Consider the following 144,179-nt stretch of genomic DNA (forward strand, 5'->3'; position numbering starts at 1 on the left):
TGGTGGAATAGAGTTTGGGTTTAGCAACGAGAAAAGTTGTTACATTTTGGTGAAGGTATCAGAAGTTTAAAATAATTCTTAGGAAAAGATAGCAATCTTACTTCCTTTTTTTGCCTATATATATATATATATATATATATATATACTGTACATGCAAGATATTTCCTGTTATCTCTTAGTTCCCTATTTTATTGCCTATTAAAGAAGTAATCACAGTCGTATTAGCTATTAGCTGTATCTGCCAAGTAGTTAAGATGGCAGTCTTGTGTTTTCTATGTTTTGTCACAGTGCTTTCACTGGACATTGTCTCAGGGACTTTGTATCAGGTAATTTATTCCATTGATTGTTTCTTTCTATGTTTTCTGTTGTGCCTTTATTATTCTGATTCTCTGAAATGTCGTTTGCATTCGGAATGTATGCGTACCGATATAGATAAAGTATACCAATTTAATTGAATGTCCTATATGTTTGATTTCTGGCTTTCTAGGCACAGTTTGAGAACTTTATCCAGAAATTCGGTAGAAACTATCAAAGCAAAGAAGGTAAGCACTTCATTAATATGTTCATGTATATTTTTTGTTACTGAAAATATATTATTTATCACTTTTTTCAGATTGCTGATGTTACATTAAATCACATCTCCAGTCAAAATTAAAGTGGTATTAAGAGCCGGTTCACACTATTACGACTTGCCAGGCGACTTGGTCAGCCTGGCAAGTCGCGCACTGTCGGGTCCATTGAGTAGTACAGGAACGGTTCTAATAGGAGCGACACAAGTCGCTCCGACTTAGAAAAAGGGTCCTGTACTACTTCGGGGCAACCTGGAGGCGACTTGCATAGACATTCATTAGATGAAGTCCGTGCAAGTCGCGCCAAAGTCGTGGTGCACGCGACTTCACAGGTCACCCCCGAAGTCGGAGCGACCTAATGTGAACGGGGACTAAAAGAGAAGTTTAGGATTCAAAAAAGTAAACATTTATACTAACCTAAGGCAGATGCAGCATCAATCTTTTCCCTGCTGGCTCTGCAGTGAGAATTTAGCGATCAAACACCGCTGATCACTCAGTTTTCCCCCTCTCTCTCTGAGCAGAGAGCCGTGACTGTCAGTTGAGTTCAGCTGTTATCGGCTGAACAAACTGCACTCCTGTGATCCATAGCAAACAAAGCTTTGGCCCTTCTTCTCCTTTACACCCTCAGTTTTTTTAAGTACTTTCAGCAGTTGATTAAATCAATTACTGTGTATGCAGCTTGTCTTTTAATTTTTGCCTGTCTTTGAGTTTAAGCTGGTGCCATGACTGCTGCCCCAGGTTCCCTTTTTAGGGTGGCTTCTTTCTTTTACAGCATCATATGGAGCCACCTTTGCTTGCATCATTGTGTCTCCCTACACTAGCCTAGGATGGAAAGGCACTTCCCTGCTCCTTTCTCCTCCCCCCATTCTTTCTCCAAGCTAAAAGACTAACTGGAGACTGCACTGTCCACTGTTAACTCTTTCCTGTGAAGAAGTTCAGAAATGGTCCGCTACTGGACAGAAGTGTTGCATTCCATTAATACGATGTGGAATGTCGCTCTTCCTTTGGACCCAAAATTATGCCTTTTGGGTTGGTTAGATGAATAGCTATATAACACCTGGTGTGCACACTGCTCTCTTCGGAGTACTGTTCCTCGCCAGGAAGCTACTGGTGAGGAGGTGGATATTTCCTGCAGTCCCCACACACGCAGAATGGGTGAAAGAAGTTAATGCGGTATTGTTGAGAGAAAACCTTACATACAAACATAGGGACAGTGTACAAAAATTAGAACGCATATGGGCAGCTTGGCTTGATGTCCCCGGCCTAGCACCTGTTCAACTGGTCACGAATAGGATTCTGGGTGGGGTGGCAACCTCCTCTTGAATCTGAAGTGTGGGGTTGGGAAGATATTGTACATTGTTTGGGCACAAGGACTTGGGAGTGAATGTTGGAACACTTGTGTTCCTACTATGGGCTGATTCAACTTTGCGGAGACCACCAATAGGCAATTCATTTTTTGTTTTTGTTGACTTTACTGTTCTGGTTTGGAGCCACTGCATCAGCTACTATCTAATCTTGTTTCCTTTGCCCTCTTATTTATGCACTAACATAATTGAATCAATGATATACCCCCAAGATGCTTTTGCTATACTTTTCTCCTGTTTTAGGTTAACAATTTACTACTGTGGGGTAAAGCAGTTGGGGCAGGGTCTGAATATATGGATAGAAATATAGAAACATAGAATGTGTCGGCAGATAAGAACCATTTGGCCCATCTAGTCTGCCCAATATATCTGAATCCTATGAATAGTCCCTGGCCCTATCTTATATGAAGGATAGCCTTATGCCTATCCCATGCATGCTTAAACTCCTTCACTGTATTTGCAGCTACCACTTCTGCAGGAAGGTTATTCCATGCATTCACTACTCTCTCAGTAAAGTAATACTTCCTCATATTACTTTTAAACCTTTGCCCCTCTAATTTAAAACTGTGTCCTCTTGTGGTAGTTTTTTTTCTTTTAAATAGGCTCTCCTCCTTTACCGAGTTGATTCCCTTTATGTATTTAAAAGTTTCTATCATATCCCCTCTGTCTCTTCTTTCTTCCAAGCTATACATGTTAAGGTCCTTTAACCTTTCCTGGTAAGTTTTTTCCTGCAATCCACGTACTAGTTTAGTAGCTCTTCTCTGAACCCTCTCTAGAGTATCTATATCCTTCTGGAGATATGGCCTCCAGTACTGCGCACAATACTCCAAGTGAGGTCTCACCAGTGTTCTGTACAGCGGCATAAGCACTTCTCTCTTTCTACTGCTTATACCTCTCCCTATACATCCAAGCATTCTGCTGGCATTTCGTGCTGCTCTATTACATTGTCTTCCCACCTTTAAGTCTTCTGAAATAATTACTCCTAAATCCCTTTCCTCAGATACTGAGGTCAGGACTGTGTCAAATATTCTATATTCTGCCCTTGGGTTTTTACGCCCCAGGTGCATTATCTTGCACTTATCCACATTAAATTTCAGTTGCCAGAGTTCTGACCATTCTTCTAGTTTTCCTAAATCCTTTTCCATTTGGCGTTTCCCTCCAGGAACATCAACCCTGTTACATATCTTTGTGTCATCAGCAAAAAGACAAACCTTACCATCGAGGCCTTTTGTAATATCACTTATGAAGATATTAAACAAAATTGGTCCCAGTACAGATCCCTGAGGTACCCCACTGGTAACATGACCTTGTTCTGAATGTTCTCCATTGACTACAACCCTCTGTTGTCTGTCACTCAGCCACTGCCTAATCCACTCATCAATATGGGAGTCCATGCTCAATGACTGCAGTTTATTGATAAGTCTTCTATGTGGGACAGTGTCAAAAGCCTTACTAAAATCTAGATATGCAATGTCTACTGCACCTCCACCGTCTATTATTTTAGTCACCCAGTCAAAAAAATCTATAAGATTTGTTTGACATGATCTCCCTGAAGTAAACCCATGTTGTTTTTCATCTTGCAATCCATGGGATTTAAGATGTTCCACAATCCTATCCTTTAATAGGGTTTCCATTAATTTGCCTACTATTGATGTCAGACTCACTGGTCTATAGTTGCTCGATTCCTCCCTACTACCTTTCTTGTGAATGGGCACGACATTTGCCAATTTCCAATCTTCCGGGACGACTCCTGTTACTAATGATTGGTTAAATAGATCTGTTAATGGTTTTGCCAGCTCACCACTAAGCTCTTTTAATAATTTTGGGTGTATCTCATCAGGACCCTGTGACTTATTTGTCTTCACTTTAGACAGCAATCTTAGAACGTCTTCCTCTGTAAAGACACATGCATCAAACGATTCATTAGTCATCCTTTCAAGTGGAGGTCCTTCTCCTTTTTCTTCTGTAAAAACTGAACAGAAGTATTCATTAAGGCAGTCGGCTAGCCCTTTATTCTCTTCTACATACCTTCCGTCCTTTGTTTTTAATTTAGTTATTCCTTGTTTTAATTTCCTTTTTTCATTTATATATCTGAAGAATGTCTTATCCCCCTTTTTCATAGACTGATCTAGTTTTTCTTCTGCCTGCGCTTTAGAAGTTCTTATAACTTGCTTGGCTGACATGTTTACTGGCACAGTGATTTTGGCCTAAATATCACGCATTGTTTAAAGCCTTGGGTCTTTTGTGACCACTGAGTTATGATTCTGATCTTAATTTGACATATTTATTACAATAATGCTTTTTGATGCTAATGTAATGATTTGAACGATATGGTGCTCTTACCCAATGGCTTCATGTTATATTTTGTATATGCTCTGTTTTGTATGTTTGTGTTTTCTTTTTCTGTATTTTTCTTATGTGAAAAACTGTTTTCATTCAAAAAGATCTGATTTAAAAAAAGAAGTTCAGAAAGCTCATAGAAAGCAGGAGCCAGCAGTAGTATTGACAGTTATAAACTGAAAGTTCTGATGCAAGAATATAAACAAATTGTCAGGAATGTTTATTTTATTGAGCTGAATGCATTAAGCTAAAAAAACAAAAAAAAAAAAACAAAAAAAAAAAACTTCAAGGGTTTAATACTACTTTACCAAAAAACCCCCAAAGGAAAAATGCACCTATAAAGGCTACTGATTTCAATACAAAATTGTATTTATTGGACATACATATGACAATCGACAATGGCAAAGATGGGGAACCCCTTTCCCACATATACCCCTTGGGGAATATGCTCCCCTCCACCCTGGTAAAACCAATGTTGATACTCCCTCCCCTTCTTCTGCAAACACAACCCACCCCCACTATGATCTCCCCAAATTGCTGACCCCCACAACCGAGGCCACCCCTCTGTGTCTCACTCCAGGGATTAGGCTCCCCCCTCTCTGATAGTATATGGTTTGGTTGTCTTAGTGATCTGTGTAAAGTGATCTATAGACTAGATGGCTTTGTGTCTGTAAAATAGGGGTGGTGCTGGGGAAAGATTGAGATTGGTCGTCTATCTGCAAGTGTATGTCTCCCTATGTGCACTGCATTCGACATGAGCCCAGTTAGAGATAGTTAAAGTATTGGCAAAGTCCAGATTTTCTAGGAGGCAGGAAGCATTTCCAGTCTATGATTGGCAGTAAAGGTCCACTATTTCCAATACTCTCTGTTATCAGCCAGCAAACTGTAAAAAATCTTGGTATCAGAACAGTTGGCATTGGCAATACACTCCTCAGTGCCACCAGTCATCATCCATGGCCTCTGATTAGAGGACTCCCCTATGATCAGTCCCTCAGAAGCAGGAGGAACTGCACAAGAATAGAGGACTTTCATGTAGAGAGCTCAGAATTGAGGGATAGATTTAGAGCAAGGGGATTTCCAAAATCATTCTTAGTAACAGGAGACTTAGAGCTTTACAACAGGGCAGAGGAGAAATTCTGTAGCGGAAAGGACAAAACAAGAATAAAAAAGAACAAACAGGTCAGGAGAAAAAAGGCCTTATAACAAGATATGGCACCCATTGGGACCAACTACAAGGACTATTAAATAAATATTGCCATGTTTTTTTTTTTTTTCTGGCATGTATATTTTGGAAACACCTCCCCTTATGCAATAAGGTATGGGCACCCTTTTAACAGCACTCCCAGGATCCATACAGACGGGTTTTTCTTTTTAATATTACTTTAACCTCCAGAATCGTCTATACCACAACTCTCCCCCTTTCAGCTCCATCTAATAAGCACAAAAAAAAGAAGCTTGTAATGCAATTTATGACTTACCCTAGTCTGCCATGACATGTCCTTTTCCAGCGCCTCTTCTGGGAATGGAGACTGTTTATCCAGCCCTGCACTCCGTGCCCTCCACTGACCAGTCTCCTCATAGTAAACCCATTAGGCTGCTTCAATTGTCCTCTGAAAACCATGCAGCTAGACAGCTAACGGGAAGTGTCAGTGTCACTATAGGTGTGCGCAGCCTATTGCATTAGGCTGTGCACCCCAAAGCTGAAACACATGCCTTTCTCTGCAGCCTTAGCTGTATGAGACAGTGAATGAATGGGAAGTGCTCTGTGCTGAGCAGCTTCCTGTTCATTCACAAACAAAAGCATAGTAAACAAAGTTTACTATGCTTCAGTTAACCACTTGCCGACCACTTAACTGTAAATATATGTCATTATTTTGACATTAAACACCCGGGTTATGGCTGCAGCTAGCTGCCATAGCCCCAGTATCTTTATTCACAACAGGAGGCCTTCTTTCATATAAAAGTGGTCTTAGCGGCACATTCGCCGCAAGATCGCTTTTTTAGGCAAAATGTAAAAGGTGCCCCCCTCCCGCCGCTTCCCAGTGTCTTCTGGGTTTACCAGAGTCGTTGGAAAACCCGGAAGCGATCTGGTCCAATCGGTGGCTGGGCAGAAAGCCGAGTGAAGGCAAGATAGCGACGGAGCGACGTCTGACTCGGGGCCCATTGCAGCACATGAATATGGATTGAGGTAAGTGGCATTTAAATTTGTTGTTTTTGTACATTTCTGCAGTGATTACTTAGAAGTGATATAGTTTGGGTGGGTGGGGTACCTGACTGATGTAGGGCTTTAAAAAGTAATTATTCAATGTTGCCACAACTTGTGTTTGGAATCCTAAACCCCCAGATTGCGAGATAATCCATTATTCTATGGAACTTTATTGTTAACCATATATTTATTTATTGTTGCGCTTATTATTATTTATCGTTGCTCCAGTATGTACTAATTCCACAGAGAATAGCTTCAAAAATTCTAACATCTAACTACTACAAAATTCTCTCTAACTTTGCTTTTTTATATATTTGCCATAAATTGACAGAGTCTACTCCAAGTCTGGGAGCTCACAGACAATGTTACAAGGTGGTGGAAAAACACAGTAAAAAAAAAAAGTTTTTATGGGTTTATTTGTTCCAGGTGAGTGATGCCAAGTGGGGTTAATTTACTAAAGGCAAATAGCATTTTCACTTTGCAAGTAAAGTTGCACCGTGTAAAGGATTTCCCCCCAGAGCTTAGTGAATGAGGGGAATCTCTGTTGATGTCCATCATCCAATCATGTGTAAGCAAAAATTATATTTTTTCTATTTTCATTGCACGTTATTGAGTATTCTTTGCAAAGTGAAATTTCACCACATTCACAAAGCAATGGGAAAGTTTCACAGGACAATGCAACTTCCCATGCAAAGAGGACAGCCTATTTGCCTTTAGTAAATCAATCCCTTTGAGGAAGTCCCATACCTGGAACAAATATACCCATAAGGACTTCTGTCTTAAAATGGCTAAATATGACCTTATGCTAAAAATATAATCAATACAAATCCACTGTTTAACCACCTTACCACCGGATGATTTTGCTGTCTTACGTCCAGGCCACTTTTTGTGATTCGGCACTGTGCGAATTTAACTGACAATTGCGCGGTCGTGCGACGCCATACCCAAGCAAAATTTCCGTCCTTTTTTTCCCACAAATAGAGCTTTCTTTTGGTGGTATTTGATCACCTGTGCGATTTTTACTTTTTGCGCTATAAACAAAAAAAAGGGCGTAAATTTTGAAAAAATAACAATATTTTTCACATTTTTTTATATGAAATTCCCCCCCCCCCCCCAAAAAAATGTAAAAATCAAAATGTTTTTAAATTTTTGGCCAATTTGTTTTCTGCTACCTATGTTTGGTAAAAAAAAAATCACAATAAGCGTATTTTGATTGGTTTGCACAAAAGTTATTGCGTTTACTAACTAAGGGAAAGATTTCTGTCATTTTTGGTGTTTTTTTTTTTTAACGAGTAATGGCGGCGATCTGCGATTTATTTTGCGGGACTGCGACATTGCGGTGGACAGATCGGATCCTTGACTGACATTTTTGACACTTTTGGGGGTACCAGTGACATTACTGCAGTAATCAGTGCTATATATATGCACCGTTACTGTAAAAATGACACTGGCAGGGAAGGGGTTAATTTTATTGGAGAGGGAGGGGTTAATGTATGCCTGGTGCTTACTAACGTGTGTGGGGGGAGGTGACTGAGTGACACAGGGACAGATCGCAGGTTCAGCTATGCTGAACCCTGCAATCTGACCCTGCCTGTCACTTAGGAGATCCGCCCGCTTTGTTTACACAAGTGGGCGTTTCTCCAGACTCGATTCCCCGACGATCGGGGAAGAGTGGCGGTGATCACCGCCGCTTCTCCCCTGGCCTGACTCCCGCTGTGACTGAATACAACTGGAGTGAGCGTCCGGCGGCGTGGGGCAGAGTCCAGCGACGTAGGTCTACGTCGCTGGACGGGAACGAGCCTCTTTGCCGCAGTACAGTCAACGTGACTGGTCGAAGTGGTTAATGGCCCTGTAATCTTTTTCATGAAGTTGTTTCTTACTGTGTTTTCTCCCTCCGTGTAACATCCTCTGAGTTATTGAACCTCAGCTTAAAAACTGATAAAGTTCTGTTTTAACCTCCCCCTTCCCCTTAATCTTACTATAACCAAAACCAATTAGCTTCACCCTAACATTAAAGTGTAAGTCCACCCTAAAACTAAAATTCCTGCATCTATAGACCTCCACAAGCTAACACTAACCTATCTAGACCTGTAAAAATAGTGAGTACCTCTGTCCCTGTCAGGAGTCTTGTGCCCCGGGGGATCAAGGTAAGGGTCCATCCTCTTCGGAGGAGGATCATGTCGCACACCCTGTGCACTTTTTGTGTTTTTCACGTTTGCGTGTGTGCACTTTTTTATACACCAGGTGTTGGTCTAAGTGTGTTCACACACCACAGGCTTAATAAAAAAAAAAAAAAATCTGTGGCAGAAGCTCTGCAGAGGACACAACCGACAACGGCTGTGAAATGAATGGGGAGTGACATCACCAATAGACTTACTATGGGGCTTCTGCTGTCGGATGTTTCCCTTGAACCAGCCTCCACAGCGAAGCCATGGCTGACAGCTCAGCGTAGGATCGGGTCAGATCAGCTTCAAAAAAGGTATGTCTACTGATCTCTTCTTTACAGGTCTAAATAGGTTAGTGTTGGATTGTGGAGGTCTGTAGATGCAGAGATTTTAGTGTTAGGGTGAACGTCTACTTTAACCTTTAACTTTTCCCTGAAAATTAACTGCTAACACTTTTAACATTAAAACTTAAATTGGTTCTAAAGGCTCAAGGTTTTTTTTTACCTTCATGCATTCGATACATGAAGGTAAAAAATCCTTCCCTGTGCAGCAGCCCCCCCAGCCCCCCCACCAACACCTATCTGAGTCCCATATTGATCCAGCAGTGTGCACTAGATCCTTGGCTCTCTGGGAACACTACCTCCTCTTTGGCTGAGGCAGCAGCAAAAGCCATTGGCTCCTGCTGATGTCACAGCAAGTGAACCAATGAGGAGAGAGAGGGGCGGGGTGAGCCACGGCTCTGTATGTGAAAGAACACGCAGACAGCTGCTCAGGAGCAAGCCTGCCTGGGTGCCCACTAGCAAGCTGCTTGCTCTGGAGGCACTCGGCAGAGGGGGGGGGCCAGGAGCGCCAGTGGGGGAATCTGTAAATCGGAGGATCAGGGCTACTCTGTGCAAAACCAGTGAACCGAGCAGGTGAGTATGACAAAAAAAAAAAAGGGAACCTATTTACTATTATTACTATTACTATTAGAACGACTATTTACTGCGGCAGTCAGCCCCTCATAGGCAAAGCGACGTAGGGCTACGTCACTAGCCCGTGAGGCTCTAGGGAGCGAGCGCGCACCGCCGGAGGCACGCTCCCGCTCCCGCTCGATCACGGACCCCCCCCGTGCATGTGCCCGGTGGACCCGATGTCCGCCCGGCACTCGCGATTGTCTGTTACACCGGGAGAAAGGCAAACAAACAAAGCCGCCTGTCATTCTTCCCTGTGTAAGAATGGAGATCATACGGTTCTGCTATGTAGGACCGTTGATCTCTGTTCTTACACCAGTAGCCACATCCAATCACAGTTAGAATCACGCCCCTAGGGACACACTTAGCCCCTCCCTCTCAGAAAAAGTTAGCCCCTTCACTGCCAGTGTAATTTTTACAGTAACAGTGCATATGTATAGCACTGATTACTGCAGTAATGTCACTGGTAACCCCAAAAGTGTCAAATATGTCAGTCAAGGGTCCGATCTGTCCGCTGCAATGTTGCAGTCCCGCAAAAAAAAAAAATTGCAGATCGCCGCCATTACTCGTTAAAAAAAAAAAAAACAACAAAAATGACAAAAATCTTTCCCTTAGTTAGTAAACGCAATAACTTTTGCGCAAACCAATCAAAATACGCTTTTTGAGATTTTTTTTACCAAATATATGTAGCATAAAACAAATTGGCCTAAAATGTTAAAAAAAATTGATTTTTACATTTTTTTTGGGGAATTTCATATAAAAAAATGTGAAAAATATTGTTATTTTTGCAAAATTGACGCTCTTTTTTTGTTTATAGCGCATGATCAAAAAATCGCACAGGTGATCAAATATCACCAAAAGAAAGCTCTGTTTTTGGGAAAAAAAGGACGTCAAATTAGTTTAGGTACAGCGTCGCACGACCGCGCAATTGTCCGTTAAATTCACGCAGTGCCGAATCGCAAAATAGGCCCTGGTCAGGAAGGGGGTAAAATCTTCCGGGGCTTAAGTGGTTAAACTAATCTCCAACCTAACCATAACCTCCAAACCGCTGGACCCTTATGATCTTGTAAATTCCTGTGAGGGCTCTTTCACACGGGCGCTCCATTCAGATCCCCCTGTCAGTTTTTTAGGCGGATTTGATCGAATGCTCCGTGCATCCCTATGGGGCGGTGGATGTCAGCGGAGACATGTCTGCTGACACCTGCTGCCATCCGCATCCGATCCTGTCTGTGAAATCTGGACGGATGGAAACCCTATTTTCCATCCGTCCAGGGGATCGGATGGGATCGGATGAGAGCGGACAGGCGGTCCGCTCTCATCCGATTCCCCCATAGAGATGCATGGGGCTCTGACACCTCCCTCTCCGCACACAGAGCGGAGACTGAGCTGTCACCTTCCTGCTCAGCGGGGATCTGTGTTTACGATCCCCTGCTAAGCAGCACGAATCCGCCCACGGAGGCGGACCGTGTGAAAGGACCCTAAATCTGAATTGCAAGGTGGAAAATAGATGCTTTTGCATACCACGTATTTCTGATATCTGATAACTTGCGAGCTGTCTGCACCGAATACATTTGTTAGTTATTGACTATAAAATGGTGAAATCTGCATATGTTTTTATTTTTGACAGTTATAATAGCTTAGTTTTAGTTTTTTTTTCAGACTGAATTTCTAGTACTGTATATTAGGCAGAACTGTTGACCTGCCTTTGTTACAGAGTTTCAATATCGACTATCGGTATTCTCCAAAAACCTGAGGGAGGCAAAACGTTTACAGAAAGAGGAACTGGGTACCGCGAACTATGGTGTCACAAAATTTAGTGACCTTACAGGTGATATTTTTTTTTTTATAGCCATTGCTCTTTAATACTTTTTCTGCTAAATCATAATTTCTTCATTGACCCTCTTTTCTTTAATTTCTGTACTTATAGATAAAGAATTTGCAAGATACTATTTAAATCTAGTTGATGCACTGCCTCCAGACAGTTTGAGGGAGCACAAAATAGAGACCCCACCAAAACAAGCATCATGTGACTGGCGTAAAGCAGGTGTCATTTCAGAAGCCAAAAAACAGGTTAAAACTACACAAACCATATCAAAACTCATGCTTTGTCAGAATACATAGTAAGAAACTGTTTTAGGAATGCAAAATGAAAAATATAGAAATTGCTAATGATACATATGTTTAGATCATTTTAGATTGCCAACTCCGCATTCTACAGGAAATGATAATCAACCAAAATGCATATGAACGCACAGCAATAAAATATTGAGACATCTTACCAGGGTTGAAGCTACGAAATGTTTAATCCAATATAATTGTATATAATTAATCCAATATGTTACTAATCTATTAAAGTGTTTGCTACCCTAAAAAAAAAAAAAATTGATCCTGTTCCCTTAAAGCATGTTATACAGCACAGTGCATATGCTTTGTCATTTGGCCCCTTCTATCACCTAAAATACCAGGCTGATCCTGCCAGTTTCTATCCTCCCCTCAGTACACTGACTGCGGTGTATCATGGCCGCTGAGCCCTGACACCGTGGTCAGTGTACATGCCTCCATCTTTGCTCTCCTGTCCCTCTCACCTCCTTGCCTGTCAGCTCCGTGTCACGGTCCGCCCACTCCTCCTGCTGCTCAAATAACTGTTGATATGTTATATAATACTGTTCATCTCCTAAGCCAGTGTGCCTTTGTCTCTGTGTTTTATAAGAAAAAAAACTGTATATACCTGATTTCAGTGTGCTGCTTGGCGATCACATGACCGGCTAACTCTCTCTCTCTCTCTCCTCTCCTCCCAAGTAACGTTAGTAGGGGAGTCTCGGCCCCACCCCCTGCAGCTGTCAGACAGGGAGAGGAGAGAGCCAGGCAGTAACGTGATCGCCGAGCAGCACACTGAAATCAGGAATATACAGCATTTTAGTTATAAAACACAGAGACAGAAGCACACAGGCTTAGGAGACAAACAGGATTATACAAAGTCCTGCAAGTGGCTTAACAACCACTCATACCATGTGCTGCTCAAAGATTGATGCTGGGACACAAGGAACCAGCTTTCCTTTGAACAGCAAAACTACAGGCATAAGAATTAACACTTTTACATAAACTACTGCGTGTAATACATTTTTTTCTAATCATACACATTATCCTTTTTTTATTATTCTCTCATTGAATTGCTAATATCACATGATTCCATTGCTGCATGTAAAATATATGTTCACACTATTTGCTAATTTGTCTGTTTTAAACAACAGCTTACAGTTAGCTTATTTACTATCCTGAATGTGGATTTACGGTACTTGGCATTTCACATAATTTCCCAATTAAGTCTGGACTCCCTTTTTAATATATGTCTGCAGGGCACATGCGGTTCATGTTGGGCTTTTGCATCTGTTGGAAACATTGAGGCACTGTGGGGAATTCATGGATATCCAATGAATTTGTCAGTTCAACGTAAGTCTGATAGTGAAGGGTTTTGAAGGGTTTTAACTTAAATATTATTCTATCATTCTCCATTCCTTATCTATAATAGTTTAATTCACTAGTTCTTCGGAAAGGTCCACTGGGGTAGGGTTTGGTTTAAATAGGGTAAAAAGGAAATGCCACGTCCACCAAAGATGCCTTTTCTTTTACCTAGTTTCTAGTGAGTTACATTACTGGTTGTCATGAGCTGTGGTTGTGAGACATCCAGAAATACTGTGCCAGCCAGAGTGGTACTTTACCCCCTTTGATAGAAATTGGAGTTCCCTAGTGAGATATCTAGCCAAAAAAAGTGGTTCTAAAGGTTCAAAATGTTTTTCCTAAAAAAAACAAACATGTTATATATACCTGCTCAATGGTTTTACATAGAACAGCCCCAATCCTCTTGGGTCCTTACATTGTTGATCCTGAATCCTCCCCCCTGCCGAGTGCCCCCAATAGCAAGCAGCTTGCTACAGGGGCAATCGAGCAGCCTCGCTCCCCAGCGTGCTCCTGTCAATGGACATTGAGTGTTGCTTGGCCCTGCCCCATGCTCACTCCTCATTGGCTCACTGACTGTAATTGACAGCAGCAGGAGCCAATGGTTTTTGTATGGAACACATTAGGGTAAAACACCTTCTGTCTTTAGAACCACTTTAACTGAGACCCAACCAAAACAAAAAGATGAGATTTACATAGGATTCACTAAAAATACACCATTTTGTGTAATTATGAAAAGTTGAAATATTATAAATTAGGGGATGTAAGTTTTATATTTGTAGTGGCCTTATCCATGCTTTTGCCATTTAGCATACATGTTTTGGACACGTCTTTTTTCACAGGTTCTAATTCTGTTTCTACTTCCAGAAATAATAGATTGTGGTCCATGTGATGCTGGATGTGTTGGAGGGTATGCCTGGGATGCATACAGAGTTGTATTAGAGCAAGGTGAGACATAAATATGTTTAATACTTTTATTTAAAAAAAATCTTGATAGACATTAGGGATGAGGTTCAGGATTCTCACTGAACTCTGCTCACAATCCTCTAACTGGGTGAATGAAATAGCTAGAATTGGCCTTTTTACCCATGCAAATCTTGGCTGTTGCTGCAGCAAGAAGGCATTCATTTAGAGGCAGTAGTACTATCACTACTAAATGACAACTTTCCACTGTGCCACCTGTGTCCTAGCAACTAAAGATACTGTGTAGGCTGGCCTGCCTACATCTTAGCAACTGATGGAGTCATTGGTTTCTAGCACACTGGGGGGTGTACAGTCTTTGGTTGTTGTGGTGTAGTATAACAACCGATGACACTGCAAAAAAAAAAAAAACATGAGGTTTCCCCAAAAACTATACCAAAACCTTATCTTGGATAGGGGCCTGTTACAGATTTTGAGAGGGGAACACATGCAAAACAACACACAAAAAAGTATGTTTTCTCCCTTAAAATCTATGCCATACCCTTATTGAGGATAAGGGTGTGGTGTGGATGTTCACCCATCCCCACATAATATTTTTTTTCATAATAATTGTGTAAATAAAGAAAAAAAGCATGAGACCCCCCCCCCCCCTTTAAAATCTTTACCTGACCCTTGTCTGAGCATGCAAGCTGGCGGTCCAGGAAAGGGAGGGTCAGCAAGTGTACACCACACCCTCCTGAACAATGCCATGTCACATGCCCTCAACATAGGGATGGTACCTTGCCAGGGGGACAAGGGCCACTTTCCCACATCACCGGCCCAGTGAATGTGGAGATCTGCATGGAGGACTTATCAGAATATGGAAGCCCAAAAAAATAAGGGGGGCTACAGTTATTCAGTTCCCCCTATATGAATAAGGGGATCATAGTAGAAGAAAATAAAGACACTAAATAAAGTCATCAGTCATGTTGTCCAGCAATGTAAATACATGTCAATCATGATACATGACAACTGCCGACAAAACACTCTGGTACTGTGCAATCCCAACAGACTCTAACCAGAAAGGAAATTTCCCACCTTGGTTTTAGAATGAAAATAAAAGAAGCGGGGGATTCCTTGAGATGTCTTTGACCAAATATGATCATGAACTTCTTTTTTCTTGTTTTTTTTTTTTTTTTTTGCAGGGGGATCCCCCCTTAAACCCATACAGGACCCTGATCAAGACTAAGGATCTGGTATAGACTATTAGAGGGAGCCCCACTTAATTTTTTTTGTTTTTTTTTCTTATCTAGGATAGGGTCTGGTATGGCTGTTGAGGTGAACCTTGGCCATGTTGATTACAAACAGAACAAATGGCTGGGAAATCTCATTAATTTAGCAGAAATTCAAATGGTATTTTTTTAAATGGTACTTTTTCCATTGTATATGGCACTTTTGCTTTAGTACACCGTACAAGTGTGCCACTTCACAGACAGATTTGGAGCATTCCCCACACATTTATTTAATGGAATTGGGCATTTTAATGTTTTGTTGTAAGCATTAATAAAATGACTGCTCCCTGGCAAAATATATTTAAATTGAAACTATAGTCAGAAAATGAAGTCCTGATATATTACTTCAGGCTGGCCCCTTTTGCAGGCATAGTTACTGTATGTAAAATATTAAAAATAAGTGCCTTTACTGTTTAAAATCATGTAAGGCCCTGCCTTACCCTGCTCTGCACATGCTCAGTTGCTTTCTAGGCTCGGCACTGTGCCTAAAATCAGAGTCACTTAAGGCCGATAAGCATAAGAGGAAGAAAGCAACAGGAATGAAGTAACTGTTCTGGGCTACAACAAATGACAACCTACAGCAAGAATAAGCAGGAGCAATGCTTGAGGCAATTTAGAACAAACACTCATTTTGATAGCATTACTATTAAAGTGTTTGTTACCCTAAAAAAAAAAAAGGATCCTGATCCTTTAAAGCATGTTATACAGCATAGTGCTTGTGCTGTGAAATCACCTGAAATACCCAGCTGATCTTTTTCCGGTTCTGACCTCCCCCCTGTAAATTGAACAAGAATTATCATGGCTGCTGAGCCCTGACACCATGGTCAGTTTACGTGTCTCCATCATCTGCGCGCTCTCGTCTGTCCTCTCCCCCCTCCCCTCCCTGCCTGTCAGCTCCATCCACTACCCAGCGCTTCCCTCCTGCTGCTATCATAACTGAGTGTATAGCAAATAATGTCCCCAGCATATGTGTTTCTTTAAAAAAAATAAGCCGATGTATACCTTTTTCACAGCTACGCTCGGCGCTTATGTGACCGGCCGTCTCTCTCCTCCTCTCCTCCTCCTGGCTGATGTCACTTGGAGATTCTCAGCCCCGCCGACTTGCTGTCAGATCAAGACAGGAGAGAGGCGGCCGGTCACGTGAGTGCCGAGCGGCGCTATAAAATAAGGTATATAGTAGCTTATTTTTTTTCCAGATATCATTATTTTTATTAAAATCAGCTTCTCAGTCACAAATCCCACCGCTGTGAAGAAGGCCCTTTCTGACATGACACATGCACCAGGGTAGACTAGTACCTCAAGCCCATACTGGGCCACCTCCAACCACTGTTACATCCTTGACACCCAGTAGTCCATTGAAATGTTTCTTATTATTATCAGTTATTCGGGGGGGGGGGGGGGGGGCGGCCAACCAATGCACCCCCCTCCCCCGTCGGTCAGTAAGTCAGTCGGTCAGTTAGTTGGCAGGCGACACATCTCCCCCCCCCCCCTCTGCCTCCTTACCTCCTCCTTCCTCCTGTCCAAGCCGGGGAGTGCTGAATGGCTGAGCCGCTGTTCTTCTCCTCCAGCCATGTGTCTTCTGCCTCTTCCTGGCCACTGGCCAGTTAGATCGCTTCTCCTTTTGGCCAATTGGAAAAGGGGTCTCACAACCCTCTTCCTGATTGGCTGGGAGGAGGGCCAGTGTGACAATAGCAAATATTTATTCGCTATTGCCATACAACTGGGTGGACTCAGGGCGCAGTGCTATGCACCCCAAGCTCCACCCTTTTTTGAAGCCTATTAGAGCCTCTGGCTCTAATCAGGTGTTTCAAAGAAAAAAAAAACCCTTTTGGAATCCATGCGTCTGATGCACTGCATATAGATTAGGGGGCCGGACACATGGATGGGGTGGCGGTGCCCCTGCGCCCCCAATGAATGGGCTGCCACTGATTAATATACAGGATTTATACAGAGCCAACAGTTTGCACATTTTTGCGCTTTATTACAACATGAGAGCAGACAGTACAGTTACAATACAATTCAATACAGGAGGAAGCAGAGGGCCCTGCTCGTTAGAGCTTACAATCTAGGAGGGAGGGTCAAGTGATACAAAAGGTAGTAACTTATTTTTAAAAAACCTTATACACTGGGGGTATTATTTACTATACTAGAGGAGATTGTAGAAAGAACACTAAGCGGCTCAACAACTAGTGGAATGTATGTTCTTTTGTTAACCTCCCTGGCGGTATGATTCTTTTGGATTTTAGCTGCTGAAAGCGGTACCATTATTTTGCATGTAATTCTTGTGAATGAGCAGCCCAAACCAACTGTATACATTTATTATATATATATATATATATATATATATATATATATATATATATTATGTATACATATATTATATATATATATATATATATACGTATATATATATATATATATATATAATGTATACAGTTGGTTTGGGCTGCTCATTCACAAGAATTACGTATATATATATATATATATATATATATATATATATATATATATATACGTGTGTATATATATATATATATATATATATATATATATATATATACATATATACACACGTATGTATATACATATATATATATATATATATATATATATATATATATATATATGTATATATGTATATATACATATATATATATATGTATATATATATATATATATACAGTGGGTACGGAAAGTATTCAGACCCCCTTAAATTTTTCACTCTTTGTTATATTGCAGCCATTTGCTAAAATCATTTAAGTTCATTCTTCTTCCTCATGAATATACACATAGCACCCCATACTGACAGAAAAACACAGAATTGTTGACATTGTTGCAGATTTATTTAAAAAGAAAAACTGAAATATCACATGGTCCTAAGTATTCAGACCCTTTGCTGTGACACTCATATTTAACTCAGGTGCTTTCCATTTCTTCTGATCATCATTGAGATGGTTCTACACCTTCATTTGAGTCCAGCTGTGTTTGATTATACTGATTGGACTTGATTAGGAAAGCCACACACCTGTCTATATAAGACCTTCCAGATCACAATGCATGTCAGAGCAAATGAGAATCATGAGGTCAAAGGAACTGCCTGAAGAGCTCAGAGACAGAATTGTGGCAAGGCACAGATCTGGCCAAGGTTACAAAAAGATTTCTGCTGCACTTAAGGTTCCTAAGAGCACAGTGGCCTCCATAATCCTCAAATGGAAGACGTTTGGGAGGACCAGAACCCTTCCTAGAGCTGGCCGTCCGGGCAAACTGAGCTATCTGGGGAGAAGAGCCTTGGTGAGAGAGGTAAAGAAGAACCCAAAGATCACTGTGGCTGAGCTCCAGAGATGCAGTCAGGAGATGGGAGAAAGTTGTAAAAAGTCAACCATCACTGCAGCCCTCCACCAGTCGGGGCTTTATGGCAGAGTGGCCCGACGGAAGCCTCTCCTCAGTGTAAGACACATGAAAGCCCGCATGGAGTTTGCTAAAAAAACACCTGAAGGATTCCAAGATGGTGAGAAATAAGATTGGTCTGATGAGACCAAAATAGAACTTTTTGGCCTCAATGCTAAGCGTTATGTGTGGAGAAAACCAGGCACTGCTCATCACCTGTCCAATACAGTCCCAACAGTGAAGCATGGTGGTGGCAGCATCATGCTGTGGGGGTGTTTTTCAGCTGCAGGGACAGGACGACTGGTTGCAATCGAGGGAAAGATGAATGCGGCCAAGTACAGGGATATCCTGGACAAAAACCTTCTCCAGAGTGCTCTGGACCTCAGACTGGGCTGAAGGTTTACCTTCCAACAAGACAATGACCCTAAGCACACAGCTAAAATAACGAAGGAGTGGCTTCACAACAACTCCGTGACTGTTCTTGAATGGCCCAGCCAGAGCCCTGACTTAAACCCAATTGAGCATCTCTGGAGAGACCTAAAAATGGCTGTCCATTAACGTTTACCATCCAACCTGACAGAACTGGAGAGGATCTGCAAGGAGGAATGGCAGAGGATCCCCAAATCCAGGTGTGAAAGACTTGTTGCATCTTTCCCAAAAAGACTCCTGGCTGTATTAGATCAAAAGGGGGCTTCTACTAAATACTGAGCAAAGGGTCTGAATACTTAGGACCATGTGATATTTCAGTTTTTCTTTTTTAATAAATCTGCAACAATGTCAACAATTCTGTGTTTTTCTGTCAGTATGGGGTGCTATGTGTACATTCATGAGGAAGAAGAATGAACTTAAATGATTTTAGCAAATGGCTGCAATATAACAAAGAGTGAAAAATTTAAGGGGGTCTGAATACTTTCCGTACCCACTGTATATATATATATATATATATATATATATATATATATATATATATATATATATTTACATAAAAAGTACAGTAAAACTGCAGGAAAGGGCACTGGGGGGCAATGTAATGTGAATTTTTTTTATTTTGAATGGTATCAGTGTGTTTGGTGTGTTTTACATTTGAATTTGCTGCCGGTTCCACCCCCCTGCGAACGTCACGTCGCCGGAGACGGAAGTGGGGGCTCGCAGACGATCGGGAGGAAGCTCCGCCGCCGCATACCGCCCGCATACTTCGCTGGATCCCGGAGAAAAGGTAAGTAAAACCTCTACCAGGATCCAGCGATCTTCCTAGCGCTACCCCGAGTGTGGCTCGGGGTTACCGCTTTTGGCTCTAAAATCTAACCCCGAGTCACGCTCGAGAATACTGCTAGGAAGGTTAAAGAACATTAATTATTATCAAACTGTTATGGGTAAAGCTCCACTTTATTAAAAATAAATGTAATTGGTGCATGCAGGGCTGCCGCTAGAAATCCTAGGGCCCCATACAGCCTACCTGACAGGGCCCCCCCTTACTAAGCTGACCAAGATTTCCCATAGATGCAAATGTTAGACAGGGAGCAGTGCTATACCAAGGTGACCAAGATTCTCCATTGAGGACAATGTTAAAAAACGGGAGTAGTGCTATACCAAGGTGACCAAGATTTCCCATTGAGGCCAATGTTAAAAATCGGGAGTAGTGCCATACCAAGCTGTACATAGTAGCGAATGTACGTAAATGCCACTGTACTGCACCTCTTCCCAGCTGCTACAACCTCTGCAACACACACACCTCTCCTCTGCCCTTATCTTCCCCAATGGCCCCCCATCTTCCACATGATTACCATTCTAAAATACCTTTCTGTTGCTGGCTGCCATATCTTCCTTCTCCTTCTTCCCTATGCACGTGTTGCTTGACACAGGGGGCGGGTCTGAGTAGCAGTCCCGCCCATTACCGACATCACAGCATGAATTTGACAGGTGCAGTCTCTCATTGTGGCTGCATAGTGCACACCCAGCTGGTTTGTTAGCCAATCCCTGGCTGCTCTAAATGTTCCCACTGCTGCAGGTCCTTCTGAGCTAGAAGGTAACATTTATCACCAGAATTATGCCGGACAAAGCCTCTGTACAGCGGGACAGCGGGACAGTCCTGCCCAGGTTGGGAGGTATGCTGTCATCCTACCGATCTTCCTGCTGTCCGGGCCCCCCTATGTGCCAGGGCCCCATACAGGAGTACTGGCTGTACCCCCAAGGCCTTTATTTAATAATCCTTTACTTATTAGCTTTGAAAATGGACAGAACTGAATTTCAAAATATAATTCTCTTTGATTTCAATGGGGTTTCAACCACACCTTTAGTCACATAAACTTTTCCTTTTTCTAATGGGAAATGGGATTTTAATGGGGTTCACATTAAAGTTTGCAGTTTTCAGGCTGCATTTTGGGTGCTTACAACAGAGTCACTTCAGAATAGATTAGTGATTAATGGCCAGGAGTGGTTTTAAACAGAATTTCCAGATAAGATTGTTTTATATATATACATATATGGCAAAATCTTTACTTATTTGAAATCATGTTAAAATGGGCAAGTAGAGGTCTGACACATGACTTTGCTTCAATGTCCCTGAATTAAGCTACTTACCTTACCGCTTACCAATATTTATTATCTCTCTGTTTTTTTTATTTTTTATTTTATGTAAATGAGGACTGGAAACCGAAAACCTTTACCCGTATCAGGGATCAAGGGGGCACTGTGTGTTTGACCCTTCAGAGGACCTTGCAACAATTGATGATTTTGTAAAACTCTCTAGCAATGAAGAAGGTAAGGATACAGTTACAAAAAAACATCTAAACAGACAATAAATACAATTATAAAAACCATCAAACGTTTTTTGGAAAAAAAAATTTTTTTGGAATTAAAAATTAAGAAAACAGTAAAGTTAGCCCAATTTTTCTATAATAGGAAAGATAATGTTACGCTGAGTAAATAGATACCCAACATGTCATGCTTCAAAATTGTGCACGCTCAGGGGCGGACTGAGAAACCTTAGGGCCCCTGGGCAAAATAAATCAAGGGCCCCTTTTCAAGGCCCCACCCATGTTCCGCATCTAGCCACACCCTTGCCCAGCCTCCAGCCACACCCACATCCCACTTCCAATTTTTTTAGCAGAACATGATGAGTGTATAAGATGGCCAAAACATTTTTCCTCGTTTTAATAGGGGTATCATTACAACGCATCTCTACCTATTTGCATACAGGAGCTTCTCATTATCATTAGCAGCACTAATTCATTCTCCACAAAGATGATCTGCTGTTTTAAGCAAATGCTATCACTCCCATGCTAATTAAGCAGTCAATGTCCGATGGCTGCCTCCAATAGAGGCATATCTATAATCAGCTCATCAGCATACAGCAGGCCCGGACTGGGACAAAAAATAGTTGTGGGCATTTTAGACTGAGCAGCCCGGGGGGCAGGCTGTGTTAGTCAGCCGTGGCTGCAGGGGAGAGCAGGGAAATGCCCTACATTTTGAAAATATCTTGGCACAGTGGTTTTGATTTTTGTGTTTAACCAAGCATTGTCATTCCAAACATTGTTCAGTCCCCTTCAGTATCATTACCAAGCTGCTCTTTTCAGTAATTAAAGGATAAGTCCAGTCAAAACCTAATGAATGCTAAACTTAATCTTTGCCACATTCTAAGACTATTCTATCTAACCCTGTAAAGCAAAAATCACTGTACTTACCTTTTCTGCACCTAATCCGGTCCAGTCCCACGCTGAGCTGTCAGCAGTGGCTTCAGCATGGAGGTGGGTGCAGGAGAGGCACTTGACAAGGGAAGCTCCATGGTAAGTCTATAGGTGACGTCACTTCCCATTCATTTCAGAGCCATTGCCAGCCCTTTCCTGCACACAGTTTCTGTCGCTGGAGACCGGACCAGATTGGGTGTAGAAAAGGTAAGTACAGTGATTTTTGCTTTACAGGGTTAGATAGAATAGTCTTAGAATGTGGCAAAGATTAGGTTTAGCATTCATTAGGTTTTGACTGCACTTATCCTTTAATTACTGAAAAGAGCAGCTTGGTAATGATACTGAAGGGGACCGAACAATGTTTGGAATGACAATGCTTGGGGAAACCCAAAAATCAAAACCACTGTGCCAAGGTATTTTCAAAATGTAGGGTAGTGTCATAGACAGGCCCACTTATCTACCCTGCCAGCTTCTGTAGGTCAGATAGGCTCCCATCATAATGATAGGCCAAAACAAATAAGTGAGAGTCCGGAGAGGACAGACTAGCCTTCAACACTACCAGAACGTGTTAGACCATCCCAATTTCAGAGTTCTCTCAGTGTTAAAGCAGCTTCGTATATGGTACAGTTGGGTTTACTTTAACTACCTGGGGAAGATGCAGAGGGTCCAACTTAACATGAGACAATATAAAGATATCGGCACATGAAAATAGGATCCCAGGCATAATTTCTATTCCTAAAAAGTCAGTTGTCAGCACTTAAGTGTTCTGAAAAAAGCAGCATGCAATATGTGTAAATATACAAACACAAAAAGTACATAAAAACGAGAGACCGCTGATAATTTCTATTCCTACTCAGAATGATCAGCAAATATTGAAGAAATATTACCTTTAAAAGTCCATATTTATTACATCCAATAAAAGCAATGCAGCAAGGATTACATGATATTGCCTTTCAACTCTGAAATGCTGCTCTATCTATTTCAATAGATATAGACTCTTAGGCCCCTTTCACACATACGGTTCGTTCAGTTCATCAGTTCAGTCACATCAAAACAGAGCTTTCTTTTGGTGGTATTTGATCACCTATGCGCTTTTAATTTTTTGCAATATTATTAAAAAAAAGAGCAAACATTTTGCGAAAAATTGACCTTTTTCACTTTGACCAATATATTCAATTTTTGTCATATATTTAGGCCAAAATGTATTTAGCTACATGTCTTTGAAAAAAAAATTCTCAATGAGCGTATTTTTAACCACTTTAAGGCCGGAAGATTTTACCCCATTCTTGACCAGGCCATATTTTGCGATTCGGCACTGCATTACTTTAACAAACAATTGCACGGTCGTGCGACGCTGTACCCAATTTGATCACCTGTGCGATTTTTAATTTTTGAAAAAAAGAGTGACATTCTGATATATAACATTCACCAAAAAAATTTTACAAATCAAATTTTTTTAACATTTTAGGCCAATTTGTTTTCTGCTACATATTTTTGGTAAAAAAAAAAAAATCACAATAAGCGTATTTTGATTCGTTTGCACAAAATTTATCGCGTTTACTAACTACGGGAAAGATTCCTGATTTTTATTGTTTTTTTTTTCTTTACTAATAATGGCGGCGATCTGCGATTTTTTTTGCGGGACTGCGACATTGCAGCGGACAGATCGGAAACCTAACTGACATTTTTGACACTTTTGGGGGGACCAGTGACATTACTACAGTAATCAGTACTAAAAATATGCACTGTTACTATAATAATGACACTGGCAGGGAAGGGGTTAACACGGTTGGTGATCAAGGGGTTAAATGTGTGCCTCATGCTTACTGATGTGTGGGGAGAGGGGGTTGTGTGACACAGACACAGATTGCAGGTTCAGCTATGCTGAATCCTGTGATCTGTCCCTGCCTGTCACAGAGGAGATCCGATCGCTTTGTTTACACAAGCGGGCGGATTTCCTCAGTCTTTTCCCGACAATCGGGGAAGAGTGGTGGTGATCACCACATCTCCTCCCCTGGCCCAACTCCCGCTGTGTCTAAAGACGGCGGGAGCGAACCTCCAGCGGCGCTCATGCCGCCGAGAGAGGGAGGAATCTGGCGACGTTGGTCTACGTCGCCAGACCCAGGGCTGCCGCCTTGCTGCAGTAGCAGCAATGTGAGCAGTCCGGAAGTGGTTAACAAGACCCTCGTTTACCATCAATTTCTTTAAGAAGTTGTTTGTTTGAATGTCAAACACAGATTGTTTACTCCTGATGTTAATAGTCACATATAAAGGGTGTGCTGCCTTTTTCCTTTCTACTTAAAGTGGTTGTAAAGGCAAAAGGTTTTTATTTATCTTATTGCATTCTATGCATTAAGATAAAAAGCCTTCTGTGTGCAGCAGCCCCCCCTCAGCCCCCCAATACTTACCTGAGGTCCATCTAGATCCAGTGATTTTGCAGTAGTGTCTCGGCTGCCCGGAATTGCCCTCCTCATTGACTGAGACAGTAGCATAACGCCATTGACTCCCGTTGCTGTCAATTAAAGTCAGTCAGCCAATGAGGAGAGAAAGGGGGTGGGGCCGAGGCTCCATGTCTGAATGGACACAGGGGGCCATGGCTAGGCTTGGGTGCCCACATAGCAAGCTGCTTGCTGTGGGGGCACTCAACAGAAGGGTGGGGCCAGGAGCACCGAAGAAGGACCCCGGAACAGGAGGATCAGGGCTGCTCTGTGCAAAACCACTACAAAGGTCAGGTAAGTATGACATGTTTGTTATTTTTAACTAAAAAAACAAGACTTTAGTATCAACTTAAGTGCCTTTCTCCTGTTTTTCACAGCTACATGCTTAAAATGCATTCTGTATTAAATAAAGCAATGTTTCCTTCTTATCTCTTTTCCTTTTTTTGTAGTTTTAGGCCCCGTTCACACTGGGGCGACGCTACTTCGCCGGGCGACCTCACAGGTCGCGGCGCGCTGCTCGCCCCGCGACCTAGGAGTGGCCGGCACGGACTTCATAACATTGAAGTCTATGCAGGTCGCTCCGGGTCGCCCCAAAGAAGCTCCAGACCCTTTTTCTAAGTCGGAGCGACTTGTGTCGCTCCTATTAGAACGGGTCCATAGCTTCTGTATGGCAGGCGACCTGTCAGGCGACCAGGTCGCCTGACAGGTCGCCCCAGTGTGAACGGGGGCTTAGAGTCTTATTAGGTTTACAGAAAAAAAGATAAACAATCGTCAACATCTAGCATCCTAAACACAATAAGGGACTGTATTAGGTCTTGAAAAATATAGGCATGAAATTCAAGGGAACCACTACGATAGTTTTAAACTTTGACTAGATATTTGTAAACCTCATTGCTGTGTTAAAAAGCAAAAGCAGACAGGCTAAATGCATACATTCACGTGGCTGTTTTTACAACTAAAAGAAAATGAAAGATTTACTTGGGGTTTGAATTTGACTTTTCTTTTTCAATCTTTTTAACAGCAATGGCTTCTTTTATTAGTATCAAAGGAACCCTCACCGCCTGCCTTAATGCTACTGTGCTCCAGGTGAGTCTGTATAGATTCAAGGCTTGCAAGATGCAAAATTAGGTTTTATTATATTTATTAGGCAGCAGTGAAGTATCTGATGGTGCAATGCCTTTTTTTATTGACAAACTTAAAATTCTAGTAATTTTATTTCTAAACGATAGCAGGGTTCCACTTTAATATATAGTATACTAAGTATATATATAATATAGTAACAGTAGTTTGTTTTTGTTTTGTTTTTTTTTTTTAATTAAATGTTCCTCAGCACATACACTTCTGCAAATTTTATACTCCCTCGTCCAAAACTCAATCAGTCTTTCTCCAAAATTCTATCAGTTGTCTTTTTGGATCCTCCGATAAACTGCAGTCACTCTTGCTCCAGGTCTTGATGATTTGTTAGTGTAACGCTCCGGCGTTTGTTTAGTGAACTGGATTTGCAGCTGCAGAATTTCCACTCAGTAGTCGTGTAGAGATGTGTTGAATTACCATATCCAACTCTCCAGACTCATCATTGTGGCCCGGCCTGCCTCACCATGCAAATATACAGACACTCAGATAAGATGTTCCTGGAGTGATAGGTTGTATACAATAGTATAGAGGTGATGTGCTAAAAGGACAGGCGTGAGTAGTGATAGCAATGATAGGCACTCAATAGTAATGTTCAGGAGTGTTAGCAGATGGTGATAGATAGTATGCAGATAGGTTAGCAATCATGTACAAGTAACAGGTGGTAGGGGACAGCAGATGAAGTGTACAGGAATTGCTAACTTAGTGCAAGGATATAGATGGTAAGTCAACTCAAGAGCTAGCAATCTATGTAACAGTGCAGATGATAGAATTAGTAATGCATAGATAGCAACAGTCTTTAGTATGCAAGAGTAGATAGTGTAAGTTGATAGGAAGGAATTCCCTGTGGGGTACTTATCACTAGTTGGTTTAGAGAGATGAGGGGTCCGGTAATGAGATAAGGATCAGGTAGCGAGATACAGGATCAGTAGCGAGATACAGGATCAAGTAGCGAGACTCCGGTCTATCCAGATACTGGGGAAATAGCTGGAGGCTTCAGCAGCGTCAGACAAGGCTGTATAACAAGCGGTTTGCACGAACACCTTGTGAGTGAAAGCCGGCGATTGAAATAGCCGCTCAGAGCGGCGCCTAGTGATGACGTCATGAGAGTTAAAGGGACAGGTAGCTATATGCGGAAGAAATGGGCTGGAAGGGTACCGAAGGTACCAGAATCTTACAGTTAGTCAACTTTCTAACATTTTCCCTTCATACCTACTCCAAATTTAAATCGTTTATTTAGTCGTCCTCCTCCACAATAGTCTTCTAAAAATTGGTCTCCATGCTCCACAGTTATCCTTCTAACAACATTTTTTTGCCTTTTTAAGTTGTGGTTCTCAACTGGCAGTCAATCATCTGTGTCATGAAAAGTAGAGGATTACCGGTTGTATTTGGGGTTATTAGGAGTTTCTGGAAAAAAAAGGAACCAATTAAAAGGAACATACTAGATATCCATGGCAGAGCAGAAAAAAAAAGGGGTGTGGGATTCAGGCAAAGAGCACAAGACCAGCATGGAGATCAGGGGTCAGTAAAGAACAGCTGAAACTGGAGTACAGAATCAGACCAGACTGTAAGAGTAAGCATGTCACCAAAAGGTGGTCGAAGGTTATCAGTGAGGCACAGGCTCTTAAAGTGCATCACAGTTCTAAAGGTTCACCTCAGTGTGAGGGTGGAATTTCCTGCAGGACAACTCCTAAAGTACTACCCATTATCACCAGGGAACAGAACAGTGTAACGCTCCTGAGTTTTATGTATAATGTGGATTTACAGCTGCAGAAATATTCCACTTCAGTAGTCATGTAGAGAAACGCTGAGATACCAATCCCAACTCCCAAGACTCATCATATGTGGATAGTCTCAATTCAGCATACAAATACACACACTCAATAAGAAGTTCCTGGAGTGATCTATGTATATAGTAGTATAGAGGCTGAAGAGACAGGTTGAGTAGAGACGATAGGTGACAGACACTTGAGAGGAATGTTCTTGAGAATGAGATAGTAACAGGTGGGATGCAGATAGGTTAGCAATCATGTATGTTAGTAGATGATAGGATAGCAGATGACATACAGGAGAGACTAACCCAGTGCAAGAGCAGATGATAGTAGGCTCAAGAGCTAGCAATCTAGATAGTGCAGATGTAGTAACAGTCCTTAGTATGCAGAACTAGACAGTGTAAGCTTTAGTATGAAGGTTATTGAGGATTCCCCTGTGGGGTACTTATCACTAGTAGCAAGTAGCAGAGGAGAGGTTCGGTAAGAGCAGATGATCCGGTAGCAGGATACAAGGATCAGCAGCGAGGTTCCGATAGCGAGGTATGCTTGCAAGCATGCGAGCTTCAAGGCACAAGACAAGGTAAGCATCAAGGCACATCTAGGCACACAGCAGGTTGAACGAACACATGTGAGTGAAAGCTGGTGATTTAAATAGCTGTTCAGTCCGGCGCCTCATGATGATGTCAGCACTCTTAAAGGGAAAAACACCTATATGTGCTTCATCTATCTAGGTAGATGGAACGCACCCGGAATCGGAAAAAGCTGGTTACCGATACGAGAATCGGATAATACTGGCTGCCGATACGAGAATCGGATAAGACTGGTTGCCGATACGAGAATCGGATAAGACTGGTTGCCGATACGAGAATCGGATAATACTGGTTGCCGATACGAGAATCGGATAAGACTGGTTGCCGATGTGAGAATCGGAAAAAACTGGTTGCCGATGTGAGAATCGGATAAAACTGGTTGCCGATGCGAGAATCGGATAAAGCTGGTTGCCGATATGAGAATCGGAAAAAAAACTGGTTGCCGATATGAGAATCGGATCAGGTTGGTAACCGATCTGAGAATCGGATCACTTGTTGCCGATATGAAAATCGGATCAGGTTGGTAACCGATGTGAGAATCGGATCACTTGTTGCCGATATGTGAATCGGATCAGGTTGGTAACCGATGTGAGAATCGGATCACTTGTTGCCGATATGAAAATCGGATCAGGTTGGTAACCGATGTGAGAATCGGATCACTTGTTGCCGATATGAGAATCGGGTCAGGTTGGTAACCGATGCGAGAATCGGATCACTTGTTGCCGATATGAGAATCGGATCAGGTTGGTAACCGATCTGAGAATCGGATCACTTGTTGCCGATATGAAAATCGGATCAGGTTGGTAACCGATGTGAGAATCGGATCACTTGTTGCCGATATGAGAATCGGATCAGGTTGGTAACCGATGTGAGAATCGGATCACTTGTTGCCGATATGAGAATCGGATCAGGTTGGTTGTTAGGGTGTCTGCTACATGAACCCCTCACTAGAATCGGACGCATAACCATTCAAAGTAGTCATAGCAACCAATGCTTCTTCAAACATCCTCAGATCCTTCCTACATACCACCGTGCCATTAGAAGCGCGTGCGCAGTCAGGTGCAAGAATCTCAATGTTTTCATTGGAAGCTAAAAATGTGCTTGCAAAAATAGGAGTATCCATACCAACATCTGCCAATTTCTGGGTGTCCTTTTCTGATATAGAACGGGGACAGGGCTGGCAACAGCCTTGGTAATTTCCAGGCTGTTTTTCAGGGAAGACAGTTCGGATTCGCCTGGCCTCCATTGGGAGAGCCTTAGGCCTATGGGGTCGGATTGGGCAGGATGTAATGAAATGTCCCCCTTCGCCACAATAAAAACAAAGGCCATAGATTCTCCTGTGATCTCTTTTTTTTTGTAAGGACAACTTAGTATGTACGGCACCAATCTCCATAGGCTCCTCATCCATCTCTGTAGGATCAGGGTTCAAATGAGATGTGTCAGAGTGACAAGGCTGACTGTTTAAGGCAGGCTTGTACCATGACCAGGCAGGATCACCATATTCATTTGGTTTTCTTTTTTCCCTAGGTACCCGGGGTCTGCGGTTACCTGGAGCAGGTTTAGGAGTAGATTTTTGGGAGGGGAGACACTGGGAGTACATTGCAATTGCAAATGACTCCCAATTGTCTAGGATCGGACTTTTTTCTTGCAGTTTCTGGTATGCCCATGTTTTCATTTTGCCAGAAAGCAAATTAATGGCAGCATGAACTTTAATAAAGTCATTATGATAGGTCCTGGGCTTAAGGATAAATAGGAGCTCACAATCCATCCGAAAAAAAAGAAAAGAGTAACGGGAACCATCAAACCTGTCTGGTAGAAGGACAAGAGGTTCTGGGGGTTGAGCAGCAGTAGGCTGTGTCAGTCTGGCCACCTGCTGCATCAGAGCCTGATTGTCTTCTTTTAATTCAGTAAGTGCGTGTATTAACGCAGTTACTTGTTGTGTTAACTGTGTCACCTGAGTGGTCATTTCTGCTGAATCCATTTTATCTGGTTCGTTCAATCTGTAACGCTCCTGCGTTTTATGTATAATGTGGATTTACAGCTGCAGAAATATTCCACTTCAGTAGTCATGTAGAGAAACGCTGAGATACCAATCCCAACTCCCAAGACTCATCATATGTGGATAGTCTCAATTCAGCATACAAATACACACACTCAATAAGAAGTTCCTGGAGTGATCTATGTATATAGTAGTATAGAGGTGATAGGCTGAAGAGACAGGTTGAGTAGAGACGATAGGTGACAGACACTTGAGAGGAATGTTCTTAAGAATGAGATAGTAACAGGTGGGATGCAGATAGGTTAGCAATCATGTATGTTAGTAGATGATAGGATAGCAGATGACATACAGGAGAGACTAACCCAGTGCAAGAGCAGATGATAGTAGGCTCAAGAGCTAGCAATCTAGATAGTGCAGATGTAGTAACAGTCCTTAGTATGCAGAACTAGACAGTGTAAGCTTTAGTATGAAGGTTATTGAGGATTCCCCTGTGGGGTACTTATCACTAGTAGCAAGTAGCAGAGGAGAGGTTCGGTAAGAGCGGATGATCCGGTAGCAGGATACAAGGATCAGCAGCGAGGTTCCGATAGCGAGGTATGCCTGCAAGCATGCGAGCTTCAAGGCACAAGACAAGGTAAGCATCAAGGCACATCTAGGCACACAGCAGGTTGAACGAACACATGTGAGTGAAAGCTGGTGATTTAAATAGCTGTTCAGTCCGGCGCCTCATGATGATGTCAGCACTCTTAAAGGGAAACACACCTATATGTGCTTCATCTATCTAGGTAGATGGAACGCACCCGGAAATTATGTGATAGGAGGCACTGAGAGTGCCAGAACCTTACAAACAGACAGGATCAGATTAAGCATCATTTGTGAAGTAGAATCATTTAAAGGTTAAAGTCGGAATTCAGGACAGTGTAACCAAAGGCAAGAGCATAGAGCATGAAGGTCCAGAGAATCACTGTAGACAGGATCAGAAATGGAAAGCTAATACAGGCCAGCCAAAGCAAAGGACCAGTTTGGGGCTGAAAACCTATATCCATTTAGCATAACGTAATATGTCATACCAAGCTCAGAAGATGTATTAGTACAGATTGATGAGGCCAGAGTTCCCTCAAGAAAAGTAAAGAGTTAGCCTCAAGTAAAAAGCAGAGTAGACACAAATGAGAAGGAAGTGGAGACACAGACTAGATCTAGATACATAAAAACAATTGTCAAGGAAGAGCTGAAAGAGTGCCAGATTCATTTAAGGTATGGAAACTTTGTTCAGTGAGAATCTGTCTCATTTGCCATTTTCAGTCATCTGATTTACTTTAACTCATGGTGGGATTTAAACCCCTGAAAGCATAGAGTAAAGGAAGAGTGCTAATTACTTGGCTACATTACTAACTATTTTTTTGTTTTGCTTTTCCATCTTGTCAAGCACACAAATGTTACTATTCTGTAGTATACACTGCAACAGTTTTTTAAGTTGAATTTACATTATTTGTTATACTTTCAAAACGCAAGGTTTTAATCAAGTAACAATAAATCCCTGTAACGCCTATAGAGAATTAAACTGAGTGCCAATTATAAAAGGGTGGGAGGCAAACTGATTGAGTTCCTGTGCTTTCTGGGTGGGTCTCTCTAAAAAGCATAGGTATTGTGAATGTAAGCCATTTAAAAGACAGGGACTGGTGAATGATTGAATGTACATGGTTCTATATACTTGAAATCTAACAACTGAGAATGACAAAGGAAGCAGATGACTGAGAATGACAAGTAAGGCTGATAGTGAAGATAAGTCAGGCTGATGATTTCAGCAGGGTTAAGTGACAATGTCATTAATCTGACAACTAAGGATGACAACTGAGACTGATGACAAGCTGATGACTCAAAATTATGAGTGAGGATGGTCACTGAGGAAAAAAGAATGGAACAGCTAAAGAGAATGAGTGAGAATAGCCATTATTTAGAGGACATCTAACAAGTGATCAAGGACTATAGGACAACTGATTACTGTTTACCGAGAAAGTCAACACTTCGGTTGAAATAAAAACAGCTTTATTGACAAAATAACACATTACAAACAAGTGGCAACAGTAAAGTAACCTTCACTGCACCTAGAATAAAATAAGGACAACGTTGTCTATAAGTGATTAGCAGCTGCTTATGCGTCTATTCATACACACAGTGACTCTGAAAAGGAATCGAGGACTCAAGCAGAGATATTCCTGCAAAAAAGGTGACACCTTTCCTCATCTGAGATAACAAGCAAAGCTAAAGCTCATCTCTGAGGTCATGTATTTTACTGGTCACGAGTTCTCAATTAGCAGGGTGTTTGAGGTATGACTGTGTGTCATTAGGAATAGCAGGTAGGTATTGGAGATTCCTAAGTTGCCATCCCTGGACAGAAATTCAAAAAACTTCCAGTTAAAAATATGCTATACAGCAATTCCTTATGATCTTCTACCAGGAGATTAGAACAAAGGCTCCTATATCATGATGTGTGGTGGAAACGCAGTGGCCAGGGTGCTAAAGGTGCAGTTAGAGTGGGTACAGTCCTAGACACCATTAAGACGGACAATTATTGAATTTAGGGAGATTAAGGCTGAGGGAATTGCTCACTGCCTCGTTCGGCTTGGAGCATGCGCAGGGGGTGAAGTGGAAGCCAAACGCAGTATGGACTTGTGGATGGTTGGATGCCGGTGTCAAGTGGACGTGAGCAAATGGGCAAGTCATGGAATGGGAGATGTCTGTATGTACGAGGTGGAGAGCAATTCCCCCAGCCTTAGCCTCCCCTAAGTCAATCCTTGTCCGACTCAATGGTGTCTAGGACTGTATCCACTTTGACTGCATCTTTAGCACCCTGACCACTGTGTTTCCACCACACATCTAAGAGCCTTTGTTCTAATCTCCTGGCAGAAGATCATAGGAAATTGCTGTAAAGCATACTTTTAACCGGAAGTTTTTAGAATTTCTGTCCAGTGATGGCAACTTAGGAATCTCCAACACCCTGCTAATGGAGAACTCTGGACCAGTATAATACATGACCTCAGAGATTAACTTTAGCTTTGCTTGTTATCTCAGATGAGGAATGGTGTCACCTTTATTACAGGAATATCTTTGCTTGAGTCCTCGATTCCTTTTCAGAGTGACTGTGTGTATGAATGAGAAGATATACCTGTGCTCAAACCCCAATAGCTTGTACATGTATTTAAAATATCAGGTGCTAAAGGGGTGTGACCACATATTAACACTACAAATTCTGGATGGACCCTCTGCACACTACTACACCCTTTCCAGCAAACTGGAATCATAATCCCTCTTCTGGCCGGTCCTACACTGCCTTGCCACTGCAAATGCTACAGTGGACACCATGCCAACAGGGGGAATAAAGACCCAAGGTGGGGGAGAGCAACTAGGTTCAGATCTGGTCACTGACCTGCTGCGAGGCAGTGTAGGACTGGCCAGAAGAGGGATTACTTTGATGCAGTTGGTCAGCTAAAACATTTATTGCAATATATGTGAACTAAATATTCCTATTTTTCATTGCATAGTTTGCTGGAAAGGGTGTAGTAGTATGCAGAGGGTCCATCCAGAATTTGTATGTATGAATGGGCGCATGCGCAGCTGCCAATCCCTTATAGAAAACGTTGTCTTTATTTTAATTTAGGTGCGGTAAAGGCTAATTTACTGTTGCCACTTGTTTGTAATGTATTATTTTTCAATAAAGCTGTTTTTATGTCAACTGAAGTGTTCCACAAATATGACTTTCTCGGCAGACAGTAGTTCCTCCTTATTTATGCTTGTTTTGGTCACGTGGACTGCACCGATCTACTAACAGATGTTTTTGTTCTTTGGTGAGAGGTTGATACGGCTGTGACAGTTTTCAGTGATTTAGCTGTCGCCACTCTAATTAGAGGGTTGATCCGAGATTGTATGTTGTATTATTATTGCTATAGGACAACTAAGGTGGAAAACTACAAAAATAACGATGTTTGTAGAAGGAAGGGCCAAGAGAGAAGAATAAAAGAAAAGTGACAGAAGTTCTGAGAATTGAAAGCTTCCCTGTGTTTACAATGCTTCAGTTTGTAAATAAACAGAGAGCTTCTGTAAGCGCCGGTTCACATTGCAGCGACGCTACTTCGCACCGCAACCTCCGAGGTCGCGGTGCGAGCAGCGCGCCGCGGCCTCGGAGCGGCCGCCACGGACTTCATAACTTTGAAGTCTATGGCGGTCGCCTCCGGGTCGCCCCAAAGAAGCTCCGGACCCTTTTTCTAGGTCGGAGAGACTTGTGTCGCTCCTATTAGAACGGGTCCGCAGCTTCCCTATGGGAGGTGACCTGTGAGGCTACCAGGTCGCCTCACAGGTCGCCCTAGTGTGAACCGGCACTAAAGAGTGCTTCCTGTTCATTCACTCTGCAGCTCAGGCTGCAGAGAGAGGATTGAGGAATCTGTGTCCTCAACCTCTTTCTCTGTCTCAAAAGTGAGAAGTTGGGTGTCTGTTTAGACCCCTGACATTTCACCAACTTTCACAGGGCTGTTCAAAAAATGAAAATAAAAAAAAAATAAAAACTGTAAAATTAGGAAAAAAAAAAAGTAATTAAGGGCTCATTCTCATAGAATCACTGTTCCTCTCAGCTAGGCTGTACAGGGCCCCATGATTTCTGACAGCAGCACAGCTGAGGTACACCTGAAAATGGACATTGTTAGCTATATTTTTAGTATTCAAAATTACAACATATTCTCCTTCAGATGGGCCCCTAACCATATGAAATTTTTAGCGATTAACCTTATCCCAACTGTTGATTCTATATTTAAAGTGAATTCTCCACCATTTTTTTACCAAAATCAGACAGGATCTCTTCAAATGGAACAAAGAATCCTTCTCTTGGTTTGGGTGAAACAGTATTCTCAAAATGAATGTCCTACCAAGACTTTTATATCTTCTACAAGCTCTTCCTATTCGTATTCCATTACACTTTCTCAAGCATGTATGTAATGAATTCAGCCTATTCTTATGGTCCCTCTGTCCTTAAAACCCTGGTAATGAGACTTGAACACAACTTCTCAGACCAACAATGGCAGAGGATTATATAGCTCACTTATAAGTTATCTATATCCAGCAAAATACAAGAGTCAGGCTATAAGCTGCTGGCTGCAGGTATAGGGTTCCTCTTTCCACAGTGCTTGAGCCTATGCTGGAGATGCCAGTGGCATGAAGGGACACTTGCACATGTTTTCCGGGTTGTCCCACCATAAGAACTTTCTGGGACAAAATTTAAGATATTTTTTGACAGATGTCTGACTGGGGAGTAACCCCGCTGCCTTACTCCTTCACCTGATTCCAACATCAATCAAACAATATAAGAAGTCCTGTTAATAGTACACCCTCTCAATGTGGCAAAAGCCTGCATTCTATTTTACTGGAAACAGACATCTGCCCCCCAACTCAGCTTCTGGTTCAGTAAAGCCTATGAAATTAGAACTATGGAAAACCTGCTGGCAGACACTAAACATGCTGAGGAGCAGTTCCAAAAAATCTAGTTTTATTGGTCAGTTTTTCAAATCACATCACAGTACAACACCCTCCTGAGCACAGTGTAGAGGTGAGAGTGTGATTTGGGGGCACGCTCTAGGTCTTACCTTACAATGCCCCCTTTTTTGTATTCTCCTCCCCCCATCCTCTCTGTACCTTCTTCTTCCTTTAATAATCTTTTAAGCTTCCTACGGATCTTTTTCTATGTCAGGTTGCACAGTAATACTCTCGCATTTCCTACCCACTGGATACCCCCTTTCAGGTATGTGGATAAAGGGGTACCACCAGTCCTCCTGTATGGGGCCAGCAGGGCAGCCCAAGCAGCACGGTGAATCAGATGTGGGCAGTAAGGGTGATCAGTGCGGCAGGGGGGGCAATTACTGGAACCAATTCCCTGAATGGCTCTCTCTGCAGCACCTGAAAATGGGCTTCTTCTCTTCTTCATCTCGTTGGCTTTGTGCTGCTACAGGGAGAGCCTTACAAAAGATAAGTTCCAGTAATTCCCCCCCCCCCGCCACATCCATCACCCTCCCTGTGCACCATACGTTTTTGCCCTGATGCCCAGTCCCCCCTGTGTGCCCCCCTACCTCCGCAGTGTTGCTGGCTTTCCCCCACTCTTTCCAGCTTCAAGCACACAATAGGGTCTTTCAAGACTAAAAAGTGAGGGAAGGGTCCAGTAAATGTCATATTTACCAGCCCCTTCCTTTCTGAATTAACACAATGGGTGATCAGTACTGATCACTCACTGTGTTCATTCATAACTGAACCATTGGCTGTATGGGGCGCTGTCAGTGGCTGTATGCCCCCCCCCCCCAATATTATGCTGTGCCCCCCAACAGGATCCCACCTCCTGCTCTGGGATGATGGGTCGGTAAGCCCATATTGCGGGTTCCCGACCCGCAATTCCTGAGCATTATTATGAAGAACAGAGCCGATGCTTCCTGTATAGTTTCAGGTCCTGTCACATGCAGCATGATACCAAATGTACTTGAGACAGCAGCAATACAGGTAGCATCGGCTCTGCTATCTACTGCAGCCACATGCTTCCTCCAGCGCCCGCTCATGTCACATCTCCTTTGGTGTCTCAGAGGAGGCAGCTGTCCAAGCCAACAGCACCAGCCAGCAGTACCCACCAGCAGTACCAGCTCTGGAGAACAGCCAGCAGCAGCCACCAGCTATACCCACCTGGGGGAAAGCAGCAGCCAGCGATACCTGCAGGAATCCTGAGGAAGAAGTGAAGATTGAAGTCAGTTGAGGTGCAGGTAAACTGCAGTGCATCAATGTGAAAACAGCCTTAGGCCCCTTTCACACAATCGATCCGATCGGGTCCACCTGTCTTTTTCAAGTGGACCCAATCGGATCCTCCATTCACCTCTATAGAGCGGCAGGTGTAAATGGACTTGTGCCCCTTTACAACGGCCTATCTCCAATCCGATCTGATCCACTTAAAAAAATAGAAGGGAATCTGTCCCCTTCTGTCTGGGCAGATCGGATCGAATTGCCCATAGAGTAGAGCGGGCTGTATCTGTGTCTGCTCTGCATATGCTGAGTGGACACGTACCTGTTATCTGCCCACTTCACTCATTGTGGCCCCCGGCCGGTTACCAAGTCTCTAAAGTGGCTCTCACTCCTCAAAAGGTTGGGCACCCCTGCTGTAGGGGCATGAGTCCCAGATGGAGAGGTGCGCTGTAGCAGCCTTCCCCCTTAGTTTTGCCTCTGGTGTGTGGTGGAGGAAAGGAGTCCCGGATGGAGAGGTGCACGTTACTGTAGCGCATCATTAGACCCGTGGGGAAATCCTAAAGATCTCCCATGAAGTTGATAAAAGTGTTATGACCGCCGCCACTGTCACAGCTGGCCTTAACACTTTCTTCACTGTGGTTGGCAGGTCTCACTATTCTTCCCTACCTCCTCCATGCTGGGAGCATGGCATCAATACTAGGCTTTATTACTGTGTAAACTAGCACCAATACTAGGCTTTATTACTGTGTAAATTGGCAGCAATATTAGGCTTTATTACTGCATAAACAGGCACCAATATTAGACTTTATTACTGCGTAAACTGGCACCAATACTAGGCTTTATTACTGCGTAAACTGGCACCAATACTAGGCTTTATTACTGTGTAAACTGGTACCAATACTAAGCTTTATTACTGTGTAAACTGGCACCAATACTAGGGGTTATTACTGCATAAACTGGCATCAATACTAGGCTTTATTACTGCATAAACTGGCACTAATACTAGGCTTTATTACTGTGTAAACTGGCACCAATACTATGCTATATTACTGCGTAAACTGGCACCAATACTAGGGATTATTACTGTGTAAACTGGCACCAATACTAGGAGCTATTACTGTGTAAACTGGCACCAATACTAGGGGCTATTACTGTGTTAACTGGCACCAATACTAGGGGTTATTACTGGGTAAACTGTTTTCTGAAATTGCTTTAAGCTATAAAGAAAAGCATTTAAGAGTTTTCCTTTCTCGGGTCTGAAGCAATACCTGAGGAAGAAAGGAAAACTTGTGAAAGCTTGTCTTTTAGGTGTTGGGTTAGTACAATAAAAATGTATCATTGAATACTGCATTATTCGCATATTTTGTAACAATATATATATATATATATATATATATATATATATATATAGTTATAGGATAGCTCTCGCGCTAAATCACGCAAAATATAAATGTGATACCAGTGTGTAGATCAAATAAATATTCAATATTAAATGATGTATGAATACATATGCTGCAGCTTAAACCACAAAATCAATATAAAGTGTGAAAAATAAACTCCCACAAGCTGCGCAAAAACACTTCACAGAAATAAGTGTTCAAATATATGTGCAAAAAATACAATATTGCAGCAAATAATCATAAATAATAAACACATATAAGGTGGAATTGTGCACAAAATAAATCACATAAAGTCCATTAATCAAATGTGCTAAAGTAGAGACAGTTGTGAAGAAAGGAGCTCTGTGCTGAATGTTGGACACCACTTAAATCCCCCACCTGCGTGATCCCTCTCCCATCAGCTGGTAACTCACCACAACAAGATGCCCCCCATTTGCATGGTCAGGGCTACAAGCGCAATGACAAAACACCGTAGGGGTAGGGGTCCTGCTTAAAGTGGGCAGCAGCTCTGCCCACTTTTCTTCAAGTTTTTGCTAAGAGCAACCTGATATTAGCCAGGGGAGTGGTAGTGCCTGTTTTCTCAGGATTTTCTCTGATTGTATGTCTCCCTTTTCTCCCATTGTATGTCTCCCTTCTGTAAATTTGCATTTTTTTTAATATTGTTTATTACTCTGGTTCCATGTATTTTTCCTCCATGTAACTGACATCCCTGTTTTCTTTTGTGTTATATACTTGGGAAATTTCTAAATGAAGAATTTAAACAAAATGCAATATATGTTTCTAAAAAGTATTTCTGCAGATACTGTATTAAACTAAATCTTTTCTGTGTCTTTATAGCATTACCAAAATGGAATACTTCATCCAAAATCTAGAAACTGCAGCCCAATAATTAACCATATGATTTTACTGGTTGGATATACAGGTAAATCCTAAAATATACCTTGCTTTTTTCTTAATTTGCATAATCTCATTTATTTGTAAGAAAAAACAAATATCTTTTGAAAAGTTGTCTTCTACTTTTCAATATAACCTCTGCCTGATCATCTGATTTCGCATTTGTTTAAATAATATTGCACACATTTTTAATTGCTAATTCAGAACCCCTCTAAATGTGGGATATGATAATGTAACAGTGTATTTCAGATTTTCATGTTCGCAATAAAGCTGTAAATAATTATAACTAAACATGCGGAAAGTTAACCTCCCTGGTGGTATGATTCTGTCAGGAATTCTGTACCAAAAGCGGTACAATTTTTTGCATGGAAATTTGGCGTTATGTATTAAAGGCCTACAATTCTTAGTAATTACTGACTTAAAACTTACCAAAACAAGACTCTAGTAGACATCCCAGATGTGATAAATTTGAAACACAAACCCATGAATTATAATCTAATCAATAATATAATTTTATTCAATAATGCAATGAAAAATAATGAAATTTGTCAAAGAAATTCAATACACATCCTGAGTGTGAAACAGTTTGAAGCATGGAACTAGACAAAGTCCGACGTTGCAATCTGGACAATAGTACCTTGTTTCCTTTCGGACTTTTCTTCTATTGCCATCCTTCTTAGAACAGCAGACGATGCACATCCTGGTAGGCGCTAACTTTTTTGGGGTGGGCGGTACAAAGTCCACAAAATGACGGCCTGTCAGGCGTTCTGGATTGCCAACGTCAACAGCGCGTCGTCCGGGTCTGTTAGCAGATACTGATGGCGTCGGGTGGTTGACGAAAATCTGCTCAGCCACCTTCCAGATAAAGTCTGAATGAACAAGGGGTAGGGTAGTGTTGGCTTTGTAAAGGACATAGGCGTTCCAAAGGCACTGTTCAAGGAGATGCCTGAAAATCTTTTTGTAGTACTTTTTTTGTTGCTTCCGCATCTCCAGGTAAAATGTCATTGCCTGATCGGCTCGGTCGACAACTCCCATCATGTGATTGTAGTCGATCACGACTTGCGGCTTCAGCACATCTGTTCCGTGTTTTGTGCGGACCATAGCAAGTGGAGGTGCTGTGCACGGTGCTCATGAGACACACATCCTTTTTGTCTCGCCACCGCATTGCCATCATTTTACCCTTTTGAAAGGCAACCATCTCTCCTTTTTTTAGCTTTTTCCTGCTAAACATTGATGGCATGTCACGCCGGTTTGGCCTAACAGTACCATACCCATCTGTTTTGTTTAGGAGCAAAACTTCATAAAGTTCCGGAGAGGTATAAAAATTGTCCGTTGTCACGCAATATCCCTGGTTCAGCAGTGGGTCCAGCAGTGAAAGGACAGAGGATGTGGCCATCCCATAGCCGCTGTACCTGGGATTGAATTTGGTACCTTTCCTGGTGTAAATTATAGCATTCCATATATATCCTGTGGACGACTCACAGAGCATATAAAATTTGATCCCGAACCGCGCTCTTTTGGATGCAATAAATTGGATCCAGCTCAGGCGTCCCTTGTAGGCCATCAGATTTTCGTCCACACTGACATCCCTGTCTGGCACATAGGTCCGCTGGAAGTTGGTGACAATCATTTGGCACACCTCCCAGATTTTTTTGAGTTTGGGCGCAGGATGCGTGGCCTCATCAAACTCCTCGTTGTTGACGAAATGCAAATTTTTCATGATCAGAGAAAAACTCTGACATCGGACATCACTGTGCCAAAAAATGGAGTGGCCAGCATCTTATTGGTGGTCCAATACCATTTCTGGAGCGGTTTCCCCACCACTCCCTGAAGGATGATGAGTCCCAGAAACTGCCAGATGTCCTCTTTACTAACCGGTTCCCATTTTCTGGATCGGGAAAATCTGGCACGCAGCGTAGCGGTTGGTTTCAGTGACTATTTTTAGAATTACCTCCTCAGTTAGAAATAACTTCAGGTACGCCAGAGGGTTGTCACTCTCCACATCAACCTTCATCCCAGGAGTTCCAGTGAATCGGAATCTCGGGGGCGCTGCCTGGTCCGCATCGCTGTCTAAAGGGCACCAAGTGCGCACATCACTTAGGTCAAGTGCGGGATCATCGGCGTCACTTTCTCGATCAGTGTCGGTGTCAGAGTCAGATGACAACTCCGTGTCGCTGCCGCTGTCGCAGTCGCTCATCTCATCCAAAAGCGCATATGTAGGACAGCACTTTTTTGATGCCATTTTCAAATGATTTTATTTCTCACAAATGACAATGGCAAGTGGCACTGAAAGGGCACTGTGTCTTTTACCAAAGTGATACAGTGTAATCCTCTCAGATTACACTGTATCACCTCCTTTTTATATGTTTATGTTTGGTGCAACTTTGAATTTTCCTCCCTAGTTCCAATCCCATGCAGCATTGCAGCTGCAGGGAACGGAACTAGGAAGTCCTCATACCGACAGACGAGCGGCGGGGATCTCGGCTGGCGGTCACAGCAATGAGAAATCATCGCTGGATCGCCAGGATAAGGTAAGACACACCGCTGCGCGCTCTGCACATTCACCCCGAGCGTGACTCGGGGATACCGATAACAGCAGGAAAATTCTACCCCGAGTCTCGGGGTTACCACTATGCAGGTTAAGCCAAATTAAGGTATATTTTCTTATCTATAGAATTGCTTATAGTTCAGTAGTTACATAGGTTTGGTTGAAAAAAGACACTAGTCCATCTAGTTCAACCAAAAGAAAAAAAATAAACTTATAGAAAATCTCCAAATACTCAATCCTATATCCACAGTTGTAATGGGTTGGTGAAATTCTCGCGCTGTCACTCTTTATGAACTCCTTATCTCCTTTAATGCTGCAGGTACTGTTATTGGTAACCTACACAATACTGATATTTATAGCAGGGGGGGGGAGTACCGCGCTTTAAAGGTGCTTAGTGAAAATAAATTAGTGCATATTACTCATATCGATAAAATTGCTTTCAGTGCTTCCAAATATATTAATCATATAAATCCCTATGTGCTTGAATAAAATACTGTTGACTAATAAATACATTTTCTCCAGTGCATAAATAATATCTAATAAGTGATGTAAATATCAATTAATAATAAATTAATTTTCTCTTCAATACATAAATAACATCTTATAGGTGATGTAAAAAATTAGTGCTTAATACAATCCGCAATCCTTATATAAAAATTGTTATAAAAATTATTAATAAAGTGCCAGTGATAAAATTATATAATAGTGCTTTTAAACCGATAATAAATATATAATTCAAAAGGTGGTAAAGTGCTAAAGTGTCCTTGAAATACGTTAAATAAATAAATAGAGTGGTGTGTGTTCAAAAGAATCTTCTTTCCCAATTCTCATGCAGGTGCTCTTCCATGCAGTGGCCACTAGGTGTCCTAAGCGCTCACCTCAATTGCCTTTACAATAAGCCTTGTGTTATTTGCTTTTGTATGGTATTTCCTCCTTCTCTATGGCGTGTAGGTCCCGCTAGTAATACCCAAAAACTCTCCTTTGTGGACCGGTATTCCAGGGGGTATGTGTGGTACCGTTGTATCTCCAAAAACAAATGGGCCACAATAGTGAAGTACCGTTGATAATTTATTAAAATAGATTTTAAAATCAAACTCACATTGTATTCCGTCTTTCCAATTGCATAACACTCGTATTACCGCTACGTCACTTCCGGTTTGGCGTCCTACGCGTTACGCTGCGTGCCCACACAGCTTCTTCCAGGGATAACTTGCCTACCATTGTGACGTTCTATTTATATCACTGGAGCCGGAAATGAACCTTCCGCCATTTTTATTGTTTATGTATGATTTATTATAGACCGGAAGTAGTTCTATGGCCATTTTCTTGGAGTCTTTTGAAAACATCGTTTCCAATGCTCCCTTTCTTTCAATATAAGTCTTATATTTCATGATAATATCTATATATTTATTACATTAAACCCCTTTACAATTAAAATACTTTTATTAATTAAACTCAAAGTTTAAAAAAATTTGGATTCAAACCCGGAAAAATTTGGATTAAAACCCGGAAGTGATGTATCTGCGGATCCATATTGCAGATGACATATTATTATACACAATCAATATACAATATGTTTTAATCAATATACATTATGTTTTATTCCATAACTTGTTACCCTTCCTTCTAACGTACCTTCTCTTAACCCTATAATGACCTGTTTCGATTTTATATTATCTCTGGACCTAATTCTACTTTACTGTATTTTATTTTTATTTTTACTTTATTTAATTTTATTTCTCACTTTATGCCAATCCATTCTTCTTTTATGTTGTTTATATACTCTTACTTATTCTTTTTGTTTTCATTAGGACTTTTTTTGGGGTATATTTTATTATATGAAAAACCAAGTATTATAAAATTCTAAAATGATTAAAATATTCCTCTAAAAATAATTTTAAAAATTACTTATAAAACAGTTCAAGTCAAATTCAATATTTAACCCATTTGGTGTTAAACAATCCAATGTATGAATCCAGTAAGATTCCCTTTGACTTAAAGTGCGGACTTTGTGACTTCCTCGCCAATGCCTCTTGTACGGTTCGATCGCCCAGAATTTCAAATGTGAGGGGTCCCTTCGATGATATTGATCAAAATGCCTGGATACACTGTGCCTATCGTAACCATTTTCAATATTTTTCACGTGTTCCTTTATCCTAATCCTTAGTAATCTCTTGGTGCGGCCTACATACTGTAGACCGCAACTGCACTCTAGTCCATAGACTACTCCTTCTGTGTTGCAACCAATAAAATCTTTTATTTTATATGTCGTGTTATTTCTTGTTGATTTAAATTCATGTATTTTTCCTTTTGGTTTTTTTGTGTGGAGGCATGCATAACATCTTTTGCATGGATAGAATCCCTTTCCTGTAAAGAATGTGAAATGCGCTTTGGGTGGATCCATGACTGTTTTCACTATCATGTTTCTAATAGTCGGTGCTCGTTTATATATAAATGCTGGATGTTCTGGTAATGTGTCCTTCAGGTGTTTATCCTTCTTTAAAATGTGCCAATGTTTTTTTATTATTTTCTCCACTTTCTTGTGTTGCATACTGTACTCCATTACTATAGATAAGTTTTCCATGAATTTGTTCTTAGTTTTGTTCTTGTCTTCTAATAGATTTTTCCTCTCAACCTTTTTGACTTCATTGATTTTTTCTGTTATAAATGTTGTTTCGTAGCCTTTTTCTATGAATCTTTTGCCTATGATGTCTGCTTGTTGTTCATAATCCTGTTCCTTAGTGCAATTTCTTTTTATTCTTAGGAGTTGGCCTTTTGGGATGTTAAATAACCAATTATTATGATGACAACTGTTTGTTGGCAAGTAACTGTTTTTATCTACTTCTTTAAAATGTGTCTTTGTAATGATCTTCCCATTTTCTTGTATGATTGCTAAATCCAAATATTTTACTTCCAGATTACTTATATCCCATGTTAATCTAATATTCTTATCATTTTCATTTAATTTATTTAAAAATTCAATCAAAGTTTCTTTGTTCCCTTGCCATAAAATAAGTCCGTCATCAATAAATCTCTTGTATAAAATAATCTCCTCTGGGATGTTGTTAAAAATGTTATCTTCTTCCCACTGTGACATAAATATGTTCGCGACACTTGGAGCGAATTTTGAACCCATGGCTACTCCGACTTTTTGATAATAATAAGTTTTCTTATACCAAAAATAATTTTTCTTCAGGCAGAAGTCTAGGCATTTAATTATAAATTTTCTCTGCTTGCATACCAGATTGGTGTATTTTCTTAGTGCCCATTTGACCGCTTCACATGCTTCATGATGGTTAATAATGGTATACAATGCTGCAACATCTATTGTTGCCATATATACATTCCTGTCGAATTGAGGTAGATTTTCAATTATTTGAAGAATATGTTTGGTATCTCTTACGTAAGCTGTTGTGGCTGGTATTATCGGTTGTAAAAACGTATCTATATATTGGCCTAATCTTGCTGTTAAGGACTCTATTCCATTGACTATCGGTCTTGGGGGTGGGTCTTCCCTATTCTTGTGTAATTTTGGGATTGTGTATATTATTGGGGTTCTGCATGCCTCTGGTGATAAGTATTTAGCTTCTTTCTTTGTTAGTACTTCTTTTTTTAAACCTAGATGTACTAATTGTTCCAATTCCTTTTTGTATTTTCCAAGAGGGTTGCTGGATAATATTTCATATGTGTTTTCATCTCCTAGCATTTCTGTCATTTTTTCTTCATATTGTTCTTTGGTCACAATCACAATTCCTCCTCCCTTGTCCGCCGGCCTTATCACTATATCTTTCCTCTTTTTTAATTTATTAAGGCCTGTTTTCATTGCTCTGGATTCATCATATTTATCTTCAAGTTTTTCACATCTTCTAAAACCAAATCTTTAAAAACACCTATAAATTTATTGTCTTTAATCTGCGGGTTAAAAACTGATTTGTTTCTTAAAATACTATGTTGAATATCTTCTTTATTTGAGGTAGTTGTTGTTTGTCTTGCTGAGTGTCTGTTACACCAATCTGGTATGCAAGCAGAGAAAATTTATAATTAAATGCCTAGACTTCTGCCTGAAGAAAAATTATTTTTGGTATAAGAAAACTTATTATTATCAAAAAGTCGGAGTAGCCATGGGTTCAAAATTCGCTCCAAGTGTCGCGAACATATTTATGTCACAGTGGGAAGAAGATAACATTTTTAACAACATCCCAGAGGAGATTATTTTATACAAGAGATTTATTGATGACGGACTTATTTTATGGCCAGGGAACAAAGAAACTTTGATTGAATTTTTAAATAAATTAAATGAAAATGATAAGAATATTAGATTAACATGGGATATAAGTAATCTGGAAGTAAAATATTTGGATTTAGCAATCATACAAGAAAATGGGAAGATCATTACAAAGACACATTTTAAAGAAGTAGATAAAAACAGTTACTTGCCAACAAACAGTTGTCATCATAATAATTGGTTATTTAACATCCCAAAAGGCCAACTCCTAAGAATAAAAAGAAATTGCACTAAGGAACAGGATTATGAACAACAGGCAGACATCATAGGCAAAAGATTCATAGAAAAAAGCTACGAAACAACATTTATAACAGAAAAAATCAATGAAGTCAAAAAGGTTGAGAGGAAAACTCTATTAGAAGACAAGAACAAAACTCAGAACAAATTCATGGAAAACTTATCTATAGTAATGGAGTACAGTATGCAACACAAGAAAGTGGAGAAAATAATAAAAAAACATTGGCACATTTTAAAGAAGGATAAACACCTGAAGGACACATTACCAGAACATCCAGCGTTTATATATAAACGAGCACCGACTATTAGAAACATGATAGTGAAAACAGTCATGGATCCACCCAAAGCGCATTTCACATTCTTTACAGGAAAGGGATTCTATCCATGCAAAAGATGTTATGCATGCCTCCACACAAAAAAACCAAAAGGAAAAATACATGAATTTAAATCAACAAGAAATAACACGACATATAAAATAAAAGATTTTATTGGTTGCCACACAGAAGGAGTAGTCTATGGACTAAAGTGCAGTTGCGGTCTACAGTACGTAGGCCGCACCAAGAGATTACTAAGGATTAGGATAAAGGAACACGTGAAAAATATTGAAAATGGTTACGATAGGCACAGTGTATCCAGGCATTTTGATCAATATCATCGAAGGGACCCCTCACATTTGAAATTCTGGGCGATCGAACCGTACAAGAGGCATTGGCGAGGAAGTCACAAAGTCCGCACTTTAAGTCAAAGGGAATCTTACTGGATTCATACATTGGATTGTTTAACACCAAATGGGTTAAATATTGAATTTGACTTGAACTGTTTTATAAGTAATTTTTAAAATTAGTTTTAGAGGAATATTTTAATCATTTTAGAATTTTATAATACTTGGTTTTTCATATAATAAAATATACCCCAAAAAAGTCCTAATGAAAACAAAAAGAATAAGTAAGAGTATATAAACAACATAAAAGAAGAATGGATTGGCATAAAGTGAGAAATAAAATTAAATAAAGTAAAAATAAAAATAAAATACAGTAAAGTAGAATTAGGTCCAGAGATGATATAAAATCGAAACAGGTCATTATAGGGTTAAGAGAAGGTACATTAGAAGGAAGGGTAACAAGTTATGGAATAAAACATAATGTATATTGATTAAAACATATTGTATATTGATTGTGTATAATAATATGTCATCTGCAATATGGATCCGCAGATACATCACTTCCGGGTTTTAATCCAAATTTTTCCGGGTTTGATTCCAAATTTTTTTAAACTTTGATTTTAATTAATAAAAGTATTTTAATTGTAAAGGGGTTTAATGTAATAAATATATAGATATTATCATGAAATATAAGACTTATATTGAAAGAAAGGGAGCATTGGAAACAATGTTTTCAAAAGACTCCAAGAAAATGGCCATAGAACTACTTCCGGTCTATAATAAATCATGCATAAACAATAAAAATGGCGGAAGGTTCATTTCCGGCTCCAGTGATATAAATAGAACGTCACAATGGTAGGCAAGTTATCCCTGGAAGAAGCTGTGTGGGCACGCAGCGTAACGCGTAGGACGCTAAACCGGAAGTGACGTAGCGGTAATACGAGTGTTATGCAATTGGAAAGACGGAATACAATGTGAGTTTGATTTTAAAATCTATTTTAATAAATTATCAACGGTACTTCACTATTGTGGCCCATTTGTTTTTGGAGATACAACGGTACCACACATACCCCCTGGAATACCGGTCCACAAAGGAGAGTTTTCGGGTATTACTAGAGGGACCTACACGCCATAGAGAAGGAGGAAATACCATACAAAAGCAAATAACACAAGGCTTATTGTAAAGGCAATTGAGGTGAGCACTTAGGACACCTATTGGCCACTGCATGGAAGAGCACCTGCATGAGAATTGGGAAAGAAGATTCTTTTGAACACACACCACTCTATTTATTTATTTAACGTATTTCAAGGACACTTTAGCACTTTACCACCTTTTGAATTATATATTTATTATCGGTTTAAAAGCACTATTATATAATTTTATCACTGGCACTTTATTAATAATTTTTATAACAATTTTTATATAAGGATTGCGGATTGTATTAAGCACTAATTTTTTACATCACCTATAAGATGTTATTTATGTATTGAAGAGAAAATTAATTTATTTTTAATTTATATTTACATCACTTATTAGATATTATTTATGCACTGGAGAAAATGTATTTATTAGTCAACAGTATTTTATTCAAGCACATAGGGATTTATATGATTAATATATTTGGAAGCACTGAAAGCAATTTTATCGATATGAGTAATATGCACTAATTTATATCCACAGTTAATCCAGAGGAAGGCAAAAACCCAATAAAGCATAATCTAATTAGCTCCAGTGAGGGAAAAATGTTTCCTGATTCCACAGGAGGCAATTGGATATCCCCTGGATCATCTACCCCTGGTGTCATTACTTCTAATTGTTAGTATCCAGTTATATTATGGGAATGCAGTTAGAAATGCATCCAGCTCTTTTTTTAAACATTCTACTGAGCTGGCCAGAACTAGTTCTTGAGGGAGTCTATGACACATTTTCACAGCTCTTACTGTGAAGAAGCCTTTCCGTATTTAAAGATTACATCTCTTTTTTCCTCCATACATAAAGAGTACCCCTTGTTCTCTGTAATGACCTGAAAGTAAATAACTCTACACCAACTTCAATATATGGATTACTTATGTATTTATACATGGTGATCATATTCCCCCTTAATCTCTTCTTCTCAAGAGAATGCATACAGTTCAGCTATTCTTTTTTTCATAAGCATGCCTCTTATCAGTTTGGTTGCCCTACTCTGCACTGTCTCCAGTTATCTGATATACTTATTGTGAACTGGTGCCCAAACCTGAACTGCATATTGGAGATGAGGTCTTACTAATTATTTGTACAGAGGCAACAAAATGTCTCTCTCTTTTGAGTCTATTCCTCTTGTGATGGACTGCCTGGAACCCCACCTGAGTGCCTTCGCCAAGATACAGCTTCCTCCACTCTTGAACCGGGAACCAGGTATTATAAATGAGAATTGCACTCGTAAACTGGACAATACTAGCTTAGGTGCAAACTGGAAGCCACCCAGAATTTTTACCACACAAAATCAGATAAGAGTTTGATCACAGTATCTTATACAATGCAAACTTTAAACAGTAATACATTCCATCAGTACGTCTAACAGTACATCTAATGAACCGCTAACATAAACAAATAAACATCCCACAATAGTTTGGTAACGAGGTGAAGTGGACACAATACTAGCAGACAGGCAGAAACAGGTGACTCAATTAACAATGGGGATTCACACCTAGGAGGCACACAATGGGGAATTATACAATGAGAAAGACATCTTAATAAACAGATACACATAACAGCAGGAGACACCAGAATCAGGTTGTTTGAAGCTAATTATAATCTTTTGCCTATAGTCTTTGAGTCTAGGAGGGGGGTTAAAGCAATCAATGCTGGTCCCTAAATCTGTATCTATGTCCTGGGTTCCCAGAGTATGTGTGTCTTCTTAGAGACATGGACCCAAATCTGAAGCAAAACCACTCCAAAGGTCCCCCAGGCACACACCTCCCTCTCAAAAGTCGGGCCCATCGTCAGTAAGCAAGAGGCTACCCTACAGTCCCCTCCAAAAGCCCCTGCCCCAGTTGGGTCTGTCACACCTCTTTTAATACAAGTATTTTTCTAGCTTTAGAAACTACAGCTTGGCATTGCATGCTATATAAGTTTATGATCTACCAGAACACCCAGATCCTTCTCCACCACTGACTCCCCCAGCTGTTCTCCTCCCAGGATGTATGATGGGTACATGTTGTTTGTCCCCAAGTCCATACATTTTAATTTATCAGCAGTAACCCCATTTGCCACCTATATTGCTTAAATTTGAGACATCCTGTAAGGATGTTATTCTACTGCATAGCTTGGTCTCATCTGCAAACACTGAAAGGTCAATATCAGTAACTCACATATTAGAATTAAAACAGGTCAGTATATGGAATATTTTTAGTTAGGTTATTATCATTGTTCTTTAACTACTTCAATACCTGACACTCACCCCCCTTTCTGCCCAGAACAATTTTCAGCTTTCAGTGCTGTCACACTTTGAATGATAATTGCGCAGTCATGCAACACTGTACCCAAATTACATTTTTATCATTTGGGAGACGGATAGAGCTTTCTTTTGGTGGTATTTATTCACCACTTAATTTTTATTTCTTTTTTTAGCTAAGCAAGCAACTGAAAAGACCGAAAGTTAAAAAAAAAAAAAACGTTTTTCTTAGTTTCTATATAGTTGCATAGTTACATAGTAGTTGAGGTTGAATAAAGACAATAGTCCATCCAGGTCAACCTGTGTAGGTGTGTGTGGATGTAATTATTTCCCATACCCCTGAATGTTTTAATCCTTGAGATGTACGTCCAAGAGTCTTTTAAAAGTAGCCATACTCCCCGCAGTTACTACCACTTGTGGTAGAGAATTCCACAATCTTGTAGCCCTTACTGTAAAAAACCCCTGCTTAGCCTGAGGTTAAATCTCTTCTCCTCTAATTGCACTGTATGGCCTTGTGTCCACATGCATTCATTGTGAATGAACAGTTTTTTTTTTCTATGTTGAGATCACCGTTGAGGTAATTGTACATTGCTATCATGTCCCCTCTCAGGCGTCTCCTTTCCAGGGAGAATAAATCAAGTGCTCTTTATAATTAAGGTCCTCCAATCCCCTAATCAGTTTAGTTGCTCTTCTCTGGACTCTCTCCAGCTCCAACACATCCCTCCTGAGGATTGGCGACCAGAACTGAACAGAATACTCCAGATGTGGTCGGACCAGAGTTTTATAAAGTGGTAGGATTATAGTTTTATCTCTGGAATACATCCCCTTCCTTATGCATGCTAATATTCTGCTGGCTTTTGCAGCTGCAGCTTGACATTGCATGCTATGGCCAAGTCTATCTTCCACTAAGACTCCCAGATCTTTCTCCATTTTTGATTCCCCCAGGGGTTCTTCCCCCCCCCCCCAAAGTGTATTGGGCGTTTGTTTTTAGTCCCCAAGTGCAATACCTTACACTTCTCCACATTAATCCTCATTTGCCATGTAGTTGCCCACTCTGTTATTTTGTTCAGGGCATTCTGTAAGATTTCTGCCTCACGATGTGAAGTTATTGCCCTACTTAATTTTGTGTTATCTGCAAAAACTGAGATTGAGCTAATGATACCATCCTCATTGCTATTTATGAATAAATTGAACAAAATTGGTCCCAGGACTGAGCCTTGGGGGACCCCACTTACCAGCCCAGACTAGTCTGAGTACGCGTTATTTATTACCACCCTTTGGACACGCCCCTTTAACCAGTTTTGTATTCAAGAGCAAACCTTGTGGTCGATGCCTGCAGACCTTATTTTATAAATTAAGCGTTTGTGGGGAACTGTATCAAAGGCCTTAGCAAAATCCAGGTACACCACATCCACTGGTCTCCCCCTATCTAGCTCACAGCTCACCTCCTCGTAGAATGTTAACAGATTGGTTTGACAAGAACACCCTTTTGTAAACCTGTGCTGATTGATTACTGCTGATGATGTTATTCTCTTTAGCAAACTCTTGGATATAGCCCCTTATCATCCCCTCCAGAAGTTTACATACTATTGACGTCAGGCTGACCGGCCTATAATTTTTGCCTCTGCCCTTTTTTGAATATTAGTATCACATTGGCTTTCCTCCAGTCACCTGGTACAGTTCCTGTCAAAATACTATTAAAAGTTTTTTTAAAAATAAGTAATTTTTCTTCTTCACTGATGAGTTCAGATGAGACTGCACTGATGGGCACTGGTGAGGCTGCACTGAGGGGCACTGGTGAGGCTGCACTGAGGGGCACTGGTGAGGCTGCACCGAGGGGCACTGGTAAGCTCCACTGACGGACACTGATTGGGCTGCAATGATGATCAGTGCCCTGATTAGCAGTGTAAACAATGTGTCCTGTCTGACTTGCCGGTTATCGGCTCCCCTTTTGTCACACAGATACAGCGTGTGTGAGCAAAGGAATGCTGATAACTGGAAAGTCTTTTTACACGTGAGCAGCTTTTATTGGACACAGATGATCACATGTTAAAGGGCGGCTGTGATTGGACCTTTTACCCCGATCTGTATTTCAACTGTTGCAGTTTATTCATTAACAGATCGCTATTTCTGGTGCGGCTGTGGAGGTGAAGCCCCACACAAACATGATGAATTTAAATGCGGGGGGAGAGGAACCCATACATGCTTTCACAAGGGGGGCTCAGGAGGTTAGGGAGGCTAGTGCATAGCAACATGTTATGCTCTAAATGTGTAACCAAGTGGTGCTGTGCGCTTGCAAAATTAATTAATTAATTTAATTCTAAACAAGCTGCTGCTAACACTGATTGTGTTCCTACAATAATACGTGTTAAATAAAAATATTGTGTTTGCACTGCTAAAGCAATTAAATAACCCCCTAGAAACAAAGACTTAACAAAATAAATGAAGCTAAATATCATCATTAGCCATGCGTTAAATGTGCAATCCCAAGTGAATCAGTGCAGTGCATTTGACTGAAATAAATGTTGAAAATAAGTGCAGCTGTGGATAATTCTCCAAAACAAGTCCAAAAGCTAAAAGTGAAGTAATGTGCATATGTTGAAGGCTCTTCACCCTCCTAATAAAGAATAAATAATTCCCAAACATAAGTCCAAAATTCAAGAAAGGGGTGTGCATGTGTTGAAGGCGCATCACCCTCATAAATTAAGTGCTCCCCCACTAAAGTGATCCTCCACTGGCTGAAATGCTTGCTCACCTTGCTAGTGGACCCATAAACTAATATAGGTCAATCAAGCATATTAGAATGACATCAATGGTGCAATGATCCTCTGGCTTATGTCATCAGCTTGGATTATATCTCTATGTAATTTATAGATTAGATTATATCTAGATGTAGCCAGGTGATGTCACTCTCGGACTCGCATGAGTCCTCGAATTTAATGTGAGAGCATATACAAGCAGTTGTACATACTGGTTTTTATATTAATAAATGTGAGTAGTTTTAATTAAGATTGGCAAGTGTCCTAATATCAAAGGAAAGTAGTACACTATATGCAGCCGTGTTTTCTATCGTTATATATGGAGTACCTTTTGGGGATGGAGCCAGTCGAGGTTGCCGTTTACATCTAGATATAATCTAAGCTGATGACAAAAGCCAGGGGATCATTACACCATTGATGTGATTCTAATATGCTTGATTGACCTGTATTAGTTTGAGTCCACTAAAAAGGTGAGCAAGCAATTCAACCACTGGAGGATCATTTGTTTGGCGGTGGAGCACTTGATTTATGAGAGTGAACAGCCTTCAACACATGCACACCATTTTCTTGAATTTTGGACTCGTGTTTGGGAATTATTTATTGCGGTAGAGCACCTAATTTATGAGGGTGAAGAGCCTTCAACATATGCAAATTACTTCACTTTGAGTTTTTGGACTTGTGTTTGGGAATTATCCACTGCTGGACTAATTTTCAACATTTATATCAGTCAAATATACTGCACTGATTCACTTGGGATTGCACGTTTGGTTGTCCTTTATGATAATATTTAGCTTCCTTATTTTTGTGTTTAAAAGAGAAGAATGGGTTTCTCTTTTTTTCCCAAGTTATACTTACCTAGGTGGATGCAGCATCGGTCCCTTGGGTCCTCTTGACTGACTGTCAGTCAGCAGCTCTCTGCTCTGCCCCCTCCTTGCTCATTGGAGTGCTGAGCTGTGGTGGGGCGCTGAGAGGCTGAGCTGGGTGTCAGTCCAGGCCCCTAAGTCCCGGTTAACACTATTGCTATGCGGGAACACTGCGAATGTACTGCGTGTTCCCGCATCACATTGGCAGCACAGGCAGTTCACACTGCCATATGCGAATCGCTGGGGGTGTCAATTTAAAGTTAACGACCCCCCCCAGATCAGATCGCAGTGCGATCTAACAGTTCGCACATGAATTGGATTGCACTGGTGTGAACCACCACGCGATCTGATTCTGCTGCGGACCAAAAAAAGGGTCCTGTGCGAGTTCACGTGAGATGTCGGTCATCGCAATAGTGTAAACTGGCCCTAAAGGATCCCGACTCCATGGTCGTGATGACACGGTGACACGGTGCCTGGACCGACATCTGTGACGTCAGCAGAGAGCGGACTTCAGATCGCTCTCTGCAGAAAACGAGTTAAAGGAGAGCAGAATGATCTGCACTCCTGTGATAAAGGAAATGTGCAGCCAAAGCTCATTTGGCAGTACATCTATGTAAGACTTTTTTTTTTTTCTTTTCTTCTAGGGGGTTATTAAATTGCTTTAGCAGCGCAAACACATATTTTTATTATGCTCTAAATATGGGTGTACCAGGATTCTTAAGGTGAACCTGTCCTTTAACCACTTGCCGACCGCTCACTCGAGCTCTACTGCGGCAAAGTGGTTAGTTCCCATCCAGCGACGTAGACATACGTCGCTGGACTCCTCCCCTTGTGGGCGGCGCACTCGCGCCGCCGGAGGCTCGCTCCCACTGTATTCAGTCACAGCGGGAGTCGGGCCAGGGGAGGAGCGGCGGCGATCACCGCTGCTCTTCCCCGATCGTTGGGGAATCGAGTTTGGAGATCCGCCCGCTTGTGTAAACAGAGCAGGCGGATTTCCTAAGTGACAGACAGTGACAGATTGCAGGGTTCAGCATAGCTGAACCTGCGATCTGTCCCTCTGTCACTCAGTCACCTCCCCCCACACGTCAGTAAGCACCAGGCATACATTGACCCCTCCCTCTCCAATAAAATTATCCCTTCCCTGCCAGTGTAATTTTTACAGTAACAGTGCATATTTATAGCACTGATTACTGTAGTAATGTCACTGGTACCCCCAAAAGTGCCAAAAATGTCAGTCAAGGGTCTGATCTGTCCGCCGCAATGTCGCAGTCCGGCAATAAAAAATCGCAGATCGCCGCCATTACTCGTTAAAAAAAAAAAACACCAAAAATGACAGAAATCTTTCCCTTAGTTAGTAAACGCAATAACTTTTGCGCAAACCAATCAAAATACGCTTATTGTGATTTTTTTTTACCAACATAGGTAGCAGAAAACAAATTGGCCAAAAATTTAAAAAAATTTAGATTTTTACATTTTTTTTGGGGGGGGGGGGGGAATTTCATATAAAAAAATGTGAAAAATATTGTTATTTTTTCAAAATTTACGATTTTTTTATTTATTTAGCAAAAAGTAAAAATCGCACAGGTGATCAGATACCACCAAAAGAAAGCTCTGTTTGTGGGAAAAAAAGATGTAAATTTTGTTTGGGTATGGCGTCGCACGACCGTGGAATTGTCAGCAGGGCCGCTGATAGGGCAGTACAACCAGCCCTGTTGTACCGGGCCCGGGCTCCATCAGCTCTACAAGGGGCCCGGGCAGCATCACAGTTAATGTCTGCATGTTCAAAAAAAAATCGTTTTTTCTAAACCTTTTCCTAATTTGTAATTTCTTGGGGTGTAATTACATTTTCCTGGGCCCTATAATGACAGCAGAAGGGCCCAGGAGGTGAGTGCAGTGGCGGGACTTTTTTTCCATTTTCGGGTCGCATGTATACATGGGATTTAGTTCCATGGTGATTTGCTGCCATATAGTCCTGGCTGCTGCTGTCCACTGCCTTGCCTGGCGGAGGGATACAATAATTCTCTGCTCAGCCCCGCCTCCCCTTACTCAAGTGCAGAGTGTGATCATGTACGGAGGCAGATTGCTCAGCAGCTGACAGGGAACAGCAGGAGGACAGCGTGGCTGGATTGGACACAGTGAGTGAAGAACAGATAGAGTCCTCACTGTGTCCTATGATCTCAGCATAAAAATCACACAGGCTGCTGGTGCCCTGTCACATTGTCACATGAATTCTGGGGATGCTGACTTTAAGCTATGACTGTAGTGAGTGTTACTGCATAACAAAGTCAGCATCCCCAGCATCCATGTGACACTGTGACAGGGCACCTGTAGCCTGTGTGATTTTCATGCTGGTGATCATAGGACACAGTGAGATGCTACTTTAAACTTGTGTTTGGGGGACAGTAAACATGTGCAGTCAAACCACTCCCCTTTAACCTCTTCCCGCCCATCGATGTATCAGTGTTCTGTCAGAATAGCGCTACCTATCAGATTCTGCTAGCAGAAGTGGCATTCGGAAAGAACAACTTACTGCGCATGCACCATGTGTTCCAACATGGCGACTATGCGTTCCAATAGGTTTCCTAATGTGACAGAACACGGAGCAGAGGCGGACATCTTCTTACACCCACACAAGTCTTGAATTTTACATTTATTTTAGCAGTAAACTCACCTTATATACTGAAATAGACTATTTCACCGCAACCGAGTGGAACAGTCTATTTCACTATAGAATCAGTTTGTCGCTGAGCAGTGCGGGGTGTACCAAGGTGGCCGTCACCACATTGGCCGCAGGTTTCTCGCTATATTTACTAGAATACAATAATAATACAAATGTAATACTGTGATTTATTCTATAAGGTCAGTTTACTGATAAAATAAATGTAAAATTGAAGACTTGCGTGGGTGTAAGAAGATGTCCGCTGCTGCTTCGTGTTCTGTCACATTAGGAAAGCTATTGGTACGCATAGCAGCCATGTTGGAATGCATGACGCATGCGCAGTAAGTTGTTCTCGTCTGTATATTACTTCCGGTAGCAGAATCTGATAGGTAGCGCTATTCTGACAGAACACCGGCACGTCCCTGGATTGGAAGGGTGATATCTTGGTCATCCCTGCAGCATGATAGCCCCAGCAACTTTGCACAAAGTAACATAAATAATAAAATAAAATGTAAAACCTTTTTAAAGCCCCCATTCCCCCTTGCTCATGCGTAATTGCAAACATGCATGTTGGTCCCGCACATATACGTAAACGGTGACAAACCTGCATTTTGTTTTGAGGCAGGGCCAGGGATGGGGTTGAAGGGGGCCCCATCAGGTAGGCTGTACGGGGCCCCATCATTCCTAACAGCAGCCCTGATTGTCAGTTAAAATCGCACAGTGCCGAATCCCAAAAAGTGGCCTGGACGTAAGACAGCAAAATCCTCCAGTGGTAATGTGGTTAAACACAAAGCCCTGCAAAAAAATGCACCAAAAACACATGTGCATGTATTTTTTTATGCACTTTTCTTATGTAAATTGAATTGAACATGTTTGGAGTGAACAAGGCTCAGCAATGAGTGCAACGTGTGCTCCTATTTATGCCAACTGGTACCTGTTTTTTAATAGAACATTTCTATTTGGTGTTGAGTGGGCCTGTATGTATCTGTGCTGAGAGGTCTCTTTGTACAGATCAAGTAGTGAGTTTAAATCTGCAGTGTACTAATTAGCAGGTACATTTGTCCATTTCTGGAAGAAACATTCCTGGCATCTCCTTACAGATTGCAAAGTTTATGAATACTCTGGGCATGTAAACTGAAGAAAAGTCCACCAGAGACCTTTTTGGTGCATATTTCTCTGGAATAAGAGATTAATAAAAACAATAATTAGAGAAAAAGATGTTTACAAACAAGTGCAATGTATTGTCTATTCATGTTGTTTAGGATTCTGTACAATCTTTTGCAAAATGAAAGATTACTCAGATACAGACAACAGATTTTGTGGATTGTAGTGTGTTGTCTGCATTATTTTTTTGAGCCAGTGGATGGTAAAGCAGAGAATATAAAAACATTTGGATGACATGGATACTTATATTGTAAGATTGTATAGATTATCATGTAGGCAACATATTGTCTTGTATGCAAGAAAAAAAGTAGATTGCAGTTTACTAATTCTTAGATGGGATGGCTGTATTCATTTTCTTTTTTTAAGCTTTTTTGCTGGTGATTCAGACAGTAAGTCTGTTATTTTTCAACTTCCTTTAACCACTTGCCGACCGCTGCACGACTATTTACTGCGGCGGTCAGCCCCTCACAGGCAGAGTGACGTAGTACTACGTCGCTAGCCTGTGAGGGTCTAGGGAGTGCGCGCCCCCGGAGGCGCGCTCCCGCTCCTGAGTGGTCACGGACCCCCCCCCCGCGCGTGTGACCGGCAGACCCGATCGTCCGCCGGTCACTCGCGATCGTCGGTGGAGAGGGAGAAAGGCAGGCGGCTAATGTAAACAAGCCGCCTGTCATTCTCCCCGGTGTATGAATGGTGATCATACGGTTCTACTATGTAGAACCGTTGATCACTGTTCATACATCTCAAGCCACAGCCAATCACAGTTAGAATCACTCCCCTAGGGACAAACATAGCCCCTCCCTCTCAAAAAAAGTTAACCCCTTCACTGCCAGTGTAATTTTACAGTAACAGTGCATATGTATAGCACTGATTACTGTAGAAATGTCACTGGTAACCCCAAAAGTGTCAAAAATGTCAGTCAAGGGTCCGATCTGTCCGCCACAATGTCGCAGTACCGCAAAAAAATCGCATATCGCCGCCATTACGCGTTAAAAAAAACAACAAAAATTACAAAAATCTTTCCCTTTGTTAGTAAACGCGATAACTTTTGCGCAAACCAATCAAAATATGCTTTTTGCGATTTTTTTTACCAAACATATGTAGCATAAAACAAATTGGCCGAAAATGTTAAAAAATTTTGATTTTTACATTTTTTTGGGGGGAATTTCATATAAAAAAACGTGAAAAATATTGTTATTTTTGCAAAATTGACACTCTTTTTTTTTGTTTTTTTCTTTTTTTTTTCATGATCAAAAAATCACACAAATACCACCAAAAGAAAGCTCTGTTTGTGGGAAAAAAAGGACATCAAATTCATTTAGGTACAGCGTCGCACAACCGCGCAATTGTCCGTTAAATTCACGCAGTGCCGAATCGCAAAAAAAACCCTGGTCGGAATGGGGGTAAAATCTTCCGGGGCTTAAGTGGTTAACAGACCAAACTGTCCAGACAAAGTAGCAATTAGAGTGCTAAGAGAAACCATTTAGCACAGACATGGGCGCCTGCAGAACTTTTTTCAGGGGGGGGGCATAGTTTTAAGGTCACCCATGCTCCACCACTTTTCAACAATGTAATGAAGGGGAGGGGTTTAGTCGTTATACTTATTTTGAGTATTTATTTTTAAAGAGCAAATGGCAGAATTTATTTTTAAAGCATTTGTTAACCTAAAAAAAAAAAAAAAAAAATTGATCCTGTTCCCTTAAAGCATGTTATACAGCACAGTGCTTTGCTGTGAAATTTGGCCCCTTCTATCACCTAAAATACCTGGCTGATCTTGCCTGGCTTTGTCCTCCCCTCTGTAAACTCACCATGGTATACCATGGCTGCTGAGCCCTGATACTGTGGACAGTTTACATACCTCCATCATCCGCAGCCCTCCTGTCCTCCTCTGTCCTCTCCCCCCCCCCCCTGCCTCTCTCCTTGCCTGTCTGCTCCTGTGTCAGTGCCCGCCTCCTCCCCTCCTGTTGCTGTAGTTTCATTTAAAGTTTCATATCCTGTCTACAGCCTGTTTAACAATCATGTGTGCCCCTGTGTATGCATCTTATAAAAATAATCCATTCGTTACAAGTTTTCAGAGCACCACTCGCTGCTCACGTGACCCGCCGCCTCTCTCCTCCTCTCCCCCTCCCCTCCTCCCCTCCTCCCCTCCCAACTGCAATCCATGAGGAATCCTGGGCCCCACCCGCTGCAGGCAGCTGTCAGACGGGGGAGAGGAGAGAACCAACGGGTCATGTGAGCGGTGCTCGGCCCTCTGAAAACTGGTAAAGAACAACTTATTTTTTTAAAACACATACACACAGGCACACAGGGTTATTAAGCAGACCAGACAGGATGGTATAAAGTGGATTAACAACCACTTGAAATGGGAAGTTGAGATTCCAGGGGGGGGGGGCATTTGCCCCCCCCTTGCCCCTACCTGCGGATGCCCATGAACACAGACGGGGTCCTTACAATGGTCAGCTTTTATTCATTTATGTAAAACCTTTATCCCAAAAAGAATGAAAAAAAAAATGTTTCTGTTACTGCTTAAGAAGTATTAGCTGGAGTTGAGCTTCAATTTCTAAGTCAAGTCCATTTAAATCTTTTAGTCTAACACTATCCTCCCCCCAGACAAACAATGCTGTTGTGCCAAGGTGTCTGCTTTAATACTTGATCCAGAATTCAGATTCCCTAAGGCAGAAAATGTGTTACTGGCTGGATCACCAGGTGAAATAAAGAAAAAATGCCTAAAAAAATTAATGCAGCCACCACATCTAAGGATTGGTAAACTGCCATATATTCAATTTTTGCTTTTAGGCCTAATACCACTTTACCTAGCCCTACTTAGTTTAGGCATAGACCTCTAAAACGATAGAACCATAGTAGCTAATTTCTTCTTTGCTGCCAGACTCACTATTACCAGTTATTGGGGAAACTCCACTTCTCCAAATATCTTTGAAGTGTTTCAAGGAGTTAAAGTGGAGTTCCACCCATTTTAGTAACTTTAGATGTATATAATCGCCTTAAAACGACTTTTACCAATGGAAACTTTTTTTTTGCTAGGAAATACCTTATTTTCTTCTTTATTCATCCTCTCCTCACTTCCGGGTCCGGCCGCCCAACGGCGATTACGTCATTCGGCGATTCGCAAGGGCTGCTGGGATGTATCTCATGGGATGAAATCTTGCATTATTACACAGGAGTCCTGAGCTGTACTCTTATGTATGGGATTGAGGCCCTGCTCTTCGCTCAGTGAGGATAAAATGCTTTCAGTCCTCGCTCACTGAGAGGGGGAGGCTGCGGAGCGAAGGCGGGGCGGAGCACGGACTCAATCCAATGCATCAGAGTACAGCTCACTGAGAGGAGGCGGGGCGGAGGCGGGGCAAAGCACGGCCTCAATCCCATACATACGAGTACAGCTCAAGACTCCTGTGTAATAATGCAAGATTTCATCCCATGAGATACATCCCAGCAGCCCTTGCGAATCGCCGAATGACGTAATCGCCGATCGGCGTCCAGAAGAAAGAAGAAAATAAGGTATTTCCTAGCAAAAAGAAAAAAAAGTTTCCATTGGTAAAATTCGTTTTAAAGGGGATTACATACATCTATGTAATCCAAGTTTTTTAAAAAATTGGTGGAACTCCACTTTAACATTCACAGCCATTACAAAAGAATGATATCCTATAGTAATCTATTTCAGAATAAATGCTCCCATCAATGGAGTATCACTCTTATTTTTACAGTCTTCTCACATCCTTCAAACCCTTTGGTTGGAAAAATCCTCGAAAATCAAGACCACTTTGTCTCTATTCTATCCTTTCCCTAGTTAAAGCGGAGTTCCACCCAAAAGTGGAACTTCCGCTGATCTGCTCCCCCCCTCCGGTGCCACATTTTGAGGGGGAGGGGGGAACGGGTATCTGTTTTTGACAGGTACCCTTCCCCACTTCTGGGGGGAGACGCCATGGTGCCATCCCTCGGAAGTTAATATTTATTTTTTACTCTATTTTATTATATTCTTGTTTTTGACTTATATTTGAATTCAATTTGAATTTCAGACAAATTTAGTTTTGTTATTTCAGATTTATTTAAAATCATTACTATTGTAATTCGGAAATTTGGATACATCCGACTTTCCAAAAACCAGAAAATTAGTCCTAATTTCAAATCGGAATGAAATGAACCGCACATGTCTAATGGCTATGTATGTACAGTTTTCTTAGCTATTGTCCTCTGCAGTTGCAAGAATGTTTATCATTCCATTGATGGATATACAATACATCCCATAGATGCATGGGAGTTGGTGGAATCTCTGCCACTCTATTGTGACATATTGATTTTACAGTGCTTGATACTATTTTTTACAACAAAATAAGTTGACTTATTTTGGTCAAGGGTCTTTTCATTTAAAATGCATTTGAATATTGACAAGGATGCTGTTTACATAGGTTGCTTAATTCTACTTTAGTTATTGTATATTAGCATTGTGATGCCTTTTTGTTTTTTTTTTAACTTTATCTCTTTATTGAAACATTTTCCAACATTTATACAAGAAAAGAAAACAAGAAAACATGAAGCTCAAAGATTAAACAAGCTCACATCCTCCACTCATCCCCCATCCCCCCCCCCCTAGCTTTATTTATAAAGGGTAATAACCCCCTACCCACTAACTGTGATGATTGTATCGGTGAGCTTAAGATTCCTACTTATCTTGTGAAATATTTTCCCAACTGCTCTAATCTTTCCCACTCGATCCCTTACACCTCTTTACATACACAATCCAAACTCACATTCATCCTACTTTCAATCCCTATTGACCATAAATGGAGCATAGGTCATTGTTAGCTTGTTAATTGTGCTTCTGTGTTAATAAACTTTATATTATAATCCCTCTATCCTCCCACCAAGGTCTCCACATCTTATCAAATTTCTTTAGTGCCCCTTGTTTTATATAAACCGATTTCTCTCTCAAAATAACCACGTTCATACTATTTAACCATTCCTCACTGGTCGGGGGTGAAGCCGCCTGCCATCGCAAGGCGATCAACTTCCTTGCTTGGAACATACACCTCAAGACGGGGATTTGAATGTCATCTGGAATTCCCCTCACTTCCTCTAATCCCAGAAGGAAGTATTTCGCCTCCAACAAGATGGAGGTCCCAAACACTCGGTCAATAATCCGTTTCACCCCCTCCCAGTATCGGAACAGCTTCGGACATCTCCAGAACATATGAATTATATCCCCTTTCGGGTTTCCACATCTAGGGCACTTTGGATCTGATCGACGGTCAAACTGAAAAAGTCTATATGGGGTATAATAAGCTCTGTATATTAGAAATAGGTGGGACATTCTCTGAGATGGAGGGAGAGAGAGACCAATGGGGCGACCTCCATCACTTTACTCCATTGTGCCTTGGAAATTTCGCCCACATCTTTCTCCCATTTTTTCCTACAATTAATTGTTTCTGTGTCTCTCCCAATACTCTTATAAATTTGTTGAAATATTTTCGCAACTAAACCTTTCCGTGTTTCTGCATTGATAGTTCTTTTGAGTATTGGGATTGAGCTCCATTCTGGGTTCTTCCCTTTAAACTGTTTCTCTAAGGCGTGTCTAACCTGTAAGTATCTAAAAAAGGATGCAGTCGGTAAGGCGTATTGTTCTTTCAGTTCCTGAAAGGATAATAGTGTATCATTTTGGTATAATTGGGTGATATTATTTATGCCGCATTCTTTCCATTCTCTTATTACCCCAGTCTTCTGCAATTCAGTTAATTTATTATTTTTCCATAAGGGGGAAAACACAGTAAAACCTCTATAATTCAATTTTATCTTCATACTATCCCACACTTTCGTCATCAAGTCCAAAGTTGGGAGTTTAATGAAGGATCCTGCCTCTAGGGCCTCAGCTATAGAGTCATGTGGTGTAGCCTGCAAAAGAATCGCTCTCTCCCCCTCTCGGTCCACCAGGTCGCAACCCCCCAAATATTGCATCTGTGATGCCAGAAAATAGTTAAAGGGATGTGGGAGCGCCACTCCTCCTTCTTGTTTTTGTAACTGCAGAATATTTGGCCGGAGATTCTGGCATTACTGCCCTTCCAAATTAATTTTCTAAAAACACTATCAATCTTTTGAAACCATTTTTTATATAACCAAATTGGAGAGTTTTGCAAAACGTAGAGTAATTGCGGCAACCAGATCATTTTTATTAAGTTACAACGTCCTGCCGTTGATAGCGGGAGACGTTTCCACAGTTTTACTTTATCTCTAAATTTAGTCAATAACAGCACTAAATTATCTGCAATGTAGAGTTGAGGGTTTCTAGAAATTTGTATACCCAAATATTTAATTTTTTCCATTACTTGAATCTGGGCCACCTCCCTAGGGAGGGGTTTTTCCAAGGGAGACAACGGTAACAAACTTGATTTCGTCCAATTTATCTGAAGGCCCAAAATTTGCCCAAATCTATTAATAATATCCAAAGCATTCTGTAGGGAACCTCGTGTGTCACCTAAGAATAAAAGAAGGTAATCTGCGTATAATGCAACCTTATCCTCTGAGGCCCCTCTTTTAAACCCCTTCACCTTGTCTGAGGTTCTCAAAGCTACTGCTAGAGGCTCTATTGCAATGGCGAAGAGGAGGGATGACAGGGGACAACCCTGTCTCGTTCCCCTCCCTAAGCCAAATTTTTCAGAAGTTTCATTGTTTACCCTGACTCTGGCTTCAGGTGTTTTATATAGAATTTTAACCCATTTAATAAAAACTGGCCCTAATTGTATCCTTTCCATTATTTTCCAAAGGTACTGCCACTCTAGGCTGTCGAAGGCCTTGATGGCATCCAATGGCAGGATCGCCTTCTCACCCCCAGCCTCTGTTGGTATCTGGAGATTCAAAAATACCCATCTAATGTTTGTACTTGTGGTTCTACCGGGTATAAATCCCGATTGATCAACCGGGCCGCCAAGACCTTCGACATAATTTTCATGTCGGCGTTCAATAGTGCAATGGGCCAGTATGAAGCAACATCCAGTGGGTCCTTGCCCTCTTTATATATGTTAATTATAATTGAGTCCGACATTGTCGGTGGGAGCGCTCCGCCTACCAATGCCCCATTCAATACCCTCAACAATTCGGGTAACAGAATCTTCCCGTAATGTTGATATATCTCCGCTGGGAGCCCATCTGGGCCTGGAGATTTCTGCTTAGCCATTTCGCTTGTGACCTGTTATATTTCTTCCAGTGTTATATTGGAGTCTAGCTCAGTTCTATCTTTCTCAGAAAGAGAAGAAAGGCTCAAATCTTTAAGAAAAATTTCCAATCTATCTCCCATCTTATCCTGTCGAGAGCTATACAGCTCTTCATAGAATTCTTTAAACTTGTCCACTATTTCTGGGGTATATTAGGAAATTCTTCCATCCCTCATAGTGATCGCGGGTACCGTGGAATTGGTAGAGCTTGCCTTGGCCAACTGTGCCAACATTCGACCCACACTCTCTCCCTCTCCAAAGCTGGTTTGTTTCCGGAAGAGGGATTTATTCTCCACCCTCCGGAGAGTCACCAATTTATAGTTCTGCTGTTCTTCTCTCCAGATCTTAAGTCTATCAGATGTTGGTTCATTTATATATTTTTCTTCCACTGTTATAACCCTCTGCCCAATTAGTCTCTCCCGATCTTTTGTCTGTTTTTTAATTTTTGAGATTTGTTGTATCATTATTTCTCTCAAAAATGCTTTTAGAGTGTCCCACACTATTCCCAGTGGGGCAGTGCCCCTGTTCAAGTCAATAGACTCTCCTAGGGACGTCAATACCTCACTCGGGTCTCCCATCGTTTCAATCCAAAAAGGATTTAGGCGCCATCCTCCAGTGCACCTACGCTCTAAGTCCAAGACTACTGTCATTGGGGAGTGGTCTTACAGACCCCTAGGTCTGTAACTCACATTTGTGATCATAGGCACCATCTCCTCACTCCCCAGGATCAAATCAATCCTGGAGAGTGTGGAGTGTGTCGCAGAAAAGCATGAGTACTGACGTGCCCCGGATTCCGTGTTCTCCAAATATCCCTCAGCCCAAGATCTCCAAGAAGATCTACTATTTGGTTACTCTTAGCATCGTTTGTAGTCAACCCTGAGGGGAATCTGTCCAATTTATCTGATCCATTAGTATATTAAAATCCCCCAATGCTATCACTGGTATCCCTGGCTGATTCAACATAAACACGGCGAGGGCACACAAAGTCGACACTTCAGCGGGGGGGTAGATACACATTTGCCAGTACACAGACTTTGTTTTCAATTTTACAAAACAAGAAAACAGATTGTCCTAGGTCGTCCACTTTAGTCTGGATACAGTCAAAGACTACCCCTGATATAATAAAAATACTCACCCCCCCTAGAATAGGAAGTGTAGACTGCGTGGAATTGTGCGCTATAGTTCCGCCATCTCAGCTGGGAGACAAGAGCGGTTGTAAGGTGTGTCTCCTGTAAGCAGAGAACATCTACTTCGTATGTTTTAACAATCAAAAAAATAGCTGCCCTTTTCTTAGGAGCTCCCATTCCCCGTACATTCCAGGAACATAGAGTTATTTTCTTTTTCTGAGTGCTATTAACCATTAAATTAAAAATTTACAGTGAAAATATAGCTTGTACTTCTTCCCATTAGTGAAAAAATCCTGTTTCAATTTTGTGACCCTGCCTTGTTTAATTTCCCTATTATTTTTTTTTCCAATCAATCCTCGGCACCACAAATACCTCACAATTCATCTCATACACAGTGCCATCTTAAGAGCCTTATAGGCCCCTGGGCAATGCAGTGCACTGGGGCCCCCTGCCTACACAATCACCCACGAGAATACACATTACAGGGAACACTATATACTACAAGAGAGTACAACTACTACCTGGAGTATATACCTTACTATATACATATTACAGGGACCAATATATACTACAAGAGAGTACAACTACTACCTGGAGTATATACCTTACTATATACATATTACAGGGACCAATATATACTACAAGAGAGTACAACTACCTGGAGTATATACCTTACTATATACATATTACAGGGAACTCTATATACTACAAGAGTCTCTTGTAGTATATAGTGTTCCCTGTAATATTTATATAGTAAGCTATATACTCCAGGTAGTTGTCTCTTGTAGTATATGTTTGTCCCTGTAATATGTATATAGTAAGGTATAAACTCCAGCCTGAGCCTAGTTGTACTCTAATGTAGTATATATTGGTCCCTGTAATATGTATATCGTAAGGTATATACTCCAGGTAGTAGTTGTACTCTCTTGCAGTATATAGTGTTCCCTGTAATGTGTATATAGACTATATACACATTACAGGGAACACTATATACTACAAGAGAGTACAACTACTACCTGGAGGATATATAACAGAATCAAGGAAGGTGGGAGCTATAGAACAGCTCCCTAGAACGGCTGCATTGAGGGATGCTCACACAAACTGTATATATTTAGAAAAAAATCTTTATTGAAGAGCAAACAGACACAATGTCTAAAAACCCCCAATAGGGGGGACAGTGTACAAAATATATAAAGGATTCAATTGTGAAAGATAACCGACAAACACAACAATCAACATGAAACAATGACTCACACACACGAGGCCGGCCACACATTCACACCGGAAGATCTGACCAACAGAATGACACACAGGCTGCATACGTTCCTATTCGGAATCTATGGATGCTGCTCTGTCATGGATCTGTTGGTCGGCATGCCACAGTTGCAAAAATTGCACCACAAAGATATGACTGAATCAATTCAACTAAAGGTGTCATCACAGTGCAATACACATATTACATGTAGTATATGCCTTTTGTGTCAGCATACTGCTTATAAACCAAATCACTAAATGAATAGCAGTTCTGGAAGTCAAAGTTCAACAAGGATGAAAAAAATTGGATGAACCAGTGAATTTTCAATCAAAAATAATAAATGTCATTCCTTAACTCATATATATTGTAATTGTTGGAATTTCTGCAGTTTCGATAGAAGTCCTCAAAAAGCTGGAATGCAGTTGGAGGAATATCTGTATGTCACTGCTGACAAGTTGGATGTAATATCAATTCATTAATCTGGACTGTGATAAATGACTCCTATTGAGTGAAAGACAAAGTCCACTTTAAATTGGGGATAACGGTGTCAGGCCGACATGATCACCCTGTCACAAAAGAGTCTCTCCTAGTTTAGAACCTGGTGCGGGAGCTGGGGAGAGACGCGGTATTACTTGCTAACTGCGCAGGCTCACACCACTTCAGGGGCATGTCTGGTATGTAAGCATGGTAATCCACACATTGTCAGCCTCAAAAATATGGGTGTATACTGGATATAGGACCCAGACCTGCCGGTGTTCACTGCCTTTTCTCTATCCCCTGTTTCTTATCAAACATTAGCTCACCGTTAGTTCTCCAAGCTGTATAGGCTGCTTTAAAACGGGAGACCGCTGTGACCCCTTCGGTGGATGAGGTGAGCATGAAGGCCCGATGTTGGCGTTCCGCTGTCGGTGTACCGCTATCGGCGTGCCACGTGAGGGCAACATGTACCGTGCATCGCGGGCTTACTGCGGCATAGACAGGAGCTGGAACGCATCGGTGGCTCTTCCGGGTGGTGTGCGGCTGGCGTGTGACGTCAACGATATATACCTTACTATATACATATTACAGGGACCAATATATAGTAAGGTATATCATCCAGGACAGGTAGTTGTCTCTTGTGTCGATCATCATCATGCCATGGAGAGAGAGAGTTATAAAAAGAATATCAAGCAGCCTGGCAGCTGGGCTGGCTGCCTTACCTTTTTCAGCAACCAGTGTCTGTGCAGTGCAGACTCGAGCCACCAAGGCCACCGCCGGCGGACAACAAGGGGGGGGGGCCCGAGCCGGTGGACAACGGGGGGGGGACCTAGACCACCAGGGACAGTAATTGCCAGTTTGCTACCATCCATGTGTGGCCCCTTGGCAAGTGGGGCCCCCGGGCAACCGCCGGGCATGCCCATTGGAAAAGACAGCCCTGCTCATACATCCAGCAGCCATTCTTCGCCACCACAAACAGATAATAACCCATCTCGTGTTCCCAAACATCCCTTTCACTTACCCACTGGGCCTACTTAGGGGCATACTATAGTGACCATTACACACTCCAAACTTTTTATGGCTTATAACCTTCTTGAAACTTATAGTGTTACTCTTCCCTCCCTCCCGCCCTCCTCCAACCATCCTAAGAAAAAAAAGTGGGCAAAACCAAATGTAATCCAAAAAAAAAATAATAATTTTTTGAGGAAACCCTTCACCATACCCCCCAGTAACCTGGGATGGATAGCTTATCATTCCCTCCAACTTATACTCCCACCAACCCTCACCCTCCTGTGCCACCACCACTTTGTGATCTATAAAATTAACTGTGTTGCATTAATTGTGTAATTCTCAGATAATAACGTCCTATAACTCTACGAGTTCTTCTTAAAAGTGGTGATCCAATTTTCTGCTTTCTCTGGGGCCTTAAAAAAGATGGTTTCTTCTGGTGTTTTTATACGCAGCCTTGCTGGGTACAGTAGGGCATAGTTCAATTTTAGTTGTTGTAGTTGGCGCTTAATGTCCCCAAACTCAGTCCTCCTCTTTTGTAGATCTGGCGAAAAGTCTGGGTACAACGATATCCTTTTACCGTTATAAAGAATGTTACCCATTTCTCTGGCTTTATTTAATAATGTCACTTTGTCTTTGTAGTACAAGACCTTTGTCATGAGCACTCTTGGGGGGGCCCCAGATTGAGGCGGTCTGGCCGGAACCCTATGGGCTCTCTCAAATACAAAAAATGGCAAGAATGACTGTTCTCCAAACAGGTCTTTAAACCATTTTTCTAGAAACACCGTAGGCTCTGTGCCCTCACTGCGTTCTGGTAGTCCCACTATCCTCACATTCTTCCTGCGCGATCTATTCTCCATTTCATCCAGTTTAAACTGGGCTTTAGTCATCTGTTCCTTTATAATTCGCATTTCCTGCTTAAGAGGATTAAGTTCATCCTCTATTTGAGAGACCCTCCCTTCAAGGGCTGTAGTCCTTTCACCCACCTTTTGCATGTCGTATCTGAGTAAAGACAAATCTTCCCTTGTCAATTTAAGCTGGTCAGACATTTCATTTATTGAAAGTTTACAGGAATTAATAGCAGACAATACAGCCTTCAATGATGGTTCAGGTTCTCCCTTATCAGACTTTTTAGATGATAGGTCTAGTTGGTTTTGGGTGTTTTCCTTCCCCCTCCCCTGGTAAGTCTGGTGACGTTATATCCCTGGAAACGTTTGTTATTTTCTCGGGAAATATTTGACCGTGTCCCTGGCTCTTTCTTATAGCTGAAGCCCCTGACTGAGGTTTGGACAGCATATTGTTTCCTTGGGTCTTATTTTTTGGAGGAGTCTGGTCAGGTGTCTGCGCCTGAGTATGTGCAAATTTCCCCAATTTGGTAGCGGCTGCCTGGCTTACTTTAGTAGTACGTTGTGATGGCATAGCCAAAAAGAAAACAATGCAAAGCTTCACTGGTGTAATATACCCTTGGGTAATAAAGTAAATGGAGAAAAACATCAAGAGAAAACTTAGTCCGCCAGGTTACTTAAAGTAACTCTTATCCAGGATCCAGCATCCAGTTTTCACACCAAAAGGGAGCTTACAGCTAAAAAACAGGACTTTACACAATTATATATGCAGAAAAAAGAAAGAGCTGGGAAAAAAAAAGAAAAGGGTAGGGAGAAGAGTCAGCCAAACATTCTCACATGGCGCTCTCACCTCGTGCCCGCATCCACTTCCGGTCACGCCCCCTCACCCCCCACCAAGGTGATGCGTTTTTAAAGGACATACTAGAGATGTTTGGGGATGCCACCTTACCAGGTGGGTAAACTTGGGTTTTAACTGCTTTTAATGTGTTTTTTAGGCTAATAAAGATTTTCCTTTATTTTAAAAAGAAAGCAATCTTTAAAACTTGTTTATTTAACTAATTTGATACTATTCTGTAGTAGTCACCATCTTGGTAAGTGTTTTACAATATATTATGAAAAATACATTTCTGTACATGTCCTAATTTGTTTCTTTACTGACCAGATAAGTGTAAATACCCATACTGGATTGCAAAAAACAGCTGGGGAAAGGACTGGGGAGAAAATGTAAGTACTGTTAGTGCATAGTAGCTTAATTTTTTCACTTTTCCCGTTCTTATGTTATAGTGTGTGTAACGTAACCTCAACCCACACTGTACTTGTGGTCTTCTGTCATTATACGGCTTCCTTGCAGTCATGCATGAACATAGATATCAAATCCTAGCCGCCCCCATACAAAGATAGCTGACAACTTAGATTGTACAAGTTAAGGAACCTTCTTTTTGAACAGTCACACAGAATTTATATACAGCATGGACCTCCCCCTCCTGATTAGATTACCACACACAGGTCAGGGGTTGCCTGATTACATTATCATATGCAGATGAAATTGGATACAGAAATAGAATTAACATATCTAAAGAACAACCAAAACAAACAGTTTACTATTTCCACTCAGCAACTAACAGAGGATAATGATTCAATCAACCTGAGCCAATTAGGTAGCAGACTTTCCGTCCTCAAGCTCCTGCAATACAATACACATTATCTCAATACACAAACAATAGGGAAAGCTGGTCTCTGACACAGGCTTCTGTTCCATGTCCTTCAATGTGATTAGCTCTTTCAATGAACATGTTCAGAATCAAACAGGAATAGTCCTCACATATTTCTTGAGATACATGGCTGAAAAATATTACTGTACCACTTGAAGCAATCCAAACCATTAAGTATCTGTCTTTCACTCCCAGTGACGGTGAGTACCGTCGCAGTGTGCATGGACACATTCCCTAGAAACTGCAACGTATTGCTGCGTATAAATCATACAAGTCTTGCTTGTGACTCATTAAACTAAACATAAATTGCAACTATGGCTGAAACAAAATAACAAAGCTGACAGCAGCAGTTATGTGACAGTTGAATTGTCAGCACATAGTTACATAGTTAGTGAGGTTGAAAAAAGACATCAGTCCATCCAGTTCAACCAATGATGTGTGTGTGTGTTTGCTTTTAACCGTACATTGTATACCCCTGTATGTTGTGGTCTCTAAGGTGCCCATCTAATAGTTTTTTGAAACTATCAATGCTCCCTGCTGATACGACTGCTTGTGGAAGAGAATTCCACATCCTTACCGCTCTTACAGTGAAGAACCCCTTACGCACTTTAAGGTTAAACCGCCTTTCCTCTAGTTTTAGTGAGTGGCCACGTGTCTTATTGTATCTCCTACTTATAGTTTGTTCCTTATGCTAGGGTTGCCGGTACAGTATTTGTACATTGATATCATATCCCCCCTCAATCGTCTCTTCTCCAGAGAGAATAAGTTCAGTGATTGTAGCCTTTCCTCATAGCTGATGTCCTCCATTCCCCTAATTATTTTTGTTGCCCTTCTCTGGACTTTCTCCAGTTCCAGCGCATCCTTCCTGAGGACCGGTGCCCAGAACTGGACAGCATACTCCAGATGTGGCCGGACCAGAGTCTTGTAGAGCAGGAGAATAATCTCTTTATTTCTGGAGTGAATCCCCTTTTTTATACATCCCAGTATTCTGTTGGCTTTGCTTGCAGCGGCTTGGCATTGCATGCCACTGCCAAGCCCGTTGTTTACCAGTACCCCCAAGTCCTTTTCCATCCTAGACTCACCCAGAGGTTTCCCCCCTAGTGAGTAGCTTGCTTTCTGGTTTCTGGCCCCCAGGTGCATTACTTTACATTTTTCAACATTAAATCTCATCTGCCATGTAGTTGCCCACCCCGTTATTTTGTTCAGGTCCGCTTGCAAGGTTTCCACATCCTGCATAGAAGATATTGGCAAGCCTAGTTTAGTATCATCTGCAAAAACTGAGATTGTACTCGATATCTCCTCCTCTAGATCATTTATGAATAAATTAAACAGGATTGGTCCCAGGACAGAACCCTGGGGGAACCCACTTTCCACACCCGCCCAATCCGAGTACTCCCTATTAATCACCACCCTCTGGACTCTCCCCTGGAGCCAGTTCTCTATCCAGGTACTCACCTTATGGTCCATACCTACCTTCCTTAGTTTGTACAGTAAGCGTTTGTGGGGAACGGTGTCAAAGGCCTTTGCAAAGTCCAGATATTTCCCTTATCTAGGTGGCAGCTCACTTCATCGTAGAAGGTTAATAGATTGGTTTGGCAAGAACGATTTTTCATGAATCCATGCTGATTACTACTTATAATACCGTTTTCATTACTAAAGTCTTGTATATGGTCCCTTCACATCCCCTCCAAAATTTTGCAGACTACTGATGTTAGGCTGACCGGCCTATAGTTACCCGGGATACATCTCGGCCCCTTTTTAAATATTGGTACCACGTTGGCTTTTTTCCAATCAGCTGGCACCATACCCGTCTGTAAACTATCCTTAAAGATCAAGAATAACGGTCTGGCAATCACCTGGCTGAGCTCATTAAGAACCCTCGGGTGCAAGCCATCCGGTCCCGGGGATTTATTTATGTTAAGTTTCTCTAGTTTAGCTCTAAGTCTATCTTCTGTTAGCCATGGCGGCACTTCCTGAGGTGTATTATTTAGTTCGGCCTTACAAGCAAGGTTCATGTAGCCCCCCGATTCTTTTGTGAAGACTGAAGAGAAGAAATTATTTAACACTTCCGCCTTTTCTCTGTCCTCAGTGGCCATATTTCCTTTGTCATCTTTTATGGGGCCAATGTGTTCTGGCCTCGCTTTCTTACTGTTTATATACTTAAAGAACTTCTTGGGGTTCTTTTTACTCTCCTCCGCTATATGTCTCTCGTGTTCTATTTTAGCGGCCCTGATTTCATCTTTACATTTCTTATTACACTCTTTGTAATGCTTAAATGCTGCCAATGACCCCTCAGTCTTTTATTTTTTGAAGGCCTTTTCTTTAGCACTAATATACATTTTTATGTTGGAGTTTAGCCACCCAGGGTTTAGTTTTGCTCTTTTAAATTTATTTCCCTTTGGAAGGCACTGGCCAATCCCCTTGTTAAGTATGCTCTTGAAGCACTCCCATTTTTCCTCCGTGTTCTTTGTTCCCAGGGTTCTATCCCATTTGATATTTTCTAGCAGCGAGCGCAGTTTAGGTAAATTGGCTCTTTTGAAATTCAGTGTCCTTATATTACCCTTGTGTTTCCTATTACTGTAATTAATACTGAAACTAATTGACCTATGGTCACTGTTTCCTAAGTTGTCCCGTATTTCTATATCCGTGAGCTGGTCTGCATTGTTGGTAATCAGTAGGTCAAGTACCGCATTGTTTCTTGTTGGTGCATTCACCATCTGACCCATGAAATTGTCCTGCAAAACAGGAACTGCCTAGCCTAGCCTTGGTTGAGTGCGCGGTTCCTTCTGCCCAGTCTATATCTGGATAATTAAAGTCCCCCATTATAATGACATTTCCCATCCTTGCTGCCAATCCTATCTGTAACATGAGGTCCGCCTCACCCTCCTCCCTCTGGTTGGGGGGCCTATAGCATACGCCCAATATTACCTTCCCCACCGTGCCTTCCCTTTGAAGCTCTACCCATAGGGATTCTGCCTCATTCATAGCTCCATTATTAATATCATCCCTCATATTTACCTGTATGCTGTTCTTAATATACAGACATACCCCTCCCCCTTTTTTACCTTCTCTATCCCTGCGATAAAGGGAATACCCCTGAATGGTCGCCATCCAGTCATGGGAGCTGTCAAACCAAGTCTCAGTTATCCCCCACAAAATCTAAGTCCTCCTCAAACATCAGCAGCTCCAGCTCTCCCATCTTGTTGGCCAGGCTTCTGGCATTGGTATACAAACCTCTTAATTTTGATCGGTTACATATATCCTCATTTGATGTTTTTAGGCTGCTCTCTTGATTTTTCCCCATACCCACCCTGGGTTTAGGAGCTCTGAACACCCTACCGCTAATGCCCCCATTTCTGCCCTCTGAATCTTGCTTTCCACTGGCTAATTCTACATCTGTACCCTCCCCCCCATCACCTAGTTTAAAAGCCCCTCTAACTTTGTGGCCATCCTCTTACCCAGTACGGCTGCACCCTCCCCATTTAGGTGCAATCCGTCCCTACCAAAGAGCCGGTGGCCGACTGAGAAGTCGGCCCAGTTCTCCAGGAACCCAAAACCCTCCTTACTACACCAGCTCCTCAGCCACTTGTTAACTTCCTAATCTCCCGCTGCCTCTCTGGTGTGGCTCGAGGTACAGGTAGTATTTCGGAAAATACTACCTTGGAGGTCCTACTCCTCAACTTAGCTCCTAAGTCCCTGAAATCGTTTAGGACTCTCCATCTTCCTCTGCCTATGTCATTGGTACCCACGTGTACCATGACAGCTGGGTCTTCCCCAGCCCCACCCAATAATCTGTTCACCCGATCCGTGATGTGCCGAACCCGAGCGCCCGGCAAACCACAGACTGTTCGGCGCAACATGCCTATTGCTGTAAATTCAAATCTTAGCAATCCTAGGACATTATGAAATTAGTGGTTTTGAAAATGTGCTATTTGCATGGGGCTCCGGGAGTCATTTTATGTCTCCCATATTGCAATGCCCAGTCTGTTGGTATATACTGTAGCTCAGTAATGGGGCAGTGCATCATGGGATGGCCCTGCCTCATCACGTGACATCCTCAAATTTACAGAAGACAAACATCGGTCTCCTTTTAAAAAAATGCATATAATGTTTTTCAAAGATATACAAATAATGTGTTCTGTGTTTGTAACCTCCTGAAGCCGGAGATCCCCTCCGAGTTTTTTGGGGGGGGGGGGGGAGATGTTACCACCTGAGCCTGCCACCACAGCATTGTTTCCCAAAAAAACACACCTGAAAGTGAAATAAAATACAGATCACTAGAAGGCTGGGTATTTTTTTAAAGTTAAAAATATGGTTATAGTAGGCAAATTTATTTTTCAAATTTCTTTATTGAATACAAAATAGCATACGGAGTATGTAACAAAACACGAATCCAGAATATAGCACATGAGACTCTCGAACAAAGTGCATGCACAAAAACAATAATAATAAAGAAAGGGCAATTCAAATATCATAACAGTAGCACAGTAACTATGAGTGGATTAACAAACCCAAGTATGAATTAACATGGGGTGTGAGTTGAATCAGAAATGAAGATTGTATGAATAAATAGAACAGTAACCTTTTGAGAACCAGAAGGGTGATGTTCAGAAAAACTGGACCATGGAGGTCATATGCTGAGAACAGGTGTGGGGAGGGTAGAGACAGGTAGAAGGGGAACAAGAGAAAGTAGAAGAAGGACAGGTGGGGTCAGGGGAGAGAGAAAGAAGGGGGGTCAGTGGAGTGGAGCAACGGATGGGACACGTGGCTTAAAAAGGATAAATGCTTGGCAGATGGTGGAAGGGCAAGGAGTGTTCATCCCGTGCGGGCGACCCCACCCCCAGTCAGACATTAGGCGAACCAGGGGAACCGCCCAGAGCCTGGCATAGTGGGAAAATTTCAACTCTGCTGCAATGTTGCTATAACCTCTCCCATGCTCATCACGTAATTCTCCAACCCTCCTGCTCTGTTGATTGAGCAGAGGACATGCTATGTTCCCAAGACCATGAACTTTAGAACTTCAGGGAACACATTTAGATGATTGCAAGCTGTAATGCCCGTGAGAGGTATGATTCAGCCCACAAATACAAGGAAATGCTGACATAACAAAAAGAGATTGCAGGGCTCATCAGTTAGAAGGGCATAGAGATTAGGAAAGAATTATGCATTGGTTATGCCACTACATCACAGCGCAAACACATTGTACATGGGGGTCAGGATTAAGAGTTTGGGATTACGATAAAGGTTAAGTGATAATGTTAATTCATTTGATAGGGGCTAAAGGTTAAAGGGAATGTGAAGTAGTTCTGTACGTATTTTCTCAGTAGAGTGGTCAGGAGTGTAAAAAAAAAAAAGTTAAAATACTTATCTTTAGTATGGTAAATATGAAATGTATCCATTTTAATAGGTTGTATTTTTTTAGTCAGCAGGTGGAGCTCTAAGCTCCTTTTAATATATTTACAGGCTTCCTTGGTCTCTTTGATGAAAAAAATCCTTTTCTTTACAAAATTTCATAATTCAAACTGCAATTAACACACATAAGTTAACGACTCGTCACAGCAACTCATCATAAAGTGAATAGCCCTATCTAAAGTTTCAGTCAGACAAACCCAGCCTTCATGCAGGCTGTTACTGCTTTTCTATAGATAACCCATTCTCTGGTAATCCTTTGTTATATATTAGTTTTTTATGTTAAAATCAAAGATTGTTTACATATGGTTAAAAAAATAAAACAATAAAACAGTTTTAAAAAATATCGGCTCTTTCACACGGTCCGCCTCCGTAGGCGGATCTGTGCCGGTGGATGACAGCTCCGTCTCCGCTTGCAGTGCGGAGAGGGAGGTGTCACAGCCCCCGCTGCTCTCTATGGGGAATCGGATGAGAGAGGACTGCCTGTCCACTCTCATCCGATCCCATCCGATCCGATCCCCAGGACAGATGGAAAATAGGGTTTCCATCTGTCCGGATTTCACGGACAGGATCGGATGCGGATGGCAGCGGGTGTCAGCGGACATGTCACCGCTGACATCCGCTGCTCCATAGGGCTGAATGGGGCATCCGATCAGATCCGCCTAAAAAACTGACAGGCGGATCTGATCGGACCGCCCGTGTGAAAGAGCCCTAAAAAAGCGTTTTCAATTAGGTTGACCAAAGTTACGTTTTTAGAACTCACTTTAGGTGTTAAGTTAATGTTAGAGTCAGTGCAAGGGTAATGGGAAGATGAGTAGAACCCACCACCACCACCACAATAAAAAGACTTGTTTAACCAATTAGTGCAGTTCAGTATAGCTGAGGAAATAATAGATCAGGCTAAGCCTGGTAGATACAGTCAGCCTTATCAGGCACAGGTGGGACTACCCCCCCCCCCCTGAGACCCTCTCTCAGAGTCAGATGTTTGTTTGGGGGGTTCGATCAATATGTGGAAAATTGCAGAACCCTAGCCATGGAGGCACCAAGTTTGCGAGGGGGGAATTCCAGATAAACAAAGGTTGCCTGAGTTTTTTTTTCTTATAATGTGTCGCCCCCTTATTTCTCAGGTCTTCATAGTAGTTGCATGGGCTGTTAAGGCAAGAATTATAAAAGTACCAATAAAAGACAACTGCCACAGAGACATTTGTAGGGAAACTGGCTGTGAAGTTCTGATCTCCTACCAGTGACTCCCCGATAGGAATCCTATAGGTCAATAGGATGAATAAATGTGCTCATCTCTTCTTTCTGCATTTAGGGCACAGCAGTTCTACCACAATAATAATTGTGTTTTCAATTCCGCAGGGCTATTTCAGAATTTTCCGTGGGCAAAATGTCTGTGGTATCGCAAAATATCCAGTAAGCGCTGTCCTCAACAAGCCGAAAAGTGGAAACATTTCGTGCCCTCCATGATCTTGTAATGACTAATACCGTACTTCATATTTGAAGAAAAAAAGAACATACAAAATCTGCAATAAAAGTCACACCGTGGATTTACTTTTCAAAAACATTTTGTTATTTTAAAGTTAATAATGTGATTGGAAGTACAGACATTTAGAAAAACATACTATAATCTGTAGGCCATAACTTACTGTATATGGTGATAGACACAAAAAAATAAAATATTCATTCTTTAGTTTCTACTCGCAAGTAAAAATGCGACTAGGTGCATTTAAAGCAGTATTAGCCACTTTAGCTCTGGAAGGTTTTACCCCCTTCATTACCAAGCCTATTTTTTGCTATTCAGCACTGGGCTACTTTAACTGGCAATTGTGCAGTCATGCAACACCGTATGCAAATAAAATGTATATCATTTTTTTCACACAAATAGAATAAATTCTCTTGGTGGTATTTGATCACCACTGGGTTTTTTTTATCTTTTGCTATATAAATAAAAAATCCCCAAAATGTTGAAAAAAACAACAACAATATTTTCCAGTTTCTATTATAAAACATATTCGCTAAAATCAAATTTCTCCAAAAATTTAGGCCAAAATGTATTCTGCAACATGTCTTAGGTAAAAAAAAATCCCAATAAAGTGTATATTGATGGGTTTGCGTGTAAGTTATAGCATCCACAATATATTTGAAGATTGATCAATCCTGATGTACTGATGGCCAATCTAATTTCTTGAGGCCCTTAAAATAGCAGGACAGTAAAAATACCCCCCCCCCCCAAATGACACCATTTTGGAAAGTTCATAGTCTAAGGCATTTAGTAACAGGCATGGCAAGTTTTTTGAATTTGTCACATTTTTTTAGAAAATGAAGAAATGAAATAATTTTTTTTTTCACATTTTTTTATTTTTTTTTTATTTACATACCAGCGCAGTACAGTGTCATCATATAACTGGTGTGGCAATGATAAGGGACAGTATGTTTAAAAAATGTTATTCAGTTTTCTTAAATATTTTTTTTTTTTAAATCCCATAGTAACACTGTACCACTCTGAAGGGGTGACCAGGGATTTTTTTTTACACTTTGATTGTTGTTACAATAATAATCATCAGCAATGTTTTCAACTGTCATGAATAGGTTACATTCATGACAGCTGTGATTACCAATAATCTGTTATTGGCTATAGCTAATCACATGGTATATGGTGCTGTGGGCCAATCACAGCTCACTGGTATAAGAAGCAGAGCTGTTTTAAATGAGATTCATAACAGCTTTGTTTACAGTACATTGAGATCATGTACTGGCTGGGTACCAGGATCCGCAATCTGCTGTGTCCGATGCACAGAGAGGTTGGGGGGTGTCATGCGCTTCCACGGGCACAAAAACACTTGTGATTTGTATAGGGTATTCTGTGTATGTATATATATATATATATACACACACACACACACTATATTACCAAAAGTATTGGGACGCCTGCCTCTACACACATGAACTTTAATGGCATCCCAGTCTTAGTCCGTAGGGTTCAATATGGAGTTGGCCCACCCTTTTGGCTATACCTGCTTCAACTCTTTTGGGAAGGCTGTCCACAAGGATTAGGAGTGTGTCTATGGGAATTATTGACCATTCTTCCAGAAGCACATTTGTGAGATCAGACACTGATGTGGACATGAAGGCCTGGCTTACAGTCTGTGCTCTAATTCATCCCAAAGGTGTTTCTATGAGATTGAGGTCAGGACTCTGTGCAGGCCAGTCAAGTTCCTCCAAACGAAACTCTCCCATCCATGTCTTTATGGACCTTGCTTTGTGCACTGGTCTAAATCATTTGGTGGAGGGGGATTATGGTGTGGTGTTGTTTTTCAGGGGTTGGGCTTGGCCCCTTAGTTCCAGTGAAGGGAACTCCTAAGGTGTCAGCATACCAGGACATTTTGAACAATTTCATGCTCCCAACTTTGTGGGAACAGTTTGGGGATGGCCCCTTCCTGTTCTAACATGACTGCGCACTGTTGTACAAGACAAGGTCCATAAAGACATGGATGAGAGAGTTTGTGGTGGAGAAACTTAACTGGCCTGCAAAGCGTCCTGACCTCAACCCGATAGAACACCGTTGGGATGAATTAGAGTGGAGACTGCAAAGGGTGGGCCAACTCAATACTGAATCCTATGGACTAAGACTGGGATGCCATTAAAGTGCGTGTAAAGGCAGGCGTCCCAATACTTTTGTTAATATACAGTATATATCCACAGTTGAGGTGAACAGTACAATGGTGTTCTTCTGCAATGTACAGTGTGTGTCGTGCATGCATTTCAATGCAACTTCAGGAGCCCTGGTGGAGCATACCCAATAACACTTTTCTCACCCACTATTGAGAACACTTTCCATGAATTTTGTGATTCTTCAAATTATATTAATATGTTTATGGTTTGGTTTATATTGTGGTAAAAGACAATTAAGAACAATTCGGGAAAGTAAGGAAAGCCTAGAGTTGACATCAATTTTAAGAGCAGTTTGATTGGCTATGGATCAACTCTAGTTAGAACTGATCCAAATGAGGGAATGTAGACCGATTTGTGTAGGATATTCTGTCTATATATGTATACGCACACAGTGTACAGTGTCATAAACACACACAATATTAGGGCTGAGATATTGACCAGGCCAGGGTCTGACCAGACCAGCTTTATTCTACATTACAAAAGGATAGCTAATGACTCTTTGCTATGTTAATTTTATGCAATACCACCTTGGCCCTTGAGGGTCAATCTATTTAAACAATTCAAAGGGAGGTGATTGGCAAATTTGCAAAAGATTGTGGAGTGCAGGTGGTCTGGTCAGACTTGTAAAGAACAATAAGGACAAGTTAAAATGTTTATGTCTTTGTGCAAGAATGCAAATAGGCCATTAACAATGAATGCAAGTATTTAATAATGATAACTGAACATCAAAAGGGATTGTAAGTATTTATTGTTTATGGTAAATGTCATTCTTCAAATAGTAACTTGTTCATCTAATTAGTAGAAAAAGAATGCAAGTTGGGAAATTTCTGGACAACTTTGATTAGATTTTATGACTGCATGCTGCCCATTGCCAAGAGGCATTATCTGTCACCCAAAAGAATAGGGAAAATGTGTATATCTGGAAAGGTTCTTTTGGCTAAGTTATGACAGGAGAAACTGGGTTATCTAAAGGTGTCTGATCGTTGCATGGATATTCCAAGTATCCTGTCATCTACCCTTTCGGTACCTCTGTTGGCTGTTCTGAAGTGTAAATAAATGCATCTTTCTCTGGCAAAGAACCATTAAGCTCGTTAGTGCTGAAATTCGTTTTATAATAATTATCACTCATTTAACTACTATATGACTACACAACGTACATGTACTATATTGTTCCTGCATATGCACATGCTGCCCCTCTGCAGTGGAATTAATGTGGCTGGTCGGCACATGCTTAAACCAAAAATGTGATATATTGCAGCTTACGAGTCATTAGATATGGTGGCTGCATACGTTTTCTTTTTTTTAGGCTTATTTCCCTCTGTTTTCACCTAGTGATCTGGCCAGTAATATACCTCCATGGATGAAGGACCACAGGGGCACCTTTGGACAGCAGATTTTTCAGTCTGAGGGGAAGGGGAGTGTTAGATTGACTAGCAGATTTGGATACACTAACAATTTGAAGTGGAACTCCAGCTCACACCCCATAAGCAGTTACAGCAACAGTGTTTTTTTTTCTATTTGGGATAAAGGTTTTACATCAGATAAACACTGATCATTGTAAACACCTCTGTCGGTGATAAATGGTTTGTCTCATCCCTGTAACTGCAACATCTGCAAGTGAGCTTGTTCTTTTGAAAAAACAACAGACTTACTGGCCAGATCACCATGTCACTGACCAGATGAAGATTAGGGAAAGAAAGCCTAAAAAAGAAAACTAATGCAGCCACCGCGTCTAAGAATTAGTAAGCTGCAATATAAGTGTTTTATTTTGGGTTTAACACCACTGTAAGTCTTTTGTATGCTCTATATACCTTTTGACTCTAGTAATGCTTCTATATATTTTGCTTTTGCTCTGTAAATACACATTATACAGGTGTACTAAAATAAAATAAATATATCATGGTTGGTATTTTGCTCCAGTTCATTCCAGCCCACATCACTTCTTACTAGTCTATATTCAACATGTTTTCCTTTTTATGTTAAGGCCCTTAGTGCTTGCATGTCATTTTGGACCCCAAGATCTCAATTTACTCTACCCCCAAAACCTATGAATACTGTATAAGCCAATGTACAATAGGGTTTTACATGCTGTCTGTTCAATATGGTGATATCAACTGGCTGTGGGATTTGAGTTGCTGAATGTGTCACCAGTGTATGAACTGTGAAATGCTCTACTCTGCTCACAAAATGTTTTGCCCAGGAGGCTGTGGTATCCACTTAATCTATTAGAAATAAGTCACACAGGTAGCAGTGAGAGGAGAGGCCAGAGAGGAACCAGACTCTGTGCTTCAGATTCAGGTTAGTACACAGGTTAGTGGGATGTGCTTTGTTCATTTTTCATCTCTGAGGTTTAAAATTGCTTTGCAAAGGCATGCCATAAATGATAACAGTCACAGTTGCTTGGCTTCTCAACCAAGCTGTCAAACCATCAAATGACTAGTGTCTGAACTGATCAGATGTGCAGAAACTGCAGATCAAATTAAGGCCAAGATAGCAGCTTTCTTGGCAGTAAAGGATAGGAGGGTTTAGCTCTGCCAGTATAAGCCTATACTGGTCTTTCCATAATCAGTACTGTTTTGCCTCCAGCAGGATATATATTAGTTGTTTGCCTGCAATATTGGATTTGATCACAAGATGGAGCCAGTGGTAAATTTACAGTTTACATCTATCTGCTGCCATAACACCGGTATTTAACCACTTGCCGACTGCCGCACGACTAGTTACGTCGGCAGTCAGCCCCTCACAGGCAAAGTGACATAGATCTACGTCGCTAGCCTCTGAGGGTCTAGGGAGCAAGCGCGCGCCCCCGGAGGCGCGCTCCCGCGTGGTCACGGACCCCCCTGCGCGTGTGACCGGCGGACCCGATGTCCGCCGGTCACTCGGCGATCGTCGATGCAGAGGGAGAAAGGCAGGCGGCTAGTGTAAACAAGCCGCCTGTCATTCTCCCCTGTGTAGAAACAGTGATCATACGGTTCTACTATGTAGGACCATTGATCACTGTTCCTACAGCTCAAGCCACAGCCAATCACAGTTAGAATCACGCCCCTAGGGACACACCCCACCCCTCCCTCTCAAATAAAGTTAACCCCTTCACTGCCAGTGTAATTTTACAGTAACAGTGCATATGTATAGCACGGATTACTGTAGAAATGTCACTGGTAACCCCAAAAGTGTCAAAAATGTCAGTCAAGGGTCCGATCTGTCCGCCGCAATGTCGCAGTCCCGCAAAAAAAATCGCAGATCGCCGCCATTACGCGTTTAAAAAAAAAACAACAAAAATGACAAAAATCTTTCCCTTTGTTAGTAAACATATGTAGCATAAAAAAATTGGCTGAAAATGTTAAAAAAAATTGATTTTTACATTTTTTGGGGGGGAATTTCATATAAAAAAATGTGAAAAATATTGTTATTTTTGCAAAATTGACGCTCTTTTTTTGTTTATAGCGCATGATCAAAAAATCGCACAGGTGATCAAATACCACCAAAAGAAAGCTCTGTTTGTGGGGAAAAAAGGACGTCAAATTCGTTTAGGTACAGCGTCGCACGACCGTGCAATTGTCCGTTAAAATCACGCAGTGCCGAATCGCAAAATAGGCCCTGGTCAGGAAGGGGGTAAAATCTTCCGGGGCTTAAGTGGTTAACGTCAAAGTACCAACGTAAACTATGGCGGGTGGTCCGGAAGTGGTTAAACTTCCCATCATTCTTCAGTCCAAGAAAAGGAACCAGATGAATCATGGGAGTTCAGACTCCATCTTAGGGACTTGCATAGAATGGTATATATCAGTTCTAGAGACAACTAACCACATCTACATTCAGAATTGTACCATAAAACCATAAAAACAAAGAGAGAACAAGGAAAGGCCAAAATTGACCCTCCTATAACTCACTTCAAGCAATAGGACTTTAACTAGGCTAGCGGTATCCCCGAGCGTGACTTGGGGTAGGAATTTCCTGCTATTATCGGTATCCCCGAGTCACGCTCGGGGTGAATGTGCAGACAGCGCAGCGGAGTGTCTTACCTTATCCTGGCGATCCAGCGATGAGCTCTCATTGCTGTGACCGCCAGCCGAGATCCCCGCCGCTCGTCTGTCGGTAGGAGGACTTCATAGTTCCGTTCCCTGCAGCAGCAATGCTGCATGGGAGCGGAACTAGGGAGGGAAATTAAAAAAAAAAAAAAACGTTGCACAAAACACAAACACATTTTATATTATATATATATGCATATATATATATATATATATATATATATATATATATATATATATATATATATGCATATATATATATATATATATGCATATATATATATATATATATATATATACACACACACACATATATATATATATATATATATATATATATATATATATATATATATATATATATATATACACACATATATATATATATATAATATATAACGTATGAATTATAATCTAATCAATAATATAATTTTATTATATATATTATATATTCTATAATAAAATTAAATTATTGATTCGATTATAATTCATGAGTTTGTGTTTCAAATTTATCACATCTGGGATGTCTACTAGAGTCTTGTTTTGGTCAGGTTTAAGTCAGTAATTACTAAGAATTGTAGGCCTATAATACATAACGCCAAATTTCCATGAAAAGAATTGTACCGCTTTTGGTACAGAATTCCTGACAGAATCATACCACCAGGGAGGTTAAAGGATTTGGAGTTGTCGCAAAATGGTGAACACCATAACTTGGTTTGATAAAAAGTCAAATTTATTAATAATACAACGTTAAAACATTTTTCCCACAAGGAGAATATACATATAAAGACAAAGGTTCCATCGGCATCAATGCAAACTATGATTGCCGAGTATGTTAAGAAACATATTTAAGCGGGACATTGTGTTTCACAGAACACACTGTTCATCAGTTGCTTCATCAGGGACCATCAGTTGACCCAATTGTTTCTACAAACACACATCATAAGGATCCTTTTGTATTGAATTTTTTGAGCTCAGACAGAATGCAGGTAATAGCACCCTATAGCAGCCAAAATCCACTAGACAGTGTAAGAGACACTGGCGAGAGTGGGTTTGATGTGCACCTGACCATGCCCTGGACAACAAGACGGGTAAGGATACCATTAGAGCTGGAAGATGACAAGGGGCTGGAGCTGTACTGTCTAATGGACAGCATAAACGGGGTCTCAAATCTTGTCCAGATCCAGTGAATGGCCCGCCACCCGTGTCGCCGGGAACCATCTCCCATTTTGTGACAACTCCACATTCTTTAAAGTCCTATTGCTTGAAGTGAGTTATAGGGGGGTACATTTTGGCCTTTCCTTGTTCTCTCTTTGTTTTTATGGTCCATCTTAGGGCCTGAGAGAGAAGGAACCTGCCACCAGAGCACATGTTGACTGAGACTTGTATTCTTTTGTGCCCTTAATCGCAGCAACGCTTAAATTAACCTTACTGCCATCCACTGCTTTATTGCACTGTATTTCTATGTATTTCACACACTGATTATGTGTACTTTGTGTTCTTCCCATAATTTTACCCACCCTGTTTTGTTAATAAAGCTTCAAAATGACACTCAGTCTGGCTTATTGCAGAATAGGAGGGTTTAGCTGCATGTTGAGCTGCACACAGGGAAATGGGTAGCGGGGACAGAAGAAGTACCATTCACTATCTCAGAAGGACATTATATGTATATGAAAGGGTAACTCCACTTTTGTGGGAAAAAAATAGCAAATAAAAAAAATAATTTAGCATATACAATTGCGACACAAGTCATATTGTAATTGAATTTTATTAAAAATGTATCTTTTCCTTTCAATTAGCAGCTCCATAATTTTCTGTAAAATGCAATGCAATATGGCTACCTAAAGGCGTTTTGTACACAAAATGTGTACAGAACACCCCTTAGAAACATAATTTCCTGCTTGTGTGATTGGCTCACTAATTTTTGGTGAGATACTCCCAATAAGAAAACCCATCTAAAGGGATGCAATTTTCCTCATTAGAGTCCTGCAGGTGCAGCAGCTGATTGATAATGATAAAACCACTCCCCATTAGATTCACTTAGCACATGGACACAGAAACACACATGGATTTCTTCAAAACAACAAAAGGTAGGAATCTGCACCAAAGTTTGTTAAAACCCTTGCAGTGTACATAGATCACCCAGAGGGGAATGTTTTTTCTCAACAAAAGTGGAGTTACTCCTAGGAATTGTTTATGTTTTATCTACAGATAAAACCTATAATAAGGCTTACCTGTAGGTACTGTAAATATCTCCTAAATTAGATATTTACTGTACTTGTGTAGCCACTGGTGACGTCACCGGTGCATGCGCTCTGAAGGAACGGCATACCGTCCCATTCCTTCAGAGCCCTGTACCGTAAACAGTGACAGTCATCACGTCTCAGCCATTCAAGCAGCCGAAACCTGTGTTGGATGTAAACTCTCACATTTACCAAGTGAAGTGAACAGCCTCAGATGATACACAGAGATGAGACAAATCTCCCTATGTACACTTTACATGTACATCTGCTGTCTTCAGCTTTCTATATTGTTTAGAAAGTACACATGGTGTTACAAATATTTCCTCCTGTTTTAGCAGTGGGAGGGGAGTCTAGGCATACACTATGTGTTAGCTTATTGGAGGAAAGGCACACATAGGCAGAGGAATGAAGAAATTTGCAGAACTGTGCTGTGAATAGACCAGCTCTCTGCTTATCTGTCTCTAAGTTCCTTCCCTGACACAAATCTTCAGCTGCTTTTATCTCCTGTGTCTTAGGTCTTGTCAGAAGTTATCATGCTAACCGGGGAACAGAGCAGCAGAAAGACACGAGACTTAGGGCTTTGGAGAGAGATAAGTAAACACTACAGATATATGTGCCCAGGTCAAATTTCATAAATGGGGTTTACATCCACTTTAAGGTAAGTTTCACATAAGTGCTAGTATGTGATGTTAGGGGGGGAAAAAAACATTGCCTCACAGGGGAAAAGTTAATATTTTTTTAATTGTAGAGTTTACTACCTCTTTAAATAATAATATGTTACTCCAACATTTCATATTCCTGAAATATGTGCCTGTTGTACCATGTACTTGTATGGGGAAAAAAATGCTGTTCTTAGTAGAACTATAGGCAACACTTTTTTTCTTTTTTTGGATAGAGCAAGTGAGGGTTATAACCCCTGACAGAATTTTTTGTGTCCCATTACAGAGATTTCCCTTTACTTCATGTCCCATAGCCAAACAGGAAGTGAGATGAAATTCCTTGGGGACCCCCAGCTCACCAGAACTAGTACCCCCTTTGAAAGATTTCCCCTCTTTTACTTTTCTGGGGACAATCCAAAATGTAGGATTTTCATTTCTCCTTAACGGGGGCGCAGACAGCAAAAAAAACTGTCAGGAGTTAAATAATAAAATAAATAAAATAAAAAATGTGCCTTTAGTTTTACTTTAACTGGCCACACTAGACAGGAGAGCAGAGCGTGGTCAGTTTTCGAGCTGTTCTGGAACTCCACCTGTTCTTCTCCAATGATGAGACTTGACAGGCCTCCCCCTTGCACACCCATTCACTGGGATGTTCAGTGTTCTGCTGCTTCTCTTCCTCCAACTCTGTGAGGTCCTTATGCTGAGAACAGAGGGTATGTGATCACTTATAAAAAAAGAAAGGAAAAATGGTATTTATAATGTTTTTATATACAGCAGCTCACAAAAGTGAGTACACCCCTCACATTCTTGTAAATATTTTATTTTATCTTTTCATTTGTCAACACTGAAGAAATTACACTTTGCTACAATGTAAAGTAATGAGTGTACAGCTTGTATAACAGTGTACATTTGCTGTCCCCTCAAAATAACTCAACACACAGCCATTAATGTCTAAACTGCTGGTAACAAAAGTGAGTACACCCCTAAGTGGAAATATCCAAATTGGGCCAACAGTGTCAATATTTTGTGTGGCCACCATTATTTTCCAGTACTATATATATATATATATATATATATATATATATATATATACATACATACAGTGCCTTGCGAAAGTATTCGGCCCCCTTGAACTTTGCGACCTTTTGCCACATTTCAGGCTTCAAACATAAAGATATAAAACTGTTATTTTTTTTGTGAAGAATCAACAACAAGTGGGACACAATCATGAAGTGGAACGAAATTTATTGGATATTTCAAACTTTGTTAACAAATAAAAAACTGAAAAATTGGGCGTGCAAAATTACTCAGCCCCTTTACTTTCAGTGTAGCAAACTCTCTCCAGAAGTTCAGTGAGGATCTCTGAATGATCCAATGTTGACCTAAATGACTAATGATAATAAATAGAATCCACTCTTGTGTAATCAAGTCTCCGTATAAATGCACCCGCACTGTGATAGTCTCAGAGGTCCGTTTAAAGCGCAGAGAGCATCATGAAGAACAAGGAACACACCAGGCAGGTCTGAGATACTGTTGTGGAGAAGTTTAAAGCCGGATTTGGATACAAAAAGATTTCCCAAGCTTTAAACATCCCAAGGAGCACTGTGCAAGCGATAATATTGAAATGGAAGGAGTATCAGACCACTGCAAATCTACGAAGACCTGGCCGTCCCTCTAAAGTTTCAGCTCATACAAGGAGAAGACTGATCAGAGATGCAGCCGAGAGGCCCATGATCACTCTGGATGAACTGCAGAGATCTACAACTGAGGTGGGAGACTCTGTCCATAGGAAAACAATCAGTCGTATACTGCACAAATCTGGCCTTTATGGAAGAGTGGCAAGAAGAAAGCCATTTCTTAACCACTTGCCTACTGTGCACTTAAACCCCCTTCCCATCCAGACCAATTTTTAGCTTTCAGCGCTCTCACACTTTGAATGACAATTGCGCGGTCATGCTACACTGTACCCATATGAAATTTTTATCATTTTTTTCACACAAATAGAGCTTTCTTTTGGTGGTATTTAATCACCTCTGGGTTTTTTATTTTTTACAAAAAAAAAGAAAAAAGACAGAAAATTTTGAAAAAAAAAAGTTTTTCTTATTTTCTGCGAGTAAATTTTGAAAATAAATAATTTTTTCTCCTTCACTGATGTGCGCTGAGGAGGCGGCACTGATGGGCACTGATAGGCTGCACTGATGGGCACTGATGAGGTGGCACTTATGGGCACTGATGAGGTGGCACTTATGGGCACTGATGAGGAGGTACTAATATGCCGAACTGATGAGCACTGATAGGCGGCACTGATAGGCGGCACTGATGAGCACTGATAGGCGGCACTGCTGGGCACTGAGAGGTGGCACTGCTGGGCACTGAGAGGTGGCACTGAGAGGTGGCATTGCTGGGCACTGAGAGGCAGCACTGACGGGCGGCACTGATGGGCACTGATAGGCGGCACTGATGGGCACTGGCGGATGGCACTGATGGACACTGACGGGTGGCACTGATGAGCACTGATGGGCAGCACTGATGAGCACTGATGGGCAGCACCATCAGTGCCCACACTCAGTGCCCATAGTGCTGCCAGTCAGTGCTCATCAGTGCCTAGATGAGCAGGCACTGATGGGCACTGACTGGCAGCACTATGGGCACTGAGTGTGGGCACTGATGGTGGGCACTGTGGGCACTGATGGTGGGCACTTTGTGTATGTTTTTTACCTTGTGTAATCAGGGCACTGGTGATCAGTGCCCTGATTACATTCCTCTGTGTCCCCAACGGCTGATCGGTTCTGCTCCTTCCTCACACTGCAGTCTCTGTGTGAGGAAGGAGCGCTGGCGATGAGAGATGATCTCATATGTTTACATATGAGATCATCTCTCATTGCATGGGCCGATCACGTGGTAAATGGCCGCTGCGATTGGCCATTTACCACGATCTGTGATTGGCTGTGTCCAAGGGACACGGCCGACACAGATTTTTCCCGATGCGCGCTCGCGGGAGCGCGCGGGGAGCCTGTCTCTGGGAGGCCGTTTAAAGACGGCCTCCCGGAAATTCGAGTCCGCGCTGCAGCCGTACTTCGGCTATAGCGCAGACAGGAAGTAGTTAAAGATATCCATAAAAAGTGTAGTTTAAAGTTTGCCACAAGCCACCTGGGAGACACACCAAACATGTGGAAGAAGGTGCTCTGGTCAGATGAAACCAAAATCAAACGTTTTGGCAACAATCTAAAACGTTATATTTGGCGTAAAAGCAACACAGCTCATCACCCTGAACACACCATCCCCACTGTCAAACATGGTGGTGGCAGCATCATGGTTTGGGCCTGCTTTTCTTCAGCACGGACAGGGAAGATGGTAATAATTGATGGGAAGATGGATGGAGCCAAATACAGGACCATTCTGGAAGAAAACCTGATGGAGTCTGCAAAAGACCTGAGACTGGGACGGAGATTTGTCTTCCAACAAGACAATGATCCAAAACATAAAGCAAAATCTACAATGGAATAGTTCACAAATAAACATATCCAGGTGTTAGAATGGCCAAGTCAAAGTCCAGACCTGAATCCAATCGAGAATCTGTGGAAAGAACTGAAAACTGCTGTTCACAAATGCTCTCCATCCAACCTCACTGAGCTCGAGCTGTTTTGCAAGGAGGAATGGGCAAAAATTTTAGTCTCTCGATGTGCAAAACTGATAGATACATACCCCAAGCGACTTACGGCTGTAATCGCAGCAAAAGGTGGCGCTACAAAGTATTAACTTAAGGGGGCTGAATAATTTTGCACGCCCAATTTTTCAGTTTTTTATTTGTTAAAATAGTTTGAAATATCCAATAAATTTCGTTACACTTCATGATTGTGTCCCACTTGTTGTTGATTCTTCACAAAAAATTACAGTTTTATATCTTTATGTTTGAAGCCTGAAATGTCGCAAAAGGTCGAAAAGTTCAAGGGGCCGAATACTTTCGCAAAGCACTGTATATATATATATATATATATATATATATATATATATATAGTCCTGCGAGCAACCAAGATGTGTAAAAATGCATACTGCAGGCACTCCACTATCTCACAAGTGTAAGCAAATAATCCCAAATAATGCTGCCCAATAAATATAAATATAGGCTATATTTTAACTGTGCAATAAAGTGCTTGAAATATACGTGAACCTCCAATGTATGAATATGTGCTAAATAACAAATGTAGGATCATACATCTATATTACATATAAAAATGCTTAAATAACTATATTGTGAAGTGAGAAAAGTCCATATAATATAGTGTAGAAAAAAATTCCATATAAATATAAATATAAAGTCCTGTCACGAAAAATCCTTTCTCTAAAAATTGCCAGTAGTGCTGTAGACGTGCCAATATCAAGCTCAAAAACAAATACAAAGTGACGATGTGCTTCAAACAGTGTACCAGTAAAAGTACACCTAGGACCGTGCACCCACTCGTGGCTGGGTCCTCACCTCAATTTATGCGACCTTGCAATTAAGCTTGGTCGTAAAACGCTTAGTGCCTTTCTAGGCTATGAACAATCTTCCAATCCCCCCAAGTGGGCATCTTCCCTCTGGGATCACTCTTTGTAGCAAACAGTGCTGATATCATACATAGGGGAAAAGAAACTCAATACTGCTAAAAATCCTTTTTTTTTTTAATTTATTCGATAAAAGCAATAAATTTACTCACATACTGTTGGTGCTGTGAGTGCACCAATCTATCAATAGCAATCCAGTATCAGAAACTGTATCGTAGTGGTGTAGTAGAATCACTGGTCAGCCTCTAGGCATCTGCATTCACCTGCTGCCTGTCGGTGTGTGCAGTGCTTCATCCATGCCCCTCCTATATATCCGTATATTTCAAGCACTTTATTGCACATAGCCTATATTTATATTTATTGCGTGGCACTATTTGGGATTATTATTTTCCAGGACTGCCTTAACCCTCTTGGGCATGGAGTTCACCAGAGCTTCACAGGTTGCAACTGGAGTCCTCTTCTACTCCTCCACGATGACATTACAGAGCTGGTGGATGTTAAAGACCTTGCGCTCCTCCACCTTCTGTTTGTGGACGCCCCACAGATGCTCAATAGGGTTTAGGTCTGCAGACATGCTTGGCCAATCCATCACCTTTACCCTCAGCCTCTTTAGCAAATCAGTGGTCGACGTGGAGGTGTGTTTGGGGTCGTTGTCATGTTGGAATACTGCCCTGCGGCCCAGTCTCCCAAGGGAGGAGATCAAGCTCTGCTTTAATATGTCACAGTGCATGTTGACATTTATGGTTCCCTCAATGAACTGTAGCTCCCCAGTGGCGGCAGCACTCATGCAGCCCCAGACCATGACCCTCCCACCACCATGCTTGACTGTAGACAAGACACACTTGTCTTTGTACTCCTCACCTGGTTGCCCTCACACACGCTTGACAACATCTGAACCAAATATGTATATCTTGGTCTCATCAGACCGCAGGACTTGGTTCCAGTAATCCATGTCCTTAGACTGCTTGTCTTCAGCAAACTGATTGCAGGCTTTCTTGTGCATCATCTTTAGAAGAGGCTTCCTTCTGGGACAACAGCCATGTAGACCAATTTGATGCAGTGAGTGGCGTATGGTCTGAGCACTGACAGGTTGACTCCCCACCCCTTCAACCTCTGAAGCAATGCTGACAGTACTCAAACGTCTATTTCCCAAAGACAACATCTAGATATGGCGCTGAGCATGTGCACTCGGCTTCTTTGGTCGACCATGGTGAGGCCTGATCTGAGTGGAACCTGTCCTGTTACACTGCTGTATGGTTTTGACCACCGTGCTGCCTGCAGCTCAGTTTCAAGGTCCTGGAAATTTTCTATGAGGTGCCATGTTGAACTTCCAGTGACCAGAATACTGTATGAAGTGAGAGTGATAACACCAAATTTAACACACCTGCTCCCCATTCACACCTGAGACCTTCTAACACTAACGAGTCACATAACACCTTGGGAGGGAAAATGGCTAATTGGGCCCAATTTGGACATGTTCACTTAGGGGTGTACTCAATTTTGTTGCCAGCAGTTTAGACATTAATGGCTGTGTGTTGAGTTATTTTGAGGGGAGAGAAAATTTACACTGTTATACAAGCTGTACACTCACTACTTTATATTGCAGCAAAGTGTCATTTCTTCAGTGTTGTCACATGAAAAGATATAATAAAATATTTACAAAAACGTGAGGGGTGTACTATATATATATATATATATATATATATATATAAGCACACAGACACACTGAACAAAATTATAAGCACTTTTGTTTTTGCCCCCATTTTCCATGAGCTAAGCTTAAATATCTAAGACATTTTCTATATACACAAAAGGCCTACTTCTCTCATATATTGTTCACAAATCTGTCTAAATCTGTCTAAATCTGTGTTAGTGAGCACTTCTCCTTTGCCGAGATAATCCATCCACCTCACAGGTGTGGCATATCAAGATGCTGATTAGACAGCATGATTATTGCACAGGTGTGCCTTAGGCTGACCACTATAAAGGCCACTCTAAAATGTGTAGTTTTGAATGTCCAGTCAGTATCTGGTGTCAGTCAGTATCTGATGTAGGGATGAGCTTCAAGTTTGAGTCAAAAGCAGCGCGTGCAGTGCATTATGTAATTGGCCAAAGCATGCACCCTGACCTCCATGCTTTGGCCAATCAAATCATCTCTGCCATGATTGGACAAAGGCAGGCTGCCTTTAGCCAGTCATGGTTCAGGGGCTAAGTACATGCCCCACACTAGATAGAGGCTGCTCGCACAGCAGCCACGTGTAGTGTGACTGTGCGGGCGAGATAGCAAGTGGTTGAGGCAGGGAGAGGAACGTGTTTGAGGCAGGGAGAGGAGAGTGATTTCATGTTTATCAGACAGTGCAGCGTAGTCTAATTAGAGACACTGCTAGCAGTGAATTAGGCAGGGAGAGGATTATATATTAGGCCACTAAATATCGATCGGTCAGTTGAGTATAGAGCATACATTGATCTTTCTCTCTCTCTCTCTCTCTTTCTCTCTCTATCTATCGGTCATGCTCAGTTCAGTATAGAGCATAAATTGATCTCTCTCTCTATATACAAACCTGATTCCAAAAAAGTTGGGACACTGTGCAAATTGTGAATAAAAACAGAATGCAATGATGTGGAAGTTTCAAATTTCAATATTTCAGAATACAACATAGATGACACATCACATGTTTAAGCTGATGTATAATTTTAAGGGAAAAATAAGTTGATTTTAAATTTCATGGCATCATCAACACATCTCAAGTGGCATCCCCTCTTCTTTTTATAACAGTCTGCAAACGTCTGGGGACTGAGGAGACAAGTTGCTCAAGTTTAGGAATAGGAATGTTGTCCCATTCTTGTCTAATACAGGCTTCTAGTTGCTCAACTGTCTTAGGTCTTCTTTGTCACATCTGCTTCTTTATGATGGGCCAAATATTTTCTATGGGTGAAAGATATGGACTGCAGGCTGGCCATTTCAGTACCCGGATCCTTCTTCTACGCAGCCATGATGTTGTAATTGATGCAGTATGTGGTCTGGCATTGTCATGTTGGAAAATGCAAGGTCTTCCCATTAAGACGATGTCTGGATGGGAGCATATGTTGTTCTAGAAATTGGATATACCTTTCAGCATTGATGGTGCCTTTCCAGATGTGTAATCTGCCCATGCCACACACACTCATGTAACCCCATACCATCAGAGATGCAGTCTTCTGAACTGAGCACTGAAAACAACTTGGGTTGTCCTTGTCCTCTTTAGTTAGGATGACATGGCGTCCCAGTTTTCCAAAAAGAACTTCAAATTTTGATTTGTCTGACCACAGAACAGTTTTCCACTTTGCCACAGTCCATTTTAAATGAGCCTTGGCCCAGAGAAAACATCTGTGCTTCTGGATTATGTTTAGATATGGCTTCTTTTTTGGCCTATAGAGTTTTAGCCGGCAACGGCGAATGGCACGGTGGATTGTGTTCACCGACAATGTGTTCTGGAAGTATTCCTGAGCCCATGTTGTGATTTCCATTACAGTAGTATTCCTGTATTTGATGCAGTGCCGTCTACGGGCCTGAAGATCACGGACATCCAGTATGGTTTTCTGGCCTTGACCCTTTCGCACAGAGATTGTTTATATATTGATCAACCAGTAATAAAAACCCTCCCAAAATCCACATCAAGTCTGAAAGGCCGACAAGGAGAGGCAGACGCTCACAGGCCATGAAAAGAGGGCAAGCAGCCTCTGTGTCCACAGTAAAAAGTGGTGGTCACAGACATGGTGAATCCTCTGCAGGCAGGGCACGCCCGTCCTTATTTTCCATGTTATTCAGCCACAACATGTAGAAGAGTTGGTGGAGTGGATAAAAAAGCCGTCCTCATCCTCCACATCCTTTGACACCCACGCTCATGCTAGTTTGCCTTCCACCGCAGCTGCCGAAGCAGCCTGTTCCACAGGCTCCTTCTCCATAGCTACTTCTTCTGTCGCCCCACCATCATGCACGGAGGAACGATTCGATCATAGTGTCAGTGACATGCTGATGGAGGATGCACAACAATTTGAAAGCTGTGATGTTGGTTTCCGAGGTTGATGAAGGGAATAATGTGAGCCTAGAGAGAGGGGGTGACAATGACGGACAATAAACTAGCAGCCATGTTGCCACAGCTGCAGCATACTGCCATGTTTGCTCCAGTGACAAGGAGGGAGGGGATGATGAGGTTACTGACTGTACTTGGGTGCCTGACAGGATAGAGGAGGAAAGTGAGGGGGAGGAGGAGGAAGAGGCAAAACTCCAACGAGGCAGGATGTGCTCCAGGGGCCGCCATAGGAGTAGCCAACCTATTGCATCACAGCATAGAGCTCCACAGGTGAGGATGCTGCAAAACTCCCCGCGGACTTCCAAAAGCTCATAAGTGTGGGCTTTTTTCAGCACATGTGCAGTAGACCGCAGGGTTGCTGTTTGCAATTTCTGTCTGAAGCGGATCCAGTGTGGCCAGATCACCAGCCACTTGGGCACCACATGCTTGGCAAGACATATGACGACCTGCCATGCAGTCCGCTGGAAACAGCACCTGAAAGAGCCACAAGATCAAAACAAGCATACTTCACCTTGCTCCTCATCTGGGATCTCTAACCCTACTATACCTCATGTCTTCTCAAATACCTGCATTGGGAGGAATGATGGTATAGCAATGAGTGACACAGAGACTTGCACCCAATCTGCTAGCAGTACACCACCACTTGATTTGAGCAGCAGGCAAATTTCACTACCCCAGTTGCTGAACCATATAAAGACATACTATCCCCGCCATCCACATGCTCAGCGTCTTAATGCTAGCTTGACAAAAATGCTAGCATTACAATTGCTGCCTTTTCATCTGGTAGACTCTGCCCCCTTTCACGAATTTGTGGAATGTGCTGTACCACAGTGGCAGGTACCAAAAAGGTCATTCTGGCTCTCTACCGTCAAGTGGAAGGTAGTGTTCTGGCCTCGTTGGACAGAACAGTCAGCAGGAAGGTTCACATCACGCTGACTCTTGGTCCAGCAGGCATGGACAAGGACATTACATTTCCTTCACGGCGCACTGGGTAACTCTGCTAGCAGCTGGGAATGATGCAGGACAGGGTTCAGTGTTGAAGCTTGTTTTGCCACCTCCTCCTCTTCTTCCTCCATGTCCTCTTCTGCTCAATTGTCCTCTGAAGCAGCAGTGCTCCCTAAGCATTCAAGGGGCTACGCAAGCAGTCAGGCTAAAAGATGCCATGCCGTGCTTAAGTTGGTCTGTCTAGGGAATAGGAGTTATACCGGGGCAGAGATTCTGTCAGCTCTGCAGGGGCAGGCTCAGAGATGGTTGACGCCACGACAGCTTGAGCCAGGAATGGTTGTATGCGACAATGGCACCAACCTTCTCTCCACCCTCCGACAGGGACACATAACATATGTTCCATGCTTGGCACATGTCCTGAATCTGGTGGTGCAGCGTTTCTTAAACAGATACCTGGGCTTCCAAGATCTCCTGAGACAGGCCAGAAATGTCTGTGGCCATTTCTGCCTTTCATACAATGCCAGTGCTCGCTTAGCTGACATTCAACGGGAATTCAACCTGCCCACCAACCGCCTCATTTGTGACATGCCCACCAGGTGGAACTCAACATTGGCAACGCTGCAGAGGCTGCACACCCAGCAGAGGGCCATCAATGAGTACCTGTGTGAGTATGGCACAAGGACAGGGTCAGAGGAGCTTGGCTTTTTTTTCGCCACGCCAGTGGCTTTTGATAAAGGATGCATGCACCTTCCTGTCACCATTTGAGGAGGCCACAAGGATGGTGAGCTGGGACGATGCATGCATCAGTGACACTATCCCTCTAGTCTACCTGCTGGAGCACACACTTCGTGGAATCATGGACAGGGCACTTGAGGCAGAACAGCGGGAGGAAGAGGAGGACTTCCTTTCCTCACAAGGCCCCCTTTATGCAGATATCATGCCTGCAGGGACACAAAACATACAGCAGGAAGAGGAAGAGGAGGAGGATTGTGGCAGCATAGATGTAGAGGATAGCATACAGCAGTCTTCAAGGGATGGGTTTGATTCTCCAGAAACACCAGGAGTTGTACGTGGTTGGGGAGAGGTTGCTCCTGACAATGTCATCCTTAGTGACCCAGAGGACACAGAAGCTCATGCATCCTCAAACTTACTTTGCATGGGCTTCCTGATTCTGCAAAGCCTGCAAAATTACCTGAGGTTTCGTGCTTTCAAGGAGAGGGATAATTACTGGTTGGCAACCCTTCTTGATCCACGTTACAAGGGTAAAGTAGCAGAGCTCATCCTGCCTTCGCAGAGGGAGCAGAGGATGAAACATCTTGAGGAGGCCTTGAAAAAAAATTTGTGTAACACCTTTCCAGACACTGGGAGGTTAACATTCTCTGGACGTGTTTCTGAGGCATCGTTCAGCCAAAGGAGGAGCTGTGGAGAAGGCGGCCGGCTGACCGATGCCTTTAAACAGCAGCACCCAGGGCTGTTAGGTTTAAGTTATGCAAACTGATTGTTGCAGCAGCTGTCCGGGTGGCTGGTCTCAGACAATCTTGGAGGTAATGATGCTGGATGAGGAGGTCCTGGGCTAATGTGGTTACATATGGTCTGTGGTTGTGAGACCGGTTGGATGAATTGCCAAATTCTCTGAAACGCCTTTGGAGACAGCTTATGGTAGAGAAATTCACAGGCAACAGCTCTGGTGGACATGCCTGCAGTCAGCATGCCAATTGCAAGTTCCCTCAAAACTTGCGACATCTGTGGCATTGTGCTGTGTGATAAAACTGCACATTTTAGAGTGGCCTTTTATTGTGGCCAGCCTAAGTGCTAAATAAATAAATCACTAGTGCTGCGCAATTAAAGTGCATCCAGTGTATAAATAAATAAATAAATGCAAATAAATAAATAACTAAATTATCATGTGCTAATCTTCAATTAATCATATAAATATATAAAAGTGCTGGATTATCAGGTGTTCAAAATTCAGGCAAAATTGTAAACAAAATAGTGAAATATAAATATATAAAGTGCCAAAATTCATATATAATTTCAAATATTTAATATAATTAGGTAAACAACATACACTCATAAAAAGTAACAATAGTGCTGTGAACGATCACCTCCGTGATTGAATAAATAATCCACTTAAAAGTGAAAAGAGTGATCAAATAAACAGTCCATTTTCAAAGTAAAAAAGTGTATCAGAGCAAATCCTCCGCGGTGAATCGCACCTTGGTGAATCCTACTTTCACCTCAACCAGCCTGTGTGAATGGGTCCTCACCTCAGCTCCAGTGACCAAGCAATTAAGCTTGGTCTAATGTGCTGTATACCCTTTCCGGGTCACCTCTCTTGGATCAAAGTTGGTTAATCGACCAACTTGTAACTGCTGCAATGAAACGCAATGAAATGTATTTCTGTAGCTACCATAACACACCAGGAAAGACTAGAACCCAACAGCTAATAATTGCTATGTCAATTAGAGATATTTCCTTAATCTGTTTGTTTTAATCCCTGTCACTACAACAAGTGGGGGGAAATTTTTCTAATGGAGTTTTGAATAGCGAAAAAACATGGCAACTTAATCCTTCCCCACTCCAAAACTATAAAAAATAATTTGCTGTAATTAAACTGTGGCTGGGTTTACACTTTTTATAAGCAGAATAATTTCTGCTCCAGTGATGCAATGTCAGCAAGCTCCCTTGCCAGTGCTGAAATATTTACAGTTTCTTCGAGGTTTAGGATCGTCAGCCATGTTAATTAACCAGGTCAATACTACAGTTAAAGTTTATCTAAAAGGGCAAAATATTTTCTTAGTTTTGTAAAGAGTGTGAAAGGCATAGAGCCTGAGCCTATGTTGAGTTTTTCATTAAACTGCCGTATAAAAATGTATTTGGCTCTGGATCTAGCAATGAAAGAAAGACGAAAAGAAAGAAAAGAAAGACAAAAAGAAAAATGTGATACTCATACATGTTTTAATCAAAGCACAGCTCTAGTGTACTGTATAAACATGATAGTTTTTTTATCTTGTTTTTTTTTTTTTTTTTTACTTCAATGAAAGATGTAGTATTTAATGATACATTTTTAACTATGCTGCAAAAAATAGCGTTGATCAGGGATCCCTACGTATCATAGCATACATAGCACCCGTTCTGCAAAAAATAATTAGAACTAGAGACAGAAATATGAACTGACATTTTAATAACATTTTTAGGAGTCTGCAGTATCCTAGCTGCAATGGGTATATAGAAATATATCGGTGTTCTTGCTCCGTAAAGACCTTAGAAATTACATAATAACAGTCAAATGCAGGTACTCTTTGGGTGAACATGGGCTGCTTTAGTTGGAAAGGAAACTGGTTTCCCTGCAAAAAAGAAATATAGTGCAATAATAATATAGTTGGTAATGAAGAATTGTTAGCAAAGCAAGGTGTATTATTTTAATGTATGTTTCCACCATGTATTTTTCTTTAATTATCAAGCAAATAACAAAAATCACAGTGTATGACAACACGATAGGTGTACTAACTTACCAATATATAGTGGTAAATCTGGTGTTAATTGGTTAAATGAGATAATCAGTGAGTCCTTTGGATTTCCGTGTGCTGATGTCAACTCCACAGTTGTAACAGATTTTGTAAAAGTAAAATTTAATTTATTCCCAAGATAAGAAACCCCAGTAATCTGCAAATTTGTGATTTCATCAGTGACAACCGGGTCCAGGTCCAGGCTTTGTTTGTTGATTCTAAAATGGAACAGAAGCACCATTGTTTAAATAAATAAAATAAAACACACCAAAAAGCTACTTGTTTGCCCAGGCCACTGATTTTTTTCTGGGTGGCAATAGTCAGCTTATACTGAGCCAGTCTGTGTCAGGATTCGGAACAGTGGTATGCTGGAAATGATAACCTTTTATTAAGCTCTGAGTTAGAGGTTTGAAACATAGCAATTATTTTTTGAATCATTTTAGAATTGTTACATTGTTTCTCAAGGACATACAGTGTATGTACGTCTTTTATTTGGTATATTGTTTAAAAATGCTATTTTTTAATACAGAATGACAAAAGGACAAAAAAGTGTAAAAAAAAGTTTAGTTTTTTTTTTTTTTAAGGGTATTATTATTTTTAAACACTGTATGGTTTTGTTTTAAAACAATTTTTATGTGGATGCTGATCAGTTCCAGATGGTTAGTGGACACTACAGCTGCCAGAGAAAGTCTTCACAACTTGCAGGGTGTACCTGTGCGTGCTCCCAGCTGTCAAATATGGTTGTAGGTAGGTTATCTGTACCTTAGCACAAGGCACCCTGCCTGGGACAACTGCTCTACAATTTGCTGACACCAGCTGGTTAAAGCAATAAAGCCTGGCCATGCACCCCACACCAGCCTGTAACTGGATAGTGGAAGAGCAGACGCTCACTGGTGATCATGCCTGTACTCTCTTGTATTCCAGCCAGAAGGCTTCCAATGCAGCTGCAATGCAGTTGAATTGGGCTGGTCCACATTGCAGCATCTTCCTCTGCCAGGCTGAATCCTGATATTAAGAAGACTAGCAGGTATTAATATAAAGATAGACTAAGATGCTATTCATAAATGTATTTTCATACACTCACTGGCCACTTTATTAGGTACACCTTGTTTGTACAAGGTTGAACCCCCTTTTGCCTTCTAAACTGCCTGCATTTTTTGGGGCATAGATTTAATAAGGTGTTGGAAACATTCCTCAGAGGTTTTGGTCCATATTGACATGATAACATCACACAGTTGCTGCAGATTTGAGACTCATCAGACCAGGCAACATTTTTCCAATCTTCTATTGTCCAATTTTGGTAAGTCTGTGCGAATTGTAGCCTCGGTTTCCTGTTCTTAGCTGACAGGAGTGGCACCCAGTGTGGTCTTCTGCAGCCCATCTGTTTCAAGGTTCGATGTGTGTGCATTCAGAGATGGTATTTTGCATACCTTGGTTGTAACGAGTGGTTATTTGAGTTACTTTTGCCCTCCTATCATTTCAAACCAGTCTGCCCATTCTCCTCTGACCTCAACAAGGCATTTTTGCCCATACAACTGCCGCTCACTGGATATTTTCTCTTTTTTGGACCATTCTCTGTAAACCCTAGAGATGGTTTTGTGTGAAAATCTCAGTAGATCAGCAGTTTTTGAAATATTTAGGCCAGCCCGTCTGGCACCAATAACCATGCCACATTTAAAGTCACCTAAATCCCCTTTCTTCCCCATGCTGATGCTCAGTTTGAACTTCAGAAAGTCATCTTCACCACGTCTGGTGGCCTAAATGCATTGAGTTGCTGCCATGTGATTGGCTGCTTAGCAATTTGTGTTTCCAAGCAATTGAATATGTATACCTAATAAAGTGGCCGATGAGTGTATATTTTATTGAATATGAACTGCATTAAAGCAATAATATAGTCAACCTTTTAATACTTTGCCTTATATTAAAAAGTGTAATAAGACTTACGTGTAGGCCCCTTCTGAACCATGTTAAAGTTGCACCATTTAGAAGTTTGAAAAACCAGCTCCGGCCAATGAAGTCACTTGTGCACATGCAGTTTACTCTGCATTTATGGTACACTGGCTGCCCAGTGATAACAGAGAGTGGTGTGCCATGATGGTGACCGTGATGCGCCAGCGGGGCAGTGATGTCACCTTGGCCCTGCCACTCAAGCGACCAGAGAGCGCAAACCCAGGAGGAAGACTGTGTGAAGACGGAAGTGCCAGGAGTTGTGACAGCTCCGCATTGAAGGGCTTTGTTCGATAGGTAAGGCTGTTATAATGTGCTTACAGGCAGTGCATACTTGAACATTATGGCATCAGCCACCTGGGGCCCAATAAAAAAAGAATGAGTGTACAATATTTCACTTTTGATAGACGAAGGGGAGAAGAATAACTTATTGGCTTCTTTCACACATTAGGGACTTTTGCAGTAAGGTTTGTTCTTGAGCATGTTATTGAATATGTTGTTTCTGATTCTTCTGTGAGTGAACACTGAAAGATTGATGGCTTGTAATGATTTTGCTCTACACAAACATTTGAGTTGGATAATTTGTCATCTCATTTAGACCATGAAGCTTTAAAACATGTAAAACACCAAAACAGAGCCTCATCTTAACAGAATAGAAATAAATAAATAAATAAAAATAAAAAAATAAAATAAAAATAAATAAATAAAATAAATATATAAATGAATAAATAAATAAATAAATAAAAATAGATAGAAATAGGAGGCTGCAGCACCTAGGGGGCAGGCTTATATTATTTGTGATCACAAACCTGAAACCTGTATAACCAAAAAGTATAGCTTGCAGAAATCCTCCCATTCCTGTGAGGAAATTAACAGCTCCAGACCCATCAGCACATTCTGTCCAAATCTAAAAACAATAAATGTGATACAAAGTCAACCAAAAACAAAACATGGTTCTTTAATCCTACACACATTGCTGAAATCTTGCTAACTCATTAAAGGGGTTGCAATGTAAAGTAGTGTTTTAGGGTAAGCATTCTGATTTCAGTTTACTAAAGCGAGGTCAGTGGGGCAGCAAGCTAGACCTGGGTCAGTAATGTCACTTGCAGTAATGATACGGCTTCAGTGACCCAAAGCTACTATTATGTTGCAGCATGACATTCACTCAACAAGTCAGTCAGTCCCCCAACGACGTCATCTCTCTGATGAAACGCGATGGGCATGGCCACGACGTTGCGTCATCACGCACCCTTGCCGACCAGTGTTTGGAGTCTGGTGCGGCCATACAGTTGCTGCTCTGGGAAAAGCACTTTGTTTTTACTAAATCTATGTGGGTTTTAGACTGTTTGCCTATATTTACTTGCACTTTGAAGTGGTTCCTTTCTGCAAGCATTGTTTTGCTTGCTATTGTGTTTTCAATACATTTTTTGGATTACACTATGGGCGCATATTTTTGGTCTTCCACTATATCCTCTAATACTGATGGAGTATTTCTGATGGGGCGCATGCTTGATGCTTGGAAGTATCCTGAACAAAGGGATTTGATTAAGCGCGTTTGACCATTCATGTGATGGTCCACTGGATCCAGTAATAGGCTCATTTATATGGCGTCACTCGGTCACTCGGTGGTGGATGCACAAGAAAATCGGGAGTGTGTGGGGGGATGTAAAATGGAATGAGGATTCAATTTTGAACTTTATTGCATATGCACACCTTTAAAACCTTTGCTGATTGGTTCTTATGGTTTGATCACATTTTCACATTTGTACATTTTTTGCAATTTATTTGTATTTAAATGTTTAGATATATCATTTCATTATTAAAGCATAACTTCACTTTTGTTGAGAAAAAAACATTCCCTTCTCTGTGATCTCTGTACATTGCAGGGATTTTACCAAACGTTGATGCAGATTCCTACCTTTTGTTATTCTGGAGAAATCTTTGTTTGTTCCTCTGCGCCCTTGTGATGATTGGGTCTATTGGGAGTGGTTTCATAATTATCTGTCAGCTGTGGCAGTTGCAGGGCTCTAATGAGGAAAACTGCTGGGCCTGCATCCCTTTAGACGTGTTCCTATTGGGAGTATCTCACCAAAAATGACATTTTGTTTGCAGCGGATGCCAGAAATCTGACTTGTATCTTAGGCAGACTTTTGGGAAAATTGGTGAGCCAATCACACAAGCAGAAAATTATGTTTCTGGGGTGTGGTCAGTATACATTCTGTGTACAGAACAGCTCCAGGTAGCCATATTGCATTGCATTTTCAGAAAATTACAGCGGCTGCAGATTGAAAAGGAAAGGTCATTTTTAATAACATTCAATCACAATATGACTTGTGTCCCATTTGTATACGTTATATTGTTTTTCTTTATTTGCTTATTCTTTTGCCCACAAAAGTGGAGTTACCCTAAGGCCCCTTTCACACTTATGCGACGCGATTTTACAGCGATTTTGCGACACGATTTTGACGTGACTTTGCCGCGATTTTGATGGGATTTTGAGCAATGGCTCAGGGCTATATACCTCAAAACGCATTAAAATCGTGCCAAAGTAGTGCAGGAACTACTTTGAAGTCGGTGCGACTTCAAAACGCACTGATATGAATGGGGCTCATTGAAAATAATGGAAAATGACTTGTCATGCGATTTTGTGGTCCAAAATCGCGGAACAAGTCGCACTAGTGTGAAAGGGGCCTTAAAGGAATGTTTGATTTAGAGTTACTCTTCTGTTATTTCTGATTTTAGCTGTGGGTGTCACGATTGCTTGATTTGCTGCTTTATCATTCATTTATCACTATATGCTCCAGCACAGATTTTTTATATTTTTTGATTCACTCAACAATGGCTCACCTTAAAAGGTTCTGTTATGTTTGCAAAGCATTTCTTTAATTGTCTTTCAGCAGCTTCAATCTGCTTTAATTCCATCAAACCAATTGAAAACATACTCTGAAAAAGAAAGTATGTTATTATTTGAAATGCAATACCTCTAACATTAGCTATTAAAAATTAGTTTTTAATGATGCACACTGAAAGTAGATCTGCACTCTTTCTAACCGTCCACTGTTCCATCATCTTATTTCTAAACAGAAATATTTGGATACTCACCTATGAGCTGTTACAGGATCCCACTGACACTGAACAGAGCCACGGTGGATGTTTGCGAGCCCAATTTCAATGGGTGTGGTCATTGAATGCCTGTTTAGGTAGTCTAGCAAGAGATTGGATGCATGTGTGTCTAATGCCTCGTAAACACGATCAGGTAATCAAACAAAGATTGAATTGATTGCATAATAATCTGATCATTAGTACACAGCTTTCGACAGCCGATCACGACATTTTGTTAAACAAAATCCGAGGACAAACACAAAAAATGTTGTCGTACGATAGCCAAGCGAACAACAATCGTTTAATCAGTATAGCATGCGTCCGCTAAAAATCGATAGACAAAGGCCGCGCACGATCAGAAACACAAAAATAACCCGGAAAAGGCCTGGCTCCCATTGCTTTTGTTTTGCACCATCCGATACGTAGCTACGCAACCAGGAAGCTTTTCCAGAATTGTACGGAAAAAAAATAATACGTTTAGTACGCATTGTTGGATTCGATATTAGTATCATGCAACAAAATGCGAACGATAATTCGTTTGATTATGTGATTGTGTGCACGAGGCATAAGGGGTTAGGGGTGTCCGATTAATGTCTGAGACCTTGCAAACATAGTATTATCGTATTGCACAGACAGAACTCTGTCACTCTGATGACTTCTGGTTACCAGTGTTAATTTTGGCAGCAAATTTCGATTTAGTTTTAGTTATAGCTTTTTGACTAAAATGCGATTTTAGTTTTAGTCATATTTTAGTCTTTTGTCTGAAATGCGATTTTAGTTTTAGTCGTATTTTAGTCATCTGAATTGTTTTAGTTTTAGTCATATTTTAGTCGACTAAAATCTCCAGTACATTTTAGTCGAATAAAATCTCATACATTTTAGTCAACTACAAATCGAATAAGAAAAAAAAAAATCTAATAATATGTTATTATAAGGTTTGAACACGCACTACAGACACAGATTTAGTCCCCGTTCACACTAAGGCGACCTGTGAGGCGACCTGGCGGCCGCTCCGAGGTCGCTGCTCGCACCGCGACCTCAGAGGTCGCGGTGCGAAGTAGCGTCGCCCCTATGTGAACGGGGCCTTAGCCATTGTGATATATAACATCTTTATAAATAAAACCAAGTTTCATAAACAAACAGAAATATTGCTTTTTGACAAACCGAAGTGCAACTTTAAAATACAAAAAAAAAAAAAAAAAAACAAACACTGTAAACTCCATTGGCTGTAATGTCATTGCACATATTACCTGAATATATTACCAACATTAAAAATATTAGGGAAAAATATAGGAAAAGCCTTTATCTTAATTTTTTAGTTTTCAGCAGCTTAGTAGATGCCCCTAACTTATGCATATGTGGTGGTGCAATAAATGTTTAAACTTTAATGTGCTATTATGCCATTTGAAGAGACAAGAACTCACTGCTCAAGGTGGTGTAATTGCCTGATGACTCACACCGGTGCATGCCCGGCTCGCCTCCGTGAAAACTTGATAAAGGAAAAGGAATTGGCAATTTGGTAATTTGGTAATGATTAAGCACACAGTCAGTGTGTGAAACGCGTCTACCTTGTCACGATTGTCATATTTGGATGTCCAGTCAATAAATCTGGATTTTGACTCAACCTGGAGTGCTGCCAATTCCTTTTCCTTTATGCTATTATTACATGCTCTGGATGGAATTGTGTTGCAGATATAGAAATGGCCAGCAGAGGAGTGTTAATTTTGCTGATGTCAATTTTTAATTTCGTTTTAGTTATAGTCTTATGCAAAAATTGTGCTCTTGTTGGACTGCTCCTAAGAGTGCCACATCCCGTGTAAGGACTACAAATAGAAGGATTTGGATGTTATAGTCTTATGACTAAAATGCCATTTTAGTTTTAGTTTTAGTCGAAAACGTTTTAGTCAACGAAATTAACACTGCTGGTTACACAGAGAAATAAATATAATTTAAAGGACCAACAAAGGGTACTTACAACTGTCATCTTACTGTCATAGTTTAAGCTGGATTCACACTTATGCATGTGCAATATACGTGCATTGCATATTGAATGCCACCCAAATGCACATATACAGGAACAACAAATTCTCATGTGCCATAGTGCTATCCAATAGACATATGCAATTCATGTTGTAACATATTCAAATTTGGACACATTTTGCATTTTTCTGACATTCAGATGCATCCGAATGTCCAAAGAAAAAAAAATTTCAACTAATATGAAAGAAATTATGACGCAAATAATGAATTTGGCACGATTCATTAATTCAAGGTCTAATGAAACAGCATATTTAGTAAAGCCCCGTACACACGCGTTGAAAATTGGCAGCGAATTTTCGGCCAACGTGCGATCTGCCGATTTTCGGCTTGTTAGTATGATGCTTCCGACAACTAACTCCGACTTTTCGGCCGAAAAAAATCTGGTGTGCAGACTATAAAATTTTTGTTGGCCGATTTTCGTGCAGTCAAGAGGTGACCGGACCCTGAGGAAGATTGTGGAGAAGGACCGATTCCAGACCTTGGGGGACCTGTGGAAGCAGTGGACTGAGTCTGGAGTAGAAACATCTAGAGCCACCGTGTACAGGCGTGTGCAGGAAATGGGCTACAGGTGCCGCATTTGAACCAGAAACAGCGGCAGAAGTGCCTGACCTGGGCTACAGAGAAGCAGCACTGGACTGTTGCTCAGTGGTCCAAAGTACTTTTTTCGGATGAAAGCAAATTTTGCATGTCATTCGGAAATCAAGGTGCCAGAGTCTGGAGGAAGACTGGGGAGAGGGAAATGCCAAAATGCCTGAAGTCCAGTGTCAAGTACCCACAGTCAGTGATGATCTGGGGTGCCATGTCAGCTGCTGGTGTTGGTCCACTGTGTTTTATCAAGGGCAGGGTCAATGCCGCTAGCTATCAGGAGATTTTGGAGCACTTCATGCTTCCATCTGCTGAAAGGCTTTATGGAGATGAAGATTTCATTTTTCAGCACGACCTGGCACCTGCTCACAGTGCCAAAACCACTGGTAAATGGTTTACTGACCATGGTATTACTGTGCTCAATTGGCCTGCCAACTCTCCTGACCTGAACCCCATAGAGAATCTGTGGGATGTTGTGAAGAGAAAGTTGAGAGACGCAAGACCCAACACTCTGGATGAGCTCAAGGCCACTATCGAAGCATCCTGGGCCTCCATAACACCTCAGCAGTGCCACAGGCTGATTGCCTCCATGCCACTCCGCATCGAAGCAGTCATTTCTGCAAAAGGATTCCCGAGACCAAGTATTGAGTGCATAACTGAACATAATTTTTTGAAGGTTGACTTTTTTTGTATTAAAAACACTTTTCTTTTATTGGTTGGATGAAATATGCTAATATTTTGAGATAGTAATTTTGGGTTTTCATGAGCTGTATGCCAAAATCATCAATATTAAAACAATAAAAGGCTTGCACTACTTCAGTTGTGTGTAATGAATCTAAAATATATGAAAGTCTAATGTTTATCAGTACATTACAGAAAATAATGAACTTTATCACAATATGCTAATTTTTTGAGAAGGACCTGTATATATATATATATATATATATATATATATATATATATATATATATAAATAAATAACGACTTATCCGAAAATTAAACAATAAAACAAACCGATTTGTTATAACGAATATCTATACTCTATAGAAATAACGAATTATCCGAAAACAAATTAACATAACATAACAAATAGAACAGCACAAAATTATGTACTTTATGAATTAAAACAAAACTAAAAAACAAAATTTTCCACCGTGCACAAGTTTACTACCCAATATACAGATGGGATTTCATTGTGTTAAGGTCAGCTGCTTTGCCAAAAATAGCACAGGTGTGTTATGTATTGTATTGAGGTACCTTTACAAACAAGGTGGTACGCTGCCTTAACGTAGTGCATGTTAACGCACCCAAAAGTGTAAATGGGCCCCTACTGGCAAGGTTTAAATGCAGATAAAAAATATAAAGCTTGCAAAACTAAAAACAAAGTTGTATTCTAAATACAACGGGGTTGATTTACTAAAACTGGAGAGTGCAAAATCTGGTGCAACTCTGCACAGGAGCCAATCAGCTTGCTGTTTTTTTTTTTTTTGTCAAAGCTTAATTGAAGTTAGAAGCTGATTGGCTACCATGCACAGCTGCACCAGATGTGGCACTCTCCAGTTTTAGTAAATCAACCCCAATGACTTTGTAATAATCGCATACAGTTATGAGAATATAACATTTTTCATAATGGTTAGAATCATTAAAGCAGTGATCAGTGTAGAAGTGCACAAATCACCAGTGAAAAGCAAACTATTATTACCCATGTCATAGCAGGGCCATCAGGGTCTGTTACTAACTCATAGATTGAAAGGTCATTTCTGCGTTGTTCAGGAGTCATTTGAAACATTAGAGGGTAACCAAGCAGGACCACATCTGCCTGTTTCACCTTCTCACCTGCAGAAAAAAATACACATGATATAAAAATACTGCATTACAAATAATAATTTATAGTGTATTTGCACTTTTATATAAAATTACCTTAAAGATCCCACACATCTAATTGAGTTCAGGACTAGAGATTTTTGTAATGAACCAGACAATACAACATAAGTAATTATTATCATTTTAGAAACCGCTCCAATTTTGTTCCTGAAGAACCCTTTTGTGTTATCCATGAAACGCATTTGCAAGATCTCCACTCAATTTCTACATTAGCAATACAATTTTAAAAAATGTGTAGTATGCATAACCACTTAATTGAGGAATTTAACAAATAAAAGCTCAAATACCTAAATGGTTAACGGGTACTTGAGGGGAAATCCTGCACAACTGGGACACAACATTGATATATTTGTCAGCAACAGAGTTTTAAAATGTTTTAAAGTGATATTAATAAAAGTGTATTTTTTAAAATATTTTGTATAATAATATTTAAAATATATGGTTTGTCGTTTTATTGGTTATTCAATCCAGTTGACGTGGTAGTTCTTATCAATAGCCCATCTTTCATTGAAATTTCAGGGTTAGCTTGAAGGTGGCTTTCTGACACTGGGTTCAGCATGGAGATCTTTGTAGGCTAAAGCGGTCTATAGAATGATCGAAATTTCGTTCAGCGTATGATTGTTCCTGTTCAATAAAAGTTGATTGTTTGATTGATTTCTGTTGAGCGGCCAAACCGGTAAACTTTTGTCAATTTAGTAGCTACGGCTGCCAGTCAGTGCATTCTAACAGAGGTGAGTCTTGCTGCCAGAATACAATGTCCCAGCAGAGAAGGCACGCTGTAGTAACTCTGCATTGAATGGGGGCACGCTGTAGTAACTCTGCATTGAATGCGGGCACGCTGTAGTAACTCTGCACACTATACTTTGATTACTGAAGGCCCCTCTCACACTTTTGTGACCTCAAAGTCATGCAATTTTTTGCCGCGTTTTTTTGCCCCAAAGCAATGCCTATTTGATTTTTTTTGTTTTTGCGCCCCCCCCCCCCCCAAAATTTGGAGCACCAGCCGCCACTGTTTCAACCCTTTTTGATGTAGAGGGCAACATCCTGAAACTAGAGGATCAGCTTGTTGCTTGAACCAGTGCTGCTTCCAACCTTTGCTTGTATAGGCAGCAAAGTCTTTCCCTTCGCACCCAATTTTTCATGTTCTACAGAAGGATTGAAAGAGCACTGGTAGGTTGTTTACTTCCCCCAAATGCTTGCTGGCCTTGTATCCACTTTGTGCAGATTATGTTGAGAAGTGGTCTGTTCCTTCTGTGGATCTGGCTATACCTTGCCTTAACAAGATGACCACTACTCCAGAGCAGGCTGCAAATGCTTTTTACCACTTGCCAACCAGCTGCCGGAGAATTACGGCAGCAGGTCGGCTCTTACGAGAAACAAAGTTTATGTATGTCGCTTCGTGTAGCAGTTAGTGTGGGCGCCCACTAGAGGGGGAGCCAATCAGCGGGTCCGGCGGCCACGATGTCTGCTGGGCACCCACGATCGCTCCCCATGGAGACAGAACGGCGGTCTGCTCTGTTCTGTGAGTGAGGAACATAGGGATCCTGTGTTCCTCTATTTAGGAACACAGGTCTCTGTGTTCATCCAGTAAACCCATCCCCTATACAGTTAGAAAGCACCCCCTAGGCACACATTTAACCCTTTGATCGCCCCTGGTGTTAACCCCTTCCCTGCCAGTGTCATTACTACAGTAACAGTGCATATTTTTAGCACTGATTACCGTAGTAATGTCACTGGTCCCCCCAAAAGTGTCAAAAATGTCAGTTAGGTGTCTGATCTGTTGGCCCCAATGTCGCAGCCTCGCTAAAAATCGCTGATCGTCGCCATTACTAGTAAAAATTAAAAAATAAAAATCACATAATTCTTTCCCCTAGATTGTAGACGCGATAACTTTTGCGCAAACCAATCAATATATACTTATTGGGATTTTTTTAACAAAAATATGTAACAGAATACATATTGGCCTAAAATATGAAAACATTAGATTTTTATTTTTTTTATTTTATTGGGAGTGTTTTGTAGCAGAATGTAAAAAACACTTTTTTTTTTTTCAGAATTGTCACACTTTTTTGTTTATAGAGCAAAAAATAAAAATCGTCGATGTGATCAAATACCACCAAAAGAAAGCTCTATTTCAGAAAAGAAGGACATCAATTTTATTTGGGTACAGGGTCACACCACCACGCCATTGTCAATTAAAGTAACGTGGTGCCATATCACAAAAGATGACCTGGTCATTAAGGGGGTAAAACCTTCCGGTCCTTAAGTGGTTAAAGACCCAGCTAATGAACGGTTGGAAACCCTTTCCAGGTTCTCTTTGGCATGTACTGCCTTGCACCTAATTTTGGCTGTGATTTTACTTTGTCTTACTGGGTAAAATTCTAAAACAAACTCAAACTACCACTACCACCATTAAACTATGGTTGCCACATCATCCCTTTAAACCAGGACACATATTAATTACACACATATAATGCACATAAAGGCACTAAGTGAGTTTAATTATCACCTTAATCAGCCACAGAACCTTAGTAATTAATGTGTGTCCTGGTTCAAAGGGATTGAGGTGGCAACCCTACATAGAACCTCTGTGGAACGTATGGAACAGATGGCTTTGGCACTGAGCTTTAGATGCCATGGCTTACTGGAAACCTAACATCTATTTCTTTGCATAAAGCTGGCTATACACTAGTAAATTTTCAAACGAACGTTCATACAAAAATTTGTAGGGAAATTCTCAGTATATTTGATGACTTGACAAATGCCTTTCGAAAGTCCCTCAAAATTTAATTTGCTTTTAACATTCAATTTTGAAACAAATGGACTTTAACAAAAAAAAAAACAACATTCGCTGTTGAAAATTTGGTTGAGAAACATTTTCCATCTGGCTCCTTCAAATTTTCTTCTCACTGTGGTTGAAAATGAAATTTTTTTTTACCTCACTAACTATTAGAAAACAGGACAAACGTACTTGAAACAAAAAAAAATTCAAACAAACTTGTGTTAGTGAATGTCCAGCTTTAGTGTTCCATCAGGGTCCATGCATAGGGCACTTTGGCTAAAGAGCTGGACTGTGTAGCTATTTTGAAAGTGTTTGGCTTGCATGTATTTTGAGGGACCACGCCTCTTTGGACCAGCTCTACATGTTCTCCACAAGGATGGTACTGGGGGTAAGAGCATTACACTTTCCCAAAATGTCCCTTACATTTCCTCAGTCCCGCCCCCCAAAGTCTGGCACTATGTCTTTTAAATCCTCAGACAAGCCTTCCTCAGCATTAAGGTGCCTCCCCACTTTTCAGAGGAGACATTCCCCCCCTCCTCTATTGTTTTCATTCGGTCCACAAATTCCAGGTTGAATCCACCGGGGCTGTCATTGCTTCTGTCTATCAGGGAAACTTTATGGCTTTTGTGAACATCAAAAGGTATCTACTTACCTGTACTCATCTTTCTTGTGCACCAATATTTTTTGAGGTTTGCTTTTGAGCTCAGTATGTGTTCCGGCCATTTGGCCTCTCTTTGGCACCTCAGGTGTTCACAAAGGTGCTGGCTCCAGTTTTGTCCCAGTTGTGCTCTTGTGGCATCTTCATTGTTGGATACTTAGACACCCTCCTTTTGAGGGAACAGTTGGCGAGGGCTCTGTCGGACAATGTATCCCTGCTTGTGCAGACTTTTATCAAATTCAGGTGGACCCTGAACCTTCTTAAATTGTCACTTGAACTGACTCATCGCTTGGAGCATCTGGGTCTGGTCCTGGACACATCTCAGGCCAAAGTCTTCCTGCCTAGGCCTCTGTTTCGAACTCTTCAGTTCAGAGGCTTTACTACTCTCTGCTGTTGCATGAAAGTCTTGAGGCTGATAGTAGCCCCCTTTGAGACAGTTCCCTTTGCCCAATTTCACTTCTGCCATCATGAAAAAATCAGTCCTGTCTATGGACAGACTGATTCGGCTGCAACTGAGGACCACGCTGCACCTGGCATGGTGGCGCAGAAATACATCTGTGGAGTGAGAGAAGTCCTTTCTTTCCAATCCATGAAAAATATTTTCTTCTGCTAAACATCTTGGAGCTTTGAGTGATTTTTGGCTGTCCCTTCAGTGTTGATAATATGGACAACTCCATGGGAGTTCTCTCTGCACTTCAGAAGCCACCGTTTCAGAAACACAAAGTTTGATAAAAAAGTAATTGCTTATCTCATCAAATCTAAGGACTAAAGCCCCGTACACACGTACCGATTGTCGGCCGTAAATATTCGGCCGACGACCGATCGGCCGATTGTAGGCTTGTTAGTATGATGCTTCCGACAGCCGACAGCGCATTTTCGGCCGAACAGAATCTGTCGTGCAGGCATTAAAATGTTTGTTGGCCGTCACCAGAACGGCCGATTGTTCACCAGTCAGTACAGATTTCGGCCGACAGACAGCAGATTTGCAAGACTGGGCATGCTCAGAAAAGAAAAAAGACAAGGAAAGTTAACCATCACATGAAATCACTTCTGCCGTCGGCTGTTGTTGGCCGACAAAATTCGTGTGCAGTCTTTTGCAGTTTTCAACAGACACGACAGCCCTGGACAAAAGACGGCCGATCGTTCGGCCGACAATCGGTACGTGTGTACGGGCTTAACCAGTTCATTTTCTTACAGCAGCTGTTTACAAATGTTCTTGCACTGGCTTGCCACTAGGGGCAGCCACTAGGGGAGGAAACTACAGATTTGTACAGAAACAATTTTTATAAGGAAGAGTAAGCAACAATTGTATCATTATTAATGCAAACTGAGTAAATGAGGACTAACAAAATGAACAACAATAGTTGTTTATCTGTAAAAACTTCATCCCCTTCCTTTCCTGAAAATGTTATGCACCCACGTGTTACACAAACAATATTTGCATGACTGCACATGCTTTGCCACTGTGTATCTGATACAGCATAAATTACCTACAACATATTTGTCATATTCAGGGTGATAGTTGATTTCGGTATCAAAAGGCAATTTGAGTTTACTTGCCACATCCTTCCACAATTCTGGGACTTGATATTGTAAATCAGTAGCAAGGTCTATGGAAAAGTTTAAACTGTCAAAGAAAACAAAAACATTTAAATCAGTGATAGTATACATTCAAATATATATACTTTTTAGCCTCTAACACCTATTTATGCTTGAAAATGCTATCTGTGCAAACACTTGCCAGTTTTAGCCCTGGTTCACACCGAATCTGACTTTGAAATCTTGCGACTTCACTTGAAATTACACAATGAACGCATGTCAGTGCGATTTCAGCTGCGACTCAGCTGCTATCTGTGAGATTTCATGCACAGATGTCTATGCAAGTCGCCCCTGAAATCACCAAAAGTAGTACAGGAACTACTTTTTCAAATCAGTGCAGCACCGCAAAGTCAGCATCATACTGATTTGAACAGTTCCATTGCTGACAATAGAGTACAACTTGTCCTGCGATTTGGAATGGTCAAATCGCATGACAAGTTGCCCCAGTGTGAACATGAGTTTAAGGCCAATAGAGAACTAACAGTCACTAAGATTCAGGAAAATTCAAACCTGCACTATTCCTGTGTTGCTTCCATTTTTCATTTGCATGTCACTGCAGGAAGGTCTGAGCAATAGAGATCTGTTATCAAAGCTACAAAGGATTAAGTGGATGTGTGCAGAGTCTACTGCATTTTCAAAGAAATAGTCCAAACTGATTAACAAGAGGAATAAGAGAAATAGAGAGACACCAACCTAAGCTTTAATGCACACTTTTCTCCTGGCAAGAGAAATGAAGCTTCATAAATGCGCCTAGGTTGTGTTTTTGCAAATGAGTTTAGGTGTTCAAAGTGCTTGGGCATCTATTTATGTAATTGGCCAGAATATTACCCAATTCTTACCCTTGAAATGAAAAAAAGCTCAAAACCAATTGTTTATAAAAAAAAAAAAAGCTCAAGCGCTAAATGCGCCTGGCCCTAGCGCTTAGGCATGTTTAAATGTATATTTGTCCATGTTTTGGTGTTTCATTGAATGGAATTGAAGCAGGCTAGCTTGATGTCTGTGTAACACCAAGCCTCCCACAAAATCCACTGACTGCCACAGCCATGCCCCCTGGGCTACAGGGAGTCCCGATTACTGCTGCTATATCCTATATGGTGCACAAAACTACCATGGAGTCAGTTTCATCTGGATAACAAAGGATTAGCTACAGAGCCCATCCTTCCCTGTGCACACTGAATCCAATGCCTCCCATGAATTCCACGGTAGAAGTTGGCATGTTGCTTAGAGAACTGGCTGTGACTTACCTATATAAGTTAAAGTAGAACTATAGGCAAACCTTTTTTTTTTGGATAGAGTAAGGGAAGGTTACAACCTTATTAGATTTTTTTCACCATCTGTGTCCCATTGCGGAGATTTTCCTTCACTTCCTATCCCATAGCCAAACAACAAGTGAGAGGAAATCCCTGCATAATTAAAGGAGTTCCTTGGGGAACTTTACCGGAGGCGCGATGGCGTCACTCCCGCGCAGAGCCGTTCCTCCCGTTCCTTCAGAGCCCATGCGCCAGTGATTTCACTGGCTGCATGCAAAGTAAATATCTCCTAAATGGTGCATGTTTAGGAGATATTTACTGTACCTATAGGTAAGTCGTATCATAGGCTTACCTATAGGTACAAGTTACAGCGGAAGCTTTACTTCCTCTTTAATAGGGGCACAGATAGCAATAAAAACTGTCAGGTGTTCTAATCCCTCTTCACTCTATGCAAAACTAAAAAATAAATAAAAGTATTGCCTTTAGTTATACTTTAAAATTGTGAGCATACCATCCTTTAGTTATACTTTAAAATTGTGAGCATACCATGCTAATAAAATGATGCACTTAAACTGAGCTTAAATTACATCAGATTTTTTTTAAATTGCCATGCTGTCAATAAATAACATTTATGGTTTAACTGGGTGTAGAGGAATTTAAATGTTGATGGTTTAGCAGGGACCAGCTGCATTTTGATTTGTGTGTGGCCCTCCCTGCTCAACAGAAGTGGAACCAACACAATGGAAAACCTGTCAGTCAGTGGCTGCAGCCGTTGAGCAGTAAATTCTGACCATTTGGTTGGGGGGTGTTAATTCCTCTATCCACCTCATTTGTGTGATGCAGGAATAATTTTTTTCTGGCTGAACAAAAACAAAATAAATAAAATTAACCTGCTATGCCTGGCTTTATTAAAAAGTCCCTAGAACTTCAGTTAGCTCTGACTACTACTACCACTTGCACCAAAATAAAATCATTCTTAAATAGTGATGGACGAACATCGGCCGGGGCAGGTTGGGAACGTTAGCCACAAACTTTCTCAAATGTCCGCTAACTGCAAGTTCGCGGCGGGCCCTATTGACTTTAATGGGAGGCGAACTTTAAAAACCTTTAGGTCATATTTGCAGCCACAAAAGACTTACTAGCTGTGCACAAATAGTCCCACCACATGGACAATGTCATAACAGAAATATTGCAATTGGAAATGTTGCCCTAAAAATTTCTTTTTTTTTTTTTTTACAGCAAAAAAATATTTTTTTTTTTCCTAAATCAGCCAGACCTGACAGCAGCCGGTAAATACATGTAAAAACATATAGGGTCCATTCACACATCTGTGAAATGGGTCTGCATCCATTCCACAATTTGGCAGAACGTTTACAGACCCATTGATTTTCAATTCCAGTCTGAAAAATTAGGCATTCACAGGATAAAGAAGTAAGTGTCGGCCATTCCAGGCCCCAAAAATTAGCCCACATGCGTTTACCTGACAGCTAAGAACGTTGTATTCTGTGGCTGAAGGTACATTAGGCATTCACAGGATAAATAAGTAAGTGTCGGCCATGAAAGGCCCCAAAAATTAGCCTACATCGGTTTACCTGACAGCTAAGAACGTTGTATTCTGTGGCTGAAGATACATTAGGCATTCACAGGATACAGAAGTAAGTGTCGGCCATAAAAGGCCCCAAAAATTAGCCCACATGAGTTTACCTGACAGCTAAGAACTTTGTATTCTGTGGCTGAAGATACATTAGGCATTCACAGGATACAGAAGTAAGTGTTGGCCAGTATAGGCCCCAAAAATTAGCCCACATGGGTCTACCTGACAGCTAAGAACGTTGTATTCTGTGGCTGAAGGTACATTAGGCATTCACAGGATACAGAAGTGTCGGCCATAAAAGGCCCCAAAATTGATGAAATGCAAGGACAAAATTAGCCCCCATCGCTGTTCCTTTGAGTTGGAGATAGAAACGGTCCAGGAACGTAAAATAGTTATGTGATAAACAAAAATCCGTGCAGTCAACTATAAAAACTGTTCTAAAGATAGTCAGTACCTCTCTCAGGGAGTCCATATGTCTCAAAAATTCCTAGAGAAAGGGTATCCATCTGGGTTGGTTAAGAAGGCGTTTGACGAACAGATTGTTTCCAGCCGTCCCAAGGGATCTGTAGCGTCCAATAAGAACACCAATGGCGTTAGGTTTATCACAACCTTCAATGACCAATTCTCTTTAATTGGTAAAATTATAAAGAAACATTTTAACATTCTCAAATTAGATCAAAGATTGGCTCCCCTTTTACCACCTACACCTCAGATCACCTTCCGCAGGGCCAGAACGGTAAAAAACATTCTGGCACCAAGCAAACTCAAGAGCACAACGACTGGCCCCCTATCGGACATTAGAACATTCTTTGACAATCGAACAGGGGTGTTCCAATGCAGGAAGAGGGGCTGTCTAACATGCCAGTTCATCCAACATGGACGGACCATGATCTGCGATGGGTCAGGCAGGGAATACCAGATCAAGCAGTTCATCACTTGCTCCACTGACTATATGGTGTACGTTTTGAAGTGCCCATGTAATTTATTATATGTAGGACGGACTATAAGAACAATGCGAACCCGAATAGGTGAACACCGGAGGTTAATCCACAAAGGGTGCGATAAACATAGCGTCCCTCGCCACTTCCTACAAGTCCACAAAAAAGATCTTAAGGCGCTTGAGGTAATGGCTATAGAATCCATCCCTAAAGGCACCTTGACTGACAATGAGAGATTCTCCCTCCTATGTAAGAGGGAGACTTTTTGGATATTTAAATTTGGGTCTTTGGCCCCTGGGGGCTTGAATGAGGAGTTGGAGGTACACACAATTGTGTAATCTGTCTGTGGGTTTTTTTTTTTTTCTTTGTTATACATATATTTCATCATTGTTGTTGTTGCCCTTGCATCCGGTCATTTTTGTTTCTATTTTGCATTTATTTATTTATTTTTTTATGCGTTTTTATTATGCGTTTTTTTTTTTTTTTATTTTGGCGTTTTTTATTATATTTTTTTTTATTATTATTATTTTTTTTTTTTTTATTATTATTCTTTCTCATATCTGCAGTTTTATGTTTGTACCAGTACTGAATGCATATGTCCACTAGCATTACCAACTGTTTATGCAGTAGCAATTGCTTTTATCTATGTTCCTTTTTAAAAAATCTTTTATAAGAGTGGATGTTGAGGGGTTAATGATGATATCGAGACACTGGGTGCCCGCCCCCTCCTCCACCTTAAATGTTCAGGTTGCTGTTCCTCCCGTGACTTTGACAAAGCACAGCAGTGCGAAACATGTCGTCACGGCAACTCTGATGCTTTCCAGGCCAGGTCCCGACGCTTGCTGACGCCGCTTACGAGTAGCGGCCTCCGCTGTGGATACCTCTGGTTGGCGGCTCCGCGGCACGTCTATACTGCTTCAGTGCGAGCAGCCACGCTATCGGGTGGGAGGAAGCCACGCCACCTTACCGGCTGGTCCGGTCTGCTTTTGGCACATAAGATCCTTCTCCCTTATGCCTGGTTCCCTGCTGTGATCATCTACACAGTTCCGGCTCACCCAGCGGCTCGGTCATCCTGTGACCCCCAGCAACGCCACAGATCTGGTTTGGAATACATTTTATTATGTTTTAATCATCATCACTATATATAATTTTTATAAATAAACTTTTCAAGGTTTTCCATCAAGCCTGCCTGAGTTACATTGTAGACTATGTACCGTGGGATAGCGCTGCTGCCCCTCCCCCCCATTCACTGACTTATGCTGAATCAGCATTAATTAGCAGCAGCACCACACGGTAATTTGACTTTATTCATTCCTGAGAGTGAGAGATATCACAGTTAGCGCTGGAAGTCCCTTTGTTGTTTTATTGGTCACATGTGTTGAATTCCTCAGAGATCCATGCCTCATTCATTTTTATAAATGTGAGGTAGTCTACACTGTCATGAGCTAGGCGAGTGCGCTTATCGGTCATGATACTACCTGCTGCGCTGAACGTCCTTTCGGACAGGACACTGGACGGGGGGCAAGCCAACAGTTACATTGCAAATTGTGCAAGCTCTGGCCAGAGGTCAAGCCTGCCCACCCAGTAGTCCAGGGGTTCATCACTCCTCAGACCGTCCACATCGGCTGTTAACCCGATGTAGTCGGACACCTGTCGGTCTAGGCTGGATCCGGAGTACAGCTGACGATGGCTGTCGGCTGAAAGAAGGATCTCATATCTGAAGTGACCAACACATCTTTAAACCGCCCTCTTCTTGCAGGTGCTGTTGGATTGCTACTGTCTCTCTGTGACTAGAAATTCCTCTGCCAGCGCACGCAAAAGCAGAATGCAGCATTTCTCGCAGCAAGGCCTAGAAGTGCTGCATTCTGACCGCCCTCTGTGATGGTGGTAACATTACCACCATTTTTTGTTTGTACCGGGGGTCTAAGTATGTTGCCACCCAGTACTGATCCTTGCCCTTTATGCCTAATACGGGGGTCCCCCTTAAAACACTGGAGCATGAAGGCCCCCATTCGCACTAAACTGTACGCGGTGTAGTGGCCTGGCTCCAGCTCATCATCCAGGATAATCTCGTCCTCGTTCCCCCCCCTCCATGGACAACACCAGGGATCCCAAACAGGTTTAAAGCATGCTCTTCTTGCTCCTCCTCATCTGCACCGGCACCATACTCCTCTGACTCCTCTTCAGACTCCTGTTGTTGACTTGCCTCAGATGGAGTAGCACCTCCTGGGAATTCATCCAACATTGCGACTTCCACATCTTCCTGCTCCTCGACGGCTTGATCAATGACACGACGGAATGCATGCTCCAAAAAGAAGGCATAAGGTACGATGTCACTGATGGCGCCCTGGCCGTGACTGACCAGTTTGGTGATCTCATCAAATGGCCACAGAAGTCTGCATGCATCGCGCATTAGCAGCCACTGGCGAGGTGAAAAAAACCCAAGTTCCCCAGAACTGTCCTGCCGCAGAGTTCGTACAAGTAGTCATTAACTGCACGTTTCTGCTGGAGCAGCCTATCAAGCATATGCAACGTTGAGTTCCATCGCGTCGGGCAGTCACAAATAAGACGCCTGATAGGCAGGTTGTGTCGCCGCTGAATGTCAGCAAGGCGAGCAATGGCTGTGTAAGATCTTCTGAAATGGCCCGAGATTTTCCTGGCCTGCCGCAAGATGTCCTGGACCCCAGGGTATTTGGCAACGAATCGCTGAATGACCAAGTTCAGGACGTGTGCCATGCATGGCACGTGTGTTATTTTGCCCTTTTTCAGCGCACTCAGCAGATTGGCACTGTTGTCGAACACCACTTTACCAACTGTCAAATTGTACGGTGTCAGCCACTGATCTGCCTGTGAACGCAAAGCTGAAAGCATTGCAGGACTAGTGTGGCTTTTGGCTTCCAGGCACAACAGACGCAGCACAGCATTGCAACGTCTCACCTGGCATGTGGAATAGGTTCTGGGGATCTTGGGTGGTGCAGCAGAAGAGACGGTAGCAGCGGAAAAGGAGGAGTCAGCAGAGGAGGAGAGGGAGGATGAGAAGAGAAGAAGAGGCAGGCCTGCATGCAATCTGTGGCGGTAAAACCAAATCTACATGGGTGCCATGGTTTACATGCTTGACGGCCGTCAGAAGGTTCACCCAGTGGGTAGTAAAAGTGATATACCTTCCCTGCCCATGTTTGCTCATGTGGTCAGATGTATCTTGGCACCGACACTGTGTGCCAGAGAAACATTCACTTGCCGCTGAACATGACCATATAGCTCTGGAATGCCCTTCTGCAAGAAATATTTCCTGCCTGGGACCTTCCATTGTGGTGTTCCAATGGCCACAAATTTCCAAAAGGCTTCCAAGTCCACCAGTTGATATGGCAGTAGTTGGCAGGCTATCAGTTCCGACAAGCCAGCAGTCAAACGTTGGGCAAGAGGGTTATCCGGCATTTTTTTACGCTCCAACATTTGGGCCACAGAAGCCTGCCTTTTTCCAGAACAACGTGAGAACGGCATGATGGAAGGGGGAGTGGAGGACAATTGTGAGGAGAAGGAGAAGAGGCTGGGCGGTGAGAGCCTGGAGTGTGGCTTTGTGGGTTCTGACGGCGTTGCTCCCACTGGGTTCGGTTATGGGAGTTCCGTATATGGTTGATGGCTCGCTCCTGATACATTTGCAGTCTGCTTTGTCCCTCCTGTGCAATGCAAGTTCCGCCTGCTTCTCCTCCCTATCTGCTGGTCCGTCTCTCCCTCTGAACTCCCCTCCTCTTCCTCTCTTGTGGGCACCCATGTGACGTCCATAGACACGTCATCATCCACGTCACCTTCCCCACCATTAACATTTGAGATCTCGGAGTAGGCAGCAACAGCGGGGACCAACCTCCTTGGGCTGATCTGGGCACTGTCGTCAGACTGCTGAGTGGTGGCTGTTGCTACCTCCTCTTCCTGATCCGATGCCAACAATGGCTGCGCATCGCAAATGTCTTGTGATGGATCGGAAAATAATTCTAGTGACTCAACCGGAGTGTATATGGTGGTGGTGTTGGTGTCTTTGGGGGTGCACACAGTAGAGAGTGAAGAGGGTGCACATAAGGAGGATGAGGAGGGTGCAGAAGAGGAAGGCTAAGTGAGCCACTCAACCAAGTCTGGTGCGTCCTTTGACGTAATCAAACGCACCTTCTGAAACTTCACACTTTGGCTCCAGCCTACTGCTCCTACCCCTACCACCCCTGCTTAAGGGCCTGCCTCTTCCTCTGCCTGTCATTTTTTAAATTACCCTGTGGCAAAAGTCCCTAGAGAAGCACAGTATATGTGTAACAAGGTATATAACACCCTGCACCCTTCAATCTGTGGTATTGGGGGGCCACAGGTTTATCACACCAGTTCCACAAATAATTGGCCAGTAACTGTTGTCACTGTGTGTAGCACAGTTGATGCAGCAAAAGAGGCCACATTTTTGCAGGACTAAAATACACTCTTAGAAAAGCATACTGTTAAATAACACCCCACTTCAATATGTGGTATTGGGGGACCACTGGTCTATCCCACCAGTTGTACAAAAAATTGGCCAGTAAGTTTGGCACTGTGTGTAGCAGAGTAAATGCAGCAAAAGAGGCAATATTGTTGCAGGACACAAATACACTTATACAAGTATAATCAGATAACACCCAACTTCAATATGTGGTATTGGGGGGGCCACTGGTCTATCACACCAGTTGTACAAAAAATTGGTCAGTGAGTTTGGTACTGTGTGTAGCAGAGTTAAAGCAGCAAAAGAGGCAATATTGTTGCAGGACACAAATACACTTATACAAGTATAATCAGATAACACCCCACTTCAATATGTGGTATTGGGCGGCCACTGGTTTATCACACCAGTTGTACATAAAATTGGCCTGTGAGTTTGGCACTGTGTGTAGCAGAGTTAATGCAGCAAAAGAGGCAATATTGTTGCAGTACACAAATACACTTATACTAGTATACTCAGATAACACCTCACTTCAGTATGTGGTATTGGGGGGCCACTGGTCTATCACACCAGTTATAATACTTTAAAAGTGCTTTTGTCACTTTGTAGTATTGCTGCAGAAGCGCTCAACACACCAGTCACAATGCTGCACAGTGCACAATACAAATCCACTATAATATGCTTTCTATATTACAAAGTATATTAAAAGTGGATTACACCCCTATATAGAGTACTGCACACCTTTAACAAATACCAGTCCTTAAAATTAATTATGTGGACCAGAGCGATTTGTGTCACTGACTCCCTACACTGACAAAAAGCAGAATGTGAAATGGCCGCCAGCTCAGGTCTATTTATAGGGTAGGGGGTATGTCCATGTGCTGCAATGTTTCAATTGGCTGTCCCATTCCACCTGATGGCTGTGTCATGGGTCAAAGTTCTCCCCAATGTAAACTAATATGGCCGCTACGAACAACGCCATGTGTTCGCAAAAATGGCGTGCTGCGAACGAGCAAAGTTCGCCGCGAACCGACCGCCGGGCAAACCGCAAGGCCATCCCTATTCTTAAATAATAAAAAAAAAGAAAACCTGCACTTGATTTTAAAAAGGCTGCTGCACCCAAAAAAAAACGCAGAATACTGGACTTTTAATGCAACAACAAAAAAAAAAAAAAAATGTGTGCATATCTGTTTAACCACTTGCCGACCGCCGCACGCCGATCTACGTCGGCGGTCAGCCCCTCACAGGCAAAGTGACGTAGGGCTACGTCACTAGCTTGTGAGGGTCTAGGGAGCGAGAGCGCGCCGCCGGAGGCGCGCTCCCGCTCCCGCGTGGTCACGGACCCCCCCGCGCGTGTGACCGGCGGACCCGATGTCTGCCGACCACTCTGCGATCGGCGGGGGAGAGGGAGAAAGTCAGGCAGCTTGTGTAAACAAGCTGCCTGTCATTCTCCCCCCTGTATGAGAGCTGATCATATGGATCTACTATGTAGATCCGTTGATCACTCTGCATACAGCTGAAGCCACAGCCAATCACAGTAAGAATCACGCCCCTAGGGACACACACAGCCCCTCCCTCTCAAATAAAGTTAACCCCTTCACTACCAGTGTATTTTTACAGTAACAGTGCATATATATAGCACTGATTACTGTAGAAATGTCACTGGTAACCCCAAAAGTGTCAAAAATGTCAGTCAAGGGTCCGATCTGTCCGTCGCAATGTCGCAGTACCGCAAAAAAAATCGCAGATCGCCGCCATTACGCGTTAAAAAAAAAAACAACAAAAATGACAAAAATCTTTCCCTTAGTCAGTAAACGCAATAACTTTTGCGCAAACCAATCAAAATACGCTTTTTGCGATTTTTTTTACCAAACATAGGTAGCATAAAACAAATTGGCCGAAAATGTTAAAAAATTTTGATTTTTACATTTTTTTTGGGGGGAATTACATATAAAAAAAGGGAAAAATATTGCTATTTTTGCAAAATTGACGCTCTTTTTTTGTTTATAGCGCGTGATCAAAAAATCGCACAGGTGATCAAATACCGCCAAAAGAAAGCTCTGTTTGTGGGAAAAAAGGACGCCAAATTCGTTTAGGTACAGCGTCCCACGACCGCGCAATTGTCCGCTAAAGTCACGCAGTGCTGAATCGCAAAATACCCCCTGGTCGTTTAGCAGCCAAATCCTCCGGGGCTTAAGTGGTTAAATCAATCCTTTAAATCTCCTTAAAACATATGTGTTAAGAAAACCTGAATATTGGACTTATAATATACAAGCCAAAACAAAAGTGCAGAAGTTTTTTGAAAAGGGCATTTTACATACATGATTTAATTATTAAAGGGACATGTGCATTTTCTTCTGTTTGTACATTTTAAGTCTAAGGCCTCTTGCACACGATACTCCTGTTTGAGCATCTACTTTTTCCAGACCTTTTTTTTAATGTATATGCGAGTATTTGCGAGTATTCGTGCATATTCGTGTGTATTTGCATGCATTGAGGCTTAAATTACTGACCAAAAATGCAGATTTTTCTATTTTGTTCTTACAGAAGAATGCACAGCGCTTGTTTATGCGCCTGTGTTCACAGGCATATTACAATTAATGGGCTGTATTTTAGTTCAGAAAAAAAAAAAAAAAGCTGTACTGAGCTTTTTCAAGCTGCGAGATGCTCAAACAGGAGTATCGTGTGCAAGAGGCCTAATATTGCAATTTGGTTTTTCATTTGTATATTAGAAGTCAAATATTCAGGGTTTTTTTTGGCACATATGATTTAACTAAAATAAAACATGCCTTGGAGGTTTTTCTTTGTTTTCCAAAACAATACAAATTTGGTAAACTCATGCTAATTTCATGCAGCTTTGTGAACTGGTGCTACACAATCCTGGGGCTGAACAAACTGCAACGTTTTATTTATTTATTTATTTGTTTGTTTTGTATTTGCCTTGTTATGTATCCATTAATTTATTAGAGTATGTTAGTGCCCTCTTGTGGAATTATTGTACATCGGATGTTTTCGTTTTGGCTTGTGTTTTACAAAATTATATAATTATTAGGTATTGGGAGTCTACCTAAATTAGTATCTTTTGAATTCCTGAATGATGATTTTTTTAATCTGTACATTTGTTTATAATGTTTAGGCATAATCCAATCACTTGCAGGCACCTGTCTCATTGGACCACTCTATTGACGGTAGCAATGGTTCTGTATACAGTTAGTCAGTGGAGAGGGAAGAAAAAAGTGCTGGCATACACTTATTATATGGGAAAACAATAGCAACTGTAGCTGATTTTCTTAGCTGCCTGTTATATGCTTATATAGCAGTCATGTTGGGAGACTGTCATATTATGCCTATGCTTAGAGGAAAACTATCAGATTGAAACATTGAAGCTGTAACTGTCTTTAAAGGAGCATGCACCGGGACTGTCGTCTTTAGCTTTACTTCTTTCAGGGAATCACTGAGCAGAAACAAGCATCAGTTGTCTGGGATATGAGTTGCACATGCTTCTTTCAGATCAGTGACCATATAAATAGTGAAGACAGGATACTATAGTTAGCTCCTAGCTTTGCAGGAAATTGTAAACTAATGCGGCCATTCACTGCCATAGCACAAAAAAAAAAAAACATGAATACACTTCCTGTCCTCTATACTTTAGCTGGATGGCTAGAGAGAGCCGATAGTATGGATAGTAGTGTATTGTGCTACATTACTGTGAATTGCATTGCGTTGGTCTGCATATTATTGCGTACCCCCTCCCCAGTGTGCACAGACACACAAAGTCCTTTCTGGACTACCTCCTTGCGTGTGCCAGCAGTAATTTTCATTGCTGTTTAGATGCTGCCCCCTTGCAACCTTTTTTTTAATTTCCTTATTTTTTTTTATATAGGGTTGGGGTTTAGTGTTCATGGTTTGTTTTGGAGGAGGTACTGTATATTTTAATTTGCCAGGGCCTTTTTTTTTTGGGGGGGGGGGGGTCACAGAATGGACTTCTTGCTGACACAGGCAAACCTGCCCTTAGCAGCATGTTACCACATACTTGTGGGGTAAAACTTTGTGCACCATATCAACACATCTTTTGCACCACAAACTTATTCTCCCTATTGCCATATTTGCCATTAAAGTTAGGTAATCCAAATTATTGCCTTTGAAACTGCTCCCGTGGGTGGAGTTAGTCCCCTTCCTGACTTGTGCTACACAACAGTGGCAGATATACAGCCAACAGATACACTGCCCATCACTGACTCACTACCTTCCACTAGCATGTGGAAGGTAACGTGTCTGTGTTTCTAGGCAGTGTCCAGATAATCATAGCATGTGACGCAGCAAGCAGGGGTGCTATATATCTTTCAACACTCTTGTCGGTAACTGCACAAGCAGCTCTACTCCCTGTCCCTCATTAGTCTTATCCTCTGAGTCCTAAGAACCACCATTCAAAATGCCATACTGTTCAGCAGCTGGTATACAAGGAGGACAGGAGCCACATTAAGCCAGTGATTGTGGCAGCTCTTCAGGGCCAGGGCGAGAGCTGGCTGATTCACTTGCCATCTTTTGCCAGGTTAGAGTATGTGTAACAATAGCACCAATCTGCTGGCCACTCTTCTGCGGGGAAATTTCATACACATGCCATGCCTGGCACATGTTCCCGACCTGGTGGTGCAGTGGTACCTATTTATTGTTCTGAATTCCAGGAGGTCCTGCATTAGGCCAAAAGAGTGAGAAATGCATCCACTTACCCTGCAAGTAAGGGGTTAGCTACAAGACCCCTGTCATTCCTCCTGAAACACAATGTGTTGGAACAAAGTTTGATAGACCAGGTACAGGGGGGACAGCAGTAGGAAGAAGAGGACCAGCATCATTTATCTACTCCTCCATCCCTGTGAGACAGGAGGCAAAGAAGGAGCATGAGGTGGTGGTCTGTAGTGCTAGCAATGAAGAGGGAGAAATAGGGAAGGCCTTTAGGGGGGTCATTTCACCGCTCCCAATGGATGTTTGTGAGTGCAGTAAGATCATTAAGGACACTGTTGTCCTCAGTAACAGAGGACTCAGAGTCCTCTGCTGCAGTCACATTGTGGTGAAGGGGCTCTCATGCTGAAGTGCCTGTGCAAGGACCCCAGGATTTAGCCCATAAAGGAGAAAGGACATTTTTGGTTTTCCACATTTGGATCCCCATACATTTGCACAAAATGCAACACTTAGTGGAAGTGCTGTGGAAAAACCTGTTGACTGCATTTTCTGATAGTGGCAGGATCCCGGTCATTTCCAATGTGCCTTCAACCCTACATCAGCTTTTTTTTACCATAGGAGACAAGCCCAGCTGCAGACTACACTCACAGGTAGCACCTCAATCACATGTTTTCAGAGTACTTGGGATCTGGGGCTGATGTGGATACTCTTCAAAAGGAAGACCTCATGGACTATTGGGTGCCAAGGCTTGACCACTGGACAGAACTTGCATAGGTACACTGGAGCTTCTGGCTTGCTCTACCAGGGCATTCAGCAAAGTGGGAGGTTTTGTTACAGAGTTAAATCCGCCTGTCCCCTGATTCTGTGGACTGATTTGCTTTAATAAAATTAAACCCATCTTGGCAATGAATACAAAAACCCTGCTGCTGATGTTACCAACTGAAATTGTTTTCAATGTAATTTGGTTCCTTCCAGCAATTGCCACATCTCCTGGCTTGCCATCATTACCAGTTCCTGCCACCTCTTCTGGCCTTCCACCATAAACAGACCCTGCCACTTCAACTGGCCTTCTACCATTACCAGCTCCTGCTACCTAGCTTGACATCTCTTCTGGCTTATGCCTTTATTACCAGATCCTGACACCTCTCGGTCTCTTGTGGTGCTCAGGCACTATAAAGGTGCCACACATAATGTTTATGCAGATAGGCTTTAGCCCATTTTTGCTGTATACTTCTGGGAAAGTTGTGCATCGTCTATTCTATTGCAAAGGTTACATATTCCACTGTAAAGGTGCACACAATGTTTCCGCAGTTAGATTTCAGATGCCAATTTTGTGTTTCCTGCAGAGAAAATCATGCATTGTGCCTTACAGTCTGTGGCCTATTCTGGTGTTCTGGTGCACTAAAGGTGCCACTAATTTTTTCTGCAGCAGGACAGCAGCTGCCAAATAACTAATGTTGGCTGCAGAGTAAATAATGCTTTCTGTCTCAAATATTTGCATCCGATTTCAGTGTTCAAAACAAATTTGTGGCTAAGGTCTTTCAGATATTACACTTTAATGTTTATTTCAAGAAAAAAATAAACCTACCTCCAATCACTCCTATTTCGCTGCCTAACCAAGGTGTTTATATACTGTCCAGCCACTGTACAAGAAGTGTGGCTATTATGAAATATAATTTTTTATTGAGGATATAACCAGCCTCATCTCACACCCAGTGGCTTAAAAAAAAAACTGCTTAAGTACATTCCAGTGACAGTACAATATTTGTGTTTATGGTGTTTATGTGTTTATGGTATCTTTATTTCAGATAAAAACACCTGCCTTGTCTCTCTATCTTACATTCCAGCCTAACCAAGGTGCTTACACACTGTCCAGCCATTGTCAAATACTGCATGTATGTATGGCTATTGACTTTTTTATTTCAAGATACAACCTGCCTCATCTGTCCTTCTTACACTGAAGCCTAAAGAAACTTTCCATGTTGTCCAGCCACTGTACAATTTGTGTGGATATGGTCTCTTAAGTAATGCACTCTAATATATGTAGCACTGCCCCCGTAAGGACTGCCAGATTTCACATTTTCTGGTCCCCCTAAATTACCAGCATACAAAAATGACAGTTTCAAGTCCTTACATTCTCCTTCCTTGACTCGCTCCAATAATCAGTCCAGGGGTATTTTGGTTGTTTTGTGTTTATTATAAATTAGAGAGATAGGAGAAGGGAATAGTGGGATACTCCAAATTAACTATGCACAAGTGGTTGAGGACTCCTATCTTCAGGTACAGCCAGGCTGTTTATTCACACTGCCACTATGGGTGAATTTGGGAATTTAGTCTCTTTTCCTAAGATGACTTGGTGGACTAGCAACTATCTTCAGGACACTCTCGCTAGCATCCTCTTTCTCTTCACTGCTGACACCCGTCCACTGACTATCCTACACGTGGGGTGGCCCCTCTCTGGTCAGGCCCCTTGACATGAGTCCCTGTACTTACGATACTGTGGTCCCAGGGTCTCCAGTGTCTTCCCCTCAGTCAGCCCTCCTGGACCTCTGGGTTCAGCTCCTCTCATCCATTCCTCTGTCCCTCAGGATGACCTCCTGTTACCACACGCCACTGCTACAGAGGAGGAGGCAGCCGTCCCCTCCTTCCGGGACTCTGCTCTCCAGCCAAAGACCTTGCAGGACATGTGCTCCTGGCTTTTATACAGTATCCCAGAATGCACTGAGACAACCTGCCCCCTGCCAATCACCAAGACTGTATCAAAGCCTATGCATCCATTCGTCAGGTTTCCGCCCACTGTCCAACATGCTACCCTATTGGACCAGTGTGAAACACTCCTCTAGACATAATTAATTGCATACTGAGCACAATGAGCAGACCTCACTAACAGATCCTGCTCTCTGGTAGGCAGAGAACAACATAGATTTACCTGCAGCCCCTTTGGTAAGCAGACAAGGCTCAAAACTATACTTTGTCACTAGCACCTACCTAGGAAGATGCTACATAAATTTTAGGTATTGAGATTAGAATCATATTAGAGGCATTTTCTTCAATAAAAAATGGGCTGTTTATTTAAAGGTAATGAAATACAAACAATCAGGCATCCAACAAAGTAAATATAAGAGATAAACCAAACTTCTCTTCATCTAAATGTTACTTAGTTTATGTCCTCAACAAAGTCCCTTGTTCTAGGCAATGTTCTTTTCCATAAAACAGGCTCCTATCACATTTGTGGCAGCCTTTTTTTCTCAGCTCACTGTGTCTCTCTTAGAGGTGACATTCAAATGCACTCCCCAACACAGCTTGGAGCAGCTACAGCCATCAGTGAACCTGTCAATGAAACACTGAAACATGGTGCATGGGATTGGCAATCCACCCAAATCTTTTAAGAATTCCAAGTGAAACCAGACCCACTGCATGTTTTGAAAACACCACGAGGTAAAGCTCTAGATTTCTTCACCCTAGGGTCTTATTGGCTTCACTCTAAATTCATATTTTAGAAACTATGGAGCTAAATATCTCCCATCAAACTATTTTCTGGCCCAACCAAGCGGAGAACAATATATGTAGCCCCTATACAATATATGTAGCTGTTGTCTGTGAAATAATATACTCATTTTTTTCCAGGATAAAATCTGTTTGGTCTCTACCTGTTACATTGTTATCTGGATCTGACCAAGGTGCTTACATACAGTCCAGCCATTGTACAATATGTGTGGCTACGGTCTCTGAAATACTACACATCCCTTGACTAGTATCTTTTAAAGTCCAGAATGAATTATCAAGGTTCAGAATGTTTGGACTTTATGCAGGATTCAACGTATTCTCTTCCAAGCAAACCAAAAAAGGCACATTCTCTCATCCCTAGCTAAAATATAAAATAATTACTTAATTATGGATATACTTAAAGAGTTTCTATAACATAAACAGGTTTATTAAATAAGCCAATGCACAAGTGCTGTATGTCATTTTAACCATTCATTCTTTGCTATTTACTAATATTACTAAAGTAAATAAAAACATGATTAGCACTTATACTTTGACTGATCATTTCTCTCTACAGTACCTTAATAAATTAACTTACTGAACGAATGCCAAGGAAAGAAGTAAGAAGGAAGTACCTGATCTGAGCAATAGCATTTGTATAGGCAGAGTTATCAACACCCGCATGATATTCATCTGGAGGCATCACACCTATAGCAAGAAGGAGATAAATGTCACTGTAAAGCTGGTGACTAGTCACTTCCTTACACATACAGAGGGTAATACCCATGCCCATGTGCATATCCCTCTGTTGCTAACTGGTGGGAGATGCAGCATTTCTATTTCCACTATTCTGTTACTATAACAATGCAACTAGACGACTCTGAGGTTACTACTACTACTACTACACATTTCCAGTGTGAGGCAAAGGCCATAGGAACCCATCTGATATTAATGAGAGTCACATTAGGTCTGTGTAGTGATGTGTTTTCAATGGCCAATTAACTGAGAGCCCCTGTTATCAGCAGCAGGGAGGATTGCACAGGGCCTTTCACATACTAGGAGAAAAAAAGGAAATCCTGTCCAAAATCAAACCTGTCAAAATAATAACATAAAATGACTTCTGTTAACTGTAAACTGTTTTATGCACTAGACCAGGGTTCCTCAAACTTTTTAAACAGGGGGCCAGTTTCCGGTCCCTCAGACACGGGCCGGGTTCAGGACCCTGGCGGGCCGCATGTGGCCCGCGGGCCGTAGTTTGAGGACCCCTGCACTAGACAAATAAGGTATGTTTACATACATATAGGATATCACATCGCATGGGTCACTATTGCTACCTCACTTGATAGAGAAACATATTGATTAATAACTTGTAATTGGGTCTCTCATTTGATTACTATCCAAAACAGGAGATGGTAAGCAGAAAAACAAGTTAATAGTCACACATTTCCTCGCTGTCTTTGGATATTTGGAACTATAGCAAAGTCCTCCAGCGTTCTCTGCATACAACCATTTGGTAGAAGGTTCAAAGATGTCCCTTACCAACTTCCCGGCACTGCACACAGAAAGAAGGAGCACTGAATATACCTAAAAGGAAATGTCCACTGTAGACAGGAGATATTACAATATATCTGAGCTAGCTTGTCAAAAAGGTTGTTCAATTCAATGCTGTTGGAAAAATCTGTTTTTTCATTTAAAGGAAACCTGTCCTGAGAGAGAAATTGGATACTGCCACTGGAGACCCACCTCTGAAAATGTCTGTTACTTTGCGGTCTCTTGTTTTTAATAATCTAAATCACAGACCAGGAACAAACATGCAGCACAAAGTCAGAGGAGTAAAAATTCTTCATATTTTTCTTTAGTCCATAGTACAGAAATCATCAAAGCCACTGGAAAACATGTAAGAGAACTAAAATTTTCAAAAGCAGAGGTCAGCAGGACTTTCTTTACATTTCTCTCAGTACAAGCTCAGTGTTCTGTAGTTGGGACCAGCACCATTTGTGTGTTGTTATTAACGTGCCTTTAATTATCATACAGCATATTTACCAAAATAAAAAATATGTTCGAAATTCAGATCAACTGAACTCAAATATGAAGCAAATGAAGCGGGTGACAGCACATTATTTAAACTGATTTGATTTACAGTTTTTTATTAACACTGCCCACCTTTATTTAACTACCACTGTGATACTTTGTTTCCTCAAGTTATACTTGGCACATCTTGACATTTTCTTCCTCCATTTCCAAGCCTACCTCACAGCACTGAACCTGTCACAATCTCACAAAATTTGTATGTATTTATTATGATGACTGGGAAATTAGCAAAGCTGATTTTGAGTTTTAATGAATGGAATACAATGGTCCTGGTACATAATAACTACCATTGTACAGATCTGCAGCAAAAATTGCACTAGTAATACAGACCAAAACTGCCCTTTAGATTTTAGAGAGTGGTTGGTTGTGAAGGAAGACTGCTTGGAGCACATCAGAGCAATCTGTTAATTTGTAAGCTGAGACAACAAAAAAAGGTGACCTATACCTATGCCACATCCCAAAAATGTATACAAGAAGAAAGAGAAGGAACACAAGACTAGGTCCTTCAATGGATGGACTTTACTGGCAATAGCATGAGACCAGTTCAAAAGGTAAAAATATCAAAATATCAAAATAATTTTATTCATTCCAAAATTGGAATAAATTAAACTATTTTGATCTTTTTACCTTTTTACCTTGTGTTCCTAAGCTCAGACAAGTTTACAAGACTTTCATTGAAAGAATGTCATTTTTGCTTTATGCATTTCCTAATAATGTAGTATAAGTACCCTGTCTAGTCACGTAGACATGCTGGCATGTCTGTTTTTAAGGGCCTACCTTTTATATGATAGTTTTGTTCCTCTTTACTCCATACCACTCTACTGCACCAATAGTCTGCAACTGAACTCACCACATCCCAGCCTCCACTTGAAACAAAAAAGTCTAAATCCTGAAATAGACAAAAAAGAACTGTTACAGTGGACCTGAACTCAAAAACTGGAGATTTGTTATTTTATTCATGTAAACATTTTAAACACAATTAAGCCTCAGGGCTCACTTAGTTTGTCTTTAGCGATGCTGCTCCCCTTGGCAGGGAAACTCCAAAAACACTACAAGGAACAAAAGGGAGAGTGCAAACACCTAGTGCATTACCTTCAACACCAATGCAATTTATTAAAAACCAACAAAAACATTCACAAACATGGGACAATAACAAGCATCAAGAATACAAATCTCTGTAATGTTCTGGTACCTTTGGGTACCCTAATTACTCTTTCATAAGTGTATGCGCCCCACCATTCTCTTTTGGTAAGGTGCGCATACACCTTTAAGACTGATGCTGTCATCACTGAGCGCCGGACTGGATGGCTATTTAGATCGCCGGCTCTCACTCACATGTGTTCGTTCAAACTGCTTTGTACCTTGATGCTAACCTGTCTTGAAGCTCTCATGCTTGCAAGCATACCTCGCTGTCGGAACCACGCTGCGCTGATCCCTGTAGCCCGCTACCGGATCATCCGCTCTTGCCGAACCTCTCCTCTGCTACATTGCTATTAGTGATAAGTACCCCACAGGGGAAACCTCTATAACCTTTATACTAAAAGCTTACACTATCTAGCTCTGCATACTAAGGACTATTACTACATCTGCATTATCTAAGATTGCTAGCTCTTGAGCCTATTACCACCTGTTCTTGCACTGGGTTGATCTCTCTTGTATGTCCACCTGCTACTCTGTCATCTGCTACCATACATGATTGCTAAACCTATCTGCATCCCATCTGCTACTATCTTACTTTCAAGAACATTTCCTTTCAAGTGTCTGTCATCTACCATCTCTACCCAACCTGTCTCTTCAGCCTATCATCACTGTGTTACTATATACATAAGTCACTCTAGGAAACATCTTATTGAGTGTGTGTATTTACTTGCTGAATTGAGATCATCCACACATGATGAGTCATTGAGAGTTGGGATTGGTGTCTCAGCGTTTCTCTACATGACTACTGAAGTGGAATATTTCTGCAGCTGAAAATCCACATCATACGTAAAACGCAGGAGCGTTACAATCTCCAGTGATACCCCCCCTCCGCAGTTGGAAAACTGACGCGTTTCGGGAGACACGCTCCCTTCCACTCCCTTCCAACTGAATGAAACCACTATATTTTTACACTATTTCAGACCTAGGGTCCCTCCCATCCAGCAGCTGCACTAGGCGGGGCAACATAAACTCAAGGGCATGGGAGATTGAGCATACAAAATGTATAAATAAATAAAACTTTGTCCATCGCCACGTGAAATATCTACATCTCAGATCATATGCGTCTCACCTGCAGATATACGTTGTCCGAGCCCCACCTTGGATGGACACCCAGTCCAAGACCACCTCCCAGCCACCCTTCTTCTTTAGAAAAAGATTTATATATATATATATATATATATATATATATATATATATATATTTAAATATATATATATATATATATATATATATATATATATATACATACACATACATATACATACACACACACACACATATACATATATATATATATATATATATATATATATATATATATATATATATATATATATATATATATATATACACACACATACACGCACATATACACACACAAAAACAGTGTCAATACTACACTACACTGTAGTGTCACACTACAATAATAACTACTATGCCCAATATAATATACAGTACATAGAAAACATATGAACGGGGGCCTATGATATCAACTGAGCAATAATGGACAACTATCTCTATTCCACTGAATGATGTTTGATGATTGTTATATAGCCATTGTACTGCTATGGAAAAGAAGAGACCAGAGTCTGTGCAATACAAAAAAATACAGCATTATGGAAAATTGTTACCAATACTTACCGTAATTTTCCTTTCCTGGCTCTGCGTCATGCCATCATAATATGGGTCAACTCCGCCCCCTTGACTCCCATAGGACATCCCTGTAAGAGCATAAAAGGCAGGCAGTACCTGGTGGAGGTGTTCTGTAACAGCTCGCAACGGACCGGTGGGTATGTGCTGGCATGACGCAGAGCCAGGCTCTGCGTCATGCCATCATACTACGGGACTTAACTAGCCAAAACCCAGGGTGGGAAGAATTAATTACAAACACCAGGTGCTGCTGCAGAAAAAAAAAAACAATTTTAATGTCTTGATAAAGCAGAAGACAATACTGAAGCTCCCATATGAGCATACTGAGAAGACATCACATTCAACTTATAGTGTCTTATGAAGGTATTAGGAGATCTTCAACTTGCTGCCTTACAGATCCCGTCTGCCGATACCTTTGGCCAAGCTGCACAGGAGGATGACACCGCTCTCGTGGAATGTGCTCGGATCTCTTGCGGAGGGGGGAGGCCTTCCAGGGAGTAAGCTGTTTGGATTGCTTTCACTATCCAGGTAGAGAGGACTCTTGGAGGGGCTGGCATACCCATCTTGGGACCCTTTGGAAACACAAAAAGAGCATCTGTTTTCCGTTCTGGTCAGATAAGTCTGTAGGAGAGACTTCATATCCAAATCATGCCATCTAGACTCTTGCAAGGCTGATTCAGAAGATGAAAAGGCTGGGAGAACAGATTCCCATTTAAAATGAAAATCCGACGAGACCTTAGGAAGGAACTTCGGAGAAGGTCGCAACACTAAGCTGTCTGGCAGGAAGGTGCAGAACGGCTCCTTGTGGGAAAAAGCCGCAATGTCTGAGACTCGTCTGGCTGAGACTAATGCAGTCAAAAAAACTGTCTTCAATGTCAGGTACCATAGAGGGCTGTCCGAATCCGGGAAAAAAGGGCTCTTTAGCAATCCTGTAAATACCACTGGTAAATCCCATCTTGGAAAAAACAGAAGAGTTGGTGGGCGTATCTTGATTGCCGCCCAGAGGAACCGGGCCACTAGAGCCTGTTTTGACCATGAGATATTGGTAAGAGCCGAGAGAGCCGAAACTTGTACCTTAAGTGTGTTGAAGCTTAGTCCCAAATCGAGGCCGGACTGCAGAAAGTCCAATATATTTACCACTGAGGGGGAACGGAAACAAAACCCTTGCTGAACTGAGAAAGCCTCAAACCTCTGCGACACTCTATAATAAGTGACCTTAGTAGAATTCTTCCTGGAAGACAGAATGGTGGACATTACCGAATCTGAAAGATTCAGGTTTTGGAGCTTGCTCCTCTCAAATTCCACGCAGTCAAGGCCAGACGGCCCGGATTGTGGTGTGTCTGGTCGTTGTAAATGAGAAGATCCCTGGCCTAAGGGAACCTTATTGGGGGACACGCCGCCAGGTGAGCAAGGAGGGGAAACCTCGGCCTCCTCGGCCAAAACTGAGCTATTACAATAGCTGGTACTCCCTCTTCCATGATCTTCAGCAGAGCCTTGAGAATTAGAGGAAATGGTGGAAATAGGTAGACTCGTTTGAAGTTCCACCTCTGAGATAGTGCATCCTGGCCAGAGCTTGCGGGCAGAAGAAAAAAACGTGGGTACTTGACAGTTAAACGGTGTCGCCATTAGATCTATTTCGGGAACTCACCATTGGATGAAAATTTGACAGATATTTTGGATTTAGCATTCATTCTGCGTTGTTTGCAAAGTTCCTGCTCAAGTGGTCTGCTAGAGCATTCTGTTAACCCGGGAGATATGATGCAGAGAGGTCTAGCAAGTGGGGTTCGGCCAAGGAGAAGATCTCCGCAGTTACCTGGAGGAGTCGCAGACTTCTTGTCCCCCCTTGTCTCACAATGTACGACACCGCCGTCATATTGTTCATGAGAAGTCTGACCCTCCTGCCTTGGATTATGGGCAGAAATGTCTTCAGCGCCTCCTTGGCAGCTGTTAGCTCTAGGAGATTCGAGGAACATGGTAAACTATGGTCCCAAACTCCCTGTGCTTCCAGTTGTAGGCAATGTGCCCCCCAACCCTGGAGACTGGCGTCCGAAAGTGATCGTGATCCAGTCTCCAGGGTTGATGGGCCTGCCCAGGGAGAGGTTGCTGCTCCTGGTCCACCACTGGAGGTTGTTGGCCACAAAGCGAGGAACTTGGAACTTCTGGCTGAGAGAACCGTGGCGCCACTGGCTGAGAAGGCAGAACTGGAACCTCCTCGTGTGCCACTGTGCCCAAGGCACTGCCGGAATACAGGCCGTCAGAAGGCCCAAAAAACTCATGCCCCGGCAAACTGATTTCCTTTGAGGACATAATCACCTTGGCCTCCGCATTGACTCGCCTGATCTTTTCTTCTGGTAGAAAAATCCTGTATTGGACGGTGTTGAACACCATGCCTAGGTAGACTAGGCACTGGGACGGAACAAGTTGGCTCTTCTGCACACTCACCATCCACCCGAATTCTGATAGGGTTTGCAAGACTTGCTCTCGGTGGTCTACTAGAAGATCTCTGGAGTGGGCCAACACCATGATATCGTCTAGATAATGAAATATGCTAATTCCTTGTTCGCGTAGACGGGCAACAATCACCCCTAGCACCTTCGAGAAAGTTCTCGGGGTCACACTGAGGCCAATGGGCAGGCATCTGAATTGGAAATGATTGCCCTGGAAATGAAACCTGAGGAACCATTGATGACCTTGGGATACCGGAATATGGAAATAGGCGTTTTCGAGATCGATGGATATTAACCAATCGCCTCTCTGTACAACCGAAGCAATGGTCCTTACTGACTCAATGCAAAAAGATTCTCGCTTGATAAAAGTGTTCAGGAAGCGGAGGTCCAGGACGGGACGCCACCTGCCTAATGCCTTCTGGACGAGGAACAAGGGGGAATAAATCCCGCTGCCTTCTTCCAATCTTGGAACTGGCACTACTGCCTGTAGCATTAGTAATTCTGACACGTAGGATTCCAGCATTGTCTGCTTCGCTGCAGATGACGGAACCTTTGTTGAAATAAAAAAGTTTGTCGGAGGCTGATCCTTGAAGAGAAGGCGAAGTCCTTTGTGAACTACCTTCAGAACCCACGCATCCGAAACTTCCCTCGCCCAAACCCTGACAAAATGGGCCAGCCTTGCCCCTACTGGCAACATCTGGGTGGGCAAAACTTCAGAAGGATTTTGCTGCTGTCTTGAGGGGCCTTGGTCCTTGTTCGGTCTGAATAGGAGTTGCAAGGTCGCAACTGAAAGCGGCTAAACTCTCTTCCCGGGCGATATGATCTTGCATCCCTAAACTGCTCACGTGGCCTTCTATTAGTGCGACTGCCCCCGGTTTTTCCGATCCTGCGGAAGAAGGCCCGATTTTCCTCCTTTCACCCGACAGATCGCATCCTCCAGTGTTTTGCCAAAAAGTGTGCCCCCTGAAAAAGGAATAGACCCTGCTTAGAAGCCAAATCTGCAGACCAATGCTTCAACCAAAGGGCCCGTCTGGCAGTCACTGAATGTGTCATAATGCATGAAGTGAGCCTCACCATATCCACAGCTGCCTCTGCCTTGAATTCTGCTGAGGATTCTTCATCCGATTGTAACCCTAATGTCGTCTCAACATCTGAGGCCCAAACTCTGACTGCTCTTGCGACCGAAGTTAGGGCCACTGCTGGTCTACAGGCTGGCTGCTCCTGCTGTAGTGAAGACCTTTTTGAGGTCTGAGTCAGCTTTTCTTTTCATGGGATCTTTGGACGATACTAACTCTTCTAATGGCAGAGTAATATGCCTGGCTAGATGCTGCAGACGCATCCACCTTCGGAGGAGAATCCCATGACAATATGCCGACGCCTGAAACGGGTAAAGTTTATTCACCCTATTTTGAAAAGGCGGCCTTCTATCTGGTTTTTCCCATTCCTCTTGAATGAGCTCCCTTATCTCTTCCATAAAGGGGAACTTAGGAAGATCCTTCTTCAAATTAGGGTAGTACTTCCTGTGGTCCTTTGGGGCCGCAGTATCTTCCTCCCAGTCAATGGCTTGTTTGACCGCTGAAATAAAAGAAGGAACTAAGGAGAAATCAAAAAAAGATTCCAATTCTTCCTCCACTACCACCAAATCCGCCTCCAAATCGGAAATAATGGCCCCCTGGTTAAGGTGAATTCTCTTCCTGAATCGGACGGTGTGCAAGCCTCTCTCTCCTGGACGTAGTAGGAAGCAGACCCTGCACACTTTCCTGCACAGCCTCTCTAATGTACCGCTTGATGTCTTCATTAACGACTTGACCACCCTGGGAAGCCTCCCTGAAGCATGGCTCACAAAGCCTCTTGGTCGGCATTGACACACCCTCACAGGCCCAACAAACACTGGATATCAGACTGCCGGAGGTAACTAGCTTGTGACCAGCCAGTGAATCCCCCCGGTGATGCCTGGAAGAAGGGCCGGGTGAGGCGGAGGGCGACCCTTGCTGTATATGGTGTCGCTTAAACTTCGCCTTGGAGTGAGATGCTTGCGGTGACAAGGAGCGGTGACTACTAGAAATAGAAATTATCCTCTTGGGGCCTCTATGAGAAGAGCCTCTCCCCCTGAAAAAAAGGAAGGATCGCTCAGTATCCATGAGAAAGGAAGCATCATATAGGAGAAAATATTCAGCTGTCCCTACCTTTCCGAAGTCTTCGGTGCCTCGTTTTCAGAAGCTGGAGTACTTATTCTGAGCTGAGAAAGGAGCAAGGAATAAGAAGCTCAAGAATGCATCAGAGAGAGGGAGTTTGAAGAGCTGTAGCAGGAAACTTATGCACTCAGCAACTAGTGCAGCTGCAGATGGATGGACGGATGGATGAATGTGAGCAAAGACCAGACACAGTCCACTGGCCAGAGAAGGAGAGGAGAGGAGATGAGACAGATATCCTCCTGAAAATATACTGTAATTTCCCCCCTCCCCCCAGGGGAGCGTTCACTCACCTACAGCTGAAGATCTCCAGTCTGTGGCAGCAGCAGGAGAGGAGATGCTCGAATGGCCATTTAAAAGGAAGCGCCCTCTGCTACTCCAATCAGGGCCCCCTACCGCATCCTCCAATCGGCAAGCCTGAAAATCGGCCAATCAGAGGCCACGTGATGACATCATCACCCCAGCCGCTGGAACGCACAGCAGGAGACTGAGACGGAAGGGGCTGTTACAGAACACCTCCACCAGGTACTGCCTGCCTTTTATGCTCTTACAGGGATGTCCTATGGGGGTCAAGGGGGCAGAGTTAACCTATAGTATGATGGCATGATGCAGAGCCAGGAAATATATATATATATACACACACTGTATATACACACATACACACATACACACACACACACACAATAGTAAATGTGCTGAGTTCACACATAATCCAAGAATCCAAAATGATACCAGGACATTGCCATAAATGTATAAAAAATATATATAAAAAAGAAAAAATGTATAAAAAAATACATTACTCATGGGTGCAACTGGTACAGTCTTAGGTGTTCCTAATAATACTCCTACTACTAGTGGCACTGTTACCAGTGAACACCCATAGAGAAGTGGTCATCCATAACATATTTATGACGATAATTCTATAAATCATAAATTCATACATGTTTAAAAATCTATGTTTAAAAATGCATAATAAATATATGGCGGTCTCCGATATACTTTGTAGTTTGAATCCTAGCTAAACCTCTATAAAAAGAGTAAAATGGGATGATAAATCCTAATTGAAATTCATTAGCAAAAGCATATAATGGTTGCACATATAAAAAAGGAAATAATCTATGTCTAATATATAGGATTATAATTTATCAATTTTCCCCTCCCCACCCTTCTCTCCCTATATTTTAAAAAACACTCAAAGTGGGAAATTGGGTTCTTGGGAGTCCTTAATGACTGTTAAAACTACGGACCTTGTCTAGTGTGTTACTCCTAATCCATCCTGTAACTCATATGCTGCACATGTGTACACACACTTTTACATGAGTATCTGCAACGCTGTATCTTGGCCTAGACAGACTAGGCCCAGGCCTACGGCAGCACTTTGAAGGGGGGGGTGGCAAAAAAGCTCCCCTGCACAAAACAAACAGCCTGCTCTCGAACTAAAGCAATCCCTGCCGGCAGTGCCGTTGGTATGGGGGGTGTGGTGGATGCGGACCGCACCCGGGTGACACCCACCAGAGGGGTGACACCCGTCCGCCAGGCCGCATGTCCTAACTTTATATTTACCAAAACCGTGTAATATAAGGACATAGCTAAACATACATTCACTCTGTATCCAATCAGGCAGGCCCTTGTACTACACATTTGATGGTAGCTCAAAAGGAGATTGTACAATCAGATTGTATAGAATATGGCCAGCTCAAGGCTGCTCACCATGCATGTTACAAAAGGTGGAGCCTAAAGAGGAAGAGATATGGTTTACAGATGGAAGGACAGGTCTTAAATGGGAAGGGGTGTGGCCTTGACATGAAGGGGTGGGTCATATTTAAATTAGTGGGTGCACAATTTTAGTCAGGCCTAGGGCAGCACAAAACCTAAATACACCACTGAGTAGCTTATGAATAAACAGGATAAAAAAGGTGTGCACACATAAACATTAACATTTGTAGAATGGAAAGAGAATATTATGTTAATCTACTGATTAGTGAACAATAAGCTGAAGACTATAAACCAACTAGCACAAACCCGAGCCTAGGTGCAGAGGACACCCTATACAGTGTGCTTTGTCTAGACCTGCCCTTATGTTGGATCCGGTCCGCATCTCACAACCTGGCCACCTAACTCCAATCTAGGGTGTGTATGTGGGCCCTAGATCAGAGCCTCTGATCCAACCCCCCCGCAAAGCAAGTCCTCAGCGCACGTGAGGTACAACCCACATATAAGAGACCGCAGGGGCCAACCACACAATACACAACGAATTGTGTTGAACAGTTAACAGACTGTTTAAAGGGAAAAATTCTTCCGTCCACCCCTGCTGCCTCCTTTTTCCTACGCCACAAACTGACAAGCCCTACAATTCTGAACCCCACATATAAAACTCCCTTTCTGTCAAAGATGGTACTCCCCATAGGGGATAGTTCCTTAGTAGGGGGCTTTACTTGGCTTGAGGCAATAAGTCTCTTTAGGCCTCTGGGTCTCCAGTAGATAACTCTAGGCTTATCTGAGATGGCTCCAGATAAAAGCAGGTCCTGTTCTATGATGCCCCAGTGTTTTTCTAAAGATTTTTTAATAGAAAATGCTTTTTGATTATATTTGGTGCAGAAGGCTACTTGATGTAAAAATGGTAATTATGTCCAATCAGTAGCCTTAAAAAAGTGGAATGTGCCTAGACATTCCTGTTCTGTAGCCTTATAGCTGTATATCTGCAGTGTGATATCTAAGGCACAGCTGCTAATGACTGCCAGTCTCATAAGATTTGGAGTGAGATCTGAGGATGTCACTACTGTGCTGCTCAGTGTTTTTCTTAGGGCCTACTGGAGAAGAAGCTGTGCCAAGGACCTGCTTCTGTTTATTTAACCTGTGGATCTGTGCTTTATCCACTTTTCATGCTGCTTTTTGGATATTCTCTAGCCAGTCATCAGATCAACAGTCATTAGAGAGACAGCTCTAAAAAAGAGAAAGAGAAG

At 41.8% G+C, this 144,179-nt stretch overlaps 2 protein-coding genes across 2 annotated transcripts in view; one reads left to right on the plus strand and one right to left on the minus strand.

Annotated features, from left to right (window-relative positions):
* Window positions 1-212: 212 nt before the first annotated feature.
* On the plus strand, window positions 213-78,437 carry LOC309565538 (cathepsin W-like; the record flags this gene model as incomplete). The annotated part of the gene is made up of 12 exons (XM_082270496.1): window positions 213-326; window positions 488-542; window positions 11,312-11,425; window positions 11,525-11,667; window positions 12,954-13,047; window positions 13,921-14,001; window positions 21,276-21,392; window positions 25,778-25,842; window positions 39,248-39,332; window positions 45,963-46,556; window positions 71,009-71,070; window positions 78,330-78,437. Exons 1-12 carry the CDS (start codon window positions 255-257, stop codon window positions 78,435-78,437), a joined length of 1,590 nt encoding a protein of 529 aa, XP_082126622.1. The 5' UTR covers window positions 213-254.
* A 21,944-nt stretch (window positions 78,438-100,381) lies between these two features.
* Window positions 100,382-144,179, minus strand: part of PGGHG (protein-glucosylgalactosylhydroxylysine glucosidase) — a gene marked incomplete at its 5' end in the record, with an annotated part of 63,298 nt that continues 19,500 nt past the window's right edge. The window contains 8 exons of the mRNA XM_082269642.1: window positions 100,382-100,479; window positions 100,648-100,859; window positions 103,398-103,495; window positions 105,436-105,531; window positions 110,018-110,151; window positions 115,130-115,266; window positions 132,272-132,344; window positions 134,505-134,616. Coding sequence (XP_082125768.1) covers window positions 100,418-100,479; window positions 100,648-100,859; window positions 103,398-103,495; window positions 105,436-105,531; window positions 110,018-110,151; window positions 115,130-115,266; window positions 132,272-132,344; window positions 134,505-134,616 — 924 coding nt within the window. The 3' untranslated portion in view covers window positions 100,382-100,417. The remainder of the gene's footprint in view (window positions 100,480-100,647; window positions 100,860-103,397; window positions 103,496-105,435; window positions 105,532-110,017; window positions 110,152-115,129; window positions 115,267-132,271; window positions 132,345-134,504; window positions 134,617-144,179) is intronic.

Source organism: Pelophylax lessonae, assembly GCF_965119305.1.
Source record: "Pelophylax lessonae genome assembly, chromosome: 10".
Taxonomy (NCBI): domain Eukaryota; kingdom Metazoa; phylum Chordata; class Amphibia; order Anura; family Ranidae; genus Pelophylax; species Pelophylax lessonae.